This window comes from Copidosoma floridanum, unplaced genomic scaffold (genome assembly GCF_036245765.1).
Source record: "Copidosoma floridanum isolate Cflo_tuat_1 unplaced genomic scaffold, Cflo_Japanese_pri ptg000007l, whole genome shotgun sequence".
In the NCBI taxonomy this organism is placed as follows: Eukaryota; Metazoa; Arthropoda; class Insecta; order Hymenoptera; family Encyrtidae; genus Copidosoma; species Copidosoma floridanum.
Genome location: NW_028321884.1, coordinates 11,103,855 through 11,239,578, shown reverse-complemented (window position 1 = coordinate 11,239,578; position 135,724 = coordinate 11,103,855). Strand labels below are relative to the sequence as shown.

The following is a 135,724-nucleotide window of genomic DNA, read 5'->3' as shown; positions in this document are numbered from 1 at the left end:
TTCGAGCAAGACAAGTTGGAAAATTTTTTTTTTCTCATAAAATTAAATAATTTTACCAATAGTTTTAAAACATTGTTTTAAACGTATGAACACAATTTCTTTCGGTTAATTTAAAAGACGTGAAAATAAATCGCTAAGTAGGTTAGTTACGTTTGCCATAAAACTGAACTATTTTTTTTCAGCTACAGGAAACATTTCTTCATAAACGGTGATTATTTTAATAAATATAAATCTTTTAAAGGTGCAAAACAGGCATTTTTTTACTTATGTAAGTTTTTTATTAAACGTATGAATAAATTAGAAAAAAAGGATCTACAGTACGAGGCTCACTATCAGACACACGCGAGCTTTCTAAAAATAAAAACAATTCGATTTTCAAACAGTTCCTTTTTTACGCTGAATATAGGGAAAATATGAGATTTAATGGAGAGCAAAAAAAAAATTTTCAGCGGTTAATGGCCTTTAACGCCGAGTGCAAATTTTTTTTTCCGCGAGTCCCTCGATATACCTCCAATGACGTTTTTCAACATTAATCTCTTACAACACGCACATCGCGTTTCATATGCATATATATATTTCCGTGACATCGACCGAAATTCGCCGTCCGGAGAAATCCAGTTTTCGTATGCATGTGTTGTTGATACAGTTACGATCGTTACATAATTTAATTTAATTGTAAAACTGCTCTCAAAAACCAGCCCAGCCTCATTTTCATGCGGGAGATTTTTTAAATGCGACTCTACTTAAAAAAAAAAAAATAAAATAAAATAAATTAAACATTTTGTCTGGAAAAAATATTTCCGCAGTAATAAAATTGTTTATTTATTTATTTCATACCTGGTATCTTTACGCTAATTGATACTATTGGTTGAAGGTTAATGATAAATTAAATCTTTTTTCATGTTATTTTTATCTGATTTGTAAAATGAGTTCAATTGTACAGACTTGAATTCCGTAAACAAAATAATATAAAATGTTAATTTTTCCGAAACTTATTTATAAACTTGTAATAATTTCCTTAATAAAAAATTAAATCCTCAAGATTATGTAATAAATATTTAATAATTGCGCCAATAATAATATTTTATCAAACATAAGAAAACAAAAAAATCAATTACTTTGTTTACGAATTGTCGAGTACGAAGATAATAAACTAGACATGAGGTAACAGAAAAACAAAAAAAAGAAATAAAATAAAATGAATTCCCCGATGTTGCTTAAATAGCAAACGTTCCTTCGGATACCGAATCGACAAATTTATTGCCAAATGAAATACGCCTCAGACATTTTTCTCGTGTTTCTCTACGTACACTGCATATGTTGCGCTATTGCAATAGTCGTCAATTGTTTCAAGTTTTAAAATACCAAAACTCTTTTCCCCGAATTTTTATCAAAAATGTAAACGTGTGATTCGCAAAAAAATTTAAAAAATGTATTGGACACTAAGATAAAATATATTTATTACAAATTCGTGAAATTCCACGTAAAAAAATGTTATTAAATTATCAATACGTGAAATTCCTCGGACGAATGGAACAAAATTTCTTAAATGGTGTTGATCTATCATACGTTACTTCACGAGAGTAAAATTTTTTGTACAATTAATTATTGGAAAGTTAAGTGTCTTTTAACCAATGTGTACCGCGTCCTACTTCAGCGCACCCAGCGAATGACGAAATTAATTTGCAATTATACTTACGCATTATCCAATCAACTATGAAATAGTCGTGAAAACAACTAAACACGTGGTACCCACATTTCTTAAAACGAAACGTGAAATTGCTCTCCTTCCTAACTCATGTTACTAATCGTTGCGTAACCACAGGCCCGATTCTAATGGTAATCGATAGTTTTCGTCCTCAGCTATTAAAACCCGTACATTCATATTCATTTGGAAGAGCCAAAAATATACTTAATTCCTAAAACAAAAATGAAAAAAAAAAAAAAAAAAACGGGATATTAACTTTCTTCTGGTAGTTCAGCTTCTCCTACTGCCGAACAATTCGGCGTAAAAACACACCCAGACGAGAGATAGAGAGAACTTTCTCTCGGAATTTCAAGATCAGCCGATCGGAGTGGAGGGAAAAAAAAAAATTTCGGGGACACGGGCGTTACGTAACGTCTTGTGCGTGCGGGTCTGCAAGAACCTGCGTAGAAAGTTTTCATCGCTGCGTGTGGTGTGTTATACGTACGCGCGCCGAGAGTCGGACCTGTATATATGCTCGTGGCGTTAGATCCTCGGGCTGAATTTAAAAAATGAGCCATTCGGGGGATTAGAGGGACGCTTAGGAGAGTTTAGTCTTGATGGTTTTATTCTACTGTGAAACTATAATTTTTTTTATTTTTTTTTTTTTTTATAATATTACCTCTGATGAAATTTTCTAAATTAATGGCTTTTCAGGAACAAATGTTACAATTTTTAATTCGAGTTTCATAAAATTAATGATTTAATAAGGTTCTTTCAGAAAATTTTTACTTTTTAATCAAATCATTTATTTGTATCGAAAATATTATATTAAATATATCTACAATGTAAATTAGAAGTTCCATGGTTGAGTGCTTGTTTTTTTTCTTACTCTTATAAAAACTTCTGTGTTTGAGGTATTAAAAGTGATTAAATAATAAAAGTATGAATGTATTCAAAGTCTGTAACACAAACTTTTATCGTTAGTATAATTATAAAAAACGGCTAAAATCGCATAAATCGTTAAAAAAGTTTAAAGTATAACATTCATTTATGCCACAGTAATACAAAGACATACCTAATATGAACCTTTCGATGAAAAATATTGCTTTTTGAAAATGATGTATTAATTTTATGTTAACAATAGTTAAACTTTGTATTTTAAAAACAATTGAAAAATTTTTTGCTGGCAGCCTTACAAAGTAAAAAAAAAATCATCAGACACCTGTACTGTAAAAATTATTTTTCTAAACACTCATTCGTCCCCTTGCAATCGGATCATGCATGGATATACGCGAATCATAACTTTCCCAATAATAATCGATAATTGGACGCAGTACCTAAAACGTTTCCCGAACGAAAGCTCCTGACATTGAATAATTAATCCACAAGTTTCTATACGCTCTCTTTCAGGGATAATTAGTTCCGAGTCCACGGGTTTCCTTGCGCAATTGGCGCGTGCACGCGGCCAACACGAAAGTAAAATCCGCAAGGAAAAAAAAAAAAAAAAAAAAAAACACCAAAACTCATTATCAGCATGATAGCATTTATCGACACCGTTTTTCCCCTCACCCGGTATATACGTATATATTTACACTCTTGCGTGTCTTCCTTGGAAAAAAAAGGAGAAGAAGGAAGGTCTCGGCCTGTACGCGTATACCCTCAAAGGCCCAACTTCCGCACTTTCAATTGTAATAAGTTACGCGAAGCTCTATAAAGTCTCTACACACGTGTATACATGACGCGTGAGTGTATAGACGCGCATTTAACGGAACTTACGCAAGGGGGACGACTTTCATAAAAATCCATATCTACGTCGCACGCGTAAACGCGGATCGAGAGAGATCACGAGGAACGGTTGATTGTTCGGAAAACCGAGGGAATTTAATTTTCTCGAAGGAGGAAAGAAACATTAACAGCAAAGATCGTCCGAGGGAAAAAAGACATTAATTACATCAAGCGGTACTGTATAACTCGGGAAGGGGGGGAAAAAGTGAAGAAGAAATGTTTCCAACTATATAGACACGGGCACATTTGTGTACACGCGGAGAAGAGGATGTCACTGGGCCGCCTCGTCGATGATGATGCTCGTTACCATGCATACCATGCGTGTATTTGCGTATACAAAAGCTCCCGCAGGTGCATATACACGTGAGTGCATGGGCCGACTCTCGGTAATGTATATCCCCATGCACGCGGGTGACGTAACTCTCGGCACTTTTCACTCTGCAGCGGCAGGTTGTTTGGCTGGCAAAGGAGCAATTGTCATTTTTTGCACTTTCTCCTTCGTACTGATGCTGATCTGCAGTACTTCGGATGAAGGATGGAGAAAAAGAAAGTGAATAAGCTCCTAGTCGTTCGTTCCTTCCTATGTTTTTCGACCCCCCCCCCTTGATCTGGAGCTCCTCCTTTTTCCCTCGGGCAATGTATTTTTGGAGAGCTGTTTTGACTTTTTCTTCATTTGCATTTTTAGGATGTCGTTTTTTTTTTTTTTTTTTTTTTTTTTTTTCGATTCTCCGGTGCCTTGGAAGATAAGACGTAGAATTGTTCCGTGAGGCATCTGTTTGCACTTTCGGCCGTTGTCGCACGCGTTTGCGTTATCCGTACCTGGAACTTGCGCCGATTCGGTTTCTCCAGCTGGCTGTGTTTGCACTTTCTTCTTCAGATTTTTTTTTTTCCAAAGATTTTTGAGATCAAAGAAGACAGGATCTCTTTTTTTTAGACGTCCTTTATACCAAAGACGAATCATTTTTCGGTGCGAATGAGATCGAGGGTGGAGGAATTTCGTAATTAAAAATCTGTTATTCCAGTATGCATTTTTTTGGTTGTACATCCATAAATTTCAGGGTCTGAGAAAGTTGTGAGCCGGTACATATAGATTTTTTGACACTTAAGTAATGTGTGAAGTTCAACTTCTCGTGCCTCCGCGGAATATATAAAGTTCCCAAATCTAGTAATTATTTTAATACTATGTGCCCACAAATCAACTTACCTTTTCTACATAGAGTACGTAAAACTCTCTATTCTAGTACCATTGATGATGTAATTTTTCTTCAATGCACAATACGTGAAGTTCAACTTCTCGTGCTTAGACGTAATGGAAAAAAGTGACCGATTCTAGCACCGCAAGTAAAGCAATTTCTTTAAGACTCTGTGCGTGAAATTTAATTTACCTTTCCTGTACAGACTCCCGATTCTAGCACCGTTAATCAAGTATTTTTTTTAATGCACATTATGTGAAGTTTAACTTCTTATGTCTATAACAAGTAATGTAAAAAGTGACCGATTCTAGCACCGCGAGTGAAGTAATGTTTTGGGACACTCCATTTTTACTTCACGCTTTCATCTTAAAAACTATGTAAAAAATATAGAAACTCGTGCGAGAAACGCCAACTTTGAGGCCGTATTTACTCCCACATACTCGTCACGTAATATATAGGTACTATTTTTGTGCAATTGTTGCGTAATATACGAGATGCGACTTTATCTGCATACTTTATCTTATTTGAATTTTCCATCCTAAATCTGTTCGCGATTGGCGCAGATGAACGTAATCTTGCATCGCAACACCTGTAATTTACTCGTTACTATGGTACAAATTTTTCAATTCTCATGAATTCACGGATTCCAGCATGAAAAAAAAAAAAAAAAAAAAATGTACAAAAAGATCACAAAGCCAATCGATTCCAAAGGCACGCGTTTACAGTAATAAATCCTCGATGGAGGAAAAAAAAAACGCTCTCTCTCGCGCTCGTGGCGCTATTTAACCGCAATTTACACTCATTGGAAGCCCTGCGATCTGATGCATCTTTCCTCGCTCTCGTAACTACTCTCTTACCCACGTATAGCATGCACGCGTGTGTAAATTACTGGGGGGAGAACAAAAAAAGAAGAAACAAAATGCATCACAAAGAAAGTCTTTTTCACTGCACTTACCTGTACAAGTGTTCGAGAGAGATCTTGCGTAACTTAACGAGGACTCAAACATACACGTGTACAATATATACACATATAAGCACAAAAGGAAGAGACGCACGCGAGAGAGTCAGTGTGTATACGAGAACGATTAGATCCTCGTCAGGTATTATGTGGCTTTTCCAAACAAAAAGTCTCTCGGCTGAACAATCTGCTTTTCGTAAATGCACGTACGACCGACTCCTTTGTCGCCACTATGCGCTATGTTGCAAATTTGCGTGTGTTTTTTTTTTTTTTTTTTTTTTTTCTCCCCTCAAGGGGCTTCGCGTATCGAGGCGAAAAAGTGTTACGACGCGAACTTTCTTTCGGCAAACATGAAATTATCGGTTCTCTCGTGCACGCACATGTACACATTTGGCTGCCGATGGTTGCGCAATAACGAGTTGAATCGGTTTTGGGCTGGTTCAACCTTTTTTTTATTGTTTATTTTTCGTCTCGTGTGCTTGGAAAACTCGCATCTCTCTTTTGATTCCACAGTCTTGATTGGTCGAGAGAGATGATCGTTTAGCGATCGGTAAAAGGTTTTTTGTTTTCTTATACTGAAAAATAAAATGTGTGTCTGTTGTTGTAGTCAATCGTTAGCCAAACAAGTCCATTAGCCACATGCTCAATGGCGCAATCTCAATTAATACAGCCATAATAATTGAAATGTGATTTATGGAATCGGTATGGCTGTAATTATTTTCATGCACCACGCGCATACGTAGCGAAATAATGAAAAAACAGACTTTTCGGAAAAAAACACTCCATTGTTTCGAGCTGAACTTGAATCGTGTAACAACGAATAACGAAACACTTGCAAACGTCTCGGTAAAATTTAATACACATTTCACGTAAAGGAATATCAACGGCCCGAGTTGCATCATCGCGGGGAAGCCGATTTATATTTCCGGCGACCCGCAATGAACTTCCCAATAACCCCAAACTATACGTATATTTTTCTACAGAAGAATTTCCACAAATCTTTCCCGCGGCGCCAGCTTCTAAACTCGGAGGAAGCACACCTATCGCTCACAATATACGCGGACAACGACATTACGCGATCGCTTTCTCGAGAACCCAACGCCGAATCTTAATTACAAGATATCCCGATCTGCGGCCACGCGTGGAGCGCGCTATATGTAAACCAGACGCTATGGGGGAAAAAAATAAAATATGTTTACCGATCTGCCGAAGCGTTGATTTATATATCGCCCGTGTGTAACGCGTGGGACGTACACCCGATGACGTGGTTTCCGTGTACGGACGAATGGAGAAATTGTTGCGGCGCTTATGCCTATACATCTTTTAAAAAGCCACGGACTTTATGGGGGAGGGGGGGGCAAATGGAAGGACATCTGTATTCCTTGAGCGTGTACGATTTCCTGTGCCGTATACGTCAGATCTTATAGGCGAGTCGGGAGGAAAAGTTCAAACGCCGGTCCGAATTTTTTTTGAGCCCGCGACGCCGTGGCTTCGAAGAGAAAGAGAGTCCACATAGAGAGAGGAAGATTTCCACCGCCGATAGCGATTCGCTCTCTCGGCTTCTCGTGACGCAACGACCGGTACCCATACGTACTTGGTTGGAATAAAAGTGTATATTTTATCCAAGTGCCGAAAGTCGTTCGCCGAGGAGTTATCGGTTTCGTGGGTAAATCGGTATTGACAAATAACACATATATATATACAGTGTATACTTGGTTAACAGGTGCGCGAATCGGGGGGATCCTTTGAGGATTCGAGTTAGGGGCTCGCGCGGCGCGATGACTTTCTTTGATACTGACACTTTGTGCGAGCGGTATATATATATATACTATAATGTATACAAACGCGGTAATGGTAATGCAGATCGGTTTGGCTGATTTATGGACTCGCTATTAGGAACGAGGTGTCTTTGCCGTACTGCATGTAGCTGGCATTGGCGCGTACGCGCGATATATACGTTACACGCGTCCAGAGTTTATATTATATGGTATCACTTTCCGATGCGGCTGATGTTTTTATCGATACGTAAAGGCTGTATCATAGGAAACTTGTCTTTTTTTAAAACGATTTTAATCAAAAATCGAAGAAACGTTTATGGAACGTTGTTAAAACGCCCAAAAAATGTATGCGCTGTTAAATTTGCCATGAAATGTTTTGTTGAGCCGTTAGAAAAACGTTTGTTAAACTCTTGAAATTCGTTGGTGAAGCATCATCTAATATTTAAAACCATTGAATGCAAAATTGTATGTAAACGTTACCAAAACAATATTTGAAACGATGCAGAATTACCATATAATGTTTGCAAAACGTTGTTGAAATTTATGCGCTGTACAATGTCGTATGAAACGTTTTGTGTGACGGTTAGAAAATCGTTGTTAAAATCATGGAATTGGCTGTAAAAGCATTATCTAATTTTTAAAAAAACGTTAGAGTTAACATTTTATGTAAACTTAATAGATAGGCGAAACGTTACAAATGCACCGTATTACATTTAAAAAACGTTGGCTCTTGAGAAAAATTTCTTAAAAAAAAGTTTGAATAAAAACTGTGCAAAGTTTGAAATGTTTGGCGCCGAGATATCGTTGGGATCATCCACAATAATGCAAAGTAACGGTTAAAAACAACGTTAGGATAAGAGACGACAAGGAGCGTACATGAATACCCAACTATTTTTTTTAACACTCGCTTGCGCAATCCGCCGTATAATAACGCGGTCGTGCAGCGCATCTTTGTATGCTACCGGCGTTGCGCTACCTATATATATGCATAACACACACACACACATCATGTGGGTACGGGCCGTACATACAAATATATATTTAACAACGCGTAATGCAGTATCATCATCAGAGAGTGCGAGCTCGTTATCGCGCACCCGACAATTTCTCCGAGGCCCATCATAAGTATGTGGGTAGGCCATTATTCGGATCCTCGAGTTGGTATGATCTCGCGGCTTACATCACATACGCCGAATATAAATCACTCACGGAGCTATTTTACTGTTTGGTTGATCGCGCGGAAATTGAATGTTTAAAAAATAAACGACTCGACGGTGTGTACATCGGTTCATCGGATCTGAATGGATCTCCCGTTTTAGAAAGTTGATGGATGGCTCTTTTTTTCCCCGCAGTGACAACAGACACGTGATACCCGAATGTATAATATATAAAGTATGGGCTTTATCGTAAAGTATAATGGTACATCGGAGGAATTGAAAAGAATAATGACAACGACCGAGAGATTATGAACTTTCTCCTTTCGTAAGCCGGTGATATTTAAAAACAATAATCAGAGGCGACAATGACTCGAGCCGTTACAATGAACTTTGAGGCGCAGGTGTTAAATGTTATTCGAGGATTACGTGTGTACGCGAGTCGAGGGAGTAAGTAGTGCGCATTGATACAATGTTATACGCCGCTGGAGTGCCGAGAACGTAATAGTTAAAGCCTATAGGCTGTACGCGCTCTTTCACTTTCTTTTTACAGGTGTTCTCATTGGAAGAGAGAGAAAAAAAATACATCGTGTGCTTTTGTAGAGTCGAAAATTTTTTGGTTCAAGTTTTTCCACTGAGGCATGCCTTGTATTCTTATATTGGCGCTATACCTAATAGTGTAACGAGATATCCATCTTTCGATTGAAAATTAAACAAAACCATGTACGATTGATTAGTTTTTTTCTTAGTTTAATCATGTACAGGCACCTTATAGTATATGAATAAGTAAAAAAAAAAATTCATACAAGATTATTGTTAAATTATAAAGGATTTGTAAAAAATAAATAAAATTTTTTAGTACTGATTTATTGGGTAATCATATTTTTTATTGTGTTACAGGCGGACTTTGAATACCCATTGGGATATCTATGAGCTTTGACTAGTCGTATGCCGAATAGAAGAGGAGGTTGCTTTCGTTAAAAAAAAAAAGGTATGGTTAATTGAAGTATAATAATTAAAATACCATAATATCCTTAGCGTTATATTATTATACACTTTTAAATACTCTATGTAATAAAAAAAATATTATAAAAAAGTGTACCTACGTCACACAGTTTTAATGAATTATTTTTTTAATAAACCTTTTTTTTTTCTCCAACTTGTGAGTCAAATATTTGTTGATTAGTCTTAGCAAATTTTTTACTCTATAAAATTAGTGACTTACGACACAAATGTCTAAGAACATTCATTGTTTATATTTTGAAAATTTTCTAGCATCAAAAATTCTATCAGAGAAAAATTTTTTTTTTTAGAAAAAAATACCTTAAATTTACATGGAATGCTACATAAATTGTAAAGTGAAAATTTATGTATATGCTCACTCTTGACATAATACGTCCATAAAGTTTCAAAAATTTGCTCAATGCGATTCATGAATGTGTCTTTCAATACTGATCATATTCACGATTACATAAATCATGAATTAGGAGCTTATGTACATATATTTAAAAATAAAATGCACATAAAATTATGGCATGGTTACAAACAGTAACTCACGTCATTCATCTAGTAAAAAAAACTTTTTTTCGAATCAAGAGAATGAGAAAACTAATAAATTTTCTTGAATACCATTAAATTATAAAAAAAAAAATTAACGAATTAGCAACGATTATCACTGTTATAAATACTATGTCGCTGCCAAAATTAAGTATTAGTAATAAAATAGCTAAAAATCTAACACTCGCACAAATGTTATAACAGTGCTTTGCATTCACTTTTAACTCTATTACATTTTAATTCTATTCATAATTTCTTGGTCGCATCGAAACGCAAACGTCAAAAACACAACGTTTTTAATGATGACGTCAAAAAATCTCGTTTAATTGAAACTGACGCCCAACCGAATCTTGAAATTCAATCAAGGACCAAGGCTATCCTGCAGCACTAAAAAAAAAAAAAAAAAAAAAAAAAAACCAACAGCTAAATTGACCACTCACACCGTGGCAATTGAAAAATCATTAATCTCCTCCCCCTTAAAAGAATCCAATAAAACGCCACGCGGTAAATAAAAGACCATCTTCGAAACAAAAAACCCGAAGCGCCGCTTCCACGAGAGGGGAAAAAAAAAGAAAGAAGCCACAGCAGGAGTCTGTGCAAAGAAAATACTCGATATTCAAGGATTCCCATGTAGGCTCGTTAATAACAGCACTGCACCAAGATGGGGTGCCCGTGTATGAAATAAAAAGGAAAAAAAAGGGGGGGGGGGAGCCATTACGATCGCACAATGAACGTAAATAACGATTTTATACTCGTACGTGTACCCTATGCTCTCTCTCTCTCTCTCCATGCGAGGGAGAGCGTAATTTATACATTACCCGTGTACAGTATAACACAGACTCGGCAAAGAAGGATGTCAAAGACGGCGCGTATATATACATGCGGCTGAAAGCGAAAAAATGTATATATACACATCCCTGTACACATCCTCCATACCGCGCGCCGATGAAGGTCCCGCGAGCGATTAAACGCGAGTGTTTTCCATATACACGTACCAACCCGCGTTGTTGTTGGTTGACTGCTCCGGCCCGTAATTATATTAAAAAGAAAAAAGAAAAAAAAAAAAAAAAAAAAGAACGAAGGCTCACCAGTGTACTTATTATACCTTAAGGTTCTTTGATCTTTTGAAACCGCAAGTAGCGGGTTTTCGCAAAAGCCACCCCCCATCCCGGCTTGGGTTGTCGTACCAGTGAGAGTGAAAGTTATACCCGCGAGGATATTTTTAATATAACGTACATGAATGTGATACTTTGTATGGTGTGGGATGCGCGGGTCTGCGCGTGTGTGTGAGAATTTGGCCATCACCAGGTATACATTTATACTGTATGTCGTCCCGCGAGACGACGCCTCCGCATGGCCCGTTTGTCCGTGTTATGTTATATGACGCTCGCGTGTTGCGTGAGCGTTGCGAGTGTACATCGCGTGCGCAAGTGGATTTTTGATGTACGTGTCCGCGTGTACGTGCGTAAATATATGTATGTAGTCGATAAATCTGGTGCCATTTTCCTTTGTGTTTTTACGCCTGGCTGACGTGCGTGATTTCCTTTTTTTTAAGAGAAATGTAGCTATTGTCGAAAAAAATAATCCATTGACCAGGTAGAGGAAAACTGTGCGTAGGGATTTTTGTTTTCACCAGATGCGAGGGGGTGAAACAAGCGTTGAACAAATTGTAAATGAGAGAAAAAGGAGGATTTTTAAAATTATTTGTTAATCTACATGATAAACGGGTTTGGCTCGTGATTAAGTATGGTGTGCAAGTTTTGGCGCGTATGCATCATTCAGAATTTACATAATAAAGGTATGGAGTAACCCATTGTGTGTAACGAAGCGGTCAGATTTATTGAATATTATGTAGCAACTGGTTGAAATAGCTTGGAAAATATAAAATTTTGAGCACCATGGCCACACGGAATAAATTGTTAAAAATCATCAGCCGTACTCGTGCAGACATGTATTTTAAATATATAAAAAAAAACAACTATTTTTACGTTGACTTTTATTAAAATAACAAAAAAAAATTTATACTCAAGTACAAAATAAGTTTTGCAAATAATTAAAGTGTTTAATAAAAAAAAATATATATATATATATATATATATATATATAAATATAAATAAATAAATAGTGAAAAAAGAAACACCACCCCTTTTTTGACCTAAAAATAAAAATACTGCTCTTTTTTCTCAATAACATAAAAAATGGCACTTTTCTCACATGTACGCGTAAAAAGGCACATACTCCAAAGAAGGAGGAAAAAAACCCTTTCACATTTACCGTAGGATTCACTTGCGGTTAATTACTTCATCTGATTTTTTTGTTTGTCTTTTGGCACATTACTCTACCCTCACTCACCGAGTGTTGTATATCCAATCGGTAAAGAATGAAAAAAAAAAAAAAAAAAAAAAAAAAAAAAAAAAACTTCGAAAAATGCCGTACACCCGACAAGGCACGTAATAGCCGGCCGTGAGCCCGCATGTATCACTGGGTTATTATGAAATTTTCGGTTCGATAACTAATTTGACGTACACGCGTACATTAATATGCAGAGCAAATTGTTTGTGTGTACAAATACACAGCGTTGATGCTGGAAGTGATGTTGTAATTGACGCAATACGTCGGGGGGATAGGCGCACTTGTGATTCATGTATACTTGCCGATTACGTTGGAAGTTTGAACGTAATGCACGTAATGTTGTAGCGATAAGGACCGATTAGGACATTACGTTGCCGTTACGCCGTGCGTGGGCGAGGAGAGATGGATTTTTCTATTATATGGGACGCGTTGTGCAATTGTTGTACCTCTGCGCATTGAAATGTGCAGCAGAGCCGAACTTGTGCACTGTGTACGTCTACTGAATTTGAGTGGTTTCGCTCTATGCGTCAAAATTACACGTATCCTTTTGCTGGAAAAATATATAACTGTGTTGTTTGCACCTCTTACTTTATTACTCATTTTTTTTTTTATTCTATGTTTATTACCTATTATATTTAAATATACATATTTTTTTTATATTTCGTGCATACTACAGGGTAATTAATTATACCATGTATTTTTTTCTTTTTTCATTTTTCTCTTTATTGAAAACATAGGTATTGTAAACTTTGATAATTATATTTGATTATGTCACCACACCTTAAAAACAAAGAGACACTGCAAGTATGGTAATATCTTATGAATGTTGAAGACAAATTTTATACACACGTATCAATTAAAAAAAATTGATTTTTCGAGTACTCGCTCTAGTTTAGTCTAATTTAAATAAGCAAATTAAAAAACAATTGTTTATTTTTTTGTTAACGTCCAACTTAATCATTGCAAACTTATAAATCATATGATCGTGCATTTCCTTCCAAATGAAACATCTGCTTAATATTGTTATCTTTAAAAAATGTACTGATTTAACTAATTTTTCAGCTGTACTCGTACAATTGTATTTTTTAATTTACAATTAGTCAAAAATAAAAATAAATTGTCCGAGTCCAAAGATAAACCTTTACAAACATATCCATTTGAAAATTTTTTCCTCAATATTCTTACTGTCCATTAATTATTTTTTAATACGTAATATTAAAATGAATGAGAAAAGCAGCAGCAGCAGTTTTTTTTTCGATCATTAATGCACCAAAGTCGAAGAAATGCAAACATCAACATCCAAATAATTTCTTCGGTGAAAAAAAATTTCTAGTAATATCTCATTACAACAAATGCTAGTCTTCGATAAAAGAAGGCCTAAACAAATATCTACTCGCACCATAAACGCACATAAAAATTCCCAAAACATCAATTCAATCTGAATTTGGTATTCATACCTGCACCATTTACCCAACACAGATTCCCCAACGATCGATAATATATTTTACCTTTGGAACATTTATCTCCACGCGCATGAATCGATGCACGAAAAATCGCCGATCTCCGGGGCTTTTCCATCGGGAGCCATTTCACCGATGCCACGCGATGTTGTCTTATCGTTCGCGCATACCAGACATCGAAACCCACTTTCGATTCAAAAGATTTTTCGAAACCGACCCCTTTCTATAACCGCAGGTGCCTGGCATCGATCATTGCACAGACGCGGGCACAATTATTTTTTCTGTCTTGACTACTAAACTCATACGAAATAATGCACAGCAATTTGATTTTATTTTTTTAATAATCACCGATACAAGTGATATTTAGATAAAATGTTTAAACAAGTACTTTTTTTTTCTTTTGGTTCAACCCCAACCTACTCAACAATACTCGGCCCGAGCAATGATCAATGCCGGATGGAGGTATACTTTTAATTGCTGCAAAATTCATTCATATAATATACCCATAGTCCACGAGGCGGCCCCAAACCCCGCGAGACTCAATCGTACGCATAGGCAATCATACATACATCCTCGAAGAGAAAAAAAAAAGAAAAGAAAAAAGAAAAAGTTCCCTTGTATGGCACTACGATCGTCAAAAGTGTAACCCCTTGGTTTTATTTTCCCTCTTGTAAACACATCAGGTAGGTGTATATACGTATATGTACCCCTTGCACGATATGTGGCAACTGCAGAGCTCGTAAAAATCTTGCAAGCATATATATACACCGCGTGCTCTCTTGCGCAGCATCGAAGGTCCGACTCGTCGTCGGGGAATGAGAAACGATTCTCCTCTCGCGGCACAAAGCCATCGCGTATTCCCGCGGTTCACCCGCGCAGGTGTATATGTATATGGTTGTACAAAACGACAGAGCATCATCAGAGATCTGATGTATCCTCGTCATCTTGTGCGATGCGCGTGAGCATAGTCATCGGCAAGTAAGACGGAGGACGCGTTAACCGATCGATCGGTGAATCACGTACATTGGTAAGTAAGTACATACGCGCGATACAAATACACGCGTGCAGGAATGCACCGTCGAGTTTACTGTTTTTGTTCTTTCCTCCTCTCGTTTGCATCGGCAGCGCGCGCGTCGTTATCCGTTCGGAGGTGCGAGGGTCCAAGGCAGATGAGCGCGTGTCGATGATGGGTCTGTGGAAACTTGCGTTGGGGGGGGGGAGGAGGGGGGCTTCCCATGGCCTTTTTATCGCTTCGCGCGAGCGCGAGGGGGTGTTTACGTAACGCGCGATGCGAGCCCGGGGAGAAAGAGAGCGCGAGCGGGTACATGGACTCTTTAATGTCAGGGTCTCGCTGTGCGGGACGTTCACTCTTTTTTTTTTTCTTCTTCTTCTTTTTTTTCGTTTGCGTTTTTTGTTCAACCCAAGCTGGATTCTTACACGTTTTTGTTCGATAAGCTTGTGATGGTGGTGTGATTCGTTGATTTTTCGGTGGGGGCACGTGGTTTGGTGCTTTTAAGGGGAAAATCGTAATTGAAGCGATAGGAAACATCACCTCCCAAAGGTGTTTAAACTCCAAAAATATACCATAGGAGAGTTTGGGGGGTCTCAATTTGCGCTTCGATGCGCTGAATCATATTCAAGATCGGTTGTAACGTTATACGTAAAGAAAAGAGGATTGTTATCAACAAATTAATCTTGAAAGATCGACTGCAGTTTCTGTAAAAAAAAATCTGCAAAATTACCTATAAATTTTTTTCGCCCAGTTGCACGTGTATTTCTCAAAGTACTGAATCGGACCCTAGAACTGGGGTAACAGGTAAAATCGTAGGTTTTTTTTTCTCGTCCAACAATCGCCAGTGTGAAGTAAGATACATGTGACAAATCATCAAATTAAATTCTCACAGTCTCCACAGTATAAAATTAAAAAAGACTTCCCAAAAGCAGCTTTCCTTGCATTTCTTTTTACTGAAAAAAGTGCACCCTGTTCATCTGCAAAAAAATTCCACCACACAAGTATACCCACTACATTCTTTCAACAGCCGGCAACTATAGGACTTAAAAATCCCACAAAACCTATACATTAAAAAAAACAAATCCATATCAGAAACCAGTCTACTTCCACCGTACCCGACCGTACCCACATGAATTATGACGATATGAAGATATCACTAATTTCATCTCTCTCTCTCTCTCTCTATACCTGGTGCAATAAAAAAAAAAGCTCTGCGCCATAGCTCCACGTATTTTGTGTACTTTCTACTGCCCAACAAGCGAAGTTTCTCTCCGAAACGTGTACACGTGGGTATATATAAATCATCGGACTCGTTACACCTCCTCCCCCTTTCATATATCCTGTCTTTTGTACGAAAAGCTAAAGAAGAAAAAAATTTTTCAATTCATTTCAATCCAATATACTATTTTATAATCAATAGTGTTTTAATCACCACCCCAATGGGGTACACGAATCATGGTATAAAGTTGGTCTATTCGCGCAACAATAGATTCACCGTAGGTATACACAAGTACACATAAAAGGAGAAAGAAATAAAAGCCCATCGCATCTCTTGTTACCTCCAATTGCACACTTAGCCTTACATTTGATCGGCTGCACGCGAGATCCACGCAACGATATAACAATTACAACGACGACGAGTCGGAGCGCGCTTGTCTACGTTGATTAACGCGATAAATTAACCGAAGCCGGTGTGTGTGTGTGTACCTCCGAACCCTCATCATAATTTTCTCCGTATCGCTGTATCTTCTTCTGACCTCGTCCAGGAGGCGAAAAAAAAAAAGTCACGACCTAATATCCTGGAGTTTCGGCACGAGCGGGCAACACGAAAAATGCAAAAACCGATCCTCGTCTCTGTCTGGTCTAGTCGTGCCGAGCGGATCTAACGGCGACGACACACATCCCCCTTGCACATATATGTATATTATATAGGGCATACCTGCAGAGTGAGAGAGTATATATATATAGGATCGACCGAAATCTCTCGGATAGGCTCTTGGCTAATCTCGTCGTGGCATCGATATACAATGAAGAAGACTGTATATATATATATATGCGGACGGAGGAGTAGGCGAAGGTTTATTATTTCGCCTTTCTCTCGTGTGTGGTGTCGGACGTGTCCCTCTTTTGTTCTCCGTCTCACGGTTTCGCTGGGTAGTTGCGAGAGTGAAAAATCGGATCCACTTTTTTTTGAGGCATAGTACAATTTTTTTTTTGTATATCATTAAGTGACACTGTCTCTGATGGTTGTAAGGGTGTCGATATATGGTGTAGAAGCCTAAACGGAGAAAAGGTAAATTGTATTGTGGTTGGTGTGATTGAAAAAATGGTGTGCGATGAAAAAATAAGGTCTAGCTGCAAGTATGTTTTTTTTGCTTCTTCCCTAAGAAATTTTTAATAAATAAATAAAAAAAAAAAAATTTTCAATGGAAAACGAAAGTGGTGAAAATTTTATAAATATTTGACGTGCCATTTTCGAGATAGTTAGCTTTTAATTTGCATAATTTAACCTAAAGTCTTATGAGCTATCATAGCAAAATATCATAATACAGCTAGAAAATAATAATTCAGATTAATGTTAATTTTCATGAAAATATGAATGCACAGTATGAAAGGTACGTTTAACAAAATAAAAATACTTTTTCTTCAAGTATAGTATATTTTTATTGACCAGAGATAAAGTTAACTGGAGATGGTAATTAAAATACTACAGTAAGATATTTAAAATTAATTTATTAATACTGTTATTGTAACAAGAAATAAGTTGCTTTGCTGAATTACGCGCAACATAGAGATATCATAGACAATTATATCAAGACCAACATTTTAAACTTTTAACCGCAAAATGGGATGCAACATAGCTACGTACGATCCTACCAGTCCTATCATCTAAAAAAAAAAAAATAAATAAAATACAATATACTTGCTATTCACAAATATACAATACTAATTTACACTTTGCGTGTAATTGTATTGTTTTACACTTAATAAATGTAATTTTATAAAATTTAAATGATACTTACCGACACAAATAATGATTCGTTTATTTGAAAAACTTTGAGTACTTCGAAATTGATATCTGTGCTTTTGTATCGATACGAAAATAGTAATAGCTGAAAATAATTATTTTCATTCGTTAACTACATGTTTAACAAAAACTTGTTACTTTTACATTCTTACCTGATATGTTATATTTTTGTATTTCACACTGTCATGAGACATCAAACAATTGATCAATGTATAGTTAATCCTTTCATTCTGTGTGGTTTATAAGATATTTGAAAAATTTGAGTGTTAAAAATACAAATTTTTTATTAGTAATATTTATTATTACCTGTTTGATTAATAAACTTGCAGACTGAGTTAATAGTACGACCATAATAAGTGCATCAATGATTCGTATGAAATTTGATGTTGAAAGTAATAATAGAGGGTCGATATAGAACATCAAAGTTATTTGGCTGCCGCAATATTGCCAAAGCACCCCAAAATACACTGCTATGCATACAAATATCGACGGAGAGTAGTAATCAAAAAAATCATTTGATATTTCAACCAATGACGTGTACATTTGTTGCAATTTTTTGAGTGCCACTAATTTTTCTTGTTCACTGACACAATTAAATGAATCGATACTTTTCAAGCTGGAAGACTTTCCAAAAATATTTTTTAAATAACGATCAATCATTTTTAACAAATCTCTACTTAAGATGATAAATAATACACATTGAAACAACATCGCGTCTATCATCATGAGCTCAAGGAATCCAAATAACAAAAAAAATACCTGCCATAAATCGAAGGTATACAACAATGAATAAAACACAGGAATGGCTTCGCTACTGTACACAACACACTTAATCAGTATTAAAAAAATGTATTTTTTGTCTAGTAATGGTTGATTGTTATTATTTATGATTTTTTTCAATCCTCCAAATTTTTCTAATACTAAATTTAATTTTGTAAAAATTGTAACAGCTGTTTTTTGTTCAACAATAGTTATGATTAAAATAAAATCAACTGCCACAAAAATAAGTGCATTGACAGCAAGTATGTAAAATCTGAAGAACAATTGCATTGACAGTTTAACAAATAAAAATAAGGTAAAATATTGCGTTATCATGAAGCCTGTCAGTAAACAAAAATTGTAGACTATTCCAACGTACGAGTAATTGAACGACCAGCGTTTAAAACTATTATTTTCAACGGAGATCTGATTAAAATTCATTGTTATGGTCCCAAGAATTCGATTGTAAAGGTAAAACAGTTTCATTAATGAAGGCTTAAATTTTTCTCTTCCCATTATCAATTTACCGAACATTGTATATCAATAAAAATTTTACATAAAAATAGTTTAATTATTTTTAGTAGATTTATTTACGAAGATTTCTTAAAGTAAGGATGGTTTTTGGCGGATTATGGTATTGCAATGTTTTAAGAATCATGAGAATATTTTACTTAAAAACAAGTCAATGAATTCACAGTATTAACGGTTATTTAAAACAATTTTATTTTGATCACTATGGTCTGACTCTCTTCAACTCCCAAAGTCTAAAAGCTTACTGAATAACTAGTCTACCATTTTGGTAATAACCTTTTCTAACGGACAAATGAAGGTATATTGATTTTTTATTTTTTACATACGTATAAATTGGGATGCACTATAGGAGACTACTTTTACTTTTTGTTGATTAAACTAATGAGTAACGAATAAACTAATAAGTAATCATAGTTGCTCGTCACTTCCTAAATTTTTCTACTAAATTATGAAACCTGTAAGCCTTTTTCTTCTTTTTGGATTACATAAAAAGATAAATGAAATTGAGGAAAGTCCCCATTATTTTGATTGTTGATAGACAGGTACATGACGTTTACGCCTATACGTCACGCATTGGCACTTTGACTGAAAACATTACATTTTAATTGTCCGAAGAAAAACACATTTTGATAAGTTCGAGGTAAAACCGAAGTAGATTCTCTTAAAAAAATTTTTGTATAGGAATGATTATATGCAATTAAAGATTCGTAGTTGGCGTGTGAAGACTATATTTATTCAGCATTAGCTTTATATGGGTTTATTGTGTTTTCTTTAGAAGAGGTAATAAAAAATCGATGTACGTTTACAGCTACTATCATTAATAATGAGTGTGAGAGTATCAAAAGTCACGCAAAGGATTAAAAAAAAATTTAAAGTAATGTATGAATTTTTTAATTTATTCAAAAATTTAAAAAACTTGAAAAAAGTTTGAAAATCAGCAAAATTTACTTGACGTTACCTTTAGTCTCTGTAAAGCACCCAACAGTTTTAAACTTATCATAAGCCATTTAGAGAGAGATTCACAATTTTTGTAAGACTTTCATTGTTATTTGAATTTGCTACTTGTTACACAAAGTTGAACATATCACAATTACAAAAAAAAGTATAACGATGGAAAGTAATTAAGTCGAAGGGCTTGTATACTTGTAATATCCATTTTGTTTGATAAACAATTGTAGTCCATAATAATTTACTATAAAATATGTACTAAATGGAACGGCATCTAAGGTATTTGGTATGGTTATCCAATTTTCTATCATATCAATTACTTCACGAACAAACATACTATTAGCTTCCTTTTTAGTCATGTGGTAGTGTTTATTAAACATAGAATAAATAATATTATATGTGCAATGTAAATTATTTTTAAACGTATTTCGTTCCAAAAATTCAGAAAACTTTGTCAAAGTACGTTTAACAGTTAGATTTCTTTCAAATTCCGTTACATCTGTTGTTAAAAGTAAAAAATTGTTCTTTGATAAGTAGTTTCTATCATCTTGAAGCTGTACTTGAAAGCTTTGTTTTATTTTTTGTTATGATTGTTACATACTTTAAGTCTAAATCTGTTTCTAAGTTGCTTGAAATTAGCCGCCAAATCCCTAAATCTGTTATCTATCAATACGCGACATAAAAGTAATGTATTAGCGATTGCTTTAATTAGTTAAGGCTCTTTTAATGCTACTTTTAAGTGCTGTTACGTTCAGAAAATATTAAGGTTTACTTATTATTGTACAGCTTTTGAAACTCACACATTCGATGCAAAAAAAGGACTAAAAAAGTATTCTCATTATTATTAAAGTAGTTTGAACTATCAAAGCTTGAAATTATAAATGGTATACTACTAGACGCTATCAATAACTTAGTGTTCATTTGAAAAAAATCACTTCTGAAAGTTTAAGTGACATTGATTATTGGCAAAGCAAAGGAATTTTGGTTTGGGTCTTTCATTTTATCTTTCGCTGTTATGGGCAACATTTTAATGTTTTTTTTGCTGTCGAAATTTTTTTGCAGCTTTTCAACTTCGAAGCGCTCGGCGACAAAGTATTTGATGTAAGGATATCATGTATGGTATAACTAGACCCATCATCTTAAAAAAAAAAAAATATATATATATATATATATATATATATATGCAAATTTTTTCTTGGGTCTTAATTTTACATTTTTCCATGTAAATTTAAATTAGTTAAAAAATACTCACTGATAAAAATAATGATTCATTTATTTGAATAACACTGAAAACTTCGAACTTAATGTCTATACTTTCGTATTGATGCAAAAATAGTAATAGCTAAAAAAAATTGTTGTAATTCTTCAATCATCATTTTTAAAACATAAATTTATTACTTTCAAGTTCTTACTTGATATGTTGTGCGTTTGTATTTTTCGCTGTCGGTATACTTCAAACACTTGACCAACCTATCATGAATCCTTTTATTCTGTGTGATTTATAAAAACTTTACAAAACTTAAATAATTAAAATGTAAATTTTAGATTAGTAATGTTTTACCTGTTTATTTACCAAAGATGCATACTGAGTTATTAATAAGATCATAATAAAGTTATCAAATAAGTCTCTATAGTCCCATCGAGCGAACCAAATCTCGTGTTTGTAACGAATGCTTTGTCCAATCGGATCAAAGGATGCATAAAATACTACCCAATTCTTCACCAAGCAAAGAAATATTGGTATAGAGTAATAATTAAAAATAGCGTTTGATACGTTAACCAACGACATGTGGATTTTTTGTAATTTTATGAGTATCAATAATTTTTCTTGTTCACTTGTACGATTGTATGCAGCAATACTAGCCACGCCAGTAGACTTTCCAAAAATATTTTTCAAATGGTGATCGATTGTTTTCAATAAATCACTTACCTCGATGGTAAATAGTATACATTGAAACGACATCACATCTACTATTATAATTTCAGTGAAGCGATAAGTTATATAATATAACCACCTTATATTGTTATGAAGTCTATTAAAAAAATCAAAACGTAATAAATAGTAATATACAATAAACTTGAACATAATAAAAAAAAAGTATTTCAGATATCGTAATGACCAATTGTCATTATGTATGCTTTTTTTCAATCTATCAAGTGTTTCTCGAACCGAATTTAATTTTGTAAAAATAGCAATAGCCGTTTTATGTTTAACAATAGTATGAATCAAAATGTAATTAGATGCGACAATAGTGGTTAAGTTTATAGTCTCATAGTCTATATATAAGAAATATAACGGAGAAGATGTACAATACACTTTCAAGAAACTATATTCAGATTTGATGATACCTGCCAGTAAACAAATGTTATAGACCATCCCTATGTAGGAGTAACTAAACGACCATCGTTTAAAACCATTACTTCTAATGGAGATCTGATTAAAATTCATCGTTATGGTGCCAAACATTCGATTTAAGAAGTAAAACAATTTAATTAACGGAAGCTTGAATTTTTTCATTTCCAATCGTGATATCAATTCGCGAAACATCGTAGCAATTAATATTTTGAGCTGTAAAATAAAAGGTTATCAATTAAAAGAAAAACAATTCGTTATTAGCATGTACCTACTTTTGTTGTTCTTCCTGATGAACATCCGTTTTAACGGAGTAGAGTAATGCAACGTACAAGCAAATAACTAATCGGCCTCGGCAACACAATGGCTTAAGCTGCAGTTCTTGTAGTTCGGGGGCAAAGTAACACACGCTTACACGAGTTCGAGACTTGATCTTTTACTCACTTGACTCGCACCTCCGCAAAATGAATTTCTTACTTCCAAGTGTGGTCCAATTGTTCGGGAGCCACGTAAAATGAGATGGTCATTACTTGCTGTACAAGTGATTGATGTTACAATGAAATCTGAGGCGGTTTTTTAATATGCCAATAACAATACCATACATGCATATATGCGAAGGAACACAGCAATGCAGAGCTGTTGTACGAACAGTTTGTTAGAATGGACTGTAAAATGTAAAAAAAAAAAACTTAGCTAATTCTAATTTTGACTTAAATAAAAGTTGTTAAAAAGTTGAACCTATGAAAATGTGACTCACACTCTCGATGTCTCAAAGCTGACTAACTGTGTGGTAAAGTATTTCGAAAGAATACCACAATTTCGAAATTAACCATACATACTTCAGTGACAGCCAATGCTTGTAATATAGTGACCTTTACTTAGGTACTTTAAGTGATAAAAGTGAGTAACGAGTAAATTAAAAGAGTAATTGTACTAGTCACCCCTCAAAATTGAATAATAAATTACAATAGAATCTATGGTGTATCTTGTTTTTAGAGGACCCTTAGTAGGAGACACGAAATTGGGAAATTTCCTGTTATGTTAATTGCTGATGACATTAAAGATTACCTTCAAATTTTCGGATGTGAAACATATTTGAAAGACTTGAAACTTGAATTACAAACTTTTTATCTGAAATTAAATTGCTTAGGTTTATCACGTTGACTGTTTGGAGATGATTACTTAAAAACTGATATGTTAATACAGCTATGACTCGTAAAAATAAACGTGGAAGTGTCGTGACTTCTTTTATAGGTTGTAGGTACATGTTGAACCTTTAATATAACTTCTCCAAATTCTCTACTAAATTATCAAACCTATAAACCTTTTTCTTCTTTTTGGATTACATAAAAAGATAAATGAAATTGAGGAAAGTCCCCATTATTTTGATTGTTGATAGACAGTTACATGACGTTTACGCCTATACGTCACGCATTGGCACTTTGACTGAAAACATTACATTTTAATTGTCCGAAGAAAAACACATTTTGATAAGTTCGAGGTAAAACCGAAGTAGATTCTTTTAAAAAAATTTTTGGATAGGAATGAGTATATGCAATTAAAGATTTGTAATTGGCGAGTGAAGAGTATTTAGTTAACATAAGCTTTATATGGGTTTTTATTACTGACGGATTTACAATAGGTATGGATGATAGAAGAATAAAGCAGGTGATGAGGAAAATAAATTATATGTTGATCTTATTGCGAGTGTGTACTGTACATTGTTTTAGCTTCCTGCTAGGAAGTTTTTATTAATTAAAAAAAATGTACAGCTTTGCAACAATTTGTTTCTTGCTACAAGATATAGTTGCGTTTCTTAATTTAATAGAATAAATCCTACGCATTTAAAACAGATCGTACACGTTTCTGTTTCAACGATTTTTAATGCGATGTAGGAACATCGTGTATGATATGATCAGACCCATCATCTAAAAAAATGTATAAAATATTATAACGTGTTGCGTAGGATTCTATATATGTAAAATTTTTTTGAATACTAATTATTTATTTTTTCATGTAAATTTGTATTAGTTGAAAAATACTCACTGATAAAAATAATGATTCGTTGATTTGAAAGACATTGAAAACTTCGAACTTAATTTGTACACTTTCGCACTGATGCAAAAATAATAACTACAATTATAAAATGTTTTTATTAGTTTTATCACATAAATCTTCTAGGATTAAAATTGATTAATATATGGTTAACCCAATTAATATTAAAATAAATTCTATCTATGAGAAGTTATTACCTGTATCATTAAGTTACCTATGATAAAAAAGTTTCGTTAATTGTAAAATGTGTAAAATACTATTACTAAAATGGGGATGTACTTAAAAATAAGAAATTTGTAGCTGTCAATGAAGGTGTGAAAAAGCTTTGCGCCAATCTATGAGCAGCAGTTTTTTTTATTTTCTATGGCTGATGGTCAAGGTATTTTAGTCTAACGATCTTTTTTCTTGGCTATCAAAGTCTCAAAACTTAAGCGTAACGTGAATTCGATATATTTGTGATTGCACGTGTGGTGGTATAACTACTGGAGCAGTTAGTACGACAGAGGACCTTATTTTTACGGGTGTTTGGATTTTTGAGAGAAAGACTACTTTTTACAATGATACTACACGTATACTTAACACATATTTGAATAATGCATTGGGTTTTATTTGAGCATCACTTTGGAGAAGATACAAACGAAATTTCAATATTTGACTTTGCACGAGAGTCAGTTTACTCGCATAACATTGACTCATTGGACTTTCATGTACTTTAAGATTCGCTGATGTCTGTATTAATCACTGGTACACATTGAGAACAATGTATACCTTTTTCTAGTCAATTCACACATTTCTGTGAATTTTTGTAGGAGCCTTGCAATAGACAAAAATTTAATATCAGGATAACCAGTTGTACTTGGATAGATGTTCTCTTTGTCTACAATGAAAATAAATTACTTTCTTACAAATAATCCTTCTGAATTTTTTATGTGTAGGAGATAACAGGTACGCTTTGCAAAATAAAAATACTTTTAATTCTTAAGTAGAATGTATCTTTATTTTTCAGAAAAAATTCATACAAGTACAAGGAAATCAATTCAAATATTATAGGAATCCAAATGTGTATAGTATTAAAATTTTTTTTCGAGGTCGTAAAAAACTGTGTGATGTATTGATTGGTTCAAAGATAAACTGAAATGACAATTATTTAAAAGACCTTTAGTTTAGAATTGTCAAGCGAGCGATCATCTCGTAATTATTTAACTTGGCATCATTAATGAATTTCATCATAGAAAGTGTACAGTATAATTAATTAAGTACGATATCACCAAACTTATCATCTGAAAAAATTGTACAATTAAACATTTGGTTTAGTTCTTGCATACTTTTCTCTTCTCTTGTTTCGAATTTGAAGATGTGATTTTTGAATTAAAAAAAAAACTTACCGATACCAACAACGATTCATTCAATTGAAATATTTTCAGAACTTCAAAGCTTATATCTGTATTTTTGCATCGATTTGAAAATAGTAGCAGCTAAAAAAAGGGTTTTTTAAATTATTATTCGTTGCTCAACTTGGTCATTTACAAATTATTACCTGACATGTTAGATTATGGTACTTCACACTATCATTGTACATCAAACACTTCATCAACGAATGGTTAATCTTTTTGCTCTGTAAATTTACGAAATTTCAGTTTGAACAGAAAATTTTTAAAAATTAGCAATGTACAATACCTGTTTGATCGTTGAACTTGCGGATTTGGTTAATAAAAAAAACATGACTGACATGTCAAAAATCGATAAAAATAGTGGTGCATGAAATAAAACAGCCTTGTAAAATTTACTATTAACAAGGTGTATAAGCAGGTCAATATGGTCCAAAACAGACACAAAGTATGCGCCAAGGCATACAAATATCGACGAAGAATAAAAGTCAGACACAGCTCGTGATATTTTGACTAACGACACGTACGCTTTCGCCAATTTGTGTACGGTGAGCACTTTTTCTTGTTCACTCACGCGATTACATGAATCGATACTTGCTACACCAGTGGGCTTTTCAAAAACATTTTCCAAATGATGACAAAGCAATTTGAACAAAACTCTAATTGTAATAGTTAAAAATACATATTGCAATACTATTACATCTAGTACCATATCATGAATTAGTTTTACCAAAAGACGTTTGTACCGTTGTTCATAATAATCGTACAGTATAAAATAAATCATCATGATCACGTATATAATATACTTTAAGGGTATGAAAAACAAATTTTTTATCTCTTGTAATATCCAATCATCAACATTTGAGGTTTTTTTAAATCTATTTATCGATTTTTTTACTAAATTTAATTTTGTTAAAATAGCAATAGCTGTTTTTTGTTTAACAACAGTTGTGATTAAAATAAAATCGACTGCCACAAAAGTGATTATGAAAGTAATCAATACGTAAATTTTGTAAATAGAAGTATTATTTAAAACAAATTCTAACACATTCGTAGATTCTAAATAATACCATAGTGACACAATTGAGACTGGTAATAAAAAAATATTGTAGACCATTCCAGTGTAAGAATAACTGAACGACCAGCTTTTAATACTATTTTTTTTATTTGAAATTTCTTTAACATCCATTGTCATAGTCCCAAGCATTCGATTGTAGAAGTAAAATAATTTGAATAATAAAATTTTCAAAACATTTTTTCCCATTTTTGCCGTTAATTTATTAAAAATCGTAATAATTAGAGTTCTAAGCTGAAAAATAATTTAATTTAAGAAAAGGATTTGTTGTTTAGTATTATTACTTTAGTAGCTTTCTTCAAGTCTAATATTGAGTTTGCTGAATATAATTATAAAATTTTATGAGTAATAAAAATGGCAAGGCCAACACAACGAATGAGCTACACAATATTAAATATGTTTTTACATAATTAGTAAACTGCACCAATAGAAGTCCCATTAACTTGAACTTTCAAACTCCCAAAGCTGACTGATAATAGTCTGGTAATCGGAATAACAATGAAAGCTCATTGATTTCTCAATAACTTTTTTCAATTAACAAATTACATCGATTCATAAATTCTTACAATACTTCAAAGACATCATGTACAATGGAGCTCAGTGCACTCAAGTTCTATAGACAAGACATGAGTGACGAGTAACAAAAATGACATGTATTCGTAATTGCTTGGCCTTTCTTGAAATTTGATCCTTAATTATTAAGCCTAGCTATACTGTGTTGTTTCTATTTTTACGGATGTAGAGCTATTGTATTTTATCGATATGATAGGCGTAAAATACATCACCTGTCTGCCCTTTGATGATAAATTTTGACTTAGAATTTGTGTACAAAACACATTTTGAGGCTGCCGACAAAAAAAAATTTTCATCTGTAGATCTATAAAGATGTTACATATAAATATTCCAGGACAAACAGCAATAAAATTAAAAAAAAAATTTGTTTAATTTTTAATAAAAATACAATTTTTATCAAATAAAAAAAATGTAAATCCATTAGAAACCATACCTATCTACTCTGTTATATATAAAATGAAAATGTGAAAGGTGTATTTCTAAAGTTATTTTTTGTACGATAAGTATTGAAAAGTACTATTTCGTAATTTTGAGCGAAATCTTGGTGTACAAAAAAATTATCTTTTTTTAGTTAATTTTTATTTATTTCAGTGTAAACACATTTTTCGTAATAAAATACTCAAAATAGTTAATGCCATTGATGATGTATTAGTATTATAAGTATTTTTTTCTGTAGTGAAAGATATAGTAGACATGCTTCTAGTTTTTTTACTGTAATTTTAACTATTTATTAAATGCCTTAAGAGAACGTTTAAAAAATGAAATGTAATGTAGACAGGTATACGTGATGAGTTTTATTGCAACGTATTTATACATGGTTATTTTATCATAAAAAATATTTTTGCCTAATTTTAAAAACTGTATAAATTAGTACAAAATTTTATCAAGCAATATTCTTCCGAGTAAAAAAAAATTGAATGTTTTGGTTGTCATCATAAGAAAATAAACACGAAAAGGTCTAAATCATTAAAATCCTTTGGTATATTGCTGAGGTGTGACTAATTATTTTAAAAAATTGATTATCTTGAAAATAATTTGAAATAAAATTAAAAAAATTTTTTTGATCAATTTACAATTAATTATATACATTAAATAGAAGCTCCGCGTTGCATTAATTTACCAAATTCTCAGAAAATTGGTTTGACATGAACAGAAAAGTATTGTAATAAACTTAATTTAAATAACAATTATTGTAATAATGATAATACAATGATAACGATAGTAATAAGAAGAAACATTTCCAGTAAATAAATTATTTGTGTAAAAATATTAGAGATAAAGTATTGAGATAAGTACTACACAGAATTAACAAGATAACGAACGCCGTATCTTGAAAAAAAAAAAAAAAAAAAAAAAAATCAGTATCTCACAACACATTCCACTGCAGTGACAAACAAATCCATGCATGCATTAAAGTCGCCTGATGCATCTGTTCTGCGAAGTACAAAACCGAAACTCGCTCGCACGAACGTTCCTGTTTATCCTCTCGTTTTAATTAAAAATACACGCGTATCCGTGTAGACACGTTATATTATGTACGAGCAAAAAAAAAAAAAAAAGACACCACCAGCTCCACTTTCAACTATAAAAGGTAGGTAGTACACGCAAAAAACAAATGGTATGCACCAGCTCCAAGGTTGACGAGCGCTTATCTTTATAGTTTGAAATATAATAAATGTAGCGAGTGCCACGAGCTAATATAATAATGCTCGCGTGTGTTTTTCGGGCACATTTTTTCTTCCCATGTAAAATATTTATGTGCATCTCTACTACAGCATAGGCACCTGATTTATATTTAAAGTAGGACTCGCGATTTGCTAGGTGATACGAGATCGCGATGATAAATCGTTGGGTCGCTGGTGGTTGTATCCTGTTTATTTTCTTCTTTTTTTTTTTTTTTTTTTTTTTTTACATTTTGTTGTAAGTTTGCTTGCTCGTTGCATCCGGAAGACGAGGTCACCCTTCTCTCATCCCCAACGTTGATGCTCTTTGTTATAAATTATTTCATGGAACACAATTTAATGATTACATTATTGTCAATTGAAATTGTTTTGTTGCAATATCATTAGATAAAGTAAAAAAAAAACTATAAATAAGTCGATCGATCGCTATTATTATGTATTTATCATATGTATAGTAAAGATTTTTTTACGCATTTAATGTTCATTGTAGCGTTACAGTCACCAGCCATGGATGGCCGATGGCGTGCAAGGTCACAAAGACTTCCGTGCACGTTACAGAAAAAAATCGGGAGTCTGTAAAAAAAAAAAAAAAAAAAAAAAAAGGGCCACACCCCCCTTTCCACGAAAACCACACGGAAGTCTCAATTTCTGCGAAAACTTCAGCAGATTAACTGCACCGCCCCCCCAAAAAAAGGTCCCAGAAACGCATTAGCTCGATCGCAAATGACGAAACGGCGAGTATTACTTCCAAACGTATCTCGACGAGTCATCGTGCCTATGCATTACATACGAATCACAATGAAATTAGCGCGAAACGCACGGCTGAAAATTGCACGTCATTAATACGGTAACTCCATATACGACACCTTCAATTTACCGGGCGTTACTTTACCGTATATATACATACATATATATTCGTCGGCGACACGGATGCGAGTGTGTACGGGTGTATTGCCATCACTTAGCCGCGCGTGGAAGATATCGCATTACCCAAGAGGGGCCTGAAGCCTATAACAAGCAAACTTGTAATGAAGTAATTTTTTTTTTTCTCTTTTTTCTCTTCTGCCCCCGACAGAAGCGCTGGTGCGAAAGACGGCGCGTGACCTTATATACCTCCTTTGATTGTCCGCAAAAACTCGGGAATGAAACTCGATGACGCGCGTCGGACGCGTTATCCGCGCGGGTGAAAAATCGATCGATCCCACGAGGGAGGGGAGCTGAAAAATGACAAAAAGATTCTTGAGGCCGCAGAAACTCGACTCTCTTTCTTTCGGGATCTCTCTCTATCTCTCCCTCGCGGGTATATAATATACATGTGGTTGGTTGTCGGCGCGAGGCGTGAAAACGGCCAGTGCAGCTTCAAAAGCGTACATATATATACATATATGTCCTTATGCATTGTCTGTATATACGTATACTAAGACTGTCGCAATTGATCGTCTCTCGCTTGGTTTTTCGCCGAGCACGTATAGGTACGCGCGTGTCTTACCCGTATAGCTTCTGGAATTTGGGTTGAGACCGGCCGGCGCGTGTACGTGGTTTTCCCCGACTCTCGGCGAGCCGCGTTGGAAGGCGTTAGAGATTCGCGGGGCGCGAGGATGAGCAGCTCTTTGTAAAAGAGAGCCGCCGCGGATTGGAAAAGACGAGTGCAGCCGTTAACAAATTAACCAATCAGCTTTACACGGCTAATTAAGGAATTTCGTCGGTTTGATGAGGATGACGGTGGCGCGGTACGTTTGGATTGTTTTTTTTTTTTTTTTTTTTTTTTTTTTTTTCGGACCAGTGTGTAAATATAGTGCTGTGTTGTTTCAGTTGATGGTTATACAAACGAGATTTATGATGTAGTGGAAGAGGGAGTTTTTTTCCCTTCCCAGCTGTTTTTTGTCAGAGCAATGTATACTTATCTGCTCGAAAGTCCTCAAATGTCGTTAAAAAAATTTCATCTGTGGAAAGAGTTTTTTTCGTATCTTTCGTGCACCTTTAGGATGATGGCACTTTTAAAAGCTTTATCTATATTGAATGCATCTGTTTTTAATTAATATATGGGGACACGTTGGTCTACATGGCTTCGGACTTGTGTACGCATTCATCGCCAGAACTACATATAAGTTTCATTGCAACAACATGTTAACACTTGTTACAAAAGTATTCATATTTTGTATTTGATTCTTTGTCATGAAATGTACAATGAAATTTTAGTGAAGGTCAAACAGTTTTTTTTTGTAATTTTAAAAACAATAATGTCCTTCGGAACACACACCTACTGATTTAGTTGAAGATACTGGAAATATTAATTTCATACACTTTGTAAAGAAATTTTTTTTATCATAGTTATTATCAAATCCCATGTCACGGAAATTTACAACAGTAATTTTTTTATTACTAATATTTGTATTTAAACTATTAAAATACAGGGTACCGGGTGCGATTGTGTTTTGCATCGAACACGTCAGTCGTCACAGCTCGACCAATCTGTCGATAAAGTAAAATAGAAAATTTTAACTAAAATAAAAAAAATGATCGAAATTGTTGCTCATGTGTTACTTTTGATGTGCACTGTTAATAGCTTGACTGATTTCAAAATTTTACAGCACGTTTCAAGCTACTTTAAAAAAGATTTAGACTTGAAGTCCGTGACCATCGTAGTGAGTGATAAAAAGCAGCTTTCCATGACATCCGACGAGATAATAGAAAATATTGAAAAACACTTTTCCATTTTATTGTTGACGACAAAGATAGTGAACTCGAGAGACAACCACAGCATGAATCGCACGTTGCAACTATTTTCTGGATCATCGGAACGCAATACTTAAAAAAAATTAAATTAAATTTGAAGCATGTTAATTAAAAATAAAAATAATTTTGGGCCATTTCTTTTTTTTTTTTTTTTTTCGCCACAAGTATTTTTATAACTATTTGTTATTCGTTTTTGAAGTAAAAATAGCCTCAAGCGTGAGATAACAATAGGCAATACACGATTATACAGCATAAAAATAACTTCTGATGTCCTTTGAATAATGTGCATGCGCATATCATTAAATTTGATGTTAAGTAATCGGCCGCTTTGTGCTATGTAATTAAATATTCTAAGCAGTACACGCTTGGAATTCTTATCGCGTTACCTTACGCGTACGTGTACCCATAGCCTATTTTCAATTTCCCCGAGAAACTATTTTCTCTCGCATTTTTGACTCAATGATCTTATTTTTCAACTTCCATAAACTCTAGCTATACATCATCCAATTTTTTTTCCGCGACATGAATTTGTCACGATTATACAATACGAAGACAGGTTTCTTGTATGTTAGAGATTCAAGTTTTACTACCTTATACCCAAACGCAGAGTATTGTAGTAAATCCCTGAGCAATAAACGACCACTCGAAAATACATTCGCGCTCATTACGTAAAATTTATTTTCACGCAAAGTCGACAGGAGGGATAAGACGCTATATAGTACACGAGCTGTTGGAACAATGGAGCTTACATGTACGCGTATACACAGTTGCAATACCCACAGGCGGAAGGTGTAAAAAGTGCGAATCGTCAAATTCGCAGTTAACGAAACGAAATTCTCGCGATGGAGCAGTAAAATCCGGAAGAGAAAGCATCGAGAGTCTCCGCGTGTACCTGCACAAGACACAAAAGCTTGTCCGTGTCTGAATAGCTGTAAAGTATATTTGTGTACAAGTGCAAAGGAAAAGGACAAAGTCCGTTTAAACGAAAGAGATCCATCAGCGTATTAGCAGTTAAAGCTGTAATATAGCTTTTGAAAAATCGTTTTTTATGTACGTATATGTATATACCTATACTTCCGATGTGGTTTTGCGTGAGAAAGAGAGAAAAAGATCTGAGTCATTGACTTTCACCTTCCGGATCTTTTTTCTCGCACGCGGCTTACATAAAAAAAAAAAAAAAAAAAAAAAAAAAGAACTATGCTGTCAAATATGGATGTAAGAACAATACGAGCTTACGATGGCTCATAACTCAGACGCTGGTGCGATGGCACTTTGGGTACAATTATTATGTTTGGATTTTAGTTATGTTAGATCACCGTGAGGTGGTAGGGATGTAAAAAAAAATCGATGAATAAAAAATAGTTATATCTTTATATTTTTTATTAAAAGTACCAAAATGCAAAGCATACTAATTATTTGTTGGGATAGGCAAGTGAAATTTGGAGTAAATATAATTTAATTTTAACTGTAGAATGGCACAGGTGAGGTATTTTTGCAAGACATGAATAACAAAATTTTAAGTTATTTACAAAGTATCAAACTTTTTTTGACACCAAGTGGAATTGTTATAATTACAAGTTAGTTGAGTTATATAATCACAAAGTAAAAAAAATGCAAGATAAAAATTTTCTAGGTCTACATTATTTTGGCACAATGGAGAAGGGATACGACGTAGAACGTGGGAAAATTAAAATTTATATTGCTTAAGCAAATTTTTTTAAGGCAAAAAGATTGTACGATTATGTTAAATTAATATAAGTATAGATGCTTCAATGAGCATTCTAATATTAAAAAAAAAAAAAAAATAGAATACATTGAATACAATATTATTTATGTAATATTGATAACTATAAATATGCCATCGATATTTTTTGTAAATATGTAATGATAATGGTGTCGATTTATTATTAAAAAAAAATTTTTTTAACACATTAGCATAAACGAACTCTCTCTGCGCGAGCAATTAAAATTAAGCAGTGAATGTACATCAAGCTATTAGAAGATAAAGGGCAAATTATTCCTACGTAATAAAAAAACAAATACTTTTTCCGTGTGTATCCCAAACATCTATATTTGTTCATACATCAAACTATGTTAAATCGGAAAATCGATCTTTGGTCTCAATAATATTGATACTTTTTTAAATTTACAATACACAAATTTTTTCTTTTCTTTTAATTTATGCACCTTTCGGTAAAGTATCAGTAAAAAGATTATAGTTTCATTTGAATTCAAGATCATCACTGGATACAAAAAAAAAAAAAAAAATATCGACCAGACCCATCGAGTTGCGTCGAATTGCATAATCCACACTTTAGCATTGATCCCACGTCCAAAAACGATCGAGGAACCAAAAAACCGGACAGTAGCACACGTAACGCGCCGATGCGAAAAACAAAAACCTGCTTCCAGTAAAAATCGCCCGGGAGCAGATAAATCTATGATCGCACAAAGGAATGCAGGACGAGGAAAAAAAAAAAAAGAAAAAGCCCACGCTACAATAAAAGCAGCCTCGGGAGCGAGATCGGGAGGAAAAAAAAAAAGGCACACCGCGAGTTTATTTTCGTACGCGCACGCGAGGCGCCCGGACTTACGCCCCGAGTTAATAAAGACCGGGCTATTTTTAGCCGATCCTCGAAATTCTCCCGAGTCTGTTTCTTCATTTTATCGATTCATTCGAATCCCTTGGGCGCGGGAGGGCGAGAATAATGATCGAAAAAAACAATGAGACCCCCCCCCCAAAAAAAAAAACGGACGAGATAAGCAGGCGCGCGACGTTGGCTGCGGAAAGCAGTGCCCCTCGACGCGTAGATAAGCCGCGGACAAAGAAAGTTAAGCTTCGCCCCCTTTTATCTCCAAAACAAACAAACAAACGAATAAATATAAAAGGCCCCGGCTTATCTCCCGGTTGTCCTGACGCTGGGCTTTAAGTGACGCGAAGGTGAGAATAAGAGAATTCCAGATCGGAGATACGCCCGGGGAGTTAACAGTTAAGATACGCTTCGTTGTCAGAGGCTGCTTTTCGCCGGGATTATTGCACAGCGCGAGGTGCAACGCTTCCCCCCCCCGGACTCCGAGGTTGGAGGGGGGGGGGGGAAGAGGAGGTTTTTAAAGGCCGTTCGGCGACCTAGGCCCACATTATTTCGGCGCCTATGAGGCTCTTTTACCGTCAAGCTTGAATCAGATGGCGCCAGGGCACGTCGCGGCTGTCATACTTACACACCGTCAAATTTACAGTTGTGTATTGTGTCCGTGAGCCTATCTGTGTGATGAGCAAAGCAGAAGACATAACCTTTGTAAATGATTGCTGTTGTTTGCAGACAATTTTTGTTTGCATTTACGTTTAAAGATAGTAGGAAAAATGAAGTGCAGTGTAATATTCTGCGATAAGAAAGTGAAATTTAAATTTTCTTCTGATTGTGTGATAAAAAAAGTGGCTCGAAGCAATTGGGAGACCAACATTTTTGCCGCTCCCAAGTCGTGGCTTACCTGTCCACGAGTTCTGCTTTTCTTTCACTGACTCTTGCTCCTTTCCCTTTTAAAAGCTTTTTTAATTCTGAAACTTTTAAGCTCCCATAATATTTTTTCTTGTCTTCCTTATTCATTTCAAAATTTCAAATATTGCGCTTCACCACTACACTTTAATTTCCTATGTACATACAATACTGAAAAGTAATGTTGTGTGAGTGAGACGGCCATGACAGCCGCGACGTGCCCTGGCGCCATCTGATTCAAGCTTGACGGTAAAAGAGCCTCATAGCCCCCACTGGCTGGCGTCTGGAAGCTCTTTCTCGCCAACAATAATAATCCTTTTTTCTTTTTATTTTTACTTTGGCTCCGCTTTTCGCGCCGATACACGAGTAATCGGCAAAGATCGAATCTCCCTTTTTTTTTTTTTTTTTTTTTTTTTTTTTTTTTTTTTTTTTCTCACAGTTGGCTCATTAGTTGTGATATTAAAAATTTTACGTGCCTGCGCTGAGGTGAGGCAACAGTAGCAGCTAGAGACATATTCTGTACGACGACCCGGCGACCCTCGCCCGATTCGCGTTACTTGTATTTATACCCGCGACTCTTTGCTACTTAAGTCCCCCCCCCCCTTTCAAGTGTAATAACACGAGACCTCCGTCTGCAATGACTAGACCGCGCGTTCGTGTTATAATGGTAAGTGTGTACCCTTTTTTTTTTTTTTTTTTTTCCATCTCGTGAGCACATAAGCTGGCGCGGTTATGCAAATTGCACGAGAGTGCAAGTACAAATTCCGTCGTTTTCATTGCACTCCACGTACTCGAGATGTGTATTTTTTTTATTATTATTATTATTATTATTATTATATTCATTCGCAATAATCTCACGCGTGACGTACACGACTATCGGCGCGAGGTTGTCCACTTTGAGCGTGTGCTCGTGCATTTGGGTGGTGAGACTAGTATGGGCCCAAGTTGTGAAATCTGTCTAGTTTGCGAATGAAATGATGCATGATGTGTTAGACGTGGTATCAAAATTCTAGGGACTTTTAAAAAAAAAATTTTTTTTTAACACTCGATGGGTTGAGAAATTAATATTTTATGCAAAATTTATAGAGTTATGATACTCTCGGATGGAGACGTGAAATTTAGACAACGGAGAGGAAGACGGAATACTTTGCATTCCAATGTCCTTTCGAAAATATAGTCCATTATTTGTGCGGGATTTTTTTTTTTTTTTTTATCATTTATTGCAGAGTATTAAATCAATTTTTTTAAACAAAAATAATGCGTTATATTTCAAAGGAAAAAACAAGTAATAATAAATAAATAAAATGTCGATAAATTCGAAACAAGTGTTAAAATAAAGTGTCATTTAAAACAAGTAGTATCCGTTGATGAGTAACCAGTTTGGAATTTGCGGTCCGAGCATTTTTAGCCACAACGTAAGACCGTATGTAAATGATAAAGGAAAAAATAGATAATTCAGGTATATAAGCATAGAGGAGCGTTACCCTTGAGATTGCGGCTTTTGTACGCGCTTCGAGATTACGATGATAATCATAATAACAACAGAAACTACGACGACTCGACTCATCACCGAGCGATGAAATTCTAGCACGCGCTGCTAATGCAAATGCGCGCCGGTGCAATTTTCTCTCGAGCGTTAACTTTATTACCGAGAATGGACGTTCATTGAATTAATTTAACGCGCTATTAATGATTTTTCACGGGTACGAGCATCCAGTTTTTGAAAAATCGTAGTTGGAAACGAGTGTGGCTTTTTTTTCATTCGTCTGGAAATTTTTTACTCATTATGAATCTTTAGGGTGGAGAAGTGAAATGTGAAGTGCAGTCATAATGAAGGTGGTCCTCAGCTAAGTCAATTAAAGTTTTTTTTTATGGATTTGAAGTTGCCATTTATTTATAATTGCTCTTGTTAGTTTTTATGGCTTGGTACAAAAATCTTTTCGTAAACGACATTATTTTAATTGAAATAAACAATTACTGTACCTTAATTTTGTTATTCAGTGATTTATAAATCTGAATAATAATTTAAAAAACTTAGTCGAAAACAAAAATATTATTTCTGGAATAAACAATTGAATGAAAATAATAATTCAATTAATTAATAGGAATTAATTAATTTATGGGAACCGTTTCATCATAACACATTTTGATATTGATAAATTTAAAAAGAATGGAAGTTTTACTAAAATGAAATATTTATTTAATTAATAATACGAATTGTTCTTTTTTTATTTTTAATTAATTTATGTATGAATTTTAGTTTATTTTTAACATAATAAAATGTCGTATAATATAACAAATATTTACTTAGAGTGCATAATACTGGTTAATATTATAATTGTTAATTAATAAAATAAATTTACAAAAATTAAGTAATTATTTTTAAAATGAAAAAAATTTGGGGAGAAATAAAACAAAAATATGCCAAGGACGATGTTAATCAATGGTTGATTTTACTAAATTACTATTTTGATGTAAAATATAAAAAAAAAATTAATACGGCCATTTCACGACCTTAGAACGCGTGTACATTCTGCATCCATGCTATACGTGCATTCGAGTGGCACTGGATCTTCCTGTGTCAAACTGGTCGCGCACCTTGCCTTTTTCGTCACTCGTCGCACTGACCCAAATAGCTCCACGTGCTCCACTACGCCTAGAATGCCATAAATTATTAAGAATCCCCGTTTAAACAATTCCTGGGAAACAAACCGAAACATTTGTTCGAACAAAAAAAAAATAATTTTTTTCATCTCCCCCTCCCCCCACCAATCGATCCTTGATTGCAGGCCATTTTTAGCATACGCACAACCCAAACTATGCCATTTGCGTTCACCACGTATACAAACGACAGGCGTGTCACGCGTGAAATTCCTAAAATTTTTCCGCCGCGCGACATCGACAGCTCGTTAAAATAACGAGCCTTTTTTTTTTGCACATGCGGAAAGGAAAGGGTCTCAATTAATACGTGCCCCGCGTACGCGCTCAAAATTCGCTCTCATTAAAGCCCTTTTAACGAACCCTTTTCCCCTTCCATCGGAGGAAAAATTTCAATAAAAGCCCCTACGTTTGTATATTAAAATGAGCTCGCGGTTCTCATATCATTATAAAATAATGACGAATATAAACAGGATCCAACAGAAAAAAAAAAAAAAAGAAAAAAAGAAAAGAAAAGGATCGCGGTAAAGGTCTTAATTATTTTCCAGTACTCGACAGAAATGACAATCGGTCGAACTCTCGTATTAACAATGAAAAATAAACTACCCGCGATCGACCCTGACTTTGTCCTTATGTTTTCCTCGTAGTCCGCGAACGCGATACTCGAGAGACAAGAGCGCTAATTTTGGCCCGACTGACTGACAGTGTGTGAAATTGAAACGTAAACCGCGCCCAATAACACTAATAACAACGACGCGTGACAACAAAAACGCAGGCCAATTTAATCAGCTAAAAAAGAAAAAAAGCTTTTTTTTTTTTTTTTCTTCGCAAAATTACACATATCTTACGCGCGTGCTGGTACTTAATGAGAAGTCGATGCTTCGAATACGCTGTGAGCTCCGTATACATATACACGTGATATTACAAAAAGCGCGGAAAGAAGGGGAGGAAATTAAATAAAAGTTAGCCTCTAAGAGAGAGAGAGAGAGAGGTAAAGTAAGCTCATTACAATCGCGAGTCTTGAACTTGCGCAACACACGGGACACGTGGGCACAATACAACCCCGGCGCTCTCGGAATAACGTGTAGTATATAAATATACAGGCATGCATATGTATAAATGGCCCGATTGCAGAAATAATGAGGCAAGGATGTGTCTTTTACGACCGATGTTGGTATACGTGTATGCATATATATTTATTATATTAGTGTACGTGCAAAGGCAATTCTTTACTCAATTTTTTTCTTTTTTTTGTAACAAAGACGCGACTTTAAGTATCGTAAACACGTATAAACGCAACGCCAAGAAAGTGCATTCTGCTGCCCCGCTCGTATAGTGTAATTTTGAGCAGTCGCGGGGAGCTGGTAAAAGCACCCACCGGCCCTATTCTAGTAAAGTGTGTTCGTAAATGTCCCTCCGTCTCGTTACCCTGAGTTGAAGAAAAAAAAAAAAAAAAAAAGGAATATTGAGACCAAAAAACCGCGACCGAGAGGTGAGGGTGATGGGAGAGTTTTTGCGCAATACTTTTTGCCTGTCGTCATTTTATGTCTTCTCGCGAGTTGAGTGCTGTGCTATCAGCGATGATTTTCTCTCGCATGTATACGTATATGATGGCGCAGGAAGGGCGTTACAAAACGAGGAAACGGCCCGCATGTATATTATTCGTCCTGTTATATTTTACACGTTACATTTGTACATTTTAGACATGTCTCAGAAACGTTGATTGTGTTGTGCACATCAATTAAAAGATTTTAAAAGTATTTTGGAATTCAATAAAAATATATTATAATTTTTTACATATTTTAAACATTGTAGAAATTACACTTTGCACAAGATACATCATACATGTCAGAGGTAAGCTACTTGGACTTCTCTGAAAAATATTTGAGAATAAACATTGGTATTTTTACAACTCTAAATCTTTCAGCATAATTAATTTTTAAAACAATACTTTAATATGTTTCCACAGTATTGAAAAAAAAATGAATCGTATATTCTAATAGGTAAGTTGAGCATAGCACAGCTAAATTTCATAATTTAGTATACAATTTAAAAAAGTGGCACTCAATTACAAGGCTGATGTTTCACCTTTCATAAGATCTCCTTCTTTATTTTGATCAATTTTAACTATGTCGTAATTAATCATGTTGCAACCAATTTAATTTTAATACAAACAATAGTTATATAAAAAATAGCCTTAATTACATCTGAAAAAAATTGTAAATACTAGTGGATATTTTGATGCACGAAAATATATTTTTTTTTTTTATAATTTGAAATATATTCTAGTATAAATTTAAAACATTTATTTTTCTTGATAAAAGTTTATAAAGTTTTAAATATTTACTCAGAATAAAAAAATCAACTGTACTTTGATTAATTATTTGATGTGCAACGACAGTATGAAAGACAAAAATATGTCATATTAGGCTCGAATAAAAAAATAATTAATTTTATTTAAAAATAATTAAAAAATATAATTATCATATTTTTGCTAATGTTAAAAATCACAAGTGTGCAACAATTGAAGTTTGCTAGAAAATACTCCGTACATCATAAATGCTAATAAAATATATTTATTTTCAGATGATTAGCAGGATAATATCATATTTTGTTGTAATATTAACATTTTTTTCGATTATGGATTGTTGTAATATTCCATTCATACGACAGTAATTACGGAAACGTTGCAGCCCAACAACTTTGATTATTATCCAAGATATATTTATTCGATATGACTGACTTATAAAATAATGTAGTACACTTACACCGACAAAACTTTCTGTTCTTTTTGGATATTATTGAAATAATATCAGAAATATAACCTACGTATTTTTTTGTTGCATAATAACCCAAAATATTCGGGAGATTCACAGACTCGTTATCCTCCCGCTCATTCATAACCACTGGATGCTCGGTTGGGACGAAAATCTCTGACGGAGCTCGATTTACTAGACGAATCCCGAAAAGAGACAAGAGCGAGAGTTAATGACACACGCAGAGTCATCGTCATCGTACGTAGTGTTATACGGTCGTGGGAGTTGCGAAATAAAACGTGGCGAACGAGGCAAGAGAATAAGTCCTTCAGAGGTCGCAAGGCCGTTTCAGGTCAGACGTGTCGAAGAATTTCAGCCTAGCGCGCGCGCTCGTCGTGACGTTTCTTTTTTTTTTTTCCCCCTTTTCTTTTATTTTCTCGATCGGCTTCGCCGCGGATCTTCTTCTTTTTCTCCTTCGACGAGAGATGCAATATACACTCATTTCGAGGATCGATCGTTCTCAGAAGAACAGATGTTACGTGCAGCGTTGGGGAGGGTAATCGATGCACCGCCTCACGCCAACAGCTTCGCTCGAATCATCATATTCGTTACCTTCGTATACCGTGTGTTGGAAAAATTGGCTTTTTTATTTTTCCATCGATTCTCCCCTCCTCGTTGTGGATTAGTAATGAACATTTTATGAAACGCAACTTTTAGCTAAACTTTAAAAGTGTACATCTTGTAAAAAGCATAACAATACAATCATTGTCCATGTATCTATAGTGTACAAGCCCCAATATGGGAATGAGACATTCTATTGGGCCATTAGGGAGTAGCTTCATTTTCACACCATAAAGTGATAATAACCACAAATCCAGTAAGTCTTAACGAAGGAGAAACGTAATTTTGGTAGTACTAATGTTACATAATTGTGAAATGAAATGAAAATGAAAAAAAAAAAAATCAAGTTTTGCTTGAACATTCTTCTTTGACACGACAGATCGACGTATATAGTTAATATTTCTCACATCACAAACTTTTTGTATTAGAAATTCTTATGTAAGCCATGTAGTCCTTCATGTTGTGAATGACAGAATACATTAGGAATTATGATATGAAAAAGATGTTTTTTCCCTGCATCGTAGCAAAAATTTTTCGAGCCAAACGATTTTGAAACATATTTTCATCCCAAGTAACGGCTTTTCAGATCAATTAACTTTTACTGACCAGTTTTTTAAGAGTTTTTTACCACGAGATTTTTTTTACAGCCTCCCGACCCCTCTATCTGTAAATTTTTACAACTGTACCCGCGGATACTTGCAATCTCTACGAGTGTAACACCTCGAGCAACGAGCATTAGACAACAAAGGACCGATAAATAATTTCATCCCGGCACTCGATTAAAATTACCAATCAAGCGTCCGAAACACGCAAAATCCATCAACGAGACGTATATTAGGAAAATAGATGCGGCTCGCTCTCCCTTACACCATCGCAACAACCTCGAAGTCTTCTTGCTTGCGCGCGCCTTTCCGCGCGAGTGGTGTGAAAAAATGACTTTTCCCATGTATATCCCTGCCTATACCTGCATCTTGGGTATAAACATATAATAACAAGTCCCGTCTCTCCTTTGCGCGGTGCGAGAGATGCGCATACAATGTAAGCCCATAGAAGTGTGTATATATGTACAGGTTGGATGTAATGAGCATACCAATCACAATCGCATATCTTTGGAAAAAAAGAAAAAGAAAAAAAAAAAAAAAAAAAAGTGTGTAACCCACGTATACAAAAATACACTCCGCATCAGTGACGTCCTTGTTTCGGACAGCCGAGAGGGAGAGAAGTGGCGCCCGGCTCACGACGACAACGACGTCACGACGCGCCCGTTCTCCTGCACTGCTGCTACCGTACTTACAGTGTCTTTTACTTGTTGTTTCCCAACATCTCCCGTCCCTTCTCTCTCGGGGACCACGTGCTCACTCGACTACCCAAGACACCATACTACCGATGCTGTGTTCCTTCTCCGTTGTTTTTTTTTTCCCCCCTCGCATTTTTTTTTTTTTTTTTTTTTTTTTACTTTGCATGCACAGGCTACGTGCATAAGGACAAGCAGGGGCCCATTGTGCACCGTATAGTCCGGTAGTTTTATTGCAAACTCCGTGTGGTGCACATAAGGCCCTTTTTTTTCTTTTTCACCGGGGATGTGCCCCCACGCGGGCACGGGGCTAATTTTATTTTTGTCGCGTTTTTTTTTTCTCCGGCTGAGCTTACACGCGACGTGGGTGCGGTTGGGGCTTAAATTAGGCCTTCCTTGCTCAGGTCTCCGCTGTGCCTCTCGATTTTTTCTTCTTTTTTTTTTTATCCTCTACGTAAGGGATTTCAATTTCAGTACCGTGTGGCCTCTCTCTTTTTTGATGCGCATAATGATCATATTAATGCGATGTGTTTGAGAGGTTTTCATCTTTTTTTTTTTTTTTTTTTGGCAAGGAGGGCTTTATTGTTTTTGAGTGTAAGGTCGTGCTAAATTGGATGTAACCCGAGTTTGTCCCGCTGGAAAATAAGTCATGAATTCGCGATGCCGATTCTCCCGACTCCTTTCTTTTTTTTCGCTCGGACACGTACTCGCAGGGGGACTATTTTTTTGATAAACGACGAGAGTGCAGAGTCCGTGTGTATTTTCATTTTTTTTTTCTCCCCCTAATTGAAATGATTTATTGCACGACAGTAACGCGCGATGTATATTTCAAATCGAGAGTAAGGCGGTAAAAATAGATTCGATCTCTCGCGCTCGGGTGCCCTTTGTCGCCGTGTGTTCGCGACGTAACAATAAGCAATTATATATCGAGCGCGCGACCCGCTTGCGAGGGAGAGAGAAAAAATCCAAAACAATGCCCCTCTCGAATTACATGTTGTTATTCCATTCATGTAACGATTTGGCGTTCCTCGCCATGCCTCATTTAAATTTTTAACACTAGATACATATATATATATAATTTTATATACCTTGACGAGCAATTTTAACACGATAAAGAAAAAAAAAAGGAAATACTTCCAATTAAAAGTAAGTACTCCATAGCGGTGCACACGAGTGTTCTTCAGGAGCGATTCTTTGAATTCATCTTTTTCTCGAGCCAACAGCTTTTGAATATGCATAAGTAGATAGTGGTCGAGATTGGTCGGACACAATGGTCAGACGCAAAGTGACTGGATTCCCGGAATTCTTTTGCTTGCGCTATAGGTAGACGTGCAGTTATGATGGCTTGTCCTTCGGTGAATTTGTACTCTCCTGTATACCAGAATTTGTCAATTAAATCGGGAGTCATGAAGGGTCACAGGAATCTGGGATGAAAAAAAGGGGCACAGCCCCTTCAAAGTTTCCGTACAGACTCCGAAAAGTCGAAATACTTTGAGAGAATTTACAGTATTTGCAGTCATTCAAAGCTAATTTTCTGATTATTTCAAATGAGTTTAGAAGAGTCTAATGTGCTTGTACATTTTCCACCCTCACCTTAATCAACAAACCTAGAATACAAGGTATTTTATTTTATTGAATGTATCGTCGAAAGTACGGTATGAATTTCTAAGTGATTATAAATCTTTGATAATCATTAAATGACTTTATTTGTAATAGAAGGTTAGTAATTAACCTATTCAAAATCATACTGAAAGTAATACAAATGGCTTTTGTAATTCTACAAAACTACTATCTTCAAACTTCAAGTGACATTTGAAAGACACTAAAAGTATTTGTTTATTGACTTCTTTCGGTAAAAATAGGGGCACAGCCCCACAAAAACCTTTGAGTTTGAAATGAGGTTATGGTAACTGGGTTTTTTATTGTTCGAAATCTTAAAATGCACACTCTATGTGAAAAAAAACTCTGCACTGTTCAAAGTCCTTAAAAATTCCAAATCACATCTAATAAGCAGTCTCTTGGCTTTTACGAGCTATCACTTGGAGCAAAAAATTCAGCATCCCCATGCCTTATGCAACTATTACGCACAAGAGCAATTTTTTTTCTTCTCAACAAGAAAAAAAAGGTTTACCAGCCTCACCGTAATATACCAGCAGACAAAAAAAAGATACTTTACGCACGTACACACAAGCTTGCCCGTAAAAAAACAGAGTAGTGAAATAAAAACCCTCTTACCGTAATCTCTGTGCAACTCGTAACTGCATGTACTTGCCTAACGTAATTTCCAGTGAAACTACAGGCGTTGATCTCCATCCGAGCGATAAAATTATATTTCCTCGCATCGTGACGCCGAAAACAGAAGAAAAAGAAAAAAAAAAAAAAAAAAAAAAAACTAGCGGCAGAGAAAAAAAACACACATTTCCAAACGCGAGCCATCTCTGGGACATATCCCATTGGTGGCAACCATGTTATATAACAACGAGGTATTCCACGGAGCACCTTTTTTCTTCCCCCTCGACCCATCGGCTCTCCAAAAGGAAAAAAAGAAAAATCTTCGTCAGTTGTATGCCCATTCATAGCTAGTTCTCGGGCTACAGCTGAAAAAATTCTGTCGAAAGAAGATGAGGAGCAGGAGGAGAAAAAATGCACGTACCCGTATACATACCTCGCTGGAGATGGCTCCCGTTGGATTGCGGAACCCCCGCTTCGAGGCAACAGCGACACTATATAACCCAGAGAGAGCGCATTAAAAGCTATATGCGAGATCTCGTCTAATCTCCTTCTCCCTCGAAGAGAGCGGTTAACTAGATTATACGAGCTGCTACTGGATCTCATCCTTCTGTATACGTGTGTGTGGAACTTCCTACTCTTCTCCCGCTATGTGTTCTCCGCTCGTAGAAGCTTTCTCTCCTTAAGCGATGGACTTTCTCCCTTTGCTTCCGCCTTTTTTTTCCATCCCCTTCAAAAATACATCTTTATTTGAGTGTTGTGTTTTAAAGGGCCATTTTGGGGTTTTTCGTTAACAATTTGGATTACCACGCACGCGAGCTGCGTTAGTAATTTTTTGGCACCTATTAGGTGAAACTTTGTATGCATCCGAGTAGACCCAAGAAGTTGAACTTCAAACACTAAAGGTCTAAAAAAATTAATTTGAAAAATGGCACACTTTTTTTACGGAACATAAAAGTGACCAAATTCAAATGCAATAAAGACACCTAAAGTTAATATAATGTGATAAAACCGTACGATATTTTTCACGTGTTTCAGGAAGGACTGAGGATCCCGACCAACAGATTCTCGAAGAAAAAAAAAAAAAAAAAGAAAGAAAGAAAAAAAAACCATGAAGCCCCAAAGCAACCCAACATCGTCAACCAGATTATCAGCATCGAGTTCGCAGCCCCGACTGGCAAGCCACTGCTCGATTCGGGGCTGATTATGCCGCCGCAGTCCCGGAACAGGTCCGCACCGCAGCCGGTCCGCCGAGAACCGGCCAACCATCCCACCTCAGAACCAACACCGCCAGTCCCACCCCATAAGCACGAGGAAAGATAGCAAAGAAGGCAAGGGAAGGGGAAAAAAAAAAGAAAGAAAATAGCGACTGGGCTAATTGATGAAGGGCCCAGCGCGCATTCGGCAACAGCAGCCAGCCGGAGCTGCTGTCAAGCACCACCAGCAGCATCACAGGCAGTTGTCGTCGCCGTGCAGTAGCGCCAGCAGCAATTCACCGGACCACGTTAAGTTCAAAGGGCTGCCTTGCAATGCCGCGGGCGCGGCTAAACAGAGACGGGCGGGAGGGGTACTTTGCGCCCTCGCGACGACGACGACGACGGCGGCGGTGCAGCCGAGCGAATGGTCAGTTCTTTGTTTGTATCCCTTCGGCCTTACTTTCGAGTGCCAATGTTACTTTGACGGAGGAGGGATGAGGAGGGTTACTTACTTTTTCTTTTTTTTTTTTTTTTCTTTTTTCGGGCTGGTGCATTTGCGCAGTTGTTTTTGTTAAGCTCATGGGAAGCTTAACGATCGGTAGGAGAGATGTATGTAAATCCGCGTACGCATTGGTTGGTTACTTTATGCCTTTTTTTTTCGGGTAAGGAGATTTTGATGCTCGGGGAAGGACGCGTTGCTTTATGGGTATCCAATTACGTGGATTTATTTTTTTAAGGAGGGGAAGGGACACGCGTGCATGTTTTTTGGTTTGAAGAGGCTTTGCTGCTGCTCGGGACAAGGGCAAAAACAACGGGTGCGTAACGAGGCGTGGTTGCGTTAATGTTGTTGACTGGCTGGGGGATTTTTTCTTTTTTTTTTCGAAAAAAAAAAAAAAATCATCGCTGGGGCTTTTTTGAGCGAGGAAACGTATATTTTTACTTAGAGGTCGTCGAGAAACCTCACGAGGAGATTGGGTAGAAATGGAGCGGAAAAAAACAATGCACACCTGCTTCTGGTGCACCGCAGAGGGGGATTGTTCGTGGAAATATTATCGCCGTGACGCGACGTGTGAATTGATGGTGTTAATGTCAGGGAAGCATTTTTTTCTCTTGGAATGCCGTGATACTTTACTGGATGGGAGTCAATGGGCTTAGCGAGGATGTTTATTTGGAAAATAAATTTTTTTACGTAACTATTTGGAATCTGTTTTTAAAATACAATTTTTGATTTATAAGTGTTTCAGTTTAGTATGATACCATCACCTCTTACGAAAACAAATACCTACGATTCAGATTTTTTTTTCAATTCTTTTGTTTCGATAAATTATAAAAAAATTTTTTTAATTATTAACCACCTATTTACATTTTTAGAAAATCAACAAGTTAATTTTGAATGCATAAAAAATGTTCACATAATTATAAAAATTTTCTAAAAATTAATTTATTTTAATAAATTGAATCGCAATTTTTTTGTAAGTGGTAAATATATTATTGTTGCACTTTTTTTTATTCACCGCTTATTTATTTTTTTTTTATTTTGATTCTAAAGCTATAATTGTAATTTTATAAATACTTAAAAATGTTATGAACATTCTAGTTAATAATAACCGTTGCTACTTTAATTTCTACAATTTTTTTTTCAGAACTCAATTAAAAATTTTAATTTTTATGAATGTTAATCCCTTTACAAAAATTAACTAAATGCACTGAAACAAGGCCCAATTGAATTCTTAAGATTTTTTTTATTTGAGAATTTAAAATTAATAATTAATATAAAAAATTGAAATTTAAAAAAAAAAATAAAAATTTAATATTAAATTAATTGTATAATTTTTTCGTGAAACTAAATTTACTATTTGTGCTGCAATTATTTTTGTTTAATTTATAATACTAAAAAAAATTTTTTTCAGCAATTTTTCCAAACGGTTTAAAAATCATACAATAATTCAAGTAAATATTTTACAACAATACTTAGACATTTTTACTATTTTAAATTCTTACAAAATAATGCACATTATTTGCATAGGGAAAATTAAACGTAAATAAAGCATTATTCGTTGGGAAAAAATTAAGAACCAAAGTATTTGGAAGAATATCCACGTGTTTTGTCAACAAAAGTTTTCATCGTTCCAAATATTTTTTATTGTTGCTGTTTGCAAAATTTCTTCTCACCCATGGCTATCATGTTTTTATTTATTTTTACTCTCGTCCACGCAGTCTCCACTCGTATTTTCGAAACATCGCACATTCACCACCCTACCCCTCACCTAACGTACCCATTTTCGTTTCACATTCGTTTGTTTTGTTTTTCGTCCATTCCCACCACTTAAAACTTCACTCGCGATAGTAACCGTCCGCAACACTTTAAGTGCAAAGGTGTCTTTCAATTGTCTGTCAGCCACAAACATTCCGCAGACGTTATCGGCTCTCGCACGCACCAACACGTGCTCTGGTTCCCCAAAAGTGATTGTCCGTCTCGTTGCAGCACTCGGATGCTTATCTGCACTTCCAAATTGATAGCCTCTGAATTGATCCACTTTAAAAACAACGCGCGAAAAGAGACCCACGAATAAAAGGAACCAAACCGTGTCGAGTAATAACAACGTTCTCGCGCGGTATCAATCGAAGGTGTACCATAATCGCGATGGCCTTTTCTATCTAAAATCGTAAAGTGTGCACGTGAGAGCTCGGGAAGGTCGCGGCATTGGCATTATAGACACACCTATACCCATGTGCGTTTACCAACACCCGTGTAACCGCGTAGCTGTTAAAAGGATGTGACAGATTAATTAAGGGCACGTGGATTTAATGCGTCGCGCTGGACTTTAATTACGCTTGACTACTCGGAGCGCCTCGTCGAGTGTAAAGGCGAGGGCTGTGGTTTATTATCTACCGAATCGCGGGTGGAAAAAATATTGATTGAGGAATTTTTTTTTAATTAAAAACGCATTTTTTTTTTTTTTTTTTTTTTTTCATTTCGATTTAATTTTCCGTGTATTTAATTGATATGGAAATAATCAAACTTTGATCAGTGAGAGAGTGAATTAATTGAGAACTGAGATGTTTGACACGTTTCTGGAAAAATCAATTCAGTTGTTATTTTTTACGGATTTTTAATTATTTTTGACATCCAGTCGTAATTAAACTTCAGGCTCAAAATTTGTGTTGTATTTTATTTTTTTACTATCGTAATACGACGTAAAATTGGATAAAAGTGACGTTGTATACTGTTTTAAATGACTAATTTAGTTTAAGCAATCGATGCGATATTGCATAATAATCTATAGTGTACGATCATTTAAGTAATAAAAAAAAACCACAAAGAAGTAAAAAAATTATTCAAACTCGTATCAAAGTAAAGTCTGGTTATAAAAAAGTCATTACGTCAGTTGGATACAATATAATTCTATAGCTGTTCGCGCACGTTGAATAACCAAAATCTAATCTAGAAGTGCTTACTCACTTGAGAGTAGGAGATCATTGCTCTTCTGAATTAAGACAGTATAATGCTCTTTAGACTAATTCTTTTTATGTTTATTATTTATTTATTGTCCAAATTTAAATTGATTACCAATTCATTAAATCAGTTAAGGACTACAAATTTATATTAATTATTATTGATAAAATTTATTTTATTAATAAATTAATTTAAAATTAAAATAAAGTGTTTGAGTTTTTTAAATTTATTAGATGCTACTCCGTTATTTAAAAGTGTATTTTATTTTAATTATTAATAACGATTGAAATAAAAATTTATTTTTGAATCACAGCGCAGCATTTAATGAATCAAAAAAGCCCTGGGACACTTTTTTGTATTTTAAATTAAGTTATTAATAATCTAAATATATTATCCAAGTTTTGAAAAAATTTACATATATTTTTATATATTTTATGTAGTAAATACAAGTTTCAATTAGATTTTTTAACAAACTTTGTACTTAAAAAAATACTTTAAATATTTAAATTATGAACTACAAAAATTCTAATTACTCTGTTTTATACAGATGATTTACAATATTTTGTTTTATATTAAAATATAATATTTGTTAAAATATTTCATTTGAAGTAAATTATTATAATTACAATTATTTAGGCAAATTATTTAAAAAATCTTTACAGAATAAGCTTGCAGCTGACCAAACTAAACACTTTGATTAACTGGAATGGCATTTAATTTTGAATAATAAAAATATTTATTTACTGTAAAAAAAATATTTATTAAATTTTTTAAAATAATGTACAGTATGATTAAGATTTTTGTCTTTATTTATTGAATAACCGAGAAACCCACGTAATAATAGTCACACTAGAATTTTATTTTTTTAAATGATTATTTGCTCAATCCAGCACTATAAAGTTAAGAGAGCTAAAAAATGACTAACGACAAATCATTGCCCCAAAAATGTATCACTGATCTAAGTAAAAAAACCGCAAAAATTTAATTCTTATTGTGATGCATGAACTAGAAACTGTTAACCGTTTGGTCAGTAATTATTCCAGCTCGTATAGTGATTTTTACTCTGATGTTTAAGCAACACGCATTACGATCGCAGGACAAAGTAATTTTTGTTTTTCATTAATTAAAGAACAGTGTATGCTTGAAGAATGAAATATATCTTTCAGGATCGAGACGGACTCCCTCGACGGGGATGTATCCCAGCTGGTAACCGGCAACCATCGCCACCAGCCCACAGCCAAAGTAACACCATCGCCATCAGCAGCAGCAACGAAAAAGATCAGCGTCAAACGGTGTTGCAAGAACTCACTCAGCTCCGGCTACTCGAGCCACTCGCCCCCGCTATCGTCCACCACCGTCTCCTACGCTGCCGCGACACCGACCAATCCCACCATCAATCGCAACCATAACAACCTCAATCACAACCACCACCATCACCACCACCACCACCACCATCCCAACACCCGTAACAACAGCCATAATAATAATAATAACAATGGTAGTGCCACCATTGGTACCTCGGCCAAGGCCCTCGCACCGATACGCGAGGGTGAGATAATACCGAGGCCCATTTGGCCGATGTCACCGAGTGATGACTCGTCCGTCGAGAACTCCTCCCCGGACACGGCTTCGAGCGATGATGCTGGACGCGAGGGTAATAATCGCAGACAAGAGAGTTAGTAATTACTGATACATTTTTTTGCTTTTTTTTTTCTTTTTTTAGTTTAAGCACAAATTTTCGGTTATGTGGTGGGAATACGGAAATTTTTACGGTTAAAACTACTGTAGTTATTTTCTCCGGATAAATTTATCCGGAATCTATGGTTCAATCGGTAGGTCGAAATTATGTTCCGAAGTATGTTTTCATGGTAGGTTTTGAATCTTAATATTGAAATTTAACTTATTTCTGGACAAAACTTTTTTTTTGTTAAATTGAGTCACGTCAAACAAATTTCTAGCATTAATGCACGAAATGATTTTAATAAATTTTTTTCCATTTTTCCTCGTGTAGTAAAGTTTTTGTTTTCCCGAGCATCGTCTAGACACTTTTCTCCTTACAAAAAAACTTTCTCGCACATAAATATGTGTCAGGAAAAAAAAAAAAAAAAAAAAAAAAAAAAAAAAAAACACCAAAAATGAACTAAAACCACAAACTGAGTCAAAAGGCAGCATCCATTATCCTGCACACGTCCGCAAATCTGTTGCTCTCAAAGACGCGGTAGCCCTGACTTTTGACGTTTTTTTTTTCTCACCCGAAAATAAAAGAAAACCCATATCCTCTCGCCACAAGGCCAACGCCAATTTCACGAACGCCCCGCGAGATCCCTCGCTCACCGACCGTCAACCACCTAATGCCATACCCAGAATTAAAATTTCACGCCCGTAAAGACCAGCACTTAACTCGGCTGTTTCACTCGTCGCAAATCACACGGTGTGCCTACGTGGTGCCGCGCGCTGCCCGTGTATAATCACAATTCCCCTACAAAACCACAAACGCTTTGCCAAAAAAAAAAAAAATATTTATATGTATATATATACCTCGCCACTTGTGTGTCTCTTGATGCAACGAACAACAAAACTGCGGCCTCAACCTTTGCGAAGAAAAATCAAAATGATTGCCTTGTCACACCACGTTTGTGCGGGACAAAATTTTTCCCGGGATTTCTCGCCTCGTTTCAAAATATTTTACATCTCGTCCCAAAACGAAAACAATAAAGAACCATTTTCAAATGTGTAAGGAACAATTTTTTTTTTTTTTTCTACCACGAGATTTAAATTTCTCTGAAAAATATCGGGTTAATGGAAATTCGTGATTGTTCTGAATGTCCAGCTACTGCTTTATGCTGTCCTAAATAAAATTTTTAATTCAGTACGATTAATTTTAATGGCAACGAATCTCTTATAACTGAATAAGAACTTTCAAGTTTACGGACACTAATTTTAATAAAAAATGAAATTAAAAAACTAAAGATTTTACGTAAAATTCAAATACATGGCATACATATAAATTATGTTTGCGAGAACTCCGGAACTTTAATTTAACGTAACTGTTTTTTATGATTTTACTGGAAAAATTAAATGATTGAATAATTTTGTATGTTTATTTAAAAAATCTCACTTAATTGTACCATCTCCAAAATCAGTCGGGTGACAATAGATCTTTTGTAACGTATATTTGGTTTTGATCGCTCAACATAAATCTATATGTAAATGTAGCGAAATTACAATTAAGTAAACACATAATTTTTGAGACTTGAAAAAAAAAAAAGTAACAATGTAAAAAAACCTACACAGGTCTGTACGGCTCGGCCGGCTACCGCAGCAGCTGCGAAGCGAGCAGCAGCGACTACGGAGGCGCGTCCAACAGCAGCGGCGCCCTGTCGGCCCGCGACGTCCTCCTGGAGCTGTCCCGGACCCTAAGCTCGGTGCTCGAGGGTGACTGTCCCAAGAGCGATGAGGAGATACTCAGGGACATCACGCGGACCGTGGCAGTGGCCCAAGTCGTGGGTGCGGCCGGTGCCGGTGGGGCCGATGCCGAAGGCGACGATGGCGGCAGAAGGGCCTCCCCGTCGATCTACGAGGAGATATACAGGAACAATGCGGGATCACTGGCCAGTAGCGCCAGGGAGTCGAGCTCGACTGCTGGGATGAACCCCATCAATTCGAGACTCTATGGGCATAGGTGAGTTTTTTTTTTTTCCTTACTTTTTTTGGCTGGGAGAGGGAATTTTTTTGTTTTATTATGTAGTACGTGTTGAGAAATCGTTAAAGTCAAGGGGATTGGTTTTGGGTATCGGAGCTGTATTCGGATTTGACGTTTGAAGGAGAGTAGGTTACAAGGAGCCGAGCGTTTTACTATTGCGGAAAAGCGCTGTCTGGTGTATTACGTAAAACAGTATAATTTATGGGAGCTGTTTATTAAAATAAACACTCGATCGACGTGTTGTGTGTGGATAAAGAAGCAAAAACATGCATGATGTGAAAGTGATTACATATAAAAAAAATATTTGTCTCACCAGAGTCCCCAGAAGTTGAGGAGAGTTTTTGTCGAGGCACAACACGGTATGAAAATGGTCCCCTTCAGAAATGAGAGAGAATTTATTCCTGAATAATTCATAGATTAGATGTAAAACAATGTTTTTAGTTTGTTTTTCTTTAGTTTTTTACTAAATGTAATTTATTTTTTTAAATTAATTTTCTAAATTTTATAAAATATTCTCATTACTTTTTTCAATTTTAGGGTGATAAAATCGATATTTACAAATTTTCGTTGCTTATTGTATTTAGTATAAAATTTATGTTAGATTTATTTTAAATCTCATAGTTTGTTAAAAAAAATTCACTGTGCTCAGTAAAGCGTTTTTTTTTAAACTTTGCCTATTTTTAACTACTGAAGCAAGGATTTTATGAATAAATCGACGAGATCGCTGTTCCTGTATTTATTTATTTATTTTTTTTTTTTGTTTAAATTCATCCCTAAGATATAAAAAAAAAACGTTTTTATTGCAAAATTAGGTTAGAAAATTATTCCTCAAAATTTTGGTAACATCATCTAAAAAATGTAAAAAAGCCGATAAAATCGTATCACAAATTTATCAATGTTCATGTACTCCTAAAGGCCCACGGAAGATGACGATATGCCCTGCAAGTGTATGAAAAAAAAAAACAAAAAAAAAAAAAAAATCTAAAAGAAAATTGTGAAATTTCTCACATCTAAGAAGATAAACAAAAATTATTTTTTGCCCAGCTGTTGAGCGAGTACTATTTAAAACGCGTAATGAAAATCATGGAAAACCCGATCTAGTTGAAAAAAAAAAAAAAAATTAAAAAAAATTAAAAAAAATTAAGAACCTCACCTACATCTCTCTTTTGCCATGCAATAAGTTCACTTGCATGACGAAACGAAATGTACACTTGAACGTTGCTTTCTATTGCCAGGCGGATACCTCTACTTATAACTGGTAAGAGAGAGAAAGAGAGAGAGACCTTGGGATTTCGTAAAAGTCAGGACAGAGCGAACCGCAGTCAAATGCAGCTTACACTAGCTATACATCACATCCGGGTACTTGTGGGCACATATATATATAGTGTGCATAAGTATGCCCTCACGTGATGGATACAACATAATTTTACAAACGCATGCTCGTAGAGCGGAGGAAGGAGTTGCGCGTAGGTGTTCCCATGCAGGTATATATACATGTACAACTCATGTGGGCATTGCCAATTTTTTTACGAGCGCACTCGTGGGCTCAGCGGGTCGGTTTTCTTATATATGGCCTCTCGGGGCTCGCCTCTGCAATGCTAAACGAACGCTTTATAGGTGGTGCGGGTACGTATAATGTAACACAAAGAACTTGGCCAGACAGATACGTGCACTCAGCTGCGCATGTAATTCAGCATTGTCTCGATTTTTCCTTCTAATTATTGCCCTGGATGCCGTTACTTTTACTCTTATGCGTCGTTATTTTTTTTTTTTTTTTTTTTTTTTTTTTTTTTTTTTTTTTTTTTTTTGAGTGGACAAAAGTACATAATTTTCACACCTAATCTTGTAAATGAAACGTTTTTCAATCAAGCGTACATCGCTACGAATAGTCATACGTACTGTCATAAATCTTTTATTATTATATTACAATGAATAACTTAATTTAATTCAACCTTTATCTTTAACTTTTAATTATTAAAGTAGCTTTGAAACTAAAAGGTGATTCATTTTACTTTGGTAGTGAAGGAAAAAAAAAATAATAATAATAATAAAAAAATTAATAATCAACAAACTTTATTAAAATAAAAAAAAGTGTAACGAAAAGGAGGGTTATATTTATTACACTATATTTTTTATCCCACAAACGAATTGAACCTTCAAAAATCTTCATCCAATTAAATTTTTTCATACCTTAATTAAAGCTTTAAAATAAATTATTTAACTTTGTTTTATTCACCCTATTTATTTATTCAAAAACATACGAAAAAATGTTCAAAACAACACGATTATAAAACAACTGAACCTTTCTTTTTTATTGTGAAAGAAATTCTTCAATACCTCATAAGATTGGAGCCCAACTCAATTTTTTATCTCCCCATGATATTTTTTACGACATTTTGAAAAACGCAACAAACGAAATCTGCGATTTTCCTTAATTTTTCCCTAGATGCTACTGCGAAAGGAGCGTTTTATGCCAGAGTCGCCCGGGCTCGGTCCAACCGTCCCCAAAATCGGCCGATCGCAAGGCCCAATGCCCACCGAGCGTCTATCTTCTCCGGGGCGCGGAAAACAGCTTCGTCACGTGCAATTGCAAGGGCTACGACAACGGCCCCCAGCAGGACCGATCCCCCGGAAAGAAGGGCCCTTGCAAACAGTCGAGAAACAATCAAAACGACGGGCGTCCCGACAAAGATGCGAGGTTCAATTACCCCTCCATCGCCGAGCATGAATATACCACGGTGAGTATAAAAGGGATGAGTAATTCGAAGCTTTCTTTGGTGACTCTCGGAAAAATTGTTCCTTAACTGCGAGATACAAAGAAAAAAAAAAGAATTACTAGTGTGTTGGTAAAACAAGGTTTATCTAATCTAAAGTGATTATTTTAATGCTTGATAATCTGTACTCAACAAGTTGAATGGAGTTAAAAAATTGCAAATAAAACATAACGATTAATTTGGTAGGTCGACAAACGTATTGATTAACGTACATCGCATACACACTTTAAAATTTGAATGGGTGTAGAGTCTTTGATTCCTTGTATCGTGTTTTTGTATTAAATCCATCAATGTTCATATCTTTAGATATAAAAATTTAATAATTATTCTTTGATGATAATTAAATTTTGTATCAATTTTGGTCCATATCACTAAATTAAATTTCTATATTTATTTTTATTGGTGATCATTAAACCGATGCTACATATAATGTAATTAATGGTACTATTTGTTTGTAATTTTCCAATTATAAATGGAAAAAAGATAAGTTACAAGAATTTCTACCCATGAAAAGTAAAGTAAAGTTGGCTAAATTACAAAGATTTTTGTACAAAATATCATAAAGTTAATCGTGAAAGTGCTACAGTATTTACTGATTATTAACAGCAAATTAATAGCAAGTAAATTGTTACGAATGAATTATTTTTTAATTCTTAAAATCCATTAAAATCCTTCCATCAAAAATTTTCCATCAGAGAAAAAATTTTACGGTAGAACACATAGTTATCTCGGGGCACATTGTGATCTCAACATGAAAAGTAAGCAAGTCGTTAATCGATAAAAAAAAAATTTCAGCTCCAGTGCAGCGACGAGTACTCATCGTCGTCGGCGACGAGCAACCACGACGGCTCGAAAAGCAACACCTGGAACAAGGACTTCCGCGGCTTCGACAAGAACCTCGACTTCACCCTCGACGCCCTCCACGCCGAGCGCCTCGGCCGCGCCATTGCCCGCGCCAAGCGACGCAGACGCTGGTGCTGCGTCTTCGTTATCGTCTTCGGCCTCGTCTTCTTCGTCCTCGTCGTCATCGTCGTGTCCCTGGCTGTCACCAAAGGCCGCAAAGTCTTCGGTAGTATGTGATAAATAACCGTTACGATCTTATTGTTGTGTATTATTATTATTATTACTATTTTATTCGTATTCGTATTATTATTTTCTTTTTTAAGTCCGTCTTTTAGGTTTTTCGAAGGAACGATTTTTCCTTTTTTTTTTATCTTCGAAAGAGACTGCGCATATGTACTCATGTATTGTGTATCGCTACTGATGTTTTTTTTTTTTTACTTTTATTTCTTTCACTGTACCTATACATTTTGCGTTTAATCGAGTCTTGTAATTTGACAAAGTTGAAGTGGAGTTACGTTTGGTGATACGCGCTATAAATCATTACATTATTATATGACAACTATTATCAACATTATTATTATTATATAACTAATCGAAAGACTTTGTGAATTGTAAGACGTAGCGTTCAAATAAAAAAACATTATTAGTTGAAAATTTAGAACACGTACGTATTTGTCCGTTTAATGCAATAAAGTGATATTATATCAATATAACCGAATTACTCTATTGTTTTGTCATCACCTTATATCATGTTTTCCTTCTTGTATGATTAGTTTGGAGTGAAAAGTTGAAGTTTTGAATTCATTCGTTTGTAGCTTTTATATTTTTATTTCATGGTAAATACATGTAATTGTAATTTTTGTAAGAAAATTCAAAAAAATCGTAGAAAGCTTCAATAACGCTAAGTTGTTAGCTTTGTAGCCACCTAATCTGCAAATATCCAAACAGTTGAGGTTTTCCTCGATTTTTTTTTCTATTTACGAAGAACCCAGCTTTATATATTTAAGCAATGTTACCAATAAAAGCAACACATTTTTGTCTGTAACCCTTGAAAGTGACGACCAAGACTGCGCCATTACATACTACATGGGTTATCGACAGAAAAATGAAGTTCACACGATATGCCGTTTACTAGCTTAAAGCTCCTGTATCCTGTATGTAAAAAATCCACTTGTCCGATTTTTAAAACGATTAACAGATTTTTCTGGATAACTCTGGTGGCTTCCTTTTGAGGGAAGACAACGACTGGCTAGCTCAGTCGGTTTATTCAAGAGAGATATAGGTCGCGTTTCCACTATTAACAGTTAGACTCAGAAAAAAAAAAAAAAGAAATCCCAGTACCAGTACGATATAGATGGGGTGAAGATATCCTTCCATAAAGCTGCAAATGGATGTGTCAAAGAAGGCTTTACACCGTAGGACTCGCACGAAGACTCGCATACCTTAGGAACAAGAAGGGATATGTCTAGAAACAAAATACAAATAAAAAAAAACATGTATTTGTTTTAAGTTGCGATAGTTTTTTTTAAATCTCTTAGGGAAATCGTGAAATAAATATTTTTCGCCGATTTTTGTAATAACTACAACTATTGTATTATCATCAAGATGATGCATTAGACGTTTCTGGTACCAAAACTTCTTCTCCAAATTGATTCAATAATCTCGCTGACTCCCGGTCTTCCGATATAACGAATTTAAGATTTTTAACATCACTTGGATACTTATAAAATGCATTGAACCATTTTTTAAGTCCATTTTCATAAAATCCGGGTAAAGGCTCAAGCTTTGCTTGTTCAATGAGACACTTTAAATACAGCCAGTGCACGTCGCCCAAATTGTGATAATCCTTTTTCCTCTGATTCTCCTGCAATTTAATATCTTCCATCATCACCTCTCGCGATGGCAGCTTTAGCGTCCCTTTTAGAACTGATACGAAGAGCTGCACCTATTTTCGTAAAATTAATGCATTTGAAACAAATTTTACTATTCAAGATGTATGTATGTATGCATGTATGTATATAAGCACGAAAAAAAATCACCTGCATATGCGAAGTTATAAAAGGTATGACGTCGTTGGGCAGATTGATAAAACACATTGTTGGATGGTTTATGTTTATCATGTGTCTGTAGAGAGGCGTGATGTAGTTGTCATCAAGTTCAATACCACATTCGTTGTCTAAAAAGGGAAAACTGTAAAGATATCCCGTACAGTAGATGAAGCTGTCCACTGTGAGAACAGTTGAATCCTTATCCTTGAGGTAAACACTATTTCCGTTGATTTTGGCTACTCCCGGCACTTGGATTATATTTTCAGGGAGCTGGTATTTCAATCTGGATATAAAATTTGGCAAAGTGCTGTAAAGTAAATTTTATATTTTAAGTACATTACAATGGGAAAAAATTTAACTTTTCTTTTTCGTGGCTCAAGTAAACTTGGGAGGCGTATTTCGTTAATTCCAGGGCAATATCGATTCCGGAGTAGTTAGCTCCCAGCAACAGTACTTTTTCGTCACGAAATTCCTCGGGTCTTCTGTAAGAGTGGCTGTGTAACATTTTTCCTGCAAACGTTTCTGAACCGATTATTTTCGGCACATGAGGGACAGAGTGATGCCTGTACAAACACAAAAATGTACATTTTTATTGACTTTTTTTTATGATTTTTTATGACCATCTCACCCGATACAAATCATCACTGCATCAAACTGTAGCTCTTCGGTTGATTTATTTTCTAAATTCTTTACTTTAACATTCCACGTTTCAGTGTTTTCGTTGTTGGACTTTGGCATTGGACGAATATTTTCGACCAAAATGTTGAACTATAAACAATAGTTGAAAAAGAATTTTGGATGTACCAAAGTAAATGTCTTTTTAATTGTGAAAAAAAAAAAAAAAAAAAATGTACCTTTATATATTTTCTTATTTCAAAATGAGACGTGTAGTCTTGCAAATAGTTCAGAAACACTTCGTGATGTACGCAGCAATGGTCAGCATTGTCGTCCCCTACTTTTGGAAAATCGGGAGAACCCATCACTTCCTTTGGAATATTCGTTCTGAAATGTTTCAAGGTTCGTACAAATAAATTTTTGGACATTATTTTGCTACTATGAGGATTGATTTAGATGTTACTCAATAGATCAAAATAAATCATCATTGGCAATCAGTAAAAAGAGATGAATGTTTTATTACTGGAATTTTAAGAAGTTTCCGGCAAAGATAAAAATTGTTAGATAAAACTTTAAAAAATTACGTTCTTATCAAGAACATTATGATATATGTGCGTATGAATTTTATCAATATTTTTTTACAGACGCATTTTCAAGAAGAAAAAAATTTTACTATTTAATATAGTCTCTTGTGGAGTCGGTTATTTAATTGTATTCAAAGTAACATTTAAATAAATTAAAACTTTTAAATAAAATTTCCCAGAGTTAAAGAAAAGTTAATTCAAAATGAAAAAAGAATAAACGAATTTTAAAAAACCATACGAAACATCTTTAAAAAACTTACATTGAATATAATTAACCCACATAAAAGTCTATGTTAAATTGTGAAATTAATTGATTTTTTTTTTTTTACAAAAATACGCCTGCAAAAAATATTGAAAAAATTCATTTAACTAACATTCTTTTTTTCCAGAACCTCCTTAACCTTCGTACCTCAAATTTTTATACATGCTTGAGTGTATTGGCAAGCCATGTTCATCGTGACCAATGTTTTCACTGTAAATCCAAGTGCCTCCGATGTCTTTGTTTTTCTCAAAAACCACAAAATCAAACGTCTCCGGATAGGCGGCTAAAAATCGAGCCGAGCACAAGCCAGCAATTCCTGCTCCAACCACGCAAACTTTTTTCTTTGTATTATCTTTAAACATTTTTGCACAGAAAGTGGCCGGTTGTTTTTATTTTTTTTTTTCACGCATTAACACACCATCAATTTTTTTTAAATTATTAAAATATCCTACATACAATGACCCATCACTTTCCTGTTTTGTATGTGAGAATTTTTCAACCACGAATTGTAATACAATGAATTTTTTTCAATTTAAAAAAAAGTAATTTAATTAAAAAATAATATAGTGATTAAAGTATTAGACTGTATACTAGTGATGATTTTTGTAACTACGAATAATTCTTACTTGATGAACTTTTCAAAGCAACTTCACGAATTATACTGACTTCTTTATCGGAGCAGCAGAGTTTCGAGGGAGTAAAATCAAGAGAAACAAGGCGTAAATTATATACATCATCTGAAAATAATCATATCTCGAGTGTCATTATCATTGTTGGTTGAGCGCATGTTTTGAAATGATAAGTAACAACATAAGGTATTACGTTTCAGTTACATCAGTATTTTACAAAAATTTCATACAACTTTATAAATTTTTTGTATAAGAAAATAAAAATTTTTTGTACATGCTCAAGAAATATTTTCCATGTATACTTTCGACAAGTGTTTTTTTCCTTATGAAAATTAATATGGGATAGTTTTATTATTTAGTTTTGAAAAAAAAATAACTGTTGTAGGTGATTCGATGGAATCTTAATAAGTATACTTAAGCTTTGATTTTATTTTTAATATTTTGCGTAAAAGATGGATTTAACAATTAATTAATTATCTATGAAGTATAATGTAGAATCCATCATTTTTCATAACATTTTGACATTTCATTTACTATTTTATCAATTAAGTAATATGTTTGCATTTTTAAGACGTTTTAATATTATTTACTTATTTACCACAACAAAGACACTATTTAAATTGATTTAAATAATAACTAGTTATTTGAAGTAATTTGAAGTTTTATTCATTTTTTTAAATGTATTTTTTTTATTTTAACTTTATTTACGGAGTACATAAAGTACAAAAATTAATAATAATCATCTCTTTAAAAAGGTATCAAAAAAATTTTTGCATGGGTCCGATAACAAGGAATAATATCATACATTGTTTTTATTATGCTGTTTGTGTTGCATTACAGTTTTTGGATAATATGTTAGTATACTTGCGATATTTAAAAATTATTTTCTTAATTATCCATCACAGTTTAGATACATTATTTATATTGTACATATTTTTTTACAAAATAACATTAAATATTTATTTGAAAAAAAAGTTAAGTTAAAATTAAAATGTTTAGAATTAAAACATAAGTGAACACATGATGTGATGAAATGTGTATTGGATTACAGATAATATTGATACAGAATTTGTACCTGCAAAAATTGTACCTAGTTAGATTTGCACTATTCACTGATATTGCCGAGGGTGTCAATATCAACTGCGTAAAATACAATGAAATCAATAATGTATTATAAATTTTAGATAATTTTTATTAATATTATTTAATATACTGAATATTATCTAAGTTGCTAAAATCTATAAGAACATCGTTATCATACCTATACGTACTTCTAAGAACTACTTTCTTTCGTACCTAATTTTCTAATACCTACTTACTTCGACTGTTTCACTGCCATCGGGTCATTAACTCCTAAATTGGCAACATGTCGAATAAAATAAAATCTTTGAAAATATTTTCGTAAACGTGTGTGACAAGAGAAAAAAAAAAACCGATTTTTCATCAGTTGGTCGCATATCGGTCTAGTGGAAAATACTCTTAATATCTATATTCGATGGTCACCCCCTAAAGCAGCAACAGCCCAATCCACTTGATGACTTTCCATGCGTAGCGAGTAAATTTTTTAACTGCCGCGTCGTCAATCTTGAAGTAATGAATCGTCTTGTGACAGTCATCTTGAGAGATATCACTAACTTTGGAGGTGTCAAGTGCGAGGCTGGAGAATTTACGATGTATTTTTTCGACGTACGTCTGGTCGAGGGTGCGGTCGCGCGATAGTATCATGACCGACCGGCGATGGAATATCGTGAGATTCCAGAATTGCTGGCAAGCGAAGATGGCAGCGTAATTCTTGTAATCCGTGTCTATGACCGTGTGAGATGCGCTACCTGCTAGTTCTAAAATAAAAGTGTTGGCTGTGAAATGCTTGAACCGGCATAGCTTTCAATTGTTCTTTGAATTTGCTTTTGTGCAAAAAAAAAAAAATTAGATTCTTATAACTTTGGTGATTTTAAACAAGAAAATTTAAGTAATGTTATCATACTTGACAATGAGGCTTATTAAATGGTAAATTAATTTAAAATTACCGACACAATTACATTTTTCATGTGATTAAATGAAAAAAAATAGATCATAACCTTTGAGAAGTAATTTAGAAGGTAATAGGTTAGCAAATTTTTAATTTAAAGTTGAGAAAAATTTCACTGATAATTTTACGGTCCGTTTCACGAGCAATGCAATGCTTTGATTAGATGTGTGAAGAGAAATTTGTAATATTTAACGTTTAAAATTTTTTAGTTTAGCATTTTTCGTTTCAGAAAAACTTTTGATTTTTCACGTTAAAAACATGCATTGAATCATCTAATGTTGAAAAGTTTTAGTATTGCCAATTCTTTTGATCCTAATACATGTCAAGTAAAATAAAAAAATACATTGCTTTGGTCGTGGATAAAAGAAAGGCATTTTAAAAAATTGCATGCTGCAAACTTGTATTTAATTTTGAATTTTCAGAACTGACGACTAATCGATTAAATAAGTTGAAATTAAATTTCTAAATAAATGGGTAGGGGTAAAGGGTACAGTTGTTGACCACCCGATAGTGATTGACCGCCACATGCATTTTTAAATGGAGTCCTTACATACAGATATACAAATTATACAGGGGTCAATCACTACCTTAAGGTGTCAATAACTATACATTTTACCCCTATGTAATAAATCTACAAAACGGGTAAAAATAGACATATTAATATACATACTTTTACTGATAGGAAAGACTGCGGTCATGTGAGCGGCTTTTTTGGTATTCCCAGTACGTAAGGTACCTATGAAGCTAAAACCTGCAACAAAAATTTAAAAAAGCAATAAAATTGGTCATGAAATATATAGGATAAATATATACAAACAACACATACATATTGGGTAAGAGTTTTTTAGTCTTAATATTTTTGCTAAACATTTTAATAATGTGTCTCTGTATTGATTTTATAACGCATAAAAAAGGTTAGTAAATATAAAAAATAAAATGAAAAAATGATTGAACTGAATTCTATATCTTACCAATAAATTGCATCATTGGTACTGTTTTGTGGGTGATCCTGTAATGACCTGGAGTGCTACTTTGCTCGTACTCGTATGCGATGCATTTGCTCTTTGTTGACGTCTTTTGAATTACATACCAGTTTCCAAGAAACTAAAAAAAAATTTTAATACTTCGATAATTAGATTTTGTTTGATGGATAACAAAAACATTCTACTTTTTTATCACCTTAGGATCTATGTATATTCGTAGAGTATCGAACATCATTTATGTATACATTTTCAGAAGTTTATAAAATTTATAAAAAACTTATTAGAAGGGAATGTTTCTATATTTTAAGACTATGGTAAGTAAGGTGTAAAAAAAAAAAAAAAAAATCAAAATACAAAATGAAATGTATATGTAAACTACCCGAAACAAATATTTTTTTTTAATTCTCAAATAATTATTTTTGCGAAACATATAACTTTAAAATGAGCAAACCACAATTCACCTCTTTCATTTGAAATTTGAGCATCGGCTTGGCAGTTGGACAGGCACCCAAATGGTAGGAATAAGCAGCACTCAAGGCAAGATATGCCATAAAAACGACGATGCTTAGCACGTGTGAATTCATCTGATGAATATCATAAACATTAGTACATTGTATTTATTTTATTGTTCCTTACAATAATTGAAGATAAAAATACCACTCTTTTGCTAGATAAAACAAACAAATGGTTATACAAAGACTTACTTTTTTCAAGTATCGATGATCGGAATACTTCAATCGGTACACAAAATGTACATCAATATTAGAAACAAATCAACAATAAACAAACGAAAAAGCTTATAAGTTGCTTTTTGCCAGTGGCACCTCTACGGTGAACTATTTTTAACTCATGGAGCAGTACTTCACGATGATGTTCCGTTATTAAAATGTAGTGACCCTCTGTTGTTGTGAAGATGCGTGGCCTATAAATACAATTGAGCAAAGGAGTGCAAAACAAGTGACTCCTTCGTTTGTCATAATTAGCAAGAGAAAGCTAGAAGTCATTCATTCCAGGTAAAGTGATAAGTACTTGAATAACAAGGGCGGCACTGCACATTTCAAATAACTATATATACTTACTATAAGCATTTTTCAAAACACCCAATGAGAATCACAAATTGTATTATTATATTGCATTTTCTTGTTAGTCGATATTTACACGTAGATATCTCCAAACAAGTTATTCATGTAATTTAAATTGAACTTGACAAGAAGTTTGTTTGATTTGCAATCGTGTCACAATATTTTTTAAACCTATTTGTACTTTAAAGTGGCAAACCTGTTTTTTTTTTGTTTTGTTGAAAAAAAAAAAAAAAAGTGATGTAATATAGTAATCATGGCTCTGGATTTATGTTAAGTGGCTTCAAAGTCATGGTGCATGTTGCACCTGCCATGTGTATAAAACTTTTTTTATCTCATGTAGTCATGTATGATTGAAATATCCAAGTTTATGATTTTTGTGTCGAAAATTATTGAGTTTTATTTTCCTCGGACCTCTCAAAATCCATTCAGTGACGTGATTTCACTTGAATGACTCAGAGTTTCTCTCATATTGGGGACAACGTCACGTGTTTCACTGAACACACAAATTTTGGCGTATAGAATGCTCCTCCCAACTTTTAGCAGTAAATTAGTCCTACTATAAGTATTGCTTAAGCTTTAAACCTGAGATATAGTTGGTGAAAGTTCAGTCACTGTTACAAAGGCGTTAATTGTTTAATAATGGAACTTGGTCACTTCTATCAACGCTGAGCTGTCGTTTTCGCGTTTTACCCTCGTTGAAAGTTCAGTCCAAGCCCGATGAATGTTTTTAAACTTTTTAATGTTTAAACTTTCAAATACAGTTTTTTAACCTACTTTAAGTATTTTATAATCATTACCAAATAAATCAAACACCATCACTCAATATTATTTTAATATCACGTTGCAGAAATTTAATGCATTTGTATGCAGACTAATTTTAACCAATAATACAACGAATAGAAATTCTTGAGACACGTGAAAAAATAATTTGCTAATTTTCACACTTAAATTACTTAGTAAAGTCGACAACGTTGTCGTTAAGTACTTATTTAATGAAATTGACGTATGTATTGAAATGGACATACTTGAGAACTGTAATCATAAAATATATAATGAAAATGAAAGATTCTTAAAAATAACCTTTTTACCTTCCAAGTTTGAAAAATTACCTTCTTGCCTCACATTTTAAAAAGTAGACTTTGTTCATGCACTTCGAAAAGTAACTTTTTTTTTGTTAGGCCGACAAATTATACTTTGTTTTAAGAACTTTTTGAAATTTTTTTCCATTCTTAAAACAATTATCACGACGTTAACAGCAGCTCTAAGTATGTTTCAAACGAAGATTAAACACGTAATGGTTATTTATTCCCCATGAATTAAAAATATTTTTTACGTTATACATGAATTAATAAAATTTACCCACTAGTGATAATTATTTTTTAAAGAAAAAAAATATTTAAATAATAAATATACTGTACCAATATCTTGGTACGCTCTTGGCATTTTAACACGTGAAGGTATACTTGATAATGAAACACATTAAAACTTGTACGGAGCTGATTAGATAGCAGTAATAGTTATTATTTTACGAAAGAAAATAAATTTCTCAAGGTGAGTAGTAAACGTCAAACGCTTAAGCAATTAGTACATAGTAGCTACTATTTTTGAGGCTCGTGAGCTGTGAACTAAACGTGTTGATTCCGACTGAAAATATAAAGCTGGATAATGGTGAGACTAATAACGTTAAAAAATACAAATAAAATTAAGTTAACAAAATAAATAATATTATAATAAGCTATACCTTTGTCAGCATTTAATAAGTAAAAAATAAATTTAATTCATACTAGAGAACGTGAATGTAAATAATATATATAAAGATTAATACCATGACAATGTTTTTTTTTTTTTCTGTGAAACATTTTTCTGTTACTTTATTCAGGGGAAATGCATTTCTAAACTAATATAAGCATATCCAATCACTTATATTCTGTGATTCTTATTACGTCTACCCCGTATTATTGTCGAAAAATATTCAACGCGTGTTTTTTTTTTTTTTTATTCAACACCTAAACAAAATCTGACCAAAATGTGCATCCCAACATTAACGCCCGATGTCACCCAAATTTCTAGGATTTGTATAATTTTCTTGTCAACATAATTCATAAACCAAGATGTTAAACACGTGTTAATGTTTTAAATGGTTAATATTGTTTAAAAAAACAATGTATTTCCACATTGAAAGGACGGAATATCAGTGTCAACGAGCCATCAGAACAGGGAAAGCCTCGACGAAGCGATTCGCTCCGGAAACTGTGGGAAAGTTCACGCACTTTTAAAAAGGTAATTTTTCATTTCAAGACGCAAAAAAAAAGTTATACTTGTCACGTTTATATTCCTCAATATACTCAAGGAATCCACGTTGCGGCAACGTTTGGAACCTCAACTTCAAAGCGCCCTTGTTCACGGTGTACGACCACGTAGACGCGAACGGCCCCGCACAGGACGACGACAGGCTGGCGATAATGAAGTTGCTCGTCGATAACGGCGCAAACGTGAACGTGCGGGACATAGACACGTACGACTCGGCCCTCATCGTGGCGGTGACGAAGCGACAGGTACAATATTGCCCGTTGGTTGCAAAACCCCACATGGGAATGTCAAAACTTTTGGAAAACCCACAGGTCAACGGAGCGCGGTTTCTTCTCGAAAACGGAGCCGATCCCAACGCGCGCAACATGCACGGGCGCACGGCTTTGTGGATCGCCGCGCACCTCGGCCTCGAGGACATTGTACAACTGTTGCTCAACCACAAGGCGGATGCCAACATTGAAAGTTCGAGAGGCAACACGCCGCTTGACGCTGCCATTTCGGCGTACAGGGTTCGCTCGGCGGAAAAGCTCGTCAAAGCCGGGTTGGTAATTCAAAACTTGAGCGGTGAATTCCAATCGTGATACATTTTTTTTTTTTTTTAGGGCAAAGAGCAATAATTTCTATCAGAGTCTACTGGCTGCGTGCAGGAACACCCCCAGGGTGCCGGACGAGCTGCGGCACAAGGATTTTGTGGAGCGCGTATTGGACGTCCACGGGAGCTTTTCGCCGGAGGTTCTGGTGTGCCACATGGAGTTCAAAAGGCACGACAGGTGTCATCAAAGTGGAGAGGAATGTTGGTTGGAGTCGCTGTGCGAGCGGGTCAACAACGACAACTGCGATGTCAGGGGTGACTCGGGGTTGCACGTGGCCGTCGGTGGTGGGAACGTTGCCAAGATCGAGGCTCTCCTTCGGAGCGGGGCCAACGTTAATTTGAAGAATAAATTCGGCGATACGCCCTTGCATGTCGCTTTGAGGCTGAAGAAACGGGGATTCAGCGCCGAGTACTGCAAGATCATTGATCTGCTTGTCGATTACGGTGAATAATACAATTTTTTTTTTTTTTTTCCTCAAGTGCCAACTTGATGCGTGGCGAACACTTTTTTCCGCTCATTCTGTTGCGATTGTAAGAACAATACGTTGATGTCTTACTCTCTCCACTTTTAATAGTGATACAACTTTTTTTAAATAGCGCGTATGCGAATTTACACCGTTTAAACAGTCGATTTCACACTATTTCAAAGAATTATACTTTTAACTCATATGAACTAGCGAATATTCATGGATTTTATCGCGAAATGATGAATATTTATACTACTTCTATTGATTTGACGTTTTACTATAAAAATAGGTTGGTTAACTTGTTGTTTGTACCACTCGGCATAATGTGTATTCGTTCATTCGGATTGAGATCGTTAATTGGATTACCGATACATATTTTGAATTAAAATTTATATGGACGGGGTACGAATGGACGATCTTAATTCTTCACAATTTCGCCAGTGAAAATCTTGCTCACTTGAGCAAATGATGGATTCAATTTTCACGATTTCAAATTTAGAGAGTAGATTTTTATATAAAACTAGATAGATTCGTAACTGCGGAAATAGGGCAAAAAGTAATCGTTGAGTCAAAGAAAAGGGCACAAAAACAAAAATAAAGATGCGCATCTGAACTTAGCGATTGGTAGTTTGCATAAACAAATACATACATAAAAAAACATTGAACACCTTGTTTTTAAACAAAAGCTGATGGGGATAAAAGCTCGTAAAAATTCATTGTATCGCAGTGCAGTGAGTTTTACATATGGACACCTGCTCATGAATTTTCATGCTTTTTATTTCGATCAGTCTTTGTTTAAGTAAAAGATGAAGAGGTTGGACCGAATGGATTTTATCTAATTGGAACCGAAAGTGACACAGACAGTACTTACAATCAGTGTAAAAAAAAGAAATAATGTATACAGTAACAGTATGCTTTGAGTATTGCATGTCCATGTTTTGTCTGCAAAAACAGTGAAAGAAAAGACGTTTCAATAAGTAACAAGATTATTCTTGATTATTCGTACTTTTTCTTGCAGGAGCGGGTCTTTGTATGCCCAACAATTTCGATGAGACGCCGATTTTTTTGGCAGCGAAACGACAAAACGTAAAACTGATGAATCTAATACTGGCGAGAATCACAAGAGTCGACCACAAGACACTCGGAAGACCGGTTGTAGGAAGCAATTTTGCGAAAGGAATTCATTTCAATAAGAATAAACCCCAATACCACGAACTCATCGTTGCCATTAATTTGGGTCACGAACAAATTGTCGATGGCTTGCTCGACATAATCGATGCAAAGGAACGTAAAAACTGTGGCCGATACACCAACAGAGTTATACACGTGGCTTTTATGGCGTGCCGATACAGCATCGTCAAGATGCTCCTGGAAGCTGGTTTTCGATCCGAGAGGTTTGCCACATTTGACCAGAAAAAAAAAAAGGTCCAAAGATATTTGCCGATCGAATAATCTCATTTTCAACCAACAGGTGCTACCCCGAATCCATTGTGCAGTTTTATTCCTCGAGTAATCATAACGAGGACGCGTTGAAAGTGGCGTGCCTACTTTGGGAATTTAATGACATTGGATCGATTTACACCGGAATAGCTTGGGCTTTTCATTACATTTTTAAGGAGTCGACCCCCGAGGAATTGGTGTACTTGCTGACGTTTTATTACGTCATTCTAACGCGATTGAACCGATCAATCGGATGCTTGGATCTGGCGCAAGGACTATTTGAGTCGATGCCCAAAGTTCTCTTGGACTGTAACCGCGTGCTGGACATATTGGAGGTGCTCAAAGTGGGCGACATGTCCATTTATAGGATCATCACGATGCCATTCGAATCGTTTGTGAAAATATTGAACAACGAGAGTTATCTCCATGAATTTACGAGTATAAGCTCGAAACTTGATAAAAAATGTAAACTCCAGTATTACCAGTGTGCATTGAAAATCCGCATTGATTTGGCCATTGAAAAGAAGGTGTTGCTGGATGTTGTTAAAGAGCATTTGAATGATGTTTTTCAAAGTGTTCTCAGCAAAACGGACTTTCAACAATGTTTGCCCAACAAAGTTATGTCCAATATAACTGACTACCTCAACGCGAGGGATTTGAAAAGACTTGCGATAACTATGATGCATGAGACCAGTCGTATGTGTCTGGAATAATATTAAAGGCCATTGGACTTTTTTTTTTTTTTTTTCATAATAAAGTGCAAGAAAATGGACGCCTTTCACGTGGTTTTCTAGTGTGGAAAATGAAATTTTTCATGACGTTTATAAAACAAGTGTACGCGGGTAAAACTATGCATAGAGTATAGTAGCCTCTGTAGGTATCGTACAGATACAAGTGTACAACACAAAAAAATGTTTTTTTTTTTTTTTTTGGTATAAATACATTATCTTTCGAATATCTTTCTTTTTGTATAAACTGTATCAAACTATGTTGAATTATAAAGTTATTATATTTATATGGTGAAAGAACAATTTTGTGAATACATATTTTGGCTATTCGAAGCTGAATGATTGCATGTGATGTAATTATTATTTAGTGTGAAAAATATTTTTTTTTGAAACTGCAAAATTAAAACGTAACCAAATTTTATGTTATCAAGGCATGCCAATAAATTGTTTTTTTATTTTTCTTCAAAGATCACTTGTCTGGAGATCTTGTGGAACACCAATCGAGGTAAGCGGCGAACAAACCTACAGGATTAACTATTTTTTTTTGGAACTGAAAAAATAAAAATAAAAATAGAAATACGGTATTTCGCTAGTAAATTACAATATTCATTATTTACAATAGTTTTTCATTGAATTCTACTACATGGGGGTACACTAACTGTTACCAGTTAACAATTGAATGTCTTTTATATAAAAACAATAGAATTTCCTTGTAAAAGCCTCAAGTGTACCTCGAACGTTTGCAAACTGGTTGGTAAATCTTCAACAAAATAGAAATCAAGAGTGCATCACATGGACGTTCTTTGAAGGAAATTAAAAACCGAGTACGATGTTTTCAATATCTGAAAAGCCGTATAAAATCCCAAGTGACACGATTATTGTTCACTCGATAATTAACGGTAGAAGGAAATAATGCTTACTTTGCAATAAGAGTCAATGGACAAATTGATGAGGAAGCTACTGGTGAACTTGATGGGTTTTCGCACGAGTATCATCATCCGAAGTAAATTCTTTTTGTCATCTATGCCAAACACGGTCCAATCCATCGCGTACATGGCACCGACGAGATCGCTGCTCTGATTGGGAGGCAAAAAAAGAAAAAAACAAAAAAAATTGCTTACTCACGCGCACGTATATACTCGTGGTTGGCCATTACATACCTGTAAAATGACCTCGTTGCCGTACCAGCAGAACAAAAATATCTGGTAGAGCATGCAGGACAGGTAGAGCGACAGCGACATGAAGTGCACGCTGAGCAAAGTCATCCTCGACAGGAGGTACACGCTCGAGCACAACACCAGCGAGCTGGTCACGAATTGAAAGAAAATTATGACGTTGAAGGTGCCGTTCAGTTTGGCGCTAAACCTGAAACAATTGGCATTGGTTCAGCTGTGCGTGCACCTCTCGTCACGCAATGGAGAGAAAAAAAAAAAAAAAAAAAAGACCCAACAGTTTGATGCACCGGTGGTGCTCGATACAGTCGACCAGACGCTTCAGCCGGTCATCTCCGTCCGCCGATCTCGCCGATTCCTCGGTTATTACTCGATACCGGTGCTTCAGAACTTCGAGTTGGGCCGAGGCGTGTATCAGTAGTCCGCAAATGAGGGTTTCGTTGGCGATTTGCACGTTGGCAGCTCCCACGTGGGCGATCGTTTGGTGGAGGAACGTCAGCCAGTACCGGGTGATCGAGCCCTCCGTGGCGTACGGTATCCAAGCCTTGAACGGCAGTATCTTGTGGGGGGTGAGGAAAAAAGTGCGCACCGTTATCAGCATGCAAGTCGTCTCCGTCAGGGCTAGGTAGAACAGCGTTACGAGCCTGTTGCGGGGATCAGAGAGAACATTGGTTTGGACGCGCGGGAACGAAATACGAGAACCTTAAGAATGAGCCACATTTGTAAGGACCGCGTGAAATTTTGCCCAAATTTTTCACGTGGAGTTCTCATGATTATTCTTCGGGGATTTTTTCATGTGGAAAATCCATGGAAAACACATATATATATACGTTCAAATAATCAAAATGATCAATTGTATAAATCAACGCTGAAGTCAATCGTAAATTATATTGTCGATTCCACGTTTAATCAATGCCGATTTTATTTAGCTGCGACGCTAACGTGGAAAAAAAACAACTTCGTTTTGAAGTTAACTACTAATATTCTTCAACTTAAATCAACGCTGATTCAACATGGAATCAACGTAGAATCAACGGTGTAGTTGACGACTGATTTCAGCATTGATGTCCTTGATAGGGTGTCAAATATTTTTGATGCATGAATCAGAAAGATTAAAAGAGTGCCTGGAACAAAGACAACAAGTTAACCAGCACAATGCATGCTTTTAATTATTTATTCTCGTTTGTATTTTCATCCAATCCTGTACGGTTATTAAATCAATGAAGTTACAAACGGCTTCGATCGGCATGTAATGCAGTTAAAAAATATTACCTGGCCTTGTTGTGGTTCCTGAGCTGTATGTCTCGCTCAACCGAGTCTCTAGCAACGCAGTAACCAGTTTCCAGGATGTTCGTCAACTCCGCGATACCACGGTGGAAGTAAAGGATGTTGATTATTTTGCAGCAAACGTTGAGCATCGACAGGAGCATGAAACAACTACCGGTCAGTCCCTCAAAGTCTTGGGCGCTGATGACTATACCGACCAAGTGGCTCAGGGTGAACGTGTAGATCAAAAAAACGGCAAAGCACGAGAAACAATTGTACGCGTGTTTGGCTATGAAGTTCGGCTCGAGGCTCGCGGGTCGCCAGAACCCGCAAATCGTCAGGATTGCCAAGGGTATTGGGAGTATTTTCATTTTTAACCGTATAGGTGCACCTTCACGGGTGTTTGCGGGTATACGCAAGAGCAGAACCAAGGGGGATACGCGCGACTATCGATCGGAAAACTATACATTTAAGGAGGTACGGGGACTTTAATCGGAAAAAACAGGCATATGTATAGGGGTAATTTAGTAATGAGCTCGTTTAATCATACACCCTCCACACTTGGTATATATCCCTACTCTGTCAAACCGATACTTACGCGGCCATTGTATCAAGTATGCGAGAGCTTGTAATAAGTGGTCTCGGGTAAGACATGATTGGCGAGTAAAGGCTTGTTACCGAGAGATGCGCTGAATATGTCATGAATCGGATTATTTCCGAACTGATGGGTATATATATATGTATATATGGGTGACCATGGAGACCCAAGTGTACGCAAGTCGACAAGTGCAGAGTGAAACTTGTCGAAGCTAACCGAGACATCGTTGACTCCAATAATTTCATTACTTTGGTATTGTGGTGCATTTTTGGAACAAAGTTAATTCTTACGTTGTATGGATCATAATTTGTTGGAAAAAAGTGGAGAAAACGTCACGATACTGCAATGGTATTTTTTTTTTTTCCTTGTACAAAGAACATATATATATATATATATATATATATATAAGCTCAACTACGTATTTGATTGAGTTACGCCATACGTTGCATGAAGTTGAACGCAGAGTAGGAGGTCTTCATTATCTGAAACCGAAGAACAATACGTGCAATGGATATTAACTGTTCAATGTGAACATATATGATAATCTTCAATCGACCTTTGCGAAAGATGACATGGACAAATGAATGATCCATCCGGTTTTCATTTCTATGGGTTTCCTCGATCTGGCCATCATGACCAACAAACTTTTCTTTGTCTCCGAATCCAGGTGGGTCCAGTCCACGTCCAAAGTAATGCTGCTCACGTTGACACTCTACACGACAAAACAATCATGCATAAGTGATGTGTCACGCGATGTACTTAAGAAATGACGTAATTGTTAATATATAGCAATAAAGTTCACTTGGGTGGAGACTGCATCGCCGTACCAACAGTAAAGGAAAATCTGCGCGACGACGCAAATCAGGTAAGAGAGTAACGTAAAGAACCTCGAGCTGAACAGTTGCATTTTCGACAGCTGGAAGACACTCGAGCCCGTAACCAGTGCCGCGATCAAAAACTGAGTGACCATCATCATGGAAAAGGTGGCGTTGAAGATTTTACAGAATCTGTGTGTGGGGGAAAGAAATGTGTCATATCGTTTCGTTTTAAAAGTTATACTGCACGTTCCAACAATTTTTTACCGATATATGCAGTCGTGGTGCCGTATAATGTCCCCAAGCTCTTCGGGTTGCCGGTACCTCCTTTTTTCCCAGCACATCCTACGAGCGTTTTCACTTCGAAGTCCATCGGGTAGCTTTTTCATGCGACTCTGCAAAATCTCGAGTTGGGCGCAAATTTGTATCATCATGCCCGTCACGAGAGTATCGCTGCCGACGTGTAGGAAAGCCGAGGTGATGTTACCCATCAGCTGATGGAAGTAAGACGCGACGTAGACGTCGGTCCTTCTGGTGTAGTTGTAAGGGTGCCAAGATGGGAAGGGCAGTCTCCTTTCGGGTACGGTGTTGAACAAGGACTGCAGGGTTACCATCACGGCGCTCAATGATATCATTCCCGAGTAGACAATGGTGTTGAATCTTATTGGGCCAGGGATTTTCGAGGGATGCGCATGAAATGCAAATTTTTTATTTATCCAAAGACTTTATTGCTTTGGGATTATCTTTAACCGAGGGTTCGGGTTTACCGATGAGCAACAACAAATTACTCGAGGACTGGAATAATGGTAAATGAATCACTTCAAAATATTTTTATACTGTTATAACAATATTTTTGTTTTAGGAGCACATTAATTTTCATCACGTTTTTTTTTTTTTTTAACAGAAATAAAACGAAATAATGAAAATATGTATTGCGTAACAACATAAACGTTAAGACTAAAACTAACATTTCAACCTTGTTTGGGTAACAACCTGAGGGTACTCTAATTTTTAAAATTAATTTTTGGACTCTAGGTGCAACATTAATTACAGAAAAATGAGGCTTGAAAAAAAAAAAAAAAAAAAAAAAACCTCTCGAATGATTCAATGAATTTTTTTGTATGCGACACAAACCTCGCAGTGCTGTCAAACTTTCGTTGGATTTTTTCTTCGTCATCATCGCGGTATTTGTACAAACCACCGAGCAAGGTGTTGGTCAATTCGATGAGGTCGTTACGTTTCAGCAATAAATTGAGCACCTTCAAACAAGCGCTCATTATCGACAAACACAAAAACGAGCTCTCGGTGATTTCGTCCACGTTTTGGGCGTTGAAAAGTATACTCAGAATCTGCGACAGTGCGAACGTGGCGTTGAGCGTATACATGAAAATGGTAAAAGCGTTGTAAATGAGAATCGAAGCCCTCGATTTCCAAGCTGGCGGTCGCCAAAAGCCAAAAATTTGGAAAATTAAAAAGGTCAGTGGGAGTACTCGCATCATTTTCGCCTCCCTGAAATAACTTTGTATCTTGTGGGTGTATGGACAACGTCAGCTCTTACATACAAGAATATTAGTTTATACGTAATATCGACATCAGGTCGTAGAATGCAACTATTAAAAGTTGTCGATTGATAATTACACGCAACGACGCAAAGTATATTATGTGCTTCCCTTCGTCGGAGTCATGTGTATGTAATTAAGGGTAATATCTAGAATAAAGCGAGTTGAATTGGAGACGAAGGGGAGACTATACTTTATTCACTATTTGTTTTATTATGAGGCTTGGAAACGCAATAAATACTGGCTTAGTTTCAAAAGTCATAACGTGAATAGATGAATAATTAAATTTATATTTTACACAAATATATTTTTGTTTATGTGTACTGCCGTTGTGTTTTTTCACATTATAAATTACATTTTGTGTTTTTTTTCTATTTGTTCCGCGCCCCTGTATCGGTATCTGCGTTGCTTTTTACGGGCAAAAATTATCATTAATTATTGTAAAATTCTAATGTGTATCTAATAAAAAAATAAAAAAATATATACAATGGAAGAAGCATAAATTAATAAATTAAATAATCGTTAAAAAAATAAACGCGTAAACAAATAATAAAAAAAAAACAACGAAAGAAACGTAAATAAATCAATAAATTCATAGTTAACTAAACAGTTAAATAAATGAACGCATAAATAAATAACGGTAACACTAGTGTTTGATGAGTTTATCGTTTGTGCAATACGAGTAAGCGCTAAAGGTATAACTTGGTATTAATTGCTGTTAAAAATACAATTTAGATCTGAAAAAAAAGCAAAAACTAATAATGCAGGTAAAAATTACTGTAGAAGAGTACTTGGACCTCAATAAACTGTAAACAAGGTACAATATGCCATAGTTGAATGCTTGTACTTGTAATACATGCTTACAAGTATTAAAGTAGTCATTAAAAAAGTAATGAAAAATGATGATTTGATTAATAAGTAAATAAAATGAAAACATACGTGCAGTATATATTATTCGTATGTATTTTGTCTAAATTTAAACTAAACTTCAACAACAGATAACTTTCAACAGGTTTACACCGAGAGAACGTTGTACACGGAGTATGACGTTTTGACGATCTGAAAGGAAAGCAATAACCACATTACAAGTTAAAAAATTTAATATCACAAATGTATATGTATGTATACTCACACTAGTGAAAGCAACGTTTGACAATGTTATTACGTATCCGCTGCTCATGATTATTGGCTTGGTCGTTCGGTGGCAGATGATCATCAGATGTTTTATTCCAGTTTGGCTCAAGTGTCTCCAATCCGTGAGGAGTATGTTATTTCCCAAATCTGTGCTCTGGAACAGCGAGAGAGAGGAAAAAATCCATCACAAAGATAATTTTTCCAAGGTATAAATATGTTATTCATTGTAAAAAAAAAAAAAAAAAAAAAAAAAAAAATGAAAAACAAATCAAATGTAAAAGGAACACAATTCTTTTTTATTGCATATATTTATAATCCTCATAAAAGAACATAGAAGGGTAAAAACTCACCCTCAAAGTTATCTCGTTACCGTACCAAGTGTAGAGAAAAATTTGCAACAGCATGCAGGATTGGAACAACAAAAGGGTTACAAAGTCGCTGTTGACGGATGGGCAGAGGGCCAAATTGTACGTGCATACGCACAAAACGACGATACTCGCGACAAATTGGAACAGAATGACAAAAACGTATATGTCGTTGAGCAATTCAGCCATCCTGCAATCGTGTATTAAGTAATATTACATATCATTTCTGGCCTGCAATAACAAATCACTGTTTTACTTGAAATAAATAATTTAGTTTCTTCAGCTTCTCTCATTTCTATTTTAGATTTATTACCTACATTATTTTATAAAAACAACGTATAATTGAAAAAATCGTTTGAAAAATATGGATAAAAAATTTATTGTCCATGAATTTAAAAAAATATTGCCACGCAATTGCCGATCTGTCATGGATATGGCTAGTAAGTTTTGAAATAGTCTAACAAAAAATAAATGTTTTATTTCCATGTAATGAGAAAATTAGGGACAACAAGCAAGTCGTAACCCTTGGAATATTTATACTTTCTTTTTTTTTTTTTTATTTAACTATACAGCAAATTAGTATAAAAAAAAAAAAAAACTTTCATTGACCACAAACATGAATTTAAAAAGTATCTTTTACGTACTTTCATATTTTCATTCTTGAGGTTGTACTAATATTTTGCACGGTACAAAGAAGCGAAAATTAATTTAATCTAGTGTGAAAAAGTGATGCTGTACAGAGACCTGCCATATTTTTTCGAGGATAGAATAAAATTCATTATTCACGGCAAGCTCTGCTTCCACCAAAAAAAAAAAAAAAAAAAAAAAAAAAACTCACTCGAAAATCTTCAGGTGGTGTTGTATAAGTTTGACGAGCAACTTCTTCTCCTCGGCAAAGACCAGCCCCTCGTCCACACCCTCGTCCCTCATGGCCTTGACCGTTTGCGTCAAACGGGCGAAGCGCTCCTCCAGTATCCGGAACTGCGCGCATATCTGTATCATGAAACCACTGACCAACACCTCCGTGGACGCGTTGACCGAGGCCGCGATGGTCACCGCCCACGCCTGGTGCAGGTAAGCTATGCGATAGTTCCTGACGCTGTCGAGGGAATAGGGGAGCCAGCCGCGGTAGGGCAACACTCGGTCCTCGATGTCCGAGATGAAGTAGGGCATGTACACGAAGGTGATCACCGATATCGAGTACAGACCGGCCAGCTTGTGGGTGTTGCTCCTACAGGATATATATTTATTATCATCCTCGGGTGGGTCGAATAATGCATTTTTTGCTTTTTATATATTTTAATACACATTAATTTTATAATCTACGTATCACAATCTACGTAGGGCATGTACACGAAGGTGATCACCGATATCGAGTACAGACCGGCCAGCTTGTGGGTGTTGCTCCTACAGGATATATATTTATCATCATCCTCGGGTGGGTCGAATAATGCATTTTTTGCTTTTTATATATTTTAATACACATTAATTTTATAATCTACGTATCACAATCTACGTAGGGCATGTACACGAAGGTGATCACCGATATCGAGTACAGACCGGCCAGCTTGTGGGTGTTGCTCCTACAGGATATATATTTATTATCATCCTCGGGTGGGTCGAATAATGCATTTTTTGCTTTTTATATATTTTAATACACATTAATTTTATAATCTACGTATCACAATCTACGTAGGGCATGTACACGAAGGTGATCACCGATATCGAGTACAGACCGGCCAGCTTGTGGGTGTTGCTCCAACAGGATATATATTTATTATCATCCTCGGGTGGGTCGAATAATGCATTTTTTGCTTTTTATATATTTTAATACACATTAATTTTATAATCTACGTATCACAATCTACGTAGGGCATGTACACGAAGGTGATCACCGATATCGAGTACAGACCGGCCAGCTTGTGGGTGTTGCTCCTACAGGATATATATTTATTATCATCCTCGGGTGGGTCAAATAATGCATTTTTTGCTTTTTATATATTTTAATACACATTAATTTTATAATCTACGTATCACAATCTACGTAGGGCATGTACACGAAGGAGATCACCGATATCGAGTACAGACCGGCCAGCTTGTGGGTGTTGCTCCTACAGGATATATATTTATTATCATCCTCGGGTGGGTCAAATAATGCATTTTTTGCTTTTTATATATTTTAATACAAATTAATTTTATAATCTACGTATCACAATCTACGTAGGGCATGTATACGAAGGTGATCACCGATATCGAGTACAGACCGGCCAGCTTGTGGGTGTTGCTCCTACAGGATATATATTTATTATCATCCTCGGGTGGGTCGAATAATGCATTTTTTGCTTTTTATATATTTTAATACACATTAATTTTATAATCTACGTATCACAATCTACGTAGGGCATGTACACGAAGGTGATCACCGATATCGAGTACAGACCGGCCAGCTTGTGGTTGTTGCTCCTACAGGATATATATTTATTATCATCCTCGGGTGGGTCGAATAATGCATTTTTTGCTTTTTATATATTTTAATACACATTAATTTTATAATCTACGTATCACAATCTACGTAGGGCATGTACACGAAGGTGATCACCGATATCGAGTACAGACCGGCCAGCTTGTGGGTGTTGCTCCTACAGGATATATATTTATTATCATCCTCGGGTGGGTCAAATAATGCATTTTTTGCTTTTTATATATTTTAATACACATTAATTTTATAATCTACGTATCACAATCTACGTAGGGCATGTACACGAAGGTGATCACCGATATCGAGTACAGACCGGCCAGCTTGTGGGTGTTGCTCCTACAGGATATATATTTATTATCATCCTCGGGTGGGTCAAATAATGCATTTTTTGCTTTTTATATATTTTAATACACATTAATTTTATAATCTACGTATCACAATCTACGTAGGGCATGTACACGAAGGAGATCACCGATATCGAGTACAGACCGGCCAGCTTGTGGGTGTTGCTCCTACAGGATATATATTTATTATCATCCTCGGGTGGGTCAAATAATGCATTTTTTGCTTTTTATATATTTTAATACAAATTAATTTTATAATCTACGTATCACAATCTACGTAGGGCATGTATACGAAGGTGATCACCGATATCGAGTACAGACCGGCCAGCTTGTGGGTGTTGCTCCTACAGGATATATATTTATTATCATCCTCGGGTGGGTCGAATAATGCATTTTTTGCTTTTTATATATTTTAATACACATTAATTTTATAATCTACGTATCACAATCTACGTAGGGCATGTACACGAAGGTGATCACCGATATCGAGTACAGACCGGCCAGCTTGTGGGTGTTGCTCCTACAGGATATATATTTATTATCATCCTCGGGTGGGTCAAATAATGCATTTTTTGCTTTTTATATATTTTAATACACATTAATTTTATAATCTACGTATCACAATCTACGTAGGGCATGTACACGAAGGTGATCACCGATATCGAGTACAGACCGGCCAGCTTGTGGGTGTTGCTCCTACAGGATATATATTTATTATCATCCTCGGGTGGGTCGAATAATGCATTTTTTGCTTTTTATATATTTTAATACACATTAATTTTATAATCTACGTATCACAATCTACGTAGGGCATGTACACGAAGGTGATCACCGATATCGAGTACAGACCGGCCAGCTTGTGGGTGTTGCTCCTACAGGATATATATTTATTATCATCCTCGGGTGGGTCAAATAATGCATTTTTTGCTTTTTATATATTTTAATACACATTAATTTTATAATCTACGTATCACAATCTACGTAGGGCATGTACACGAAGGTGATCACCGATATCGAGTACAGACCGGCCAGCTTGTGGGTGTTGCTCCTACAGGATATATATTTATTATCATCCTCGGGTGGGTCAAATAATGCATTTTTTGCTTTTTATATATTTTAATACACATTAATTTTATAATCTACGTATCACAATCTACGTAGGGCATGTACACGAAGGTGATCACCGATATCGAGTACAGACCGGCCAGCTTGTGGGTGTTGCTCCTACAGGATATATATTTATTATCATCCTCGGGTGGGTCGAATAATGCATTTTTGGCTTTTTATATATTTTAATACACATTAATTGTATAATCTACGTATCACAATCTACGTAGGGCATGTACACGAAGGTGATCACCGATATCGAGTACAGACCGGCCAGCTTGTGGGTGTTGCTCCTACAGGATATATATTTATTATCATCCTCGGGTGGGTCGAATAATGCATTTTTTGCTTTTTATATATTTTAATACACATTAATTTTATAATCTACGTATCACAATCTACGTAGGGCATGTACACGAAGGTGATCACCGATATCGAGTACAGACCGGCCAGCTTGTGGGTGTTGCTCCTACAGGATATATATTTATTATCATCCTCGGGTGGGTCGAATAATGCATTTTTTGCTTTTTATATATTTTAATACACATTACTTTTATAATCTACGTATCACAATCTACGTAGGGCATGTACACGAAGGTGATCACCGATATCGAGTACAGACCGGCCAGCTTGTGGGTGTTGCTCCTACAGGATATATATTTATTATCATCCTCGGGTGGGTCGAATAATGCATTTTTTGCTTTTTATATATTTTAATACACATTAATTGTATAATCTACGTATCACAATCTACGTAGGGCATGTACACGAAGGTGATCACCGATATCGAGTACAGACCGGCCAGCTTGTGGGTGTTGCTCCTACAGGATATATATTTATTATCATCCTCGGGTGGGTCAAATAATGCATTTTTTGCTTTTTATATATTTTAATACACATTAATTTTATAATCTACGTATCACAATCTACGTAGGGCATGTACACGAAGGTGATCACCGATATCGAGTACAGACCGGCCAGCTTGTGGGTGTTGCTCCTACAGGATATATATTTATTATCATCCTCGGGTGGATCAAATAATGCATTTTTTGCTTTTTATATATTTTAATACACATTAATTTTATAATCTACGTATCACAATCTACGTAGGGCATGTACACGAAGGTGATCACCGATATCGAGTACAGACCGGCCAGCTTGTGGGTGTTGCTCCTACAGGATATATATTTATTATCATCCTCGGGTGGGTCGAATAATGCATTTTTTGCTTTTTATATATTTTAATACACATTAATTTTATAATCTACGTATCATATACGTATATGTATGGTTATTTGTACATTTTGATATAATAACGTCTATTATTGTATATTATCAACACGTTTTTAATATATATGTTACATGTATAATTCGTACATTTTTATTAAATTATCATATATATATACATATTATTGTAGATTTTTATGTAATAGTATACATGTGTCTCTCAGTTTGAGGGGTTTTCTTTTTCTTCGCAAACACGTCAAGCAAATCACAAGAGAATAATAATCCTTTCAAATTAAATTAATTTAAGATTACGTCACCAACTTTCTATTAGAAAGTTCACCTCTTAGTGGGGGCACTTATGATAAGCAAATGATTATTTTCCATTGTTTTTATTCCCAGAAATGGCAAATCGTCAAATTTTTATTTATCTTACTATTTTTATTAAATTTTTTCAACCAAGTATTTTTGATATTTTTCTTTTTATGGGTACAGGCTATCCCCAATTAACGCAAAACGCCGAAAGAAGTTGTTTTTACAACTCAGAGTTGTATAAATGTTGAAAATGTGTCCGTTACTTTTAGAAATAATTTATGTGCTCCTAATTGCGTCAATTTGCAAGTAATTAGTGGCCAGCTCGAGTATAAATCAAAGGGACATCTAAATTGGGGAAACAGCCGTTTAATACTTTAGTTCACGCCCCATTTGAGCATCCCTACCCCAATCACAAAAGAGTACAACAAAGAGGGTATCACTTGATACGAGGATGACAAATACAAACTACGTCACAATTGGCGGTGATTTCACGATTCGAGAAAGTATTCGTGTTGAGTTGTTAAGTATACGAAAACTATTAATGGGCCCTGTAAATACTATGGTGACTTGATTTCTCTCGATTACTGTTCAAAAGTGTAGTCATCAAGGTAGCAATAAGTTTTGGTTTTTGCTCAAGAGAAGAAACGTTGTTCCCCCAGTTGTTGGTGCACACTTTTACTTTACATATTTCAACAAAAAAAAAGAAAATCATCGCTTGCCAGTATGTCATCGTGTCAGTTGCATGCTTACATAAATAATAAAAATTACGATCTCTTACGCTTGGCTTTGGAAAAAAAATTGTGGCCCATCGACGAATTGAACGATTTTAACGAGACACCCCTTGATTTGGCCGCTCGCAACGGTGATCTTCGGGCGGTTGAAATTTTGTTTGAATATGGTGCCAAACCGACCATCGAATATAGCACCGAGAGACCGACAATCACGCTGGCCAAGTCCTTTGTTGGAAAGAATTTGAACGTGATAAAAAAGTTGATCGAACACGGCTGTGATCCTAACGTACAATTGGACAATCACGAAGTACAAGACAACACAACGTGGGATGTAGTTGTAGCTCTGGACAACGCTGAGGTAAGTCTTGATCATACGCATGATATTCTCGTTTCACGTAAGAATTTATTGTACCCCATTTCTTTGACACCCAATGAAATGTGAAGTTCAACTTCTTTCGCGCCTACCCAAAGTGTACATACACTTTGTGCGCGGAGCAGTCTTTTTAACGACCACTTGGCTTACCGATACATTTTCTGAACGCGCGCCAACACCTGAAGTTGAACTTCATTCTCCGAATGTCCACGAATCGGGGAAACAAAAAAACAAAAGTCGCGCTACTGAATACTCGATGAAACCATCGAATACCCCAAGCTTTTACGTTAAACTCGTTAAAAAATCCTTGCAGATAATGGAGTACTTGCTGGAGCTACACCCCGGCAATAAGCAGGACGCGCAGTTTCTCTCGAGCGTGTTGATCTCAGCGAGTAGAAAATCGAAAAAAATCGTCCGGTACCTACTCGGCGAGTTTGGCGACCGGTTGCGCGGTACGACCGACGAATCGGGCGAATCCACCTACTACCGCGCCATCGCGGACTGCCAAAGCGACACGATATTCGTAGCTCTGGTGGGTGTCAGTAAGGAAGTCCTGTCCGAGGTGGGCATCGACGGCCAAAGCCTCGCGCACAAGGCCGTGGCCGGGAACAACAAAGCCCTACTGGCCAAGCTCATACGCCACGGCGTCGACCCCAACAGAGTCGACGCCCACGGCAAGACACCGCTGCACTACGCCGTGGACCAGGGCCTCGACGAGCTGGCCCTCCTGCTGCTGGACCGCGGCGCCGACCCCAGCATCCCTGACCAAGCCGGGGACACGGCTCTGCACCTGTTTCTCCAACACGGCGAGAGTTTACGATTGCTCCGCAAGTTGGCCAAGGGGACCGATCTCTACGGAAGGAACTCCCGTGGCTTGGCGCCGCTGCACTTGGCCGTTGGCGCGGCTGACGAGTTGGTCTTCCAGCAGATGGCCATGCGGTACTGCGAGTCCATCGATTACCCGGACGGTGGGGGCAAAACTGCCCTGCATTACGCCGTGGAGGGCAGGAAGCTCGGCGCAGTGGAGTTTTTGTTGGACGTGGGGGCGCGGGTGGAGGGTCTGCTCGAGGATGGGGCGCCGCTGGTGGACGAGCCCGTGAAGGCTTGCGTCGCGAGGGCTTTGGTCAAGAGGGCCGTGGCTGGGATGCGCGTCGGCTCGAGGTTGGCCGGGGTGTTTGGGGGTGGCGAGTCGGACTTCGCGGACCTTTGCTTGGAGGAGGTGCGGAGGATGAAGGAGACCAGGATCAGAAGGGAGAGCAGAAGCGTGTACGATTTTCTGGTGGCCGAGAGGCACTTGTCGGTGGTTCTCGTGGGGGAGCCGTTTATCGGCAAAATGGTCCGGCAGGGAGATAGGCGCAAGGTGTTGGTGGTGGACGCGCGCTTTCCCATTTACAAGGCCATGCTGCAGAAGCAGTATTGGATCGGCTGTAGGTATTGTTCTTGTTACGATCTGGCGGCTACGTATTTGTACACGTTGAGTCGTTGCTGCCTCCCGGCCAGGGTATTGCACAAGATCATGTCGTTTTTGGGCGAGAGCGACATGCGGAACGTCATTGAATGCGGGGAGTCGTTCAATCGCTTCGAGCGTAATTTTTTCCAACTGAATCCCGGAATGAACGACTTTTTTGATAACATGGACAAGAGGGCTGGAAAAAGAAAAGTTTTTACTGCAACCCCATAGGTATTGTGTGTCTTTAAAGTGGCAAAAAAAAAAAAAATTACTGTGTTAGCTCTACAACCTGGTGTGATTTCGTCTTTTTTCGTCTGTTTACGATTGAATTTTAAATGTTTTTTTTTCTTTTTTATTAATTGAACATTAATACTTTGGAAAAATTGCAACAAAAAATAGTTTTTATTGTTACAAGATTGTCTAATAGATTTTTTAAGACATTCTACGTACACCTTGAAATATAAAATCGAACTAAAATTTTTAAGCGATTTTTTAACAATTATAAGTTTATTAAAATGTAAAATAAATAGAATAAGAAAACGACTGTAGATGTCAAATAAATTTTGTTACAAGATAGTTATAACTTGCGCTGAAAAATATATTTTTACTTAATTGGTTTTATTATTGAATGTATTTTTAGTTTTGTACAATTATTATAATTTGGAGAGTGCAGAAGTACTATTGTTTTTTTTGTTTTTTTGTTTTTGTATAATGTAATCTCAACTATTTAAAAAATTCAAACTCCATACCCTAATAATACTATGTACTATGAAACTCAAAATCATGATATAAATTTTTTCACTAAGGCAACAAATCGCTACCGTGAAAAATCGTTATCATAACCCTTTACAAAAAAAATTTAATGCGTAATAAATGTAGCTTAATTATTCAATAATCCTTAAAATTTATTGTATTTTTTTTTCTCGGTGCATAAAAAATTTCATTATTAATACATGGCTAAAAATAAATAAAATTTTCTGAAATTACTTTTTTATATTTTTATTAAGAGAAAATGAAAATCATAACGAAACCGCTTCATTTCGACATTAATTTTATGTTTTTTCTACACAACCATTAATTAAAACACTACTTTGTTTATCTCCTTCAGAAATTTTTTTACGTTTTCACAACATATTTTTAATCAACCATTTCACGAGCTTTCTGTTAAAATTAAAAAAAAAATAGGCCCAAGTGTAATCGTTTCGTGAAAGCTCCCAACTCATCATGTATGAAAAAAAAACATTTTTTCATTTTGATCAACTAAAAATAAACTCTGCATTACTTAAAAAATCATATTACCTAGACTCGTCATCGAATTTCTTCTGAATGGCCTCCTCCTCGGGGGTCTGCGGCAGAGCGACGTCGTCGAAAAACATGTCGATGAACCGAATGATTTTTTTCCTTTTCGACAAAAAAGAGAAACTCTTCTGCGTGACGTTAGTTATGTTGATCAGCTGTATCATGTTTTCCATGATTTGCTGCACGTTTTCGGCGAGAAGTATAATATCCAGTATTTCGGATATCATGAACGTGTAGTAAACGATCAGCGAGACCACAGTGTACAGCGAGTACAGTGTCACGGCGAGACTCGAGGACCATTTTTTCGGACGCCATATGCTCACTAGTGACAATAGGACGAAAGGCTGAAGCTGCATTTTGACGGCGAATAATTTTATTTTATTTTTTCGCTCTCCGCAAGTCAGACAACGAAAGGGGACACTCGTACTTTTTTATTCAGCTAATGATCCTGGCTGCAACCTGGTATTACAATGTAGCATGCAATTGTTTTAAATAGATGGGGGTCGCTGCTATGGAAAAGTAACTTTGTGCAGAAGTACGTAGTTTGTACTTAAAAGTTAAATGACACGTGTCGAGTTGGAAACTTTTTACTGCACATACATCTCATTTGGTAATGGCTAGTTTCAATTTGCTACACTTTTGCGTAGTGTGTGTTCACGGTCGGAAATTCACAGTCACAACAAGTTTAATCTAACGATCATTTATTTGATAAACAACAATGGTTTTATACAATTGGTTTTGCACAGTCAATTGGACAACAAATCGATATAAACGGTAAAAAAAACTCATAGTAGTACAATTCACGCAAGGGGTGATTTAAAAACATCAATGTCTTGACGCAATAAGAGGCGAGAAAAAAAATTTGATATTTAAAACTTAATTATCAACTCACTTTGAAATGAGTTGATGAAATTTTCGTTATTTAATGATATACGCGTGTTTATCAAAAATACTTTGAAAAAATGTACATATTTATAAAATTTCTTAATTACAAGTACAACGAAGCTGCGAACACAATATCCCTCTTCAGCAGCTTGATGGCTTCGCTAAATTTGTTTTCTAAATCAGTGTTGCCGATATTTTTAGCTGCTTGTAATAGCTGTCGAAGTACTTCCTCCAATCGACGCATGCATCTGATGATTGAACCTGAAACGATATTGGGTATGAAATAAAAAAACAAAAACACAAGACAAATAAAGCGTTCTTGGGTGCGAAAAAAGTTTTACTACCTTCAAAGATGTCTGTCATTTTGCAAACCTGCAAAAATGTTGCACCTTTGCACCAGGCATACACAACATCCATTAAAAACGGCTTAAATTTCTCAACGTATTGTTCTTCGTTCAATTCAAGATTGGACTCAGTTGATATTTTCGCAATTTTTTTTGCGATCTCTTGCATCTGCCTCAACGGTCCACTCAACTCTTCTATGCTCTTGGGCATTTCACTGGATTTATCGTCGCACACGAAACAACTAATCAACGCCGTCATCTGTGGAACCGTCAATGAGTTAAACAGACCGTTGAAGATCATTTCAGTCATCAAAAGTTCATCTGCGCCATGCAGCTCACAAGCCACTCGTCCTTTCAACTCAATGACATCTGCAGGAGTACAGTAGACTAATCGACGTAACACTCTCTTTCGGCACTTCAACTCGTCCATTTGAAGTACGGATTTCGCGCGTTTTAGATCTGCTTTGGCATTTACTAGTTTTTTGCAAACCTCTTCCTTGACCAAAAATTGTTCGTACAAACTATTCAGATCAGGGTCCTTAAAACAATTTTTAAAAAGTTGTTATTTTCACCTTTCAGCGCATAAAATAAAGCATCGTAAAATATCACAAAGAAATGTACCTTGTGCATTGGATGCTCAAACAGCCTTTGTTCCAAAGTCTCTATTCTCTTGATTATATCTTTAAACTCGGGATCGTCAATTTTCATATCTGTGATGGGATTTAGTAGGGGTGGACCCTCTGGGAATCTTTTTTTCACTTCTTGTATTATTTTGTACACATTTTTTCTGTTGTCTGGTGGTCTCAAATCTAATGGGTACTTAATCCTGATGGCACTGATTTGGGATATTAGCGTGTACAGTACAGGAACTACTTCTACTTCACCATCTTGGCCCTCTGGACACGGAATCGGCGCATTTTCCGTCGATTCTTTGGAGACGTGGAGCAGGACATCTACGACGATCGTTGCAGTCTCTTTTTCGGGATTTTTCGGATTTTTTTTCTTAAAATTAACCACTATACCCCAGTCAAACGTATCCTTCTCGTTCTTTATCTGTAAACATTGAACGTACATTATTTTAATCATCCTAGTGTGCAAAATACCACAATTTTGATAATAAAGAATCACTAACTTTTATTAATCTACCAGGTGTGAGAAATGGAAGTAAATATTCCGGCTTTGTCAAGAACGATCTAAACTCAACACTAAGGCGTTCCAGCTGTTCTCTCACATCGTGGTACGACGTCATTTCTTGAAATTTATCAAACTTAATACCGTCGTATTCACTTTGTATTTGTTTTACCTCTGTAAAACAACACATTAAATTTAAGCAATGCATTCTGCAATACAAAATGATGAATAGGAAAAAAAAAACTGACTGTTAAATAGGTCCGGAATAGTAGCCTGGTTTTGGAATTGGTAAAAACTCCTTTCCAGCATGTACTCAGGATTGATTTCTTCAACTCTTAAGAGATTCAACACCATGTTGTAAGTCAAGTGGAAAGCTGAGTTGATTGGATCTGCTTTGCCCTGAACGATCTCTTTGCAAGTAACAGGGTTAACTTGCTCGTCGATCATCAGAATGACAATACCTTTCTCATCCAAACCTCTTCGGCCTGCTCTCCCTGACATTTGGATGTATTCTCCCGACGTGATCCACCTAAAGTCCTTACCATCGAATTTTTTTGACGAGGTAAACAATACTGTTCTGGCAGGCATGTTCAGTCCCATGGCAAAGGTCTCGGTGGCAAACAACGCCTTGATGAGACCTTCACCAAACAAAATCTCAACAGTTTCCTTTAAAATCGGCAACAATCCACCATGATGTATCCCAATACCGCGTCTCAACAATGGCAACACGTTCTCTACTTGTGGTAATTTACGATCATCTTCGTTCAATACATCCATGGCATTATTAAAAACTTCGTCGACCAATCTCTTCTCTTCAGCTGTATTCAGATCGAGTTTGGCAAGTTGCATGGCGTAAATTTCGCAGTCTTTTTTCGAAAAGCTGAAAATTATGACTGGTGCAAAGTTCCTTTCCATTATCATTTTAACGATTTTGAATATGTTTGCTTGGCCCGCGTTAGTCTTGAGCATACCGCCTTTGCGGCCTCTTGTGTCACCCTTCGAAGCGTCACCTTGAAGACAAGCCATTGCCCTGTTAAAGTTATCTTCTTTGAATTGGCCAAACTCGTCAACTACCTACACACATCAAGAAATTTATCAAAAACTTCTTTAAACGAGTATTGCAGTATAATTTACTGTTGACTCAAATTACCAAATGAATCCCATCTCCTCCGGCAGGGAAGATGTAGTGCTGTAGAGGTGTAGGTCTGTAGTCTGTGTAGACAACATGACACGGCTGATGATGCAAATGAGCTACCCACTCGGCAAACTGCCGAGCGTTGGGGATAGTAGCAGAAAGGAATACATAGTGAACGTTGTCCGGCAAGAGAATTAACGTCTCTTCCCACACTACTCCTCTTTCCTTATCCCTCATGTAGTGAATCTCATCAAATATCACCCAACCTACCTCTCTCATTACCTACAAAACCAAGATATGTTAATCTATCCATAGAAATTTATTCATGAATTATAATATAAAAACTTTACTTCGGAGCCTCTATAGAGCATATTCCTTAAAATTTCTGTAGTCATGATTAAAATACTGGCAGTAGGATTGATTGTCACATCACCAGTAACCAGACCCACATCTTTGAACTCCTCATAAAATTCTCTGTACTTTTGGTTACTCAAAGCTTTTATCGGCGTTGTGTAAATAACCCTTTGTTTATCTCTTAATGAACATGCAATGGCATACCTGAAACAGATTTACATGTAAGATAACAAATTAAAAATAAAAATAGTTTTATGATACTGTAAACAATACAGTGACATCAATCGACTTACTCTGCCACAACAGTTTTTCCTGCAGAAGTGTGAGCAGACACCAACACGGATTGATTATTTTCTATGCAAAGTATGGCTTCCTTTTGAAAAGGATCCAAAACAAACTTGTACTCCTTGGCCGGCTTTTTATAGCTTATCTCCAGAGGGACGTACTCTTGATCCGGTGGCACTGCTACCTCATGCGTGCAAGATTCAATGGTCTCAATACTGTGTACGTTTATCCTGGACGCAATTTCATTCAAACTGCAAGCAAAAACATACAATGAGCATCACCAGAGCTGTAGCTCAGTAAACACAGAACTACTTACTTGATGTCTTCCAAGAGAGCATCGATCTTGAGTCTCTTCACGACGACCTCTTCCTTCACTTCGTCGTCTAATTCGCGTTTGACGCCAGTGCATTTCCTGAAAAATAGTTGAATACTCGATAGGTGTTGTATTGCCTCTCTCAAAACAATAACCGGCAGATCTAAGGTTATCTTGACAACGCTATTACGCTTCAACGAAAGCTGGTGATGGGGAATAAAAAAAATTGCGTACCTGGACTCGGATTCCTCGTCGTTCGTTTCCTCAAAGGCACCAAACAAATCGTCAACGTCTGCCATTGTTTATCGCTGTGTCTATTCGCACCAAATCCACGTAATTACGTGGATATAAGGTTAGGAATTTTAAAGAAAAACCAAAAACGCTACTTTTTCAAATGAAGTATGCAGCGGGCACGTAATATATATATATATATATATATATATATATATATATATATATATATACACGTTGTATTTCTCCGCCAGACGACAGCGTGGTACGGCTGCGAAAAGGACAATTTTTTTTCAGATTACGAACAAGGACAACAGGATACTTTAGAGTTCAAAATCAGCCGCGTCACTAATCTAACAATCAGCAAGTAATTCCAAACTAAAAAAAACACCATATTTTCTTTAAGAAAAATTTCCTTAGTGGCAATGAGTAGGTATAGGCTAGTGAAAATTCCTCGCCTACAGCGAACAGCGGATGCATCATGCATGTATGTAATATATATATATATATATATATATATATATATATATATATATATATATATATATATATATATATATATATATATACACACATATATATATATAAACATTAATTACAGGGGTCTGTCACACCGATAATCGCAAATCCCTCTAATATCGACAAATTTGTCGGTACCGTTTTATTAACAAGACTCTGTCGTACCGACAGTCGGAAATTTACACGGCAGGTGCAAAAGGGCTCTGTGGCCACTGCTTACCGATCCTCACCTTTCGGTACGACACGTACAGCAGGGATCTCGTGTTCTTGTCAGTATGACAGTACCCTATTCCTCTGCAAACAGCAATTGCACAGAGTGCTCTGTTCTTGGAGCATTAATAGCAATCTGCAATCAATTTAAATGCACAGATGCGAGAGAGATGACGGATCATTCGCCCTCTCTCTCGCACTCACGCATTCAAACGGTTTACAAAAAAGTATTGACGCCTCACATGAACAGGACAAACTGTTCAATGGCTTTCAGCAGCAATGGCAATACTTTTTCCCCCTCTTGTTTTGGAAGTATTAGTATCGCTTTTATTGCATGCATTGCACACTCCTACTGACGTTGCGTCTGAACGCACCCTAAGTATACGTGAAGTTATGTGTAGTAATTATAGTAATCACAATACTAAGTAGTGCCATTTGGTCAATTTCGTTAAACCCTATTGGCGTCGAACCTACCGTGTGTGACGTCATCAGTAATGACGTCACTACCGACTCGTTGTAGGGAAAATACGTTAGCAGCATAGGGGCGGAGTAAGGTTTTATTTATTTTCTCGACAACAAAGGTAAGAATCAATGTGATTTTTATTGTGATTTGTAAAGTGATGAAAATCCCTTAACATAAAATTTTGAAAGTTTAATAATTATAGTGACAAGAGTAATATCTATGTAAAAGTCCCTCATAACCTCTCCCAATATTTGTTTGTATTTCCAGTAACGTGCAAAGTCCATCAATTATCAATGCATCTGCCTATGTCTGCAATTTGTCAATTTGGAAAGTGCACCATTTCCAGTCGGAATTATGTTGAAGGAGAAAAGTTGCTGAACGCTAATCATATTTTTAAGTGCGGGAAAATGTCAGAGATGGGAAATGTCATTCGCATTACAGCTTATTGCCTTCAAACGACTGATATAAATGGAAAACCACATGAAATCAGAGGAGAAATATTGTTAGATGGCAGTATAAAATCTTTTTTTTGTTCCTGCAAGGCTGGATTAAGTCAAAAATGCAAATACGTGCTGGCTGTTTTGCTATACTGCTGCAGGTAAAATTCAATTAATTTTTTTTTGTCATTTCAATGAATAATAATTTCCTAATTGCAGGAACACAAAAAAGATTTTATACTGCCATCTAACAATATTTCTCCTCTGATTTCATGTGGTTTTCCATTTATATCAGTCGTTTGAAGGCAATAAGCTGTAATGCGAATGACATTTCCCATCTCTGACATTTTCCCGCACTTAAAAATATGATTAGCGTTCAGCAACTTTTCTCCTTCAACATAATTCCGACTGGAAATGGTGCACTTTCCAAATTGACAAATTGCAGACATAGGCAGATGCATTGATAATTGATGGACTTTGCACGTTACTGGAAATACAAACAAATATTGGGAGAGGTTATGAGGGACTTTTACATAGATATTACTCTTGTCACTATAATTATTAAACTTTCAAAATTTTATGTTAAGGGATTTTCATCACTTTACAAATCACAATAAAAATCACATTGATTCTTACCTTTGTTGTCGAGAAAATAAATAAAACCTTACTCCGCCCCTATGCTGCTAACGTATTTTCCCTACAACGAGTCGGTAGTGACGTCATTACTGATGACGTCACACACGGTAGGTTCGACGCCAATAAGAAGAATATTTATACTTTTGGGGGTCAATTTTTGGGGAAAAAATTGATTGTAAAATTGCCGCAAAAGGCACAAATGACATTAACTTTTTATTTTGTGTTAATAGAATTAGTTGCGGCTGGTTTATAGTTAATAAAGTGGCTTTACTATGAGTAGTAATAATTATTTGGATCAGCGCCGTCTAGCGGTCTTTATTTTTTGGCCAAAAGTGGCTCCTAAACTTTTGAACTTGAGCTTTAGCGCGTAGAGCTATTTAACCAATTATAAACCAGCCGCAACTCATGATGAAGCTATAAAATGAAAAAATAACGATATATGTGTTTTTGGCGGCAAGTTAACAATCTATTTTCTACCAAAATTAGACCTTCCATGTATTTATACTTTTAAAGATGAATTTTCGAGTAAAAGATCAATTGTTAACTTGCCGCCAAAAACACATGTATCGTTATTTTTTTATTTTATAGCTTCATCATGAGTTGCGGCTGGTTTATAATTGGTTAAATAGCTCTACGCGCTAAAGCTCAAGTTCAAAAGTTTAGGAGCCACTTTTGGCCGAAAAATGAAGACCGCTAGATGGCGCTGATCCAAATAATTATTACTACTCATAGTAAAGCCACTTTATTAACTATAAACCAGCCGCAACTAATTCTATTAACACAAAATAAAAAGTTAATGTCATTTGTGCCTTTTGCGGCAATTTTACAATCAATTTTTTCCCCAAAAATTGACCCCCAAAAGTATAAATATTCTTCTTATAGGGTTTAACGAAATTGACCAAATGGCACTACTTAGTATTGTGATTACACTGATTACTAAGTATAATTACTACACATAACTTCACGTAGATACTTAGGGTGCGTTCGGACGCAACGTCAGTAGGAGTGTGCAATGCATGCAATAAAAGCGATACTAATACTTCCAAAACAAGAGGGGGAAAAAGTATTGCCATTGCTGCCGAAAGCCATTGAACAGTTAGACCTGTTCATGTGAGGCGTCAATACTTTTTTGTAATCCGTTTGAATGCGCGAGTGCGAGAGAGAGGGCGAATGATCCGTCATCTCTCTCCGCTGACTCCGCTCTCTCGCAGTGCTATATAGCTCGCAGTTGTGCATTCAAATGGAATGCAGATTGCCATTGATGTTGCATCTGAACGCACCGTAACTATAATTTGTGTGATTGATAACAAATTTTTTCAGATTAAGTATTGCTGAAACGATGGAAGACTTTGACGATTTGTTTGACGCGTTTGACGAGTGCAACGATCAAGCGGCTTCAAGGTAAATTAGTTCTCGTTTTCGTGATCAAAGGGTTGTGAAATGGTTAAAACACGTGGTGTTGCTCTTATGATAATCATGCAGCTGTCACGTTATACGTACGTGCTTTTCGTTAATTAGAAAAATTTTTATTTTTCAGAGCAATAACTGGTGCGAAGCGCCAAGGTGACGATGTTAATAGTAACTCATTGTTTAAAAAGTTAAAAACTGATGTTTCCGTGGATGACATCAAGTAAGTGGTTTCTGTGCATACGTCGTTTTAAAATATGGAATATGGTATATTTTTGAATTTTCTTTCCAACAGCTTAGAAAGTATCGTTGCCAGAATAAGGATTCATAAAATAGATACATTGGAATCTTGCACTCACGAAGTGGCAGTGCCAGCGGAGAAGGAGTACATTCCATTAGAAAATGTTTCCAAAGCTCCGGCTAAAGAGTATAAATTTACTCTTGATTCTTTTCAAAAGGAAGCTATTTTGTGCATTGAAAATAACCAGTCTGTTTTGGTATCAGCCCACACGTCTGCGGGAAAAACTGTTGTTGCCGAGTATGTTTCAATAGTGTGCATTTTTCCCAATCTCACAATACCACTCGTCTTATAAATATTATTTTTCACTTGTACGTATCTTTTCAGGTATGCCATTGCCTGTTCGCTGAGAGCTAAGCAAAGAGTCATTTATACAACCCCAATAAAAGCACTGAGCAATCAAAAATTCAGAGAGTTCAGTGAAGAGTTCAAAGATGTTGGTCTGATGACTGGTGACATCACAATCAATCCCACAGCCAGCATTTTAATCATGACGACGGAAATTTTGAGAAATATGCTCTACAGAGGCTCAGAGGTAAATGAATTTTATTTCCAGGCATCATCGGTAACTGTTCATGGAAAACTCTATTAAAAATTTTTCCTACTGCAATTTTTTAGGTAATGAGAGAAGTAGGTTGGGTGATATTTGATGAGATTCACTACATGAGGGATAAGGAAAGAGGAGTAGTGTGGGAAGAGACGTTAATTCTTTTGCCGGACAACGTTCACTATGTATTCCTTTCCGCTACTATCCCCAATGCTCGGCAATTCGCAGAATGGATAGTTCACTTGCATCACCAGCCGTGTCATGTTGTCTACACAGACTACAGACCTACACCTCTACAGCACTACATCTTCCCTGCCGGAGGAGATGGGATTCATTTGGTAAGTAATATTTGTGTTAACCATGAATATCATTATGTACAACTGAGAAATTAAAGAATCATGTTTTACAGGTGGTTGATGAAAGCGGTCAGTTCAAAGAAGATAACTTTAACAAGGCTATAAATTGCTTGCAAGGTGGTTCTGTAGAAAAAAATGATATTTCAAAGAATCGCAGAAGTGGCTCACAAAAGAAGAACTTTGGACAGTCTAGTATTTTTAAAATTGTCAAAATGATCATGGAGCACAATTTCGCCCCTGTAATTATTTTTAGTTTCTCAAAGAGGGATTGCGAAGCCTATGCGTTACAGCTCGCCAAGCTCGATCTAAACACTACCGAAGAAAAAAAACTAGTGGACGAAATTTTCAAGAACGCTATCGAAGTCCTGAGCGAGGACGATCGAAAAATACCACAAATTCAACAAATCTTACCACTGTTGAGACGTGGTATTGGTGTACATCATGGTGGCTTATTGCCAATTATAAAGGAAACTGTTGAGATTTTGTTTGGTGAAGGTCTCATCAAGGCGTTGTTTGCCACCGAGACCTTTGCTATGGGACTGAACATGCCTGCCAGGACAGTCGTGTTTGCGGCGCCAAAAAAATTCGATGGCAAGGACTTTAGGATGATCACATCGGGAGAATACATCCAAATGTCAGGGAGAGCAGGCCGAAGAGGTTTGGATAAAAAGGGAATCGTTATCCTGATGATTGACGAGCAAGTCAGCCCTACTGTTTGCAAGGAGATTGTTCAGGGCAAAGCAGATCCAATGAATTCAGCTTTCCACTTGACTTACAACATGGTTTTGAATCTCTTGAGAGTCGAGGATATTAATCCTGAATTCATGCTTGAGAAAAGTTTTTATCAATTTCAAAATGAAGCCTCGATTCCGGATATATTTGACAGTGAGTATTATTTTTTTCAAGATAACATGGTATACTGAAACAATAAATTTAATGTAACAATGTATTGTAGGGGTAAAGAATTTGCAAGAAAAGTACGAGGAAATTGAGATCGATCAATTGCAGTATCGAAATTTAGAGGAGTATCATAAGATAAAAGAACAGCTGGAATTTCTCAATGCAGATTTCAGATCGTTTTTGACTAAACCAAAGTATTTGAGTCCATTTTGCGTGCCGGGCCGATTAATACAGGTGAAAAACATTTTTCTTTTAAGTTTTGATATATATCTCACGAAACCTCACTTGACACGTACTTTTAATTTTTTAGATACAAAATGATAAAGGCTCGTTTGGTTGGGGCGTGCTGATAAAATTTAAAAAGAAAAAACCGAAAGAATCTAAAGAAATAGAGCAATCAAAAATTACCTTAGATGTTTTACTCAATATTTCTAAAGACTGCATAAAAGAGTCTCCCGTTCCCTGCCCAGAAGATGAGGAAGGAAAAGTGGAGGTAGTTTCCGTATTACTTACAAATGTAGCCAAAATAAGTGAAGTAAGGATGAAGTTCCCATCCGACATACGGCGAGAACCAAAATGTAGGAAAGACTTGTACAGATTAGTACAACAGTTGAAGAATAGATTTCCTCAAGGTATACCTTTGTTGGACCCCATCAAGGACATGCGTATAAAAGAAACGGAGTTCAAAGAAATCGTTAAAAAAATCAAGGCCTTGGAGAAAAAGTTAAAAGGATATCCGGTTCACCAGGTACTTTGATTTTTATTACTCTATAAATTTCATGTCTTGATTCAATTTTGTATTTTATCTGAAAGGAACCCAATGCGAATGAGCTGTATAAAAAATATATGCTAAAAGAAGAAATCGGTAAAAAACTAGATGCCGCTAAGACAGAGTTAAAACGAGCGAAATCGATACTACAGATGGATGAACTGAGGCACCGAAAACGAGTACTGCGTCGCTTAGTCTACTGTACGGCATCAGACGTCATAGAAATCAAGGGCCGCGTGGCTTGCGAACTTAACGGAGCTGACGAGTTGCTACTCACAGAAATGATTTTCAATGGACTGTTCAATTCGATGACTGTACCACAGATGACGTCCTTGATTAGTTGTTTCGTGTGCGACGAAAAATCCACTGAAATGCCCAAGAGCGTAGAAGAACTTAGTGAACCTTTGAGGCAGATGCACGACATTGCCAGAAGGATCGCTAAAATTTCAGCAGAATCGAATATCGACATTGATGAAGATGCGTACATTGAGAGATTCAAGCCGTTTTTAATGGATGTTGTGTATGCCTGGTGCAAAGGTGCAACGTTTTTGCAGATCAGTCAGATGACTGATATTTACGAAGGTGATTTTTATTTAACACTGGATCGTTTTTTTTTTTTTTTTTGTCTCGGATCGATAATTCAAACGTTTCAATTTGTTTCAGGTTCAATCATCAGATGCATGCGACGGTTGGAGGAAGTTTTGCGTCAACTTTCACAAGCAGCCAAGAGTATAGGTAACACTGATCTAGAGAACAAATTCTGTGAAGCGATTAAATTAATCAAGAGAGACATTATTTTTGCCGCTTCGCTTTATTTATGAGTGAACAATTGGTAAAGTTGAGCATTTTTCTACTCATTTAGGTAGAATAATTTACGAAAGAAAAAAAAAATTGTACAAACAACGATGAAATAATTGCGTAGAAAACTTATTTTTGTTTGATGATACGTTACTTGATTATTTAAGACATTATGCCACGTTATTTGGTGTAATAATATTTGGTATCGTCATCAAAACGTATTTATTTAAGGATATATGACTATTTCAATTATCAAGTAACACTGTATTTTTGTACATATGATACAAAAAATAAACTTGTACGGAAATCAATTCATTTTTGTGAATATTTTTACCGAAGACTTGGCCTTAAATGTTTTTTTTTTTTTTTTTAAGGGTTGGAGAAGCAACAAAAAATATTTAACGATCTTTACAATCTAATTTATTCATTTTGTTAATTTGAATTGTACAATTTTCCAAGCATGAAAATCATTATTCGCGAAATTTATCTTTATAAAAGAACTACGTTCACCACTTGGTATTACTGTATGTATAAAAAGAGCACTGCATACAAACGTAGTTGTTTAGTAAACAGACAAAAAATTTTTTACTTTTATCCAACTAAGAAAATTGTTTAATAAATACTCGGTACACGAACAATGCTCAGTTCTGTTAAATTTCGAATTTAATTCAAGTTTAAACTCCGGGTATTTATCGCTCCTCCAAGATTAAGGTCTCTTGTGGGGAGAAATTCAATTCATTTAGCGTCTGATTCGTGTCTATACTTGTGAGCTGAAACAAAGACGTAATAATAAGTTAAAAATATAAACATGTAAGGTAGGATAAAGTTTGAGTAAAGAATACATAAACTCTTTACTTACATCCCTTCTGGGCCAGCTGATCAACTTGTAGTCTTCCGTGGGATAGTTCTTAACAATCAAAAAATTCAAAACTGTCTGGAGCTTAGCGTTCTTGGTAAACCTTCGCTCCAAAAACTTGCCAGACGGAAGGCGTATCTTTATCTTTAAAACACCTGGCGCGTCTTCCGACGGTTCATCTGTTAAACACGATTCTACAGCCAACCTGCGAGCCTCTTTCTTGGCTTGATCAGCAAGTCTCTCGTTTTCTGCTCGTTCTTTCTTTTCCTTCTCAATTTTCTCTTGCAGTTGCTTGCGTTTCTCCTTGGCTCTGTAACATTGATATGTTTCAATACTACTATCAGCTAATAAATTTTATTCAATACTCACCTGTCAGCAGCTAAACTTTCATAGTAGGCTTGGTCTTGCTCTTCTTTGACTCTTTCTCTAGCTTGCCGCTCGTCTTCAAATTCAACGTCATTTTGTCTTTGTTCCTAAAATACATAAACTTTCACATCAGTAAAATGAACAAACTGTTTTCTCTGGTAATCAGATTTGATAAATACCTGGAACACATCTACAGCTTCTATAAGGTTAGTAAGTAGTTCGTTAACTCCGACATTTCCATGCACAATGGTGAAAACATCTGTGTTGGATCTAGATCGCATAATTATAATCATCACAGGCATAGTATCAACATCGATACCCCTGACAGTCGTGTGTACGCCTAATCCTAACAATTGTTGAATCGAAGTCAAGAATCTAAATTAATCAAAGTTTTAGTAAATAAATAGTTTCTTTAAAACGTTAAAAAACAACCATAATTTTTTCGACTGACCTTTGTTTATTGGATTCGTAAGTGCAATCCCATCCCCAAACTACAAAATTAGCCGACAGAAGTTGCAAAACTGTTTCAAAGCCTAATAATTGTGTACAAAAGACGTTCGCCAAGATACTGTTGTCGTGATGTAAGTATACTGCTAATAACTTTCTCTGCGTCACAACAAAACTTGGGATTAATAATAATGAAATAGCAATTAATATCAAATACCAGACATTGTTTTTACATCTCTCGGCGGCTTGGAGCAAGATTCTGCCATCGCGTCTTCAAGGGTGCCGGTAAAAAAGTTAGGGTGATTTGGTCCATATCGCTTTTTGTACTCTTCCAAGAAATGTAACGTACCAACAACTTCGTCATCAACGTGATCGGGAACTAGAAAAAAATTTTCAATCATTGATTAGGGATGCCTTTGTCAGTGATACATAATTTTAGCAGTTTCCAAGTATTACTTAAGTGTTGAATTTTCGAAGTTTGAACTTGATCGATAAAAATATCATCGTCCATTTGGAACGATTCTGGCACATCTTCAAAATCATCGTTGTCTTCCTCAGGAGAGCTGTCTGTGTCGATGAGATTAACCAGTTCCTATAATTCAACGAGCAAACGATTATTTGTGAAAAATTGCTTTTCAAAATCAAATACTACCTTTTTCGTCTCCTTTGTAGATGATAATTTAGAAACAAAGAGTGTGCTACCCGAAATAGGTATACCGCTGCCCGCCAATGTCACCGCGTCGTTTTTAACTTGCGGCGGCCATCCTTTCCACACTTGATACCTAACTGGTACCTCGTTGAGCGTGTATATGTTGCTCTTCAAATCTTGAATCGTCGTTGTGCCAGGGAAATTTAGGTCATAAGTTGTACATTTAACTTCATCCTTTATTTTTAGTCGAAACGTACTGGCTGCGCGGTCTGACAGCTTAACTCTGCAAGAAAAAAAAAATTTTTGTTTACTTTCGTAAGACTAGTTAAATGCATACAGATGTTAAACTTACGCTGGCGAAGCCGTGTCTCCTATTTCCGACACAGACGACATGTACAAGTCATTCTCACGCGGCAAGTCGAGGGACTTTAAAACAGTATCATCGTCTTTAGGCTCTTTTTTCCATCCGTGCAATTGTTGCTGACACGGTGCGACTTTTGTGAGACTGTATATTAGTATTTTTAAGTCCCCTGTGAAATAACCAAAAACAATGATCAGCAACTTTATTTCTTCGAAACCAAGTAATAACCAAATTCTGTAAATACAGACCTAGTGTGCAAGTATCTTTTATGTCGACGGGATAAACGGAGGACTGGTAGTGTACAGTAAACATGAGTTGCTTTGGAAGCGTTTTTGTGCGCGCCAAGTTTGCCTGAACCCTGGTGTTCATCCTCGAGTTGTTACTACTTGTCCCAGGCATGACTTCAACAATGTCTTCGGAGGGACTGCAGACTATTGGTTGGCGAGGCTTGGTTTCATCGATCATTTCCACATCCCGGTTCATCTCAGACGGCAACTGCTGTGAATTCTGTGGCATGGCATTGTTGATTGCCGCCTGTGACAAATATACACAAAGAAAGTTTATAAAACCCATTGCACAGAAAAATATCCAAGACTCCAAACAATATGTTTGATTCTCACCAGCAGGTCCCAGTTCGATGTTTCCAGGTGCAAAATCGCCAGGCCAACGTCGTCGATGTCAGTGCAAGCCTGTAAAAGTAAAAACAAACAAGTTAGGCTTTATTTCTTCCTGTGGGCAACGGTTTGGCTACAGCAGAGACACTCAGTGACATGCAGCTTTGCGTCGTGGCTATTGCATCTCGGTAACAAAGAAAATTAGTCATGCTCCGCCAGTGATTCCCCTAAACGAAATCAAATACTTATATGTACCTCTACCCGGAATTTTATCTAACGCTCGAGTGAAAGCTTTTTTTTTCACGATTCATCCCCACAACAAACCTTAAATCCAATTCAACACAATTGTCATATATTCCACGAGAGTTTAAAATTGTTCCTCGAAAAACCTTCAAGCTTACATCTGCACTCGTCAATGTCATTCCCGCAACAATAAATACATGAAAGACCCATCGGTTTACTAACCTCATCCTACGGAGCTTTACAGGAAAGCACAAGCACCGGTTATCAAGAGCACAATGCGCGGATGGACATGAAGCTCACCTGAAAGTCCGCGAGGATGACATCGCGATTGACGGCGTCCATCCTTGCCTCCAGGCAGCACGTGTTGTCTTCCTCTCCCCCTACTCTCTATCTGTTTTTTCCTCTGATGATGATGACGATATGGTCTCGACCGTACTGATGCTCGTGGTGTTCCTGTACACTTTTCTCTGTACAAACGTATTGTTATTGTTCAAGTAAATCGGAGCATGTAACGTTTTGTTCTTTGTTTAGAAGTAAGTAAATACCTGTCTCTCGAATTCTCGAAAACGGCGTCGCAGTCGCGCACACAACTCAACTCGCGTTCTCTTTCTCAAATACACATACCTTATCGTGCAGCACTGCAGCTGGTGTTTGAGTTCTAGATCTAGACGAAGGATGACGATGTTATAAAAATGTTGGCGCAGAGATGCTACATAGGTATACATGGGTCGTATACGTATATACTATACATATTATGCCTTGCATATACAACACTTAGGGTTCGTTTGGGAACCGAGTGATCGGAGCATCAGAGCAGAGAGTGCAGGATTCCCCACTCTGCTCAATATTTTTTTTATTGCAAATGTAAAATATTTTGTGGACTAGGGTCGGGGTGGTGGATTCCCCTAGTACCTTACTTGATACTTTTGTTATCCCTATACCAATTATTTGCAAAAATAAAAGTGTAAGCGTCGCGACAATTATTATTGAAAATATTTTATTTTTCAATGTTAATTTTTTCTACGTTACGAGTTCTTACGGACGTGACGGCGTGACATGAAGTATTTGTCGATGATATAGGTTTCGGGGCTAAACAAAGGATGGGTGTAATCCGCAATCGCCGCCAGCAGTTACATATGTACGACGTGACAACGTTGCGTGGTTGGGGGCGCTACTGTCGATTTACTGGTGATGTGATCCGCAATCTCACCAGCAGTAAAGCAGACGACGTCGGTCTACCATAACTCTTTTTCGTGACATTTTCTGATTGTAAACAAAGCAAAGCAGACGATAGAATGTCGGAAAATGTCACGAAAAAGAGCAAGTATACTATGGGTGTATTCCGCAAATGCTGCCAGCAGTTAAGTTACGTAGGTCGTGGTAACGCCGCATGGTCGGGTAGCGCTAGCGTCAACCTGTACTAACTGTCGGTGGGTTCCGCATGTCAACAAACTTTGATATTTTTTACTGTTTTCGCTCCCATGCCATCTGATATTTCGGAGTTTGTTGACATGCGCGGAACCCACCGACAGTTAGTACAGGTTGACGCTAGCGCTACCCGACCATGCGGCGTTACCACGACCTACGTAACTTAACTGCTGGCAGCATTTGCGGAATACACCCATAGTCCGCAGGCTAAGTATACGTCCTTAACCGCCTTTTTCACTAACGTTTAGAATAATGATTGAGACAATCAATGATTGTATCATGAGTTTTTGTATAAAGTTCAATTTATACAAATAAGTTGGTAAATATAGGCACACATGATTAATATTTAAACATTTTAAGCTGTATAAATTTATAACATAGATTCCAAATATGCATTATTACCGCTGGAATATGCTAACAAAACCAAATATCCGTCTTTCTCACCCAGCAAAATAATAGGTATCTGTATAATCCTGTATCAATTTATTGCACACATGCGAAATGTTCAATGACAGTAAACAATGACATAATTTCAAACTTTACTTTTAACTCTTCATTTCACACGTAATTTTACAATGCAATTGATAAATTATTATTCATACAAAAGTATTAATATTCTTTTAGGAGGTCGATTTTCAGGCAAAAGATTATTTGTAAACTTGCCGTAAACAGCACAGCCAATGTCAACTTTTTATTTTCTATCTACACAACTAGTTGCGGCTGGTTTTAGCGTTTCAGATTTCTAAACTAAAAAGTGGCCCTAAAATTCTGAAGGAAAGCTTTAGATATTTTAGGCCCTAGAGCCATGTTGTCAATTATAAACCAGCCGCAACTAATTTCATATATACAAAATAAAAAGTTAACGTTGTTTGCACTGTTTGCGTCAAGTTTACAATTCATCTATTACCCAAAAGTGTAAATATAAGGGAGATCGATATTGGTGTAAAACATACACTGCAAACTTGCCGCAAGTAGCACAAACATCGTTAATTATTTATTTTGTATCTATTTCAAGAGTTGCGGCTGGTTTATAAGTGATTAAACGGCTCCAGGGCTAAGCTGCCTAAAGCTCTCCATCAGAATTTCAGAAGCAATTTTTGGCCAAAAAAATCACTACCGCTAGATGGCGCTGATCCAAATGATTATTACTACTTGTAGTAGAGCCATTTGATCAATTATAAACCAGCCGCAACTGATTTTGTAAATACAAAATAAAAAGTTAACATTGTTCGTGCTGTTTGCGGCAAGTTTGCAATGTATCTTTCACCCGAAAGTATAAATATATAGGAAGTCAATATTCGTATAAAAGGTGCTTTGCAAACTTGCCGCAAACAGCACAAACAATGTTAACTTTTCATTTTGTATTTACAAAATCAGTTGCGGCTGGTTTATAATTGATCAAATGGCTCTACTACAAGTAGTAATAATCATTTGGATCAGCGCCATCTAGCGGTAGTGATTTTTTTGGCCAAAAATTGCTTCTGAAATTCTGAAAGAGAGCTTTAGGCAGCTTAGCCCTAGAGCCATTTAATTACTTATAAACCAGCCGCAACTAAATTCGTAAATATAAAATAAAAAGTTAACGTTGTTTGTGCTGTTTGCGGCAAGTTTACAATTTATTTATTACCCAAAAGTATAAATATATATGAGGTTGATATTCGTATAAAACATACACTGCAAACTTGTCGCAAGTAGCACAATTATCTTTAACTATTTATTTTGTATCTACGAAATTAGTTGCGGCTGGTTTATAATTGATCAAATGGCTCTACTACAAGTAGTAATAATCATTTGGATCAGCGCCATCTAGCGGTAGTGATTTTTTTGGCCAAAAATTGCTTCTGAAATTCTGAAGGAGAGCTTTAGGCAGCTTAGCCCTAGAGCCATTTAGTCACTTATAAACCAGCCGCAACTGATTTCGTAAATACAAAATGAAAAGTTAACATTGTTTGTGCTACTTGCGGCAAGTTTGCAGTGTATGTTTTACACCAATATCGACCTCCCTTATATTTACACTTTCGGGTAATAGATGAATTGTAAACTTGCCGCAAACAGCACAAACAACGTTAACTTTTTATTTTATATTTACGAATTTAGTTGCGGCTGGTTTATAAGTAATTAAATGGCTCTAGGGCTAAGCTGCCTAAAGCTCTCTTTCAGAATTTCAGAAGCAATTTTTGGCCAAAAAAATCACTACCGCTAGATGGCGCTGATCCAAATGATTATTACTACTTGTAGTAGAGCCATTTGATCAATTATAAACCAGCCGCAACTGATTTTGTAAATACAAAATGAAAAGTTAACATTGTTTGTGCTGTTTGCGGCAAGTTTGCAAAGCACCTTTTATACGAATATTGACTTCCTATATATTTATACTTTCGGGTGAAAGATACATTGCAAACTTGCCGCAAACAGCACGAACAATGTTAACTTTTTATTTTGTATTTACAAAATCAGTTGCGGCTGGTTTATAATTGATCAAATGGCTCTACTACAAGTAGTAATAATCATTTGGATCAGCGCCATCTAGCGGTAGTGATTTTTTTGGCCAAAAATTGCTTCTGAAATTCTGATGGAGAGCTTTAGGCAGCTTAGCCCTGGAGCCGTTTAATCACTTATAAACCAGCCGCAACTCTTGAAATAGATACAAAATAAATAATTAACGATGTTTGTGCTACTTGCGGCAAGTTTGCAGTGTATGTTTTACACCAATATCGATCTCCCTTATATTTACACTTTTGGGTAATAGATGAATTGTAAACTTGACGCAAACAGTGCAAACAACGTTAACTTTTTATTTTGTATATATGAAATTAGTTGCGGCTGGTTTATAATTGACAACATGGCTCTAGGGCCTAAAATATCTAAAGCTTTCCTTCAGAATTTTAGGGCCACTTTTTAGTTTAGAAATCTGAAACGCTAAAACCAGCCGCAACTAGTTGTGTAGATAGAAAATAAAAAGTTGACATTGGCTGTGCTGTTTACGGCAAGTTTACAAATAATCTTTTGCCTGAAAATCGACCTCCTAAAAGAATATTAATACTTTTGTATGAATAATAATTTATCAATTGCATTGTAAAATTACGTGTGAAATGAAGAGTTAAAAGTAAAGTTTGAAATTATGTCATTGTTTACTGTCATTGAACATTTCGCATGTGTGCAATAAATTGATACAGGATTATACAGATACCTATTATTTTGCTGGGTGAGAAAGACGGATATTTGGTTTTGTTAGCATATTCCAGCGGTAATAATGCATATTTGGAATCTATGTTATAAATTTATACAGCTTAAAATGTTTAAATATTAATCATGTGTGCCTATATTTACCAACTTATTTGTATAAATTGAACTTTATACAAAAACTCATGATACAATCATTGATTGTCTCAATCATTATTCTAAACGTTAGTGAAAAAGGCGGTTAAGGACGTATACTTAGCCTGCGGACTATGGGTGTATTCCGCAAATGCTGCCAGCAGTTAAGTTACGTAGGTCGTGGTAACGCCGCATGGTCGGGTAGCGCTAGCGTCAACCTGTACTAACTGTCGGTGGGTTCCGCGCATGTCAACAAACTCCGAAATATCAGATGGCATGGGAGCGAAAACAGTAAAAAATATCAAAGTTTGTTGACATGCGGAACCCACCGACAGTTAGTACAGGTTGACGCTAGCGCTACCCGACCATGCGGCGTTACCACGACCTACGTAACTTAACTGCTGGCAGCATTTGCGGAATACACCCATAGTATACTTGCTCTTTTTCGTGACATTTTCCGACATTCTATCGTCTGCTTTGCTTTGTTTACAATCAGAAAATGTCACGAAAAAGAGTTATGGTAGACCGACGTCGTCTGCTTTACTGCTGGTGAGATTGCGGATCACATCACCAGTAAATCGACAGTAGCGCCCCCAACCACGCAACGTTGTCACGTCGTACATATGTAACTGCTGGCGGCGATTGCGGATTACACCCGATGATACGATATAAACTTATCAAATCCCATGTGTCCAAAGCAACCGACTTCTGGCCGTTATGGAACGTCTAAATGTATGTGTAATATATGTCCGAAAAGTATCGTTCGTTCAAAAATTGCAAAGAAAAATTCAGGCAAAATGTAGACTAAGGGTTGTGTGGGTGAGATTAGACAGTCTGCAGACTTCGATGTAATCTCACCCTTACTTTATGCACTGAGTGCAAATTATTTTTAAATGCAACTAAGTATTTGTAAGGAAATACAGTCGCATAAGCGTATTATACATGGGTTATTTGACAAATAAATGTATTATACCTTTAGTACTATACTTATATTCATTTCGTATACATATCGCACGTGCAGAACTGTGATTGTGCCCTGAACTCCAAAAGTAAAACGTGTACTTATGTATAGGTACCTGACAATGTAAACAAAAACAGTAGTATTTTCTATTGACAAGTATCATGACATAAAGTGGCATTAAAAATCGAAGCCTTGATGAGAGACCTATTTAGGTGTGATGTAAGTCTTTAGAGGTAATATGAGCATTCTGAATTTTTTACGAGCAAGAGGGTTACAGAACGTATTCTAAACGAGTACTTGAATATTTGTCAACTACTTATGAACAGGAAGCTTAAAAGTTGCATTGACGGTTCAAAACTCAGGAATACTTAGTCAAATATTTGATTTTGTCATCTCAATCCCACACTGCCTGGAATAATAGCGGTGTGATACGACTGTTCCAAGTTAATATGTAAGTGTTACTATTTTCATAACCTATAACTTTGTATGATTGCAGTCTGCAAGAATTTCTTGTTTTTTTTTTTTACTGGCTTTTTTTAAATTTTAAAAGCTAACTTGGTAAGGATAGAAACGTGTGAAGGAAAAAATCGTCGATCAACAACTTTTATTTAAAGTCTCTTTAATATATAAACAGTATAATAATAACACAAACAGTTTACAATGCCTTTTAGTCAATAACAGTGCAAAAGTTTTTTTTTTTTTTTTTTTTTTTAATTTTTGTTATTTTCTAAATCATTTATTTAACAGTGTATATAATTTTTACAGTGCATCAGTATAATTAAACACAAAATCGTATACATGTTTTTTTTAATTTTCTTTGCTCAAGCATACTCTTCCTTTACTTGGAAATTCCTTTCAAAGGAATAAGTTTCAATTGTCTAGCGCAACAATACAAAAACGTACTTTACATGCTAAAATGTCAGCTAGATTAATGCATCAGAGTGAAGGAAAAAATTTTTGTTTGTTAATAATGTAACAAAAAGAACAAATCGCAGCCAATAACCATTTGTATTAAAAAAAGAAGAAAATATCTTACAAATCAATAGAAAAACGACAAAAAGTAAAGTAATGTATGGTTTTTTTTCTGTTTCCGAATAAAATATCACTTGGCTCATATAACAACAAAGCCTATATTTGCTCAGTTTTGCTTATCGAGTATATAATATTATGTCAGTATATTTGCTTTGTTAGATTATTCTTGTTTCAAACTATCAAAATTTACTTTGCTTACATAATTATTATTATTATTATTATTATTATTATTATTATTATTATTAATGTACTTTTAATTATTCTCTTTGGATCAGCATTTATCCGCGTGCCTTTGGTCTCAACCTAATTCAGCCAACACAGAATCCAAATCTTCTTGCAACGAAAGACTTTCTTCCCGCTGTTTAGCTAGGTCATCCTTTAGTCTGTCCACTTGGGCCTTGAGCAAATAGTTGCCCTTCTTTAGTGCTCCCAATCTGTTTTCGTGTCTCTTGACGCGATTCTGGAACAATTCACCCCATTACTCACAACACTGTCACCACGAAAAATAAATGCCATAGCCACACTTACCTGCAATTTGTCTTTGCGCTGCTCTACAGGTTTCTCTTCGTCGTCAGTTTCAGAGTCCTCCTCATCCTCCGACTCCTCGGACTCTGAGTCCTCTTCGGATTCCGTCTCCTCTTCCTCCTCGTCCTCCTCTTCTTCCTCGTCCTCGTTCTCTTCCGTGTCTGCCATCAGTTTGGCCATTTTGTCCACCTCCTTCTGGAGACTCTTGAACTTCTTCTTCTCGTCCTTCAGGAACTTTTGCTGCTGCTTTATTTGTTCTTTCAGTGCTTGTCTCTCCTTCTTGGAATTGACAGTCTTGTCCCTGTATGAGCAAATATTTCACTTTCAGAACCAAAAAGAACAACAAAGAAAGAAAGAAAGAAAGAAAGAAAGAAGATGAGGAAGGACACAAACTTGAAATTCCTGATCTTGGTCTTCATGAGCTTGAGCTCCCTTTGCTGGCGCTTCTCCTCGGCCACTTTGGGATCCTCCTCCTCGCTGCTCTCCTCCTCGCTGCTCTCTTCCTCCTCGCTCTCCTCGCTCTCCTCGGGCTCCGGCTTGTCCATGCTCTTCTGGGAGGCTATCCTCGCCACGTCCTTGGCGCTGGGGCAGCCGGCCAGTGCCATTCCTGAAACATCCCACCAACCGGCTGTCGATTCTGCCTCGCTGTCCGTCGCCGGCAACTCGACTATTGGCTCGGCATCGAGCTGCTGCGGGTTGTTAGCGCCATGCGAAGCAAAGCCGTTTTGAAGCTTGTGGTACAGAGGACTGGCGCTTTTTTTACCGCCAACGGGGGAAGAGGAGGACGAGGACTCGTCCTCTCCTTCGTCTCCTTCGTTTTCCACGGAGGATTCTGGAGTTGCCGGCATGTTAGCTGAAGCAAGCAGAGCCGGAGAAAGCCAGAGGTACTTTTGTTAGTTTTGCTAAGCAGTGGCAGAAGCGGCAGGTGTTGTTATTAGCGTGTTTGGATTATTGTTACAGCCGAGAGCGGTAACTTGGTTAGTTATTTCGATTGTTGCCCAAACGACGAGACTTTGCAAATTCATTAAGAAATATTTAAAATTGTATTAGAACTTGTCTCTTGGTCTGTAATGTCGTTTGAGAACCTTTGAAATATTTCTAAAAGACTCTGATTTCAAACGAGCCAAGTTTTAAAAAAAAAAGGCTCGATGGTTAGCTGATCTTGCAAGTAAATGAAAGTAACTGTTTATCCAAAAAAGATATATAAAACCGTAAAAATCTCAAACACGAGTTAAATTTAAATTGTATACGTTTAAGTGTGTATTAATGAGTTTTAAATTATTTCAATCTCTGTTGTTTCGATTCTACCCCGAGAACAATGTAGCCTACATTGGACAGAAAAAGATTAGTTTTTGTATAACACTCGTGGAGATATTATACTATAGCTAAGAAAATGTCATAGTTTGGTCTTGTGACAATCGGTGCGGGAAATAAAATTTTTCCCATGGCAGTGAAGTACTGTTTAGCGCCAATCACTTCACGCATGGGTATACTTGATTTGAAAAAAAAAGCTTGGGCCCTCCCGTATAAGCACAGCGATGGCAAGCAAAAAAGAAAACTGACCAGCTTTCATGCGCTTCTCCAGATTGCTGTACATGCGCTTCATCTCCTCGAGCTCGTTCTTGGCCCTGTCCCTCTCCTCGGCCGCGCTTGCAAAGTCCTTCTCGAGCCTCTCGGCGTCCCGGCGCGCCTGGTCCGCCTCGCGCTTCAACGACTCGGTGAGCTTCTCGTCCTTCTGCCCGCTGCTGTCCGGCTTCACCGACGTTTTCCCCGAGCGCTCCTGCTCGAGCTCCACCTCGAGGTTCAGGATCCTCGCCTGCGAGCGAACATTTTCACGCTGTAGCTCGACTAGATGCGCTTCGGGGCTTTTTCTACCTAAGGGACTCTGCAATTTTTTTTACCAGTTTTTGTTGTTGTTGTTGTTGTTTTCTTGGGAAAGGACAAAAAAATTGGACTGCCTCTTTGTTTGTTATTGCGGAAAAACTCGCTGTTCGTTGCACGGCCGCTTGGACTAATCGCGCGTTAGAGATTGTTGAGATGGCGCAGGCGGTGGCAGCTTTTGCACGAAGATGTATACATACAGTTAGGGGTTTTATTTGTGTGTGTGTGTGTGTTTGCTTTTGCCAAATGCACTACTTGAAGCTGTCGATTTCGGTGAATATCCGATTGAACGAAAAAATGTGGTGGAGTACTTGTAATCGATATTTTTTTTTTTTTTAATTTGTATTTCGATTGGCGTGAGATGGGTCTTGGAACTTTGACTACTTCGACGAACTATTGGTATTCCTACATACGAGTAAAAGAGATTTCAAATAAAAAATTATAAGTATTCTGTTCTCCGGAGGATGATGGAAAAATATGTGGACAGTACATGTATTTACGTGAGGCGTAGTTTCAGCTGTGAAATGAGATTTCGTTACTGAACATTTTTTTTTAATTACAATAAATTGTTTCTTTTATCAACAAATAATTTAAAAAAAATCCTAATTTAACGCGTGAGAGTTTTTTTTTGTCGTTACAATTATTGTGAAGAACAAAATCCACGGTTTTTTTTCTTCTGTCTATGATCGGAGAAATTTTTTTGCTGCATAGTTTAATTGAACAACATATTACAGACAATAAAAAGTAATTAAAGGGCTTTTATGTTGCCACCCTAATTTTTTGCTGTACAATCTAAAATTGGTGAAAAAAGTAAAAGCGTGATTGAAATTATTATTATTTTTTTAACCGTAGACGAGTTCGAAAAGTAAACAAACAATTGAAAGTACGCGCACGCGCGTGTGTGTATGTGTGTTAAGTACAAAAAATGTGGATGTGAATGTAAGTGTCGTATGTTTTGGTTAAATTGCAGAGCCACTTGTAGCACATTTTTTATTCCACTGATTGTGATAAATTATAATTCCAGTCGCATTATACAAATGATACAACAAAATGTAGAAAAAAAAAGAAAAAAAAAAAGTCCATGTAATGAAGTAAAACAAGAAAAACACCTAAGTATTCTTCGCGCGTGCACGCACCTGCAACCTTTTGTTCTCCCTCTCGAGGGCCTCCTTGTTCCTGAGCTCGAGGGCGAGCATTTGCTTGGTGCTCTGGAGATCGTCGCGCACCGCGTCTATGTCGTCCATCTCGTCGGCGATGGGTTCCTGCTCGGGCGCGTGCTCTGCCTTTTGCATCTGTTCCTCTATCGTCAGTTGCCGGCGGAACTTCCGCAGACCCTCGAGCACCGGCTTGGATCTGTCGTTTGTTTTGACGCTGCGCAGCTTCACGCCCTCCTGGATCTGCTTCAGTAGCTTGTTGTGCATGTTCGACTTCTCCGAGTCGAAGACAAAGTGCGCCTCTCCTGCTTAAGTTTTTTATTTTTTTTTAATTTTTTTTTTTTTTTTCTATCTTTATCGGTTTAACCAGTTTTTTTTTTTTTTTTTTTTTCGAGGGTTTTGTGCTAGATTCAGGGGCAGTTGTTTTAGTTCTTTCCAAACAATTCTACATTGAATTTTTCCCGAAAATACTGTGCACTTTTTTAGTTGGAAAATTGTTTTTCATCACCGTACTTTGAAAAAAATATCAGCGATAATAGTGGGATATATTTCAAGGAAACAAAGTTCATTATTAAGTATTTTAACCATTTTTTTTTTTTTTTTTCAATACTTTCATTACTTTACTTCTCAATTTTTTAAAACTTTAAATACATAATGAATCATTTGCCCTGAAATTCTGTCGAGTACTGTATTATAAATAGTAATAAAGAAAATAACAATTTCAGTGCAATGTGATTCATAACTTTTTTTACAAAAATAAAAATAAGTACTTGAAAAAATGTTTGTACCCAAGTCTACTTGCATACTTGAGCATGGATAGTTTTTTGCTAATTTAATTCCTTTTTTTTTTAAAGTTTAAAAATCTCTAAACTAGATGTGCCCAGGTCTGTCTATTTGTAAACATTGTTTTCATTTGAAAAAAAAAAAAAAAAAAAAAAAAAAAAACACTGTACTGTAATTTGGTACGGTTATCGTTATTTATACCTTCACCTATGATATTGAAGAAAACAACAGAGAAAGTTTCTTAAAGTATCGCGCATTTATTTTCATCCGTTTCTCTTTTTTCGTTTTCATCGTTGTTTTATTTAGCTTCGCAAAAATAAACGCGACCCATTCGTCTTATGAAAAATGGTCCAACGAAACCTCCGTACCCAAATTTTTATTTTGATTTTCACGAAAAACAACAACAATGACGAACAAACAAAAAAAAAAAAACAGTACCGATCCAAACCTATGTATAGGCAAAAACCCATATCACACACATATATAATATATTCGTAAATTTATTTTCGTGTATCATTAACGCCGATTTGGTCCCCGGCCAATTGATCCAGTTTCAAACGAATTGATATCCAAACGAAATCATTAACCACACATCGGATGCGCACTGTCGTTTTTGCCTCTCTTCCTCAAGACACCCGCGGGTTCGTCCCGAGTCACTTATAATATACACCAAATAAAAAAAAAAAAAAAAAAGTATCACCTTCCGGATCGGCCGTGACTTTGGTAACCTTGACGCGCTCAATGAGCGGGGCGCTCCTGTCGTTGCACTGTACATGCCTGAGCTTTTTGCCGCTCTCGACCTCCTTCATCATGTCACCCCAGTCGGGGCGCTTCCTCGGCCGGGACTTGAGCATCTCGAGGGTCATCTTCTGGTTCTCCGTCAGGGGGGGCAGGTCCTTCAGCACCGGCACCACTACACGCGAAGGTGGCGGCGGCGGAGGCCGTGGAGGCGGCGGTGGCGGGATGTTGGCCCGCGAGGCGCTCTTCGACAACGTTGGCGCTCCTTTTTTATTCACAATTTTTTTAATTATTTATTAATTATATGATTGCATTGGGTTTCAGGTCTTAACAGCACGCCTGTGCACCGGACACTGGGTCGCGAGAGCGCTGTTTTTCTTTTGTCATCCCCCTCTCGTGGCAGAGGAATCGTGCGAGGCAGGGTGGGCGTGGGGATTAAAAAAAGAACGACATCAGCTCGCACGGGGGAGGGAAAAAAAAAGAAAAGAAAAGCCGCTCCCGAGGAATAGTAGAGGTGTACACTTGCCGGTTGTGGTTGTGCTTTCGCTCTTGGCGAGGGGCAAGGGCTCGCCGCGCGACCTCGATTTTTCGACCCGCACCTGGCGCTCGAGCTGGGGCCTGGCGCTCGACGGCTCCGGTCGGCCGTTTTCGCGCACCTTTGTGCTCGCCGTAGTCGTCGTTGCTGCTGCCGCTGCATTTTTGTCGCTCTTCGGCTGTGACGGTACTATTGTGATTTTGCTCGTCTTTCGGCCGCCTTCGCTCTTGCTTCCTGTCGATTGGCTCTCCGATGGATTTATGTCAGCCGGCTTCGGTACGCTCTGCAAGGCACAGTATTACAATTAGAATTTGAAGTGAAGTTTTTTTATTTTTTTATTTTTACTTTCTACTTATTTATTTATTTATTTTTTTTTTTAATAGAATTAAGGGTTTTTATATGTATCGGTTGTGGGAAACGATCTTTACCAAATTTTTTGTTACGTAAAAGTGGTCTTTGGGAGTGGGTTAATATAACAGGGATGAGGTGCTGGATTAATGTTTTGATTCATTCGTGAAGCATCAGAGCCTAGAATGCTGAATTTTTTTTTTTTTTTTTTTTTTTTTATAAAAATAAAGATAAGTATATGGTTTATTTTTATAATTGAAAAATCAAAGACTAGCGTGAATTTACTTATTAATTTTTAAATTAAGTTTTTCTGATAAAAATTTCGTTCATACTCTACTCGTGTGTGAAACAATAATTTTATTCGCGCAAATAAAAATTTTTCAAATTTATTTTTTACGTAATCCGTTTTTATATTTCAGCATCCGATTCAACCCTTTCATTAAAAAATTCGAATAGATAAGTCGTAAAGTTTTTCAGATAAATCAAAAACTTTAAAAAAATCGGTTGTAATAAGATAAATTTACAAATTGTAAAAAAAATCGAATTTTGCTTATATTACTCTATATTACCACCATCATCGTCACGATCGTTTGGCAAAGCAGCCGATGTCTTTTATACACGTGTGTACACATACGCGCACAAATTTAATTATATCTCTAAAGACACCCAGCGGAAGTATTTCTATCTTTTTTTACTTTTCTCATTTGCGGATTTTCTCCGTGACTCGATACGAACTTGCACGTGAATTAAATATTGTATACATACAAAAAAACTTGTCTCCCGTCTCATTGACGCAATTCTTTTCGCACGCAAAAAAATTCATACAAAAATAAAAACTCTGACGTAGAATATCGAGGAGACATCGGGAAAAAAAAAAAAAAAAGTTTTGACATAACGTGCGTCAGTGGAAAAATTTTATCCGTGGTTTTGTTTACTGTAGTTTTGATGTGTTTTTGACGAGGTTTAATTATTAACGAACTTGACGGGCTCGTGTTCGAATAACGTATCATGTGTGAGTTCTTTTAAACCGTTAAATAATAAAAAATAATTTTTTAAATTTTTTTTCACCGCAACTGCTGTCTCAAAAGATAAAATTCGTTAAAAGATTAATTTTTTTATGCATAAAGTTGAAAAATTTAATTTTAACGTCATTATTATTAGTGAAATAAAAAAAAATTTTTTCATTCAATTTAATAAAGCGCATAAATAGTCCCGATTACACTATAAATAATGAATTATTTAGTTGATACATTTTTTCTCAATCAAATTTTTTAAAAGTCTTTTTAGTTTATTAATTGGCACCTGTTTTTTTAATCGTCTTAATTTTTGAAAAATTAAGTGAATATTTAGCATTTTTTTAAATTTATTTATTTATCATAAATTAATCAAAAAGAGAGGTTCAATTTTTTTATATTAATTTAATAAACCGTAAATAAATCTAGTAATTCGATTCATTGCATAAAAACTTCTATAATAATAATTTATTTTATTTTCAATAAATTTATTATAAATTTAAAATGAATTGGAAAAATTTTTTAATGTAAAAAGCGTGCAACATTGTAATGCTGTAAAACAAACTGTTAAACAAATTTACATATCTACTATTAAACAAACTGATCAAGTAAAAGATTGAAGTATAGTTGTAGGAGTAATATCAAAGTCAAAGAGCTACAAGTTTCGCGAGGTAACTTATAATAAATTATGATTATAATACTACGATAGTTGTGTAAGTAACCCACGTGTCAAAAGTATTTTGATTAATTTAAGAAAAGAAAAAAAAGTAATAACAACCAAAACGGATGTGAAATTATTAGAGTACACATTTTTAATACGAAAAGAACAAATTGCAATACGGGAAGAAAGAAGGGGGTTGCTGAAGCGACGGAGAGGTTTCACGCGAGTCGCGGCTTTGTAAGTAGGTATATACATATGGCGAATAACTGACAGAAAGCGCAGCTGGTGGAGCCGGACATTTGAGATGGATGCGCGTCTTTAAATAATCGTGACCCAGAGGGGTTTCGTGTATAATATGTATACATCGCGGAGCGCGATGCAAATGAGAGCTCAGCGGGAAACGGTTCACGTTACCGACGCCACAAATTTTCCGTCAAACTTTTGTGGGTGTTTGATTGTTGGTACACTCACGCACACGAGGAAATCATCGTGTTTTTTTGCATCCGCGCACGTGTACTGATTGTCGAGGGTGATTACATCAGTTATATGTGAGGTAAATAAATGTATACTAATTAACAGGATACGAGAGAATTATTGTTACTGAACGTCGTTTACTAATTAATAAATAGTGAGTACTGTAAAAACATAAGGTCTGTTTTATGAATAAATTTTTTCTAAATCATTTTTTTTTTTTTTTCATTCTTGCAGCTAATTAATTGGTGGCTATTTTTTTAATCGTCTTGATCTTTGAAAAACAAAGGGAATACAGCAGTTAAAACTATTTTCATTAAATGTTTAGATTATCGTTCTAAATCTACAACTATTTAGAAAAAAACTTTAATTTTTTTTAATTAAAAAATATCAATATAATTTAATCAAACAGTGTAATTAGATGAATATCAATTTTTTTAAAGTACGTAATAATTAATATGTAGTATAAACAAATGTTTTTAAAGTATTAATCAAATAAATAATCCAATATAATGTCTTATTTAACAAAACAATTATTTAACAAATAAACAAGCGTTGATAGGTTGATTAGTAGTGTCTCTTGTTATTAACTTTATTTGACAAATAATTGCCGTCGTTTAGATCATCATTTTTTATCCCATATAATTTGAATTATAATATTGATTGATTTTATTTTATTTCAGAACGATATAAATATTTTAATATTTTAATAAAAATTGTTTTAAAAATGTAATAAAGAGTTGAAATTTGTTTTCAAATAAACGTAAAAAAACGTCTTACTTCATTTATCGCATAAAAATTCTGATTATAAGGGTGTGCGTCTGTTTTTTGGGACAAGAAGATTTCTTGTGCTAATTAATTAAATCTTCGTTTATTATGTAAAATTATAATATTCTTCAGTTCTTTTCACATAAAGTATATCGGTTGAAAAACCTTATAGTATATTTCCTGAAGCACTACAGGACGTAACATTTTTTTTTTTTTTTTTTTTTTTAAATTAATGGATCGAGAAAAGCATATACCTTGAGAGTAATTTTGGTGAAGGCCGGTGCATCGTCCGCGGGGGTGTTTGAATCCCTCCGCGAGTTGAGAGTCCAAGGTGCCGTCGGCATCGGTATCGGCGGCGGTCCATCTTTCACCCAAGGAGGTCTGAACGTCGTCCGTTGGGGCGGTTGACCCCCCGCGCCAGGCATTCTCACTCTTCTGTTGGATTCGCTCTTCCTGCGGGTTTATTTCTTTTTTCCTCTTTTTTTTATGTATATGTCTACCCTCAAATGTTTGTTCAGCTGAACCACCAGAAACCTATCAAAGAAATTTCTCGTTTACTCATTTAGAATAACAGTGTACTGGAATTGTTTCGTTTTTTGTTTATTGATTTTTAAACGCTTGATTTTGCTCATTCGGAGAGCAACTTTGAACTATTATTGGAAGCGTTGGATTTTGTTGAAAGTTTGTAGCGGAATGTTGTTAAATTATCATTCAAGTATGAACAATTACACAGCATGTAATTATTCACAAAAATATTATGGGGTCTTGGCTTAAATGATAATATTATTCGACTTGAATAAATATTTATTTTATTCAAATACATATTTTTTTTTTGTATTTAAATAAACATTTGTTTGGATTGACGAAAATTTTTAGTTGTAGGTAAACAAGAAAATAGTGGTGTTTTTTTCTACAAGTCGTAACTTAGTAACATGTAACTTAGTTAGTCACTTAAAAAATAACATTTAGATGTAATGGTTATAAAAAAAAACTTCATAGGTTTTCCTTCCATTAAAAAAAATGACTGCTGAACTTTTTTCAAGAAAGATTTGGATTCAAAAGCCTAAAATGCATTGAAAATAATGAGTCTAGTCATACGAAATAAACAATTGTTTTGAAGCTGTGTTATCACCTTGTGAACGTTTGTTGTTACATAAAAATTACATGCAGTGTATTTGTTTGATACATTGGAAATTAAAAAAAATTTTTTTGGAATATTCTCAAGTCGAGATTGTTACCAAATTTTCCAGAAAGAGTCGTAATATGCTAAGCGGATACTATTTCGAGAAAAAAAGAGAGAATCTGGGTATATTTTTGGGTTTTCGTTATGATCCAAATTTAAAATTCAAAATAATGCCCGACGTTTCAACCGATGCTAAATTTGTATCGGCACAAAGCAAGCGTAAAAGTTTGTTAAATCCTGATTAATGTCATTTTTTTTTCTACTGTAACGTTGTCAGGGCTAAGTTTTTGAAGAAAAAAGAAAAAAAAAAAAAGTGCAACTAGTTAAAAATATTCAGCAGAACTAAAAAAGCTACATTAAAATTTATTCAAATAAAACTTGATTGTATCTTAACAAAAGTGTCACGTTTCGTAATAATAATAACAATAAAAAAAACTTGATCATCCGTCAGAAAATGAAGTAAAAAAAGAGTTACTTTTAACCGTTAACCCTCTAAAAACTTTCGAAATACTAAAATACGACGAAATCATAAAAATCGAAAGAAAAAAAATGACTCGTTAAAATCTTCATAACTTTCCGGGACTCCAAAAATCCTCCCCTCCTCCCCTTATTCGCCTCAATGGATCTGGATATCACGACCACCCATAAGACAAAAAAAAAAAATGAGCGAGAGTAATTAACGCACCCACCGATACAAAAATATCACACGCGCGCATGGAGACGCGAAATCGTGTCATCCTCGTCGTTGAGTTGCGCATTTGACGAGAAAAACCCCAAATTCAAAAATAAACGCGCAACTCGCACTCACGCACGCACACACACACACACACACACTCACGTATATACCCCAACCCCCCTCGTTCTCGATGCATGTGCACGTCGGGCACCGTCACATATATAATTGTATTCTACGTACTTTGACACGATTAAAAAAAAAAAAAAAAAAAAAAAAAGAAAGAAAAAAACCAAAAGTTACTATATTATTGCAAACAACAATCATATATTATATGGTCGTTGGGATCGATGTATCGTGTACCTACATACACGCACTCTCACTCCAACCACTGAATTACCACTTTTGTGTTTAGAAAAAAGCTCGCTGTTGTCGTCCCCACTCCGAAGCTCGGCTAGAAAAAAAAAATCGGCAACCTTAGGGGCTCAGCCCCTCACGGGGGTCGTCACAGTCCTTAATCTTCACTTTTCCAATTCACGATGTACAAAGACAGGAGAAAAAAAAAAAAAAAAAAAACAACAACAACAACAACAACAACAACAAAACACTGAAAGAAGATCAGCTTGTTTTTATTCTTCTTGTAATTTTTCGCTGACGTGTATCCTCGGCGAAGACGATTTTCTCCTCCCCAGTATCGGCACTGTACTGTCGGCGCTGCCACCGCGGCCGCCGGAAGGTGCCGGATATTATTTTCGTACCCGGTGTGACGTCACGCGCCGCAAGTACGGAAATAGCGAGACTCGACCAGAGCTTTTATTCTTCCTCCGCGTGTCTCTCTGGCTTTGAGCTTTTTGGGGACGAGCCATCGGTCCCTCCTCCTTTCTCGTTTTCAACGCCGAGCTTTTGGGGAAAATCGGCAATACTCGACCGACCGATGTATTTTCTTTTTTTTTTTTTTTGCGCTTTCGCGACTATTGTAACACCGACGCGCTTGCTCTTCTCCGAAAGTTACCGATTCGTTGCCCTCTTTGGCCGTTTTTACTTCTCGATCTCTCTGATGGTTCATTCCCAGGTTCGTTGTGATTAAGTTTGTAAATAAACCAAGTAAACTAATGCATTTTTTTTTTTCCCAAGTATTTGTGTGTCTGCAGATTTTTAATGATTTTTTTCAGGGACTATACGCTGCAGATTAACAGATTCAGTTTATTATTTTACTTTAAGCAAACATTTACTGAACGGAGCAATCCTCTCTTGAGCTTGTATTTTTTTTTCTTGAAATTACAGTTAAATTGGATAAATCGTTGACACGATTGCATGTTTCTCTTTGAGTACCTGTACGTATATCGGAACTCGCGGACGATGCCATTTACTTTATGCGATTTTATCTCAAGTTGGCGATTACGTCGTATTGGAGGATAATAAATTACGCCCCAACTACATTTGCGATGATTTATTTGAATAGGGTTTTTGAGGCCAAAGGTATACGATAAATTGTACATTTGCGCGATTATTCTGCAATTATTTGCGAGGCCGTGGTTTTCGTGGGTACAGTTTCTAACTCTATCGATGTCTTTCAATGTTAATAGTTTATTTTCAACATTTTAAAATGATGTGCCGAAAAATCTTCGCAGCGTCCCAACAAATTGGCCTATATGCGAGACACTTGCGATGTTCTAAATATTTTTTTATGCAAAATTTAAACAAGTTTGGACGGAGTATTTAAATACGTGCAATCACTATTTTGAATATTATTTAAAAAAAAATAGCAATAATAATAATAATAAACTATTAAATACTGATGGAGAACTCCTTGGGGTAATCTCGTTTCTCTTGTTATCAAATGAGCTTCGGGCGTAGGGATTTTTATTATTGTTAAAATGCAATCTACGATACATGGCATTGTTGAAATTACCATAAAATTCCGACGTTTCGAATAACGTTTGTTTAACCCATGACGCTTTTATTTGTGTACACATTAGTTTTTGTTTTTCGTTTCCGTAATAGGAGACGTATTCATGTTGATAAATCATAAGAATAAACGGTAATGAGATGAAATCACAGGTAAAGATTTTTTTACAAGTCCAACGCAAATTTTTTAATGCAGCTATCATATGCATTGAACAATCATCCGTAACAAAGTATCCTATAGCATATCGTCTGTTAATCCCTACATATTTCAAAAACAATATGCAGTTAAAAAAAAAAAAAAGCCATAAAAAAATTTTTCCGTTGCATTTGAAAATAAGCCAGCTGAGACATAAATAAGTACAGGGATGAACAAAAGATTTTGCACGAAGAGAAAAACTTGAATTATTCTCGAAAAAGTCGTGCTCAATTGTTTGTACACGTATACGTGCAATCGTGCGAGACACGAAAAAAAAAAAAAAAAAAAAACAAAAAACAAAAACAAAAAACAAAAAAAACAACCACCAAAACCCGAGCGCAGCGAACTGAGCTCCGGATGGAGGAAACAACCAATAAACCCGAAAATCTCTCCCCGAGACAGTAAAAAAGAAAAAAAGAAAAGAAAAAAAAAATCCCCCAGGTCTAAGCTGCGGGAGCGTCAGTACCAGCAGCAAGCCCAGCGCCGGCACGAGGACAACCTGCGCCACGACTACTACCAGCGCACGGCGCGGTACTTTGAGCGCGAAACCGAGGCGGCCCGGCAGTTCGCCTCGTGGACGACGCGCGGCCCCGAGGCGTACAAGCGGCACGTGGAAAGGAAGCGCAAGGAGGAACAGTTGCAAGAAAGGAGGGAAAAGCTGCGCAAGCTGCTCCAGGAGGAGGAGGAGGGGTACAGGAGGGAGCTGGAGGAGCTGGAGAGGGCGAGGAAACAGAGGAGAACGAGGCAGTCGGGGGAGCTCCCGGCGCCGGTTATCGACAAGCTCTTGGACCAGCAGAGCTTGACCAACGGCTGCAGGAGGAGGTTCATCAGGACACCCTCGGAGAGCCCGCTTGGTTTTGCTCCGGAATCCACGCTTCGACCGGACAGTGGGGATAGGTCAGTCGCGCAAAACGACACGATACAGTTTTTTCGCTTCACTGGACAATGTGCTTTATTTTTACTCTCACCGGGTACTTTAATACTTATTCTATTAAATTCATTCAAGCTGTTGAACTAAAACATCATTCATTTGTCTTTGTTTATTTAATTCAAAAAGAGCCATTGGGGGCCATTCTGTTTGAAAAATTTGAGGGTTGTGTAACTTAACGCGTCAATTACACGAATTACATTTTCGACGTAGCGTACACGAGTTGTGTCACAAATACATACTACACGGCGCCGCATGGCCTCATATAGATATTTCAACGGTTTTATTTGTCGGGGAGAGCGAGAATTTTAACCTTAAAAAGTGCACACTTTTGTTAGTTACGATCGTAAAGGAGTTCCGGTTACTTTGCTTGTAAGTATTTGTTTTTTATTAGTATTTATACTCATATTTGAAGCTAACATGATCATACAAGTCGCGAATTGAAAGCGTTTTACCGCGTAAGTAGAGTGTCTTTTTTACATTAGTCAGTGAAAATATAGTATCAAAATAATGTAAAATGTGTACTAAGGCTTCGTAGAGTATATTTATACAGTCGTTACTTATCGATTCAAACTGTTTTAGTTGTTACCTTTTTGTGTGATTGTCATTACGTTTTACATCACATCCTTTTTCCATAGTTTTCCAGGATTCATGAATAATTTCTGTGTTTATTTATTCGTCCGTGGGATGTATATGGTTGTTATTTGTCAATTTAAACTATTTTATACCTTTTATGTGATACCTCCTGGTCCAAATGATCTTTTGAAACTTTTACTAAGTACCTATATATATCGATGGTCCAGGGGAAGACAATTCCAGCGTGACGTATAACCCCATTTGAAATAACACGGAGTGACGTCACGCTGGAATTGTCTTCCTCTCAACCATCGATATATCACAGGACTAAAGTACACAACTGTCTGTTTCTATGTATACCTGCACGATTTTCGTAACTTAGTATCAAAAATTATGTGTAATATGGTCAATTTTTCTACTGCTGTCATTCGTCTGGTTTAATTTATACTCGTGAAACAGAGATTCAATACTCTGATTGAAAGTTGTCATCGAGTTAGTCAAATGTAAAATATCAGGTAGTTATCTCTTGTTCGAGCAATCAAGCGTGGACTAAATTAAAATTCTTTATTGATCATCTTGACATAAAAGTACTGCTAGCTATAGCTTCAATAGTTATTACTTGATTCTATCATAACTGATTAATAACTCTTGATCATTAATTAATGAAATCATCTTTTTTTCAGCAGCCAGAAACAAACTCGTTTCTCAACGAGCTCATCGCCATACAATACCTTGGTGAACAACAGTAAAATCATGTCAGCCCAGAACCAGCAGAGCTTAAGCCCCAAATCATCGGGCTCGTCGTTGAACGGCACCCAAAGTAGCAACTTGAGATACGCGGCCCGCCAGTCCACTTACGCGCCTAGTCTCAGCAACACTAACATGCGCGACGACAAAGTTGAAGATCAATCCGACGCATCCAGTCAGGCTTCAGAACATTGCGATGTTTTGTCGGTTCAGCAACAAGAGAACGAATCTAGAATGGAAAGAATGGAATCGAGATTAAAACAGATGGAATTGAAAAGTAAGAACGAAGAGTCGAATCAGCACACGGAAGTGGATTGCGTTTCGGAGAAACACACCACTGGCCTGGAAACAGAGTTCTGTCGTATACCGACACCGAGCCAGAAAAGTGTCTCTGACCAGGATCAGGCGCCATCCTCCCGACCAGGTTCGGAGCATCTTCAGTGCGCACCCTTTGATTTCGAAACAATCGGGCACAGGGTCTCAACCATGGACAATCGAATTCCCGAACACAATCAAGTGAGTCTTGACAATCCGGTCGGCGATCCCAATCTCTATTTCTCAAGCAAAGGGTTACTGAAGGATGACAAATCGACGATGCGATGCTATCGCTACCTTAAAAACAATGACCTCAAGACTAAGATACTGGATCTCTGCAAGCGTGAGCAGTTTGCAGTTGCCAAACAATCGTGGGATGAAGCGCTTAGAATCAGAGAAATGAGGAATGAGCTGATACTGCTGAAGAATAAGAATCTGTACGACAACAAAGATCTTGATCTCGACGATGAGGTGAGGAAGTCTGCACTAAAGCTTATTGAAATGCGGGAAGATACACGCAAGAAGAGAGAGAAGATGTGCAACTACTCCATGTACAGGTATAACTTTTGGTTGTTATTTCGCATGTGTGTTGCCATTAACTAAAACTTTGATTTGAGTGAACGGCACTTGGAAAGCGAGTGCTTTTGAGTCATCTATTGCTCGTTATGAATAAGAGCGCAAATTAATTTATTTTAGTTCATCTTTGGTATCCCCGGTAACGAGTAAAATTATAGAAGCTTTAAATTAATATTATTATAATATGCATCTCGCGTATTTTTTGTTCTTGGCATCGTACGTTATTTGGCAGGTTGCCATCTTAAATTCGGAGAAACAGGAAAACATTTTTCGTCTTGTGTTTCTCCTTATGTACCAGTAAAGCAATTTTTTAATTTTTAACGCTTACTTTTGAAGTTTCAAAAGTTGATTAATATTATTGTCGAAAGGAAAATCTAGTATAGGAACTTTAATTTTATTCTCACATTAGTAGTAATGTTTTTGCGATTTATTTTACACCTTTGAAGAGCACATTTTAAGTATATGTACAAACCCCATCATACCTTATTTCTTTGTATTTACGATATCTACTGTGACGATTATGGTACATACATTAAAAGATAAAATCAAATCGATGACAAGATTTCATCTCAACAATGCCTTTTCCGCATTGTATTGAACACAAGCATGAGTCATTCTAAGACCCACTAGAGAATTTCTAGAGAAATGGGCAAAAACTCAAGTATCTATTGATGTAGCGATATACTTTTATTTTTATGATCAGCCCAACAAATAAAATTATTTTGTAATGGCCCTTAAAATGGTAAAAAAATGTGCTTTCAAAAAAATTAATTGATTAGCTTGATGGAGTGCAGAAAAAACGTAGCCAAAGATAAATGAGCAGAAGATATAAGAGCATCAGTTAACATTATTGTGGTTAAATCAAGTAGTTAGCTGACAGCAACAAACTGTGGTATCTCGTAAACTCATGAAAAGTCACCAATAATTACACAAAATTTTTAACATTTGCGCCACGCCAGCTAACAGGATAAAAGTGAGGATAGTCGGCAAAGTGACACTTTTCGATATTTATTCTCTTGGCTTTATCACTTTTCTCTATATGATTCTCTATTTGTGTACCCCGTTTGACATTGGCCGGGGTCCAATCACACACCACCCCAGCCAACCATCAGAATTTATTAAAAAAGAAAAATCACCCCACACTGCATGCTCCTTCGAAGAAGCCTCAATCATTGACAGAAAGAAAACATCTTAAAACAAATGAATTCATTTACAAAGTGCATCGACACTCGTACTTTATACACTCCTACATTAGCGAACTTCTTTGCGGTCCAATGCCAAGGGTCTAGGGCGCCTCGTACGTGTACCTATCTGCGTGTAAATGGGCGCATTATTATTAGTACACATGGCGCGTTACGCAAAAAGCATTGAATCACACGTAACTTACGATGATAGTACTTACTCCTCCGCGCCAGCTGTTGAGAAAACGCGTGCCAAATTTACCGTCGTCACGCGTCGTTTATGGCAGTTTGGCTCTCTGTATTAACAATCAAATGCACTAGCTGTCGTTTCGTTGAGATTGCAAGTGTGATGTTTTTTTGCGAGTATGGAGACGTTTATGTTGTTTCCTCTCTTTTATTTAACAGCTTGTGGTTCACCATTTTCTTTTTATTCATTGCCATATTTTTTGTCTTTGCAAACTTTACGCCCCCATTTATTAACTTTCAATCTATACCTCCTTGGTTTTTAAATCAATATCCATCCTCAAACCTTAATTTCTCAAATTCGGTATCATAAACCTGTATAATCTTTTTATCAATGATCATCCAACGAGAATTTCTTTCAATTAATTTTACATGAGTAAAAAAGAAAACAAAATCTTGCTTAATCTTCGCAGTGAGGAAGCAAAAGATATGTGGAAACAGTGGGTGCAGGAGGACGAAAAGTTCTCGAAAATGGAGACTGACGGCTCGGCAGACGAGTTCCTAAAGAAAATCGAAGAGGACTGGAAGCAACTCGAGATGCGAGACAAGCAGCGGATGTTCGAGCTCTACAATTACTTGATTAATCATTCCGAGTCTCAGGACGAGCAGCACTTGGCCGCTGCCTTTCGTAACGCAAACGGACGCCAACGACGATACTCTGACTTGTTTGAGTCTTGAAAATGTACATTTTTACCACTCAAGTTAGGAAGGCGAGTTTTAAATTTACTGTTGTCGTTTCGATGTATATTTTAATCATAAGCTGAATTTTATAGTGCCAGATTACGCTAACTTATTACTTACGATGATATTAAGCATCAACGCAGTGCTCAAATTTATCTATTGAATACAAAATTATATTGTATACTGTTTCAACTATAAACGAGATTTTCAAAAATATGTATTTTATCAAACCTAATTCTATCAACGACGTTTTTGAGTGCAAAATTTGCACTATCTGCTTTATAGTCAGTATTATATTTTTTTACATTTTGGCCAGTTTAATCTTAGTATTCGAGCACTATAATCAACAACATATTTTTGTAATTTAAAAGTTACTTCAATATTTACATCTATTAGGTTAGTCATAAATGTGCCTTTGCAAAACGCGATGTTGTACCTTTATTTAAGAAAAATCGATCAGTTACTGTCACATTGTACTTTTCCCAAACGTCATTGGTTTAATTAATTCATATTAACGTAAGATTACATTTGGATTGTAAAGCTGCGTATTTGTATAAGTTTTTTTTTTTTAATTCGAAAAAGTACTTAATTATTATATTTCATTACCTGATACCTACATAGTTATCGCATGTACCTTTTTTGAATTATTTGTTCTGCTCCTCCAAGATTAAAAAAGCTCGCTCGTGCAGTTGGTAAAGTAGATCAGAAGCTTGTGCGACGTTAGTTCCGTCAGACTTTGTAAGATGGAGTTACTTGCATCTTGACAGTCCGACGAGTGCATATGTTTTTTGAGTTTTCACATTAATTTCGATTTAGTTAACAATTTTCAACTTGGGTCTTTCATTACAACATTACTTACATTATCGAAAAATAAAAGTTGTTTCCCTGAATTTTTCAAGCTAATTATTGTTGGGTTTTGAACAAAACAATTTTTTTTTCTGGTAAATATACCAACAAAAATATAAACTTGTGTTGATTGACAAAATTTTTTCCTTTATGTTCAATTAATTTTCTTTTATTTCATTGAGTACTACGAATTTCAATTTTTTCCTATACGTCGCACCAGCGCACAAATAATTCGTATCTTTTTTTTTCAATAATAAATGTTAATATAATCTTTTTGAACTTTCAACATTATTCAAGTTAAAAGCTAGGAATAATACCATCTTAATACGATTATGATTTTACGCGTCAATTGTTATGAAATATTTCTGTTGTAGCGTATGATAATAGTATTAAAAATCAATAAAAATCAATAAATTTCTTCAAAAAGCGTAAAATTTATTATTTTACATTTCAATACAAACCTCTCGATTAGTACCAATAGACAGACTTAAGTAAAATTATTATGTGGATTTTCAAACACTTTTAAATAAAATTGTTTTCTCGTGATTAAAGTGATTTATTTTTTTTGAATTTTTGAAAATATTTCTTATTTATCATTATACGCAGTGCAATATTAAGAAAACTTTCTTATTTCAAATAAGTGCCTGTAATCTTAGATATTAAAGTTCATTGGAAAGTATTTAAAATAAAATATAAATAATTTTTCTTCAATTATTTTATTTATATTTTGTTTATTTTTTTCTAAGCTACAATGAATTTTTAAAATTAAAATATTTTTCAGTATAGATAAAACAGTACATATCAGCAAAAAATTGTATTACAAAAAAAAATGGAAAAGTATTGAGGCCTAAGTCTGCCGATAGCTTATCAATCTCGTATACATTAAAATGTATTTTTCCAAGTCTGCCGATAGCTTATCAATCTCATATACATTAAAATGTATTTTTCCAAGTCTGCCGACGGATTACTAATCCTAATTATACCATATCAAAAAACTAATGTGTATTTTGTCACATTTGGATTAAATAAGTCGTCACTGAGGAGTTGATAAAAAAAAAAAGGAGTCAAATTTAGAAAATATAAATGCCCACTCGATAATGAAAAATGAAAAGAAGCGAGTGTCAAATTAAATCGGTGCTTGTTTGCCCCTTTTTTCTTTGGAAGGGAAAAAAAAAAAAAAAAACGGGAGGAGAGCTAGCCGTCACAGGATTTTAATCTCCCGTTGCGGACAGTCCCCGGGACGATGTATATGCGGTGACGGCATCATTCGTGCAGTATATCCTGGAAATCATCACTCAACGCGCACACGGAGTCTTTTTCTCCGTTCAAGAGAAAAAGAAAACTTCAACAACCCGCGCGCACATGGTCCCCGCGCCTCTATTTCCTCTTTTCAATTTTCCCCGGACACTCTCAGCTATATATTGTACACAACGGTGGTAATAGTCAATGCCACGCGCCGCTTGTTTTCCCCTTATTTTTCACATCTCCTTTGCCCGGGGACGTGAGAACACTCGTGTCTTGTCGCGCGCCGCCTGACGTGTCATGACGATGATTGTGAGGTTTTCGATTATTGTGTACGCTATATATGTGAGGTATCGTATACACGCGAGAGGGAGAGAGAAAAAAAAGGATCGAAAACGCAGTCCAGACAGACTGTAGGTATAACTATGAGGGAGGGTGCCATGGGAGGAAACGAATTAACGCGGTTTGTCACTTTGGATGAATTGGCTTGAGGTACACGCATATTTATAGTTGTAAGGGCAGGGGAAGATGGAGAGGAAATGAATATACATGTAAAAGTAATACACATTGGGTGTGTATATCATGTGGATGACTTGTCGGTGGATTACAAACGGACTGTGTGTGACTTTGACAAAACTACTTATGGATTTTTTTTTTCTTCCGAGGCTTAACACGGTAGGGGTATTATTATCATTATCTTACCCTCGAATGGAAACTCTAGGATTATATTTTTTTTGTCCGAAGGAAAACCGAGGAAAACTGTTACGTTATATGAAATATAAATTTGAGCAAAGCAAATTTTTGGAAAAACAAATTTTTTGCAGATAAGTGTAGTGATGTATCAAAATTTTTTTACCATCATAAGTTGTAGAAACTTGAATATAAGTGTAGCATGCAATTTGTTTTCATTTTAAAAAATCGTCATGTTGAAGCAAATGAAAAAAATCTAAAGCCGTTTGTCTGGAAAACAATTTTTTTATGACCTAATTTTCATACCACGTTGGCTAGAAATTTTTATTATGCAAATAGTATGGATTATCCCACAACGAAAATGCTTTAAAAATTATCACACAAACAGTGATTAATTTCTAGACAGAAAAATGTCAAATTACTATTCTAACAGGGTCAGTAATTTTTATAATTTTTGTCTCTCAGTGTAAGTTTCTACGATTAGAAATAAATATGTAAACAAATAAAAAAAAATTTTTTTGCATTAAATGATGAGTAGTACGTGCTTAAAAAAATAATTCACACAATTTTTATTTTAGAAAAATCTCTTGCTACTTTCAGTAGATTTTCTTGTGATATTTTTATTTATAAAAACACCTTGATCATTCGTATTGTGCATTCCTTCATGAAGTGATATAAAAGCCGCAGATAAAATAAAACAATGTCATATTTTAATGTACTATAAAATACTTTTAAATTTTTTGTGGCCCAATTATACTCGAGACACTTTAACAATTTCAGTACAATGCGTGAACAAAAAAAAAACAACTAATATATTTCAAACCAAATGCATCAACTAAGAGACAAGTAGCAATGTGGGGCATGATTTATTTATTTTTTTTCGAATTCAGAACCCCCTGTATGAATAACACGTCGCCAGTATATTTTTTTTGCGAAACACTAAACGGTTGACTTTAATTCAAAAAAACTTTTTCCAAAATACATCCTGCTTTTAAATTTCATCGCCCAGAGAAATCCATCAAGTCGACGGAGGGAGAAAAAAAAATCACACCCCTTTAACCCCGCGCTCGAAAAACCCCCTTTGCACACGCGACCCGAACAAAATGGGCATAGGTATACTCAAATCTAATTAAAATGAAAAAACAACGACGACTCCCAAGACGAGAATAACACATCTAGAAAAAAATAAAAAATAAAAAATAAAGAGATAAAAGGTCGAAAGGGGTGGCTGCCGAGTCTTTAACGCTGAGCCCCTGGCTCTTCGTCGTACGGGACGTGTTATTAGCCCCCTTTTCTCTCTCTCTCTCTGGACTCCCAATTCCTTCGTCGCCGGACGCATCCTTTTTCCTCTCTTAATGGTCCTTTTTTTTTATTTTTCGCCCGCGCGTCTGAATCTCATCTAACCCTTGTCTCTCTCTCTCTCTTAGCTTCTTTCTTTTCTCCTCGCGTTTAATTAACATAGCTATAAGAACTGCACCAGCCAACAGATATCTCTCGTGTCAGAGAAACGCGCCGGCTGACTGGCTGCCTGAACAGCGTTTCACGAGCCATTGCACGTTACGCGCACACGCATTTTCTGCATATTATATATATGTACGCGCGCGTGCAGCGAGAGCTAACATGTGTACACCTATACGACTTGCAGCAGGCGTGGTCCAATTTTCTTTCTGTCCGAGCTCTCTTTATAAATGTACGTGCAAACGCGCGACTTTGCTTTTTTTTTTTTTTTTTTTTTTTACTTCACGCAACTTGCTACTATATACACGTACGCGTGTAATATTGTTATTTGCATGTACTGTAAAAAGTGTGTAGAAATCTTTGCTTCTCTAGTGCGATCGAAAAATCGAGTGCTTTACAACGGAAATATAATTAAATGATTGTCTTCTTACTTTGATGTTAAAATTTAATTGTACACTGAGAGAAAAAAATAATAAAAATTATAGAGAAATTTCAGCAAAAATTACCATTCTGCACATTTAATCAAATGCAAGGTGGCAACAAAGGAAACAAATTTTATTTTTATAATATCAAAGATTATAGTTTTAAAAGTAAAAATTGTAGTTGGAATAGTTAGAATTAGGGTCAGAACAGTAAAAATTACCGTGCTGGAACAGTAAACCTTGATAATATCGGTTAATACATTGTACTTTCCCGCACAGAAATTTTTACTGTTGTAACCATAATTTTTAGTTTTCGAACCATAATTTTAACAATAAAAACAATAATTTTTACTGGTAAAAATAGTAAATTTTTCCTTTTCTGCTAGCTTGCATTTGATTTACTGGGCGGATGGTCATTTTTACTGGAATTTCTCTATAATTTTCATTATCATTTTTCTCTCAGTGTATACTATTACAGTTGTGTTGGCGAGAGTTGACGGTAAACCAGCAACACTCGAATAAATGTTGACCAAGGATTTTTAATGCAGCTGTTTATTCTCATGATTTATTTACAAGTAGGATAAGTACAAAAATTTACGAACTTGATAAATAGAGCTGGAAATTAATAAGAATTTTTTTTACATTAAATTATGGGTGTACAATAATTTCCAAATGGAAAAATACGTGGTTTCAACAGTCTTATTAAACTTCCCAAACTAGTTTTGGGATTCATTTTGTTACTATTATGTTGGCGCTTCGGTAGTCATCTTCAGGACAATAGTCATGAACATTATTAAATATGTAAAAAATAACATGTGAAAATTTTACTTTTATACAAACTACATGAAAGTTGTTCGACTTCAGTCTCGAAGATGCCGTTTAAGACGCCCGAAATTTGGCACCTCTTAAAAATTAGTTTGTTCCTGTAGTTTACTCAGTAATTTTTATATTTACAACATAACGTAAAGAAAAAAAAAAACATCATTAAATAACTATACATGGTTTAACTGAACATTCTTTGATACGTCTGTTTTTCAAACAGCAAGTGGGATTTTATTTTCTTTTTTAAATCATTTATTTCCGCCACGATACTTTTTTCACTTGGATTTTCCGCCAGAGCTTTCTCGAGAAAATCAAGTCCCTTGCTGTACTCGTTCAAGCCCACGTAAGCTTGACCAGTTCGAAACAAAGCTTTGCAATTTTTTTCATCCGCATCCAATACTTTTTTGCACAAATTCAAAGTATCGCGATATTCGCACCGACGCAATTTAACATTCGCTATGTTGAGTAAAATGGATTGCTCGAGTTTTTTGACACTTGGATCATCCTGGCCAACGCCTTGCAATTCCGACAAACACGCGTAATACCTCAAGGCTTTTTTGTATTTTTTTTCGGCCGTACTAAGCTGGTCCCTCGAAAAGTAACTATTACCCACAGCTTTGACTTTGTTGATTATGTCGATTAATTCCTCACGGGTGAGCTTGTTCTCCGGAACAATGAGATCCCAATCCTCCGGATAGGGACAATAAACGTCCTCGCCGTCTTTGTCCTCGATACCCCACTCGCTGCAACCAGTCAACTCCCCGCAATCGACGATGTTGACTTTTTCGAGCACTTTGTGCCTTTCCTCCTCATTCGTACGTACGTGGCTCAAATCTTCCATGACACCGAGGCCTTTGCGAACAGTACCAAACACAACGTTTTTGTTGTTCAGTTGGGAGCACGTGTCCATCGTCACGATGAATTGGGAGCTGTTGGTGTTGGGTCTGCCGGCGTTGACCATACTGAGGAGGCCCTTTGCGTCGTGGCTCGCGCTCAAGTCCTCGTCCTCGAAGTACTCCCCGTAAATGCTCTCGCCGCCCGAGCCATCCAAGTTCACGATGTCCCCGCCCACCATCATCACGCTGGGGATGATGCGGTGGATGAAGCAGCCCTTGAAGTGCAAGGGTTTGCCGAATCGGCCGATTCCCTTTTCGCCGGTGCACAAGGCCCGAAAGTTTTCGGCCGTCCTGGGGACGCGGTCCTTGAACAGTTCGATCACCACTCGGCCCAGCTTCTCGCCCTCGTGGGCTATGTCGAGGAAAACAATGGGATTCCCACCCATGGCTTATCTCTTTTCGTCTCTTGGGCCAATTTGACCGACTGCCTTGCCAAGACGACTTTTGGTGTGTCTTGACAGCACTTTCACAACCACTACAATGACAATGTTTGTTATCACGACACACCAAGCCACTGGTAATTTATATAACTTGTGATGTTTGATGTTTGATCTGGTAGAGTTTAAGAGATTTAAGAATATTTAACTGACCCTTTATTTTTCGTCTCTTGGGCCAATTTGACCGACTGCCTTGCCAAGACGACTTTTGGTGTGTCTTGACAGCACTTTCACAACCACTACAATGACAATGTTTGTTATCACGACACACCAAGCACTGGTAATTTATATAACTTGTGATGTTTGATGTTTGATCTGGTAGAGTTTAAGAGATTTAAGAATATTTAACTGACCCTTTATTTTTCGTCTTTTGGGCCAATTTGACCGACTGCCTTGCCAAGACGACTTTTGGTGTGTCTTGACAGCACTTTCACAACCACTACAATGACAATGTTTGTTATCACGACACACCAAGCCACTGGTAATTTATATAACTTGTGATGTTTGATGTTTGATCTGGTAGAGTTTAAGAGATTTAAGAATATTTAACTGACCCTTTATTTTTCGTCTTTTGGGCCAATTTGACCGACTGCCTTGCCAAGACGACTTTTGGTGTGTCTTGACAGCACTTTCACAACCACTACAATGACAATGTTTGTTATCACGACACACCAAGCACTGGTAATTTATATAACTTGTGATGTTTGATGTTTGATCTGGTAGAGTTTAAGAGATTTAAGAATATTTAACTGACCCTTTATTTTTTATTTATTTTTTTTTATTCCGAGCCGGTACTTTAATTATTGGATATGAAACTACATTAAAAGGTGATTTCGTATCTCTAGTTTACTTGGAAAAAGAAAGTCATCAGATGCTGAGCTGGAAAACAAGGTCTGTACACGAAAAGTACAAATATAAGAGTTTTTCTACAGCACTGGGTTGGTTACTTAGAAAGTTACTAGAATTGGTTCCAGAGCTCGCAGAAACTGCACTAGAATCCCGCGAAATTCAAAAATCTGAGTGCGGGGAAATAAAAAAAACTCATGTCTAAAACCACTTAAAATTATGTTGTTTTAAACCCCGTCATCTTACATTAGCCAGCCTTTTGAACCTTTTAAAATTAAGAGCCATTAATTACATATTTAATAGTTGTGCAAAATACACTGTATTTTTCTGAACAGCTCGTATTTATTTTTACAGTTTTTTAAATGGTTTTTTATGATTGTTTATTTTGGTAATAATGTTACAATCAGTCAATAAATTATTCACACAATTTTTATTCGCAATAAAGTTATTTTGAAAAATAGTTATAGGCAGTATAAAAATTGCTAAACAAATTTATATTTTTTAAGACAAAGCTGTTCAAAACTATGTAAATATACCATTAAATTTTTTAAATATTTGTACGTGCAGATGTGGACATATTTATTTTAAGGGTTTAAAAT

At 36.0% G+C, this 135,724-nt stretch overlaps 13 protein-coding genes across 19 annotated transcripts; 4 read left to right on the top strand and 9 right to left on the bottom strand.

The window, feature by feature from the left end:
- The first annotated feature begins 46,497 nt into the window (after positions 1-46,497).
- LOC106639048 (uncharacterized) lies at positions 46,498-57,326 on the top strand. Its single transcript, XM_089588927.1, has 7 exons — positions 46,498-46,739; positions 50,936-50,982; positions 51,037-51,115; positions 51,272-51,444; positions 53,064-53,451; positions 55,919-56,210; positions 57,042-57,326. The coding sequence occupies exons 1-7, from the start codon at positions 46,498-46,500 to the stop codon at positions 57,324-57,326; spliced, it is 1,506 nt and encodes a 501-aa protein (XP_089445053.1).
- Positions 57,327-58,588: 1,262 nt separating this feature from the next.
- On the bottom strand, positions 58,589-61,240 carry LOC111643716 (uncharacterized). The gene is made up of 6 exons (XM_089588926.1): positions 60,746-61,240; positions 59,998-60,139; positions 59,766-59,905; positions 59,497-59,700; positions 59,129-59,420; positions 58,589-59,034 (listed from the first exon to the last, which is right to left on the bottom strand). Exons 1-6 carry the CDS (start codon positions 60,958-60,960, stop codon positions 58,690-58,692), a joined length of 1,338 nt encoding a protein of 445 aa, XP_089445052.1. The 5' UTR covers positions 60,961-61,240; the 3' UTR covers positions 58,589-58,689.
- A 1,005-nt stretch (positions 61,241-62,245) lies between these two features.
- LOC149375385 (apolipoprotein D-like) lies at positions 62,246-66,760 on the bottom strand. 2 transcript variants are annotated; one of them, XM_089588510.1, is made up of 6 exons: positions 66,740-66,760; positions 64,944-65,161; positions 64,701-64,823; positions 64,228-64,360; positions 63,927-64,007; positions 62,246-63,065 (listed from the first exon to the last, which is right to left on the bottom strand). In XM_089588510.1, the coding sequence occupies exons 3-6, from the start codon at positions 64,821-64,823 to the stop codon at positions 62,734-62,736; spliced, it is 669 nt and encodes a 222-aa protein (XP_089444636.1). In that variant the 5' UTR covers positions 64,944-65,161; positions 66,740-66,760; the 3' UTR covers positions 62,246-62,733. The 2 variants fall into 2 exon arrangements, with proteins under 2 accessions (XP_089444636.1, XP_089444635.1); XM_089588509.1 differs by lacking the exon at positions 66,740-66,760 and having other exon boundaries at positions 64,944-65,260.
- Positions 66,761-66,904: 144 nt separating this feature from the next.
- LOC149375384 (uncharacterized) lies at positions 66,905-70,967 on the top strand. Of its 2 annotated transcripts, XM_089588481.1 has the most exons (7): positions 66,905-66,989; positions 67,504-67,601; positions 67,672-67,876; positions 67,943-68,172; positions 68,234-68,667; positions 69,709-70,084; positions 70,162-70,967. In XM_089588481.1, exons 1-7 carry the CDS (start codon positions 66,987-66,989, stop codon positions 70,841-70,843), a joined length of 2,028 nt encoding a protein of 675 aa, XP_089444607.1. In that variant the 5' UTR covers positions 66,905-66,986; the 3' UTR covers positions 70,844-70,967. The 2 variants fall into 2 exon arrangements, with proteins under 2 accessions (XP_089444607.1, XP_089444606.1); XM_089588480.1 differs by having other exon boundaries at positions 67,672-68,172.
- Positions 70,968-71,646: 679 nt separating this feature from the next.
- Positions 71,647-73,709, bottom strand: LOC106639052 (4-vinylanisole receptor). The gene is made up of 5 exons (XM_014352486.2): positions 73,303-73,709; positions 72,309-72,674; positions 72,019-72,223; positions 71,779-71,934; positions 71,647-71,700 (listed from the first exon to the last, which is right to left on the bottom strand). Exons 1-5 carry the CDS (start codon positions 73,665-73,667, stop codon positions 71,647-71,649), a joined length of 1,146 nt encoding a protein of 381 aa, XP_014207972.2. The 5' UTR covers positions 73,668-73,709.
- A 616-nt stretch (positions 73,710-74,325) lies between these two features.
- LOC106639046 (4-vinylanisole receptor-like) lies at positions 74,326-76,208 on the bottom strand. The gene is made up of 5 exons (XM_023391897.2): positions 75,844-76,208; positions 74,977-75,369; positions 74,697-74,901; positions 74,451-74,606; positions 74,326-74,376 (listed from the first exon to the last, which is right to left on the bottom strand). Exons 1-5 carry the CDS (start codon positions 76,206-76,208, stop codon positions 74,326-74,328), a joined length of 1,170 nt encoding a protein of 389 aa, XP_023247665.2.
- A 1,018-nt stretch (positions 76,209-77,226) lies between these two features.
- Positions 77,227-87,445, bottom strand: LOC106639045 (odorant receptor 9a-like). The gene is made up of 5 exons (XM_014352477.2): positions 87,090-87,445; positions 78,606-78,998; positions 77,753-77,957; positions 77,401-77,556; positions 77,227-77,327 (listed from the first exon to the last, which is right to left on the bottom strand). The coding sequence occupies exons 1-5, from the start codon at positions 87,443-87,445 to the stop codon at positions 77,283-77,285; spliced, it is 1,155 nt and encodes a 384-aa protein (XP_014207963.2). The 3' UTR covers positions 77,227-77,282.
- Positions 87,446-87,830: 385 nt separating this feature from the next.
- On the bottom strand, positions 87,831-91,912 carry LOC106639055 (exosome RNA helicase Mtr4). The gene is made up of 10 exons (XM_014352489.3): positions 91,771-91,912; positions 91,540-91,635; positions 91,232-91,474; positions 90,935-91,142; positions 90,600-90,866; positions 89,698-90,523; positions 89,451-89,623; positions 88,940-89,371; positions 88,319-88,856; positions 87,831-88,235 (listed from the first exon to the last, which is right to left on the bottom strand). The coding sequence occupies exons 1-10, from the start codon at positions 91,833-91,835 to the stop codon at positions 88,078-88,080; spliced, it is 3,006 nt and encodes a 1,001-aa protein (XP_014207975.2). The 5' UTR covers positions 91,836-91,912; the 3' UTR covers positions 87,831-88,077.
- A 3,330-nt stretch (positions 91,913-95,242) lies between these two features.
- Positions 95,243-99,418, top strand: LOC106639059 (exosome RNA helicase MTR4). The gene is made up of 10 exons (XM_014352497.2): positions 95,243-95,433; positions 95,570-95,662; positions 95,735-95,977; positions 96,065-96,272; positions 96,356-96,622; positions 96,694-97,525; positions 97,596-97,774; positions 97,851-98,288; positions 98,354-98,891; positions 98,973-99,418. Exons 1-10 carry the CDS (start codon positions 95,372-95,374, stop codon positions 99,128-99,130), a joined length of 3,018 nt encoding a protein of 1,005 aa, XP_014207983.2. The 5' UTR covers positions 95,243-95,371; the 3' UTR covers positions 99,131-99,418.
- A 121-nt stretch (positions 99,419-99,539) lies between these two features.
- casp (Fas associated factor casp) lies at positions 99,540-103,497 on the bottom strand. Of its 2 annotated transcripts, XM_014352498.2 has the most exons (13): positions 103,189-103,497; positions 102,944-103,110; positions 102,407-102,475; positions 102,035-102,320; positions 101,778-101,955; positions 101,429-101,708; positions 101,233-101,368; positions 101,010-101,155; positions 100,781-100,935; positions 100,509-100,704; positions 100,333-100,436; positions 99,967-100,273; positions 99,540-99,877 (listed from the first exon to the last, which is right to left on the bottom strand). In XM_014352498.2, exons 2-13 carry the CDS (start codon positions 102,983-102,985, stop codon positions 99,797-99,799), a joined length of 1,980 nt encoding a protein of 659 aa, XP_014207984.2. In that variant the 5' UTR covers positions 102,986-103,110; positions 103,189-103,497; the 3' UTR covers positions 99,540-99,796. The 2 variants fall into 2 exon arrangements, with proteins under 2 accessions (XP_014207984.2, XP_089444608.1); XM_089588482.1 differs by lacking the exons at positions 102,944-103,110; positions 103,189-103,497 and adding an exon at positions 102,866-102,933 and having other exon boundaries at positions 99,541-99,877.
- A 5,203-nt stretch (positions 103,498-108,700) lies between these two features.
- Positions 108,701-128,730, top strand: LOC106639077 (uncharacterized). Its single transcript, XM_014352524.2, has 4 exons — positions 108,701-108,801; positions 122,661-123,116; positions 124,407-125,342; positions 127,199-128,730. Coding segments are annotated over exons 1-4 (1,659 nt in total). The 5' UTR covers positions 108,701-108,799; the 3' UTR covers positions 127,464-128,730.
- Positions 108,950-120,831, bottom strand: LOC106639078 (sarcomere length short). Of its 4 annotated transcripts, none has more exons than XM_089588476.1 (9): positions 120,516-120,831; positions 118,514-118,793; positions 114,990-115,281; positions 114,426-114,728; positions 112,925-113,247; positions 111,471-111,792; positions 110,301-110,709; positions 109,911-110,208; positions 108,950-109,842 (listed from the first exon to the last, which is right to left on the bottom strand). In XM_089588476.1, exons 2-9 carry the CDS (start codon positions 118,682-118,684, stop codon positions 109,681-109,683), a joined length of 2,280 nt encoding a protein of 759 aa, XP_089444602.1. In that variant the 5' UTR covers positions 118,685-118,793; positions 120,516-120,831; the 3' UTR covers positions 108,950-109,680. The 4 variants fall into 4 exon arrangements, with proteins under 4 accessions (XP_089444602.1, XP_089444603.1, XP_089444604.1 ...); XM_089588477.1 differs by having other exon boundaries at positions 108,951-109,842; positions 110,301-110,514; positions 112,925-113,250; XM_089588478.1 differs by having other exon boundaries at positions 108,952-109,842; positions 110,301-110,514; positions 111,471-111,723; positions 112,925-113,250.
- A 3,960-nt stretch (positions 128,731-132,690) lies between the features above and the next one.
- Positions 132,691-135,140, bottom strand: Cyp40 (Cyclophilin 40). Its single transcript, XM_089588494.1, has one exon. The coding sequence runs from the start codon at positions 134,226-134,228 to the stop codon at positions 133,128-133,130; it is 1,101 nt and encodes a 366-aa protein (XP_089444620.1). The 5' UTR covers positions 134,229-135,140; the 3' UTR covers positions 132,691-133,127.
- Positions 135,141-135,724: the final 584 nt, after the last annotated feature.

What these genes read in the sequence shown, in the direction of transcription:
- LOC106639048 (XM_089588927.1), top strand. Translation starts at nt 46,498, where the DNA reads ATGAAGGGCCCAGCGCGCATTCGGCAACAGCAGCCAGCCGGAGCTGCT. An exon ending in TCGAGACTCTATGGGCATAG is followed by an intron (nt 53,452 to 55,918) that starts GTGAGTTTTTTT and finishes ATTTTTCCCTAG; the next exon opens with ATGCTACTGCGAAAGGAGCG. An exon ending in CCGAGCATGAATATACCACG is followed by an intron (nt 56,211 to 57,041) that starts GTGAGTATAAAA and finishes AAAAAATTTCAG; the next exon opens with CTCCAGTGCAGCGACGAGTA.
- LOC111643716 (XM_089588926.1), bottom strand. Translation starts at nt 60,960, where the DNA reads ATGTTTAAAGATAATACAAAGAAAAAAGTTTGCGTGGTTGGAGCAGGA. An exon ending in AGCATGTATAAAAATTTGAG is followed by an intron (nt 60,140 to 60,745) that starts GTACGAAGGTTA and finishes GAAACATTTCAG; the next exon opens with AACGAATATTCCAAAGGAAG. An exon ending in ATTTTGAAATAAGAAAATAT is followed by an intron (nt 59,906 to 59,997) that starts ATAAAGGTACAT and finishes TATTGTTTATAG; the next exon opens with TTCAACATTTTGGTCGAAAA.
- LOC149375385 (XM_089588510.1), bottom strand. Translation starts at nt 64,823, where the DNA reads ATGAATTCACACGTGCTAAGCATCGTCGTTTTTATGGCATATCTTGCC. An exon ending in TCAAATTTCAAATGAAAGAG is followed by an intron (nt 64,361 to 64,700) that starts GTGAATTGTGGT and finishes ATTTTTTTTTAG; the next exon opens with TTTCTTGGAAACTGGTATGT. An exon ending in AGTCTTTCCTATCAGTAAAA is followed by an intron (nt 63,066 to 63,926) that starts GTATGTATATTA and finishes CTTTTATTTTAG; the next exon opens with AACTAGCAGGTAGCGCATCT.
- LOC149375384 (XM_089588480.1), top strand. An exon ending in GTTCACGCACTTTTAAAAAG is followed by an intron (nt 67,602 to 67,671) that starts GTAATTTTTCAT and finishes AATATACTCAAG; the next exon opens with GAATCCACGTTGCGGCAACG. An exon ending in GCTGGTTTTCGATCCGAGAG is followed by an intron (nt 70,085 to 70,161) that starts GTTTGCCACATT and finishes TTCAACCAACAG; the next exon opens with GTGCTACCCCGAATCCATTG.
- LOC106639052 (XM_014352486.2), bottom strand. Translation starts at nt 73,667, where the DNA reads ATGAAAATACTCCCAATACCCTTGGCAATCCTGACGATTTGCGGGTTC. An exon ending in GCAACGAGGTCATTTTACAG is followed by an intron (nt 71,935 to 72,018) that starts GTATGTAATGGC and finishes CCTCCCAATCAG; the next exon opens with AGCAGCGATCTCGTCGGTGC. An exon ending in CCATTGACTCTTATTGCAAA is followed by an intron (nt 71,701 to 71,778) that starts GTAAGCATTATT and finishes ACGGCTTTTCAG; the next exon opens with ATATTGAAAACATCGTACTC.
- LOC106639046 (XM_023391897.2), bottom strand. Translation starts at nt 76,208, where the DNA reads ATGATGCGAGTACTCCCACTGACCTTTTTAATTTTCCAAATTTTTGGC. An exon ending in AAGTTTGACAGCACTGCGAG is followed by an intron (nt 75,370 to 75,843) that starts GTTTGTGTCGCA and finishes TGGCCCAATAAG; the next exon opens with ATTCAACACCATTGTCTACT. An exon ending in GCGATGCAGTCTCCACCCAA is followed by an intron (nt 74,607 to 74,696) that starts GTGAACTTTATT and finishes TTTGTCGTGTAG; the next exon opens with AGTGTCAACGTGAGCAGCAT.
- LOC106639045 (XM_014352477.2), bottom strand. Translation starts at nt 87,445, where the DNA reads ATGCAGCTTCAGCCTTTCGTCCTATTGTCACTAGTGAGCATATGGCGT. An exon ending in AAATTCGATGACGAGTCTAG is followed by an intron (nt 78,999 to 87,089) that starts GTAATATGATTT and finishes TATATCCTGTAG; the next exon opens with GAGCAACACCCACAAGCTGG. An exon ending in GTAACGAGATAACTTTGAGG is followed by an intron (nt 77,557 to 77,752) that starts GTGAGTTTTTAC and finishes TCGCTGTTCCAG; the next exon opens with AGCACAGATTTGGGAAATAA.
- LOC106639055 (XM_014352489.3), bottom strand. Translation starts at nt 91,835, where the DNA reads ATGGCAGACGTTGACGATTTGTTTGGTGCCTTTGAGGAAACGAACGAC. An exon ending in CACCTGGTAGATTAATAAAA is followed by an intron (nt 89,372 to 89,450) that starts GTTAGTGATTCT and finishes CAATGTTTACAG; the next exon opens with ATAAAGAACGAGAAGGATAC. An exon ending in TTGAGCATCCAATGCACAAG is followed by an intron (nt 88,857 to 88,939) that starts GTACATTTCTTT and finishes AATTGTTTTAAG; the next exon opens with GACCCTGATCTGAATAGTTT.
- LOC106639059 (XM_014352497.2), top strand. Translation starts at nt 95,372, where the DNA reads ATGGAAGACTTTGACGATTTGTTTGACGCGTTTGACGAGTGCAACGAT. An exon ending in GGAAAAACTGTTGTTGCCGA is followed by an intron (nt 95,978 to 96,064) that starts GTATGTTTCAAT and finishes GTATCTTTTCAG; the next exon opens with GTATGCCATTGCCTGTTCGC. An exon ending in TGCTCTACAGAGGCTCAGAG is followed by an intron (nt 96,273 to 96,355) that starts GTAAATGAATTT and finishes GCAATTTTTTAG; the next exon opens with GTAATGAGAGAAGTAGGTTG.
- casp (XM_014352498.2), bottom strand. Translation starts at nt 102,985, where the DNA reads ATGGACGCCGTCAATCGCGATGTCATCCTCGCGGACTTTCAG. An exon ending in GAAAGTTTAGCTGCTGACAG is followed by an intron (nt 100,274 to 100,332) that starts GTGAGTATTGAA and finishes TCAATGTTACAG; the next exon opens with AGCCAAGGAGAAACGCAAGC. An exon ending in TCAGCTGGCCCAGAAGGGAT is followed by an intron (nt 99,878 to 99,966) that starts GTAAGTAAAGAG and finishes TCTTTGTTTCAG; the next exon opens with CTCACAAGTATAGACACGAA.
- LOC106639077 (XM_014352524.2), top strand. An exon ending in CGACCGGACAGTGGGGATAG is followed by an intron (nt 123,117 to 124,406) that starts GTCAGTCGCGCA and finishes TCTTTTTTTCAG; the next exon opens with CAGCCAGAAACAAACTCGTT. An exon ending in TGCAACTACTCCATGTACAG is followed by an intron (nt 125,343 to 127,198) that starts GTATAACTTTTG and finishes TAATCTTCGCAG; the next exon opens with TGAGGAAGCAAAAGATATGT.
- LOC106639078 (XM_089588476.1), bottom strand. Translation starts at nt 118,684, where the DNA reads ATGCCTGGCGCGGGGGGTCAACCGCCCCAACGGACGACGTTCAGACCT. An exon ending in TCACCAAAATTACTCTCAAG is followed by an intron (nt 115,282 to 118,513) that starts GTATATGCTTTT and finishes TGTGCCTTGCAG; the next exon opens with AGCGTACCGAAGCCGGCTGA. An exon ending in GGGAGAACAAAAGGTTGCAG is followed by an intron (nt 111,793 to 112,924) that starts GTGCGTGCACGC and finishes AAAAAATTGCAG; the next exon opens with AGTCCCTTAGGTAGAAAAAG.
- Cyp40 (XM_089588494.1), bottom strand. Translation starts at nt 134,228, where the DNA reads ATGGGTGGGAATCCCATTGTTTTCCTCGACATAGCCCACGAGGGCGAG.